Source organism: Rhea americana, unplaced genomic scaffold (assembly GCF_003343005.1).
Source record: "Rhea americana isolate MKP2758 unplaced genomic scaffold, rheAme1 scaffold_368, whole genome shotgun sequence".
In the NCBI taxonomy this organism is placed as follows: Eukaryota; Metazoa; Chordata; class Aves; order Rheiformes; family Rheidae; genus Rhea; species Rhea americana.
The window spans coordinates 403,694-536,934 of record NW_028186499.1 but is presented as its reverse complement, the minus strand read 5'-3'; the positions used below and the strand labels follow the sequence as shown (position 1 = coordinate 536,934).

At 53.0% G+C, this 133,241-nt stretch overlaps 14 protein-coding genes across 25 annotated transcripts in view; 6 read left to right on the top strand and 8 right to left on the bottom strand.

Moving 5' to 3' along the window:
* The window catches only part of CYB561A3 (cytochrome b561 family member A3), a 4,189-nt gene extending 3,474 nt beyond the window's left edge, over positions 1–715 (top strand). For all 5 annotated transcript variants that reach the window (XM_085312591.1, XM_085312595.1, XM_085312594.1 and 2 more), the window contains one exon: positions 1–715. This exon is cut by the window's left edge and continues 120 nt beyond it. The gene's annotated coding sequence lies outside the window, so the exon portion shown is untranslated.
* Positions 716–1,432: 717 nt separating this feature from the next.
* Positions 1,433–6,560, bottom strand: TKFC (triokinase and FMN cyclase). Of its 2 annotated transcripts, none has more exons than XM_085312589.1 (17): positions 6,476–6,560; positions 5,883–6,072; positions 5,678–5,788; positions 5,409–5,594; positions 5,118–5,192; positions 4,611–4,700; positions 4,323–4,357; positions 4,162–4,246; positions 3,989–4,078; positions 3,738–3,854; positions 3,353–3,520; positions 3,042–3,179; positions 2,494–2,600; positions 2,277–2,380; positions 2,156–2,189; positions 1,949–2,038; positions 1,433–1,707 (listed from the first exon to the last, which is right to left on the bottom strand). In XM_085312589.1, the coding sequence occupies exons 1-17, from the start codon at positions 6,479–6,481 to the stop codon at positions 1,555–1,557; spliced, it is 1,779 nt and encodes a 592-aa protein (XP_085168715.1). In that variant the 5' UTR covers positions 6,482–6,560; the 3' UTR covers positions 1,433–1,554. The 2 variants fall into 2 exon arrangements, with proteins under 2 accessions (XP_085168715.1, XP_085168716.1); XM_085312590.1 differs by having other exon boundaries at positions 3,401–3,520.
* Positions 6,561–6,884: 324 nt separating this feature from the next.
* On the top strand, positions 6,885–26,190 carry DDB1 (damage specific DNA binding protein 1). Of its 2 annotated transcripts, none has more exons than XM_085312588.1 (27): positions 6,885–7,469; positions 8,745–8,893; positions 9,025–9,141; positions 10,432–10,653; positions 14,767–14,881; positions 14,999–15,096; positions 16,420–16,578; positions 17,018–17,101; positions 17,281–17,397; positions 17,770–17,872; positions 18,048–18,123; positions 18,204–18,312; positions 18,489–18,667; positions 18,765–18,928; positions 19,024–19,131; positions 19,542–19,749; positions 20,249–20,344; positions 20,580–20,691; positions 21,330–21,453; positions 21,805–21,969; positions 22,423–22,517; positions 22,660–22,830; positions 23,535–23,644; positions 23,869–24,038; positions 24,518–24,620; positions 25,153–25,276; positions 25,460–26,190. In XM_085312588.1, the coding sequence occupies exons 1-27, from the start codon at positions 7,409–7,411 to the stop codon at positions 25,541–25,543; spliced, it is 3,423 nt and encodes a 1,140-aa protein (XP_085168714.1). In that variant the 5' UTR covers positions 6,885–7,408; the 3' UTR covers positions 25,544–26,190. The 2 variants fall into 2 exon arrangements, with proteins under 2 accessions (XP_085168714.1, XP_085168712.1); XM_085312586.1 differs by lacking the exon at positions 6,885–7,469 and adding an exon at positions 8,100–8,636.
* A 4,707-nt stretch (positions 26,191–30,897) lies between these two features.
* Positions 30,898–38,669, top strand: VWCE (von Willebrand factor C and EGF domains). Its single transcript, XM_085312585.1, has 20 exons — positions 30,898–31,087; positions 31,731–31,825; positions 31,933–32,022; positions 32,448–32,576; positions 32,657–32,773; positions 32,848–32,964; positions 33,215–33,343; positions 33,439–33,776; positions 33,856–33,949; positions 34,024–34,106; positions 34,469–34,556; positions 34,725–34,810; positions 35,047–35,164; positions 35,510–35,595; positions 36,243–36,339; positions 36,527–36,609; positions 36,989–37,079; positions 37,315–37,397; positions 37,628–37,718; positions 37,985–38,669. Exons 1-20 carry the CDS (start codon positions 30,978–30,980, stop codon positions 38,413–38,415), a joined length of 2,556 nt encoding a protein of 851 aa, XP_085168711.1. The 5' UTR covers positions 30,898–30,977; the 3' UTR covers positions 38,416–38,669.
* A 577-nt stretch (positions 38,670–39,246) lies between these two features.
* Positions 39,247–42,914, bottom strand: LOC146591653 (pepsin-3-like). The gene is made up of 6 exons (XM_085312500.1): positions 42,763–42,914; positions 40,929–41,076; positions 40,625–40,742; positions 40,289–40,407; positions 39,839–39,982; positions 39,247–39,471 (listed from the first exon to the last, which is right to left on the bottom strand). Exons 1-6 carry the CDS (start codon positions 42,912–42,914, stop codon positions 39,247–39,249), a joined length of 906 nt encoding a protein of 301 aa, XP_085168626.1.
* Positions 42,915–47,121: 4,207 nt separating this feature from the next.
* On the bottom strand, positions 47,122–50,079 carry LOC146591652 (pepsin A-like). Its single transcript, XM_085312488.1, has 9 exons — positions 50,021–50,079; positions 49,500–49,656; positions 49,291–49,408; positions 48,999–49,117; positions 48,696–48,895; positions 48,341–48,457; positions 48,010–48,148; positions 47,554–47,646; positions 47,122–47,271 (listed from the first exon to the last, which is right to left on the bottom strand). The coding sequence occupies exons 1-9, from the start codon at positions 50,077–50,079 to the stop codon at positions 47,122–47,124; spliced, it is 1,152 nt and encodes a 383-aa protein (XP_085168614.1).
* Positions 50,080–68,555: 18,476 nt separating this feature from the next.
* VPS37C (VPS37C subunit of ESCRT-I) lies at positions 68,556–73,906 on the top strand. 2 transcript variants are annotated; one of them, XM_085312583.1, is made up of 6 exons: positions 68,570–68,622; positions 69,495–69,606; positions 70,463–70,578; positions 70,663–70,834; positions 71,326–71,408; positions 71,669–73,906. In XM_085312583.1, the coding sequence occupies exons 3-6, from the start codon at positions 70,486–70,488 to the stop codon at positions 72,407–72,409; spliced, it is 1,089 nt and encodes a 362-aa protein (XP_085168709.1). In that variant the 5' UTR covers positions 68,570–68,622; positions 69,495–69,606; positions 70,463–70,485; the 3' UTR covers positions 72,410–73,906. The 2 variants fall into 2 exon arrangements, with proteins under 2 accessions (XP_085168710.1, XP_085168709.1); XM_085312584.1 differs by lacking the exon at positions 69,495–69,606 and having other exon boundaries at positions 68,556–68,622.
* Positions 73,907–75,163: 1,257 nt separating this feature from the next.
* Positions 75,164–82,053, bottom strand: CD5 (CD5 molecule). The gene is made up of 10 exons (XM_085312582.1): positions 82,002–82,053; positions 80,187–80,225; positions 79,488–79,784; positions 79,337–79,399; positions 78,368–78,673; positions 77,347–77,631; positions 76,955–77,086; positions 76,359–76,412; positions 75,717–75,839; positions 75,164–75,473 (listed from the first exon to the last, which is right to left on the bottom strand). The coding sequence occupies exons 1-10, from the start codon at positions 82,051–82,053 to the stop codon at positions 75,388–75,390; spliced, it is 1,437 nt and encodes a 478-aa protein (XP_085168708.1). The 3' UTR covers positions 75,164–75,387.
* Positions 82,054–88,394: 6,341 nt separating this feature from the next.
* On the bottom strand, positions 88,395–100,921 carry CD6 (CD6 molecule). The gene is made up of 13 exons (XM_085312581.1): positions 100,732–100,921; positions 92,636–92,707; positions 91,993–92,346; positions 91,584–91,892; positions 91,062–91,361; positions 90,708–90,776; positions 90,321–90,458; positions 90,034–90,162; positions 89,691–89,798; positions 89,478–89,552; positions 89,131–89,322; positions 88,719–88,814; positions 88,395–88,583 (listed from the first exon to the last, which is right to left on the bottom strand). The coding sequence occupies exons 1-13, from the start codon at positions 100,793–100,795 to the stop codon at positions 88,486–88,488; spliced, it is 2,004 nt and encodes a 667-aa protein (XP_085168707.1). The 5' UTR covers positions 100,796–100,921; the 3' UTR covers positions 88,395–88,485.
* Positions 100,922–102,839: 1,918 nt separating this feature from the next.
* SLC15A3 (solute carrier family 15 member 3) lies at positions 102,840–106,307 on the top strand. The gene is given in 9 exon segments (XM_085312498.1): positions 102,840–103,266; positions 103,269–103,295; positions 103,790–104,081; positions 104,192–104,324; positions 104,937–105,008; positions 105,112–105,316; positions 105,400–105,558; positions 105,754–105,909; positions 106,150–106,307. Coding segments are annotated over 9 exon segments (1,629 nt in total).
* Positions 106,308–107,230: 923 nt separating this feature from the next.
* On the bottom strand, positions 107,231–114,009 carry TMEM132A (transmembrane protein 132A). Of its 2 annotated transcripts, XM_085312579.1 has the most exons (11): positions 113,845–114,009; positions 112,582–112,796; positions 112,287–112,505; positions 111,889–112,199; positions 111,617–111,769; positions 110,721–110,913; positions 110,488–110,631; positions 110,194–110,399; positions 109,688–109,964; positions 109,287–109,478; positions 107,231–109,183 (listed from the first exon to the last, which is right to left on the bottom strand). In XM_085312579.1, the coding sequence occupies exons 1-11, from the start codon at positions 113,927–113,929 to the stop codon at positions 108,020–108,022; spliced, it is 3,159 nt and encodes a 1,052-aa protein (XP_085168705.1). In that variant the 5' UTR covers positions 113,930–114,009; the 3' UTR covers positions 107,231–108,019. The 2 variants fall into 2 exon arrangements, with proteins under 2 accessions (XP_085168705.1, XP_085168706.1); XM_085312580.1 differs by lacking the exon at positions 110,488–110,631.
* Positions 114,010–115,236: 1,227 nt separating this feature from the next.
* TMEM109 (transmembrane protein 109) lies at positions 115,237–118,964 on the bottom strand. 4 transcript variants are annotated; one of them, XM_085312576.1, is made up of 5 exons: positions 118,829–118,964; positions 117,385–117,635; positions 116,837–116,939; positions 116,438–116,514; positions 115,237–116,362 (listed from the first exon to the last, which is right to left on the bottom strand). In XM_085312576.1, the coding sequence occupies exons 1-5, from the start codon at positions 118,962–118,964 to the stop codon at positions 116,129–116,131; spliced, it is 801 nt and encodes a 266-aa protein (XP_085168702.1). In that variant the 3' UTR covers positions 115,237–116,128. The 4 variants fall into 4 exon arrangements, with proteins under 4 accessions (XP_085168702.1, XP_085168704.1, XP_085168701.1 ...); XM_085312578.1 differs by having other exon boundaries at positions 115,237–116,317; XM_085312575.1 differs by having other exon boundaries at positions 115,237–116,514.
* Positions 118,965–119,056: 92 nt separating this feature from the next.
* Positions 119,057–129,710, top strand: PRPF19 (pre-mRNA processing factor 19). Its single transcript, XM_085312573.1, has 16 exons — positions 119,057–119,283; positions 120,008–120,157; positions 120,803–120,879; positions 121,019–121,160; positions 121,347–121,420; positions 121,504–121,566; positions 121,662–121,703; positions 121,841–121,915; positions 126,373–126,448; positions 126,687–126,796; positions 127,020–127,175; positions 127,253–127,322; positions 127,509–127,594; positions 128,277–128,447; positions 128,676–128,781; positions 129,187–129,710. The coding sequence occupies exons 1-16, from the start codon at positions 119,265–119,267 to the stop codon at positions 129,282–129,284; spliced, it is 1,515 nt and encodes a 504-aa protein (XP_085168699.1). The 5' UTR covers positions 119,057–119,264; the 3' UTR covers positions 129,285–129,710.
* Positions 129,711–131,689: 1,979 nt separating this feature from the next.
* The window catches only part of ZP1 (zona pellucida glycoprotein 1), a 5,611-nt gene continuing 4,059 nt past the window's right edge, over positions 131,690–133,241 (bottom strand). Inside the window, exons 9-12 of the mRNA XM_085312497.1 lie at positions 133,059–133,210; positions 132,299–132,383; positions 131,889–132,010; positions 131,690–131,752 (exon numbers count right to left, since the gene is read on the bottom strand). Of these exons, the coding sequence (XP_085168623.1) occupies positions 131,928–132,010; positions 132,299–132,383; positions 133,059–133,210 (320 nt within the window). The 3' untranslated portion in view covers positions 131,690–131,752; positions 131,889–131,927. The remainder of the gene's footprint in view (positions 131,753–131,888; positions 132,011–132,298; positions 132,384–133,058; positions 133,211–133,241) is intronic.

Here is a 133,241-nt window from a genome sequence, read left to right as displayed (position 1 = left end):
CTGCCTTCCCCTCTCCAGAAACTCTTGCTGCCTGTGCCAGGGCTGCCTAGCCCTCCTGCCCATGGGAGAAAGGAGGTTGGTTCCTGTTGTCCCTGTGGAGAACAGGCCATGCCAGCGGGACAGACTGAGGCCTGGACTGCATGCTTTGCCTCCCCATGGGCCAGCCTCAGCTTCTTGCCTGCCTCAAGGATGGCTCCTGGGCTGTGCAGGGCAAGGGGTGCCATGACCAGTATAGAGCCAGCTGCAGYGTGACCATTCCTGCCACCCCATCCTCATCCCCACCCCTTACTCAGCCAAGCTGACTCCTGTGGGGCCTGGCTGGAGCCTCACCTCAGCCTGCACCAGGCTGGCTGCCCTCCAGCTGACCCGTGGAGCCTGGTGTGGGCCATGTGTGCAGGGCCATATCATGTCAGAAGCCACCAGCAGAGCATTCCCATCACACATGCAGCACCTTGCAAGCCCCTCTGGGCCTGGAGCCATCTTGATGCTCAGTGCATGTCTGCGATACAAGGCGCCTGGCTCAGGGCAAGGGGGATGAAGGAGAGCAGGTCCCAGCCTGCTGCCATGGCTCTTGTGCCATGCTCCGGCAGGCTGCTTGCTCTCCCCACCCAGTGGCTCCTTGCCCCTTCCCCAGCTACCCCACAGGGACAGGTGGTGGAATGAGTCCCTGAATGTCATGGTGGAAGGGTAATAAACCACTGGCTTTTGCAATGCACCTGCTGTCATGTCCTTCAGTGTCATTGGGGTTACATGAGCAAAGGCAGGAGAGAGGGGTGCCTGGAGAGCGGGGCCTGGTCCTGGGCCCAGCTAGGGGGAGGCAGGTAGAGGACCAGGATAGAGCTGAGCCATCTCTAGCTGAGCCAAGCTGTGAGGCCTGCATGCCATGTTCCCCAGCAGACATGTCCCCCCTCGAAGGGGAGGTTGGCTCTTCTCTGTGCTGACAGGCCCACCCCTCTGCTGCTGGTAGCTGGAGCTCCCCTGGCATGCGGGACTCAGGCAGGCCATGTCCCTGTGCTTGCCCCCAGGTCCCTGTGACCAGCATGGCCCCTCTGCGTGGTTCCCCCAGCCCCTGGCACTGTGGGATCATCGACTGGCCCAGGGCAGGCCCTGGCATAAGCCAACAGTTCTGGACTCTGCCATCGCTCCAGTTCCTGTTTTCCCCCTTTCCAGAATCTCCTCCAGGCCTTGTTCTTGGGGCCATGTGAGCCCTGTGGTTTCCTTTTGCAGCACCCAGGCTGGGACCATTCACGAGGGCTTGTGGACAGCCTAGCAGCTTCCTTCCTCTCCCTAGCACAGTCATGCTCATGCTGGAGCGTGGAGCTGACTGGATCTCCTGGTCCTGTCTTCCCCCCTGAGGGGACTAGTCCTTTCCTGCCAGCTTAGATCCCCCCAGTCCCATCCCCTCCTTGAGGGGACAGATACTCTGGCCAGGTTAGATAGACCACAAAAGTTTATTGGGGATGGTTGCAGACTGTTGTCTGTATTCCTGCCACCTCTAGAGCCCTGGAGCACGTGAGGGGCTGCCAGGCAGGAGGACTGGCAGTGAGGGCTGCCTCAGCTTTGCAGCCCCTCCAGCACGGCCCGAAGCATGGCTGCCACTGCCACTGCCCCAGGGTCCGGCTGTAGCAGCTGGGCTGAGCTGATATAACTGGCTCTGCCAGCACCAGCTTCCATGTGCCTGGTGGCCTCTGCTGCAGCCTCTGCGCTCTGCCAAGGAGACAGGCATGGTCAGACATCTGGCATACTGCAAGGCCAACCCCTGGCTCCCTGCTCCAATTCCCTTGCCTGGTGCTTCCCGGCCTGGATATACTGTGTGTCCTGGCAGCTTGGCATGGCAATTCCTACACTTTCCCTTGCCACCTCTAGGCCCCTCCAGCCTGGCCTGGCTTTAGGCTGCTCTGCTCTGGGCTCCACCATGCCCATCTTGGGCTCCCTTCTGCCCCCATACCTGCACAGCTGTGGCCAGCACTTGCAGTAGGTTGGCACCAGGGATGCACAGGGCTTGCAGGACCTCGCTGGCAGCACACAATGAGTCCAGCTGGGAGACAAGGGGAGAGGGTTGAGAAGCAGGGCCACAGACAGGCCTGGCAGCCTTCTTAACTCGGGTCAGTGGGGTTACTCCGTGCTCCACGGGCCTGGGGATGGCAGCACTCACCATGGTCCTGTCCCCTGGAGCAGCTCCTCCGTACCTGCACAGAGCACAGAAAGGTTGGCAGGGCATGGGCACAGTCCTGCAGAGGGCCTGGGAGCCTGCAGCCCATGCCCTCGCCACTCACCGCTGCATGGCTTTAATGCCGGCATCCATGGCATCAGCCCAGGCTGAGAGATCACTGCGGTTATGCAAGGGCTGGGCAGCTGCTGTCAGGAAGAGCCCATAGAGCTGTGGGGACACCAGCCCCGTCGGTGCCCATGGTGGGGATGATGGCCTGCATCCCGCAGGGATGACAAGCCTGGCCCACTGCTTTTCCCCCCATACAGCAGCCCTTTACTCACCACCCCTGAGGAGCCACCCATCTCCTCCAACAGCAGGTTGGCCAGTGCAGAGAGGAGCTGGGCTGGGACTGCTGGTGGGGGTCGGGCACGCACCCATTCCTGGATGGCTGCAGGGATACAGCAGGAAGATGGCTGAGGCTGAGATCTCTTGGACCTGCTGAGACCTCTGTCTCCTCTAAGGGCAGCTGGAGGCCCCTCAATGCCTTTAGGGACAGCCAGGGACACCTTACTGCCCAAGGGACAGCTGGGGATCCTGTGCAATCAGGGATTCCCCATCATCCCTAAGGGCAGTGCCACCAGGAGCAGGGCAGGGTGCAGGGACACGTTGGAACTCCTCCACCCAAGGAGGGGATGGCTGGGGGACACAGTCCCCCAGGAAGAGACGATTTAGGTGAAGACCGCATTTCCCAGCTGGAGAGAACAGTTARGGAGTTCCTGCTCCTCAGGAAAGGATGTTTTGGGGGGTGTCTCTGCTCCCTGAGAGAGGGATGCTGGGGGAACCCTCTCCTCATGCATCCCTGGGCTGGTGCACAAGCGTAAGTACCCACCTCGGGCAGCCCGGGCGTGTGTGTGGCCACAGTCCCCGTCACCCGCGGCACGATCCAGCTCATTGAGCTTGTCCTCCATGGCGAGCAGGGTGCTGCACACATGCTCCAGGACCAGCTGTGCCCGCTGCCCGCCAGGCCCTGCAAAGAGGAAATGTGAGCCTGTGCCTCTGTGACCCAGCACACATGCCTCCCCACCCGAGTGCCCAGCAGCATGGGAAGCCTGCTTGCCCTCATCCCCAGGAAGAGGTAGTGATACTGAGGCATTGGAAGGTGACAGCTTCGAAGGGACAGAGCACAGCAGAGCTTCCCACCTTGCTCTGCAGGGCCATGGCAGAGGGCAGTCCCATGTTTGCCTGTACCTGTGCTGGTCGCAGGCTGCACTGTCTCCTGTTCCTCCTTTGGCACAGGTACCTCCCCTCTCTGGCTTGTTGCAGGTGCTGCAGCCAGGTTGGGCCAAGCCACGGCTGTAGTCTTGGCATCTAGAGCAGTAAAGGACGAAACAGGTGAGTGCCAGCTCTGCAGGACCCTGCTGGCTCCTCACCACCTCCGCCTGGCAGTGCTGCCCATGCTGGCAGCCAGGCACTGGTCCTGCATGTCCACCAGGTCTCCTGGGACACCCTCTTGTCTCTGTGCCTACGGGGAGCCTGCCCCACAGGTCCCTGACCTGTGCCCACATCCCTGCCTATGGGCACTCACCGATCAGCCTCAGAAGCTCCTCATCCACCAGCATGAGGGTGAGGGAGACACCAGCCATCTCCAGCGCTGTCATGAAGGAGCCCACCAACGCCCTGGCGACATGGATGCCTCGGCTCTCTGTGGGCACAAGGTGGCCATGAGCAGGCTGGGGAAGGTCCATGGGAGCAGAGAAGTCAGGTAGAACCAGAGAATGGTGTCTTGGGACCCCCTGCTTCCCTCCATCTGTCTCCATCCTGCTCAGCAACACTCACCCAGGCCACGCACAGCTGCACCAGCCACAATGCCCAGCTCCAGGTAGGACAGGCCGCCCAGGTTGTTCACCACCAGCACCACAGAGCTGCCTGGAAAGCAGGGAGCACAGTGAGCCCCAGGCCTTGTGCCTGGTGGGGGCGGAGGCAGGCCATGAAGAGCCAGAGGTACTCACCGAGGCTCAGGGGCAGGTGGGAAGCATTGGAAGGGTCCATCATATGTGTCAGCATAGTTTCCACAGCCTTGTCTGCCGATACTACCTGGGGAGAGCAGGGAGCTGTGAGTAGAAGGTAGAGGAGCACAAGGGGAGGGGAGGTGTGCTGGGACAACACTTACCTTCATCCTGCGCACACCCGCTTCACCATGGATCCCTGCAAAGACAGAGCAGAATGACCCCACACCTGGCTGCAGCCATCCATACCCATGGGCACCCCTCAGACCAGCTGACACCCACCCCATTTCTCTAAGGCCAGATTGTCTGATGCCATGGGTACTACCAGGCATGCACATATGGGGATGCTCAGCCCCTGGCCAGGGAGGTGACAGTCAACAGCCAGACACAGAGTGATATGCTGTGAGCCACACAGGCCTAGGTACAGAAGGGATCAAGCAGCACCTCCTCACCCAGGCCCAGTTCCATCTCATCGTGAGACAGCTGGAAGGTGGGCTTGGATCCAGGGACGCTGCATGGGGACAGGCTGAGGCCCAGGGTACCTGCATGGTGAGGGAAGAAGAAAGGGATTAAGCACGCTAGTTCCTCAGGGCAGTGGCAGCACACAGACAGGTAGGGGCCAAGAGAGGGCTGCCAGGGCCTGTCCTGCCCCAGCCACGCCACAGGCACGTGGGCAGCATGCAAGGCAACCCTGTGCTGGGCTGAAGTCCATCCTGAGCTGGTATCTCTTATCTACCCTGTGGCTGCAAACTGCCACTGAGGAGGGAGGAGGCTGCCAGCCTTGCAGAGATGGGGCAGGATGGGGCTGGGGCACAGGGCAGGTCCCAGATGTACCAGCATCCTGCTCTGAGGAGCACCAGTGCTGGGGCTCCCTGCAGGCACACAGCTCTTGGGAAGCCAGTGATGGCTGACAGCACAGGACTTGAGTTATGCTGACAGACAGGGTCCTACATACATACCCATGGCTTTGGTGGCTGCTGACACTGTCTTTACAATCTCGTTCAAGCTTGCCCCTGCCTCAGCCAAGGCTCCGGCTACCTATAAAGGAGAGTACTGTGTAAGGGCTGTGGCCACTGCACCCACTGGCACTCTCCCCTGAAAACTTGCAGCCCTAGAAGGATATGATGGGGCTTGTGGCACTGTCAGGACCCAACGCCTCCACCTGGCAGCTGTGGCTCTCTGGTCCCCAAGAGGGGCCAGCACCTGACTCTGTGCCAGGCTTTAGGGAAAGAGGGGCACTGTGGAGCTACTTGCCTTGTGTATGAGCACTGTGCCACACAGCCCACGGCGCCCTGCCTTCTTCTGAGTGGTGAAGGCACTGTCATCTCCCACAACCACCATCTGCACGTCAACTCCCTCTGCCCGTGCCCGCTCCAGTGCCAGCCCAAAGTTCAGCCGGTCTCCAGTGTAGTTCTTCACGATCAAGAGGGTCCCCACTGGGGAGGGAGGAGGTGTGGAGGTGAAGCTGTGGTGGCAAGCTCCCACCCATCACACCCCGTGCCCCACCATGCCACCAAACCTGCACCAGCCTGTGTCACTGCCCGGATTGCTGCCAGGATGCTGCCCACAGCAGGAGAAGTGAAGACAGCGCCAGCCACCACTCCAGTCAGCATGCCCTTCCCAATGTACCCTGGGGAGCAGGACCAAGGGGCACTTAGGACAGGGTGCAGCTGAAGCGCCCAAGACAAGGAAATGAGCTCCCGGGTGAGGCTGTGGCCACTCACCAGCATGCGCAGGCTCGTGGCCAGAGCCCCCTCCAGAGAGCAGAGCCACCTGGCCCTGGATGCCATCCAGGTCGGCTCGCAGGGCCACCCGGTGCCCCTGCAGGAGCCGGATGCCAGGGTTGCAGGCAACCAGCCCTGCCAGGGCATCATCCGCACAGCTGGCCACTGAGTTCACCAGCTTCTTGGAGACCTGTGTGACAGAGAGAGGAGGCAGTCACAGGGAACGGCACAGGGTGATGGTGGCCAGAGCACTGCAGGATGTAGGGATGGGAGAGGACCCCTCCAGTCCTCAAGAGTGTTGGATCCCAACCCACCCAGGCCAGGAAAGGGCTGGTGGAGGCACCAGGGTAGAAACTATGCCTTTTTAGGATGGGCCCAAATTGCAACAGCTGTGGTCCCATTCCTCCAAGCATTGCTGGCACTGGCACCCAGAACATCCTCGTCCACCTGCAGCATAGCTCGTGCAGGTGCTTTCCTCAGCCCTGGCTCTGGTGTTCCCCTGGGCCTGGTCCAGCAATGCTGCAGCAACAGGGAGACTGCTGCACTGCAACCATGCAGCCACAGCAGCTTCACTCCCTCCTTCCCGGGCTCACCTCCATATAGGTGGCACGGCTGTGCTGGGCTCTGTGGAGTAGCTCCTGGAAGGACAGGCACAGATCCCTCTGGTCTGGCTACCCTGCAGAGGTGGCAGGGAAACGCAGCACTGGGCACAGAGCAAAGCCTCTTCAGCTCAGTCTGCTGTCCCGGACGCTGCAGCAGTGAATCTCCCATGCAGATTTCAGCCCAAAGTCCAAACTCTGCTGGGAAATTCAAGAGGGAGAAGGGGCAGGGAAGGGCAAGGTCCACCCAGAGGGGCAGGGACAAACCCTTGGCCCAGCTCACTGCAGGCAGAAAGATCCCTTAACAACGGTCTTGCCGAAGGAGAGACCCAGAAATCTTGCCCAGTGCCAGTGGGGAGCTGCCAGGGGCTCCTGGAAGGGTGCTGACAGAGGGGCCCTGCCCAGGGAGCGGTTACTGGCAGCTCTGTAGGGTGATGCACCAGGGAGAGCAATGGGACAAAGCAGGGGGATGCCTGCTGAAAGGCAGAGAGCTTGTCTCAGTGACCCCCAAGGCAGCAGGAAGCGGTCCCATTGGGTCTGCAGGGTACAATACCACGGCGAGGATCCGCTCATGAGCCCCACAGCAGGGATCCCTTTGGGGAAGCACCCGGGCCCAGAACCGCGGCTTCCCCCCAGCACTCCCCCGGGGCAGCTCCCCCCGCCCAGCGCCTCCCACCTCTCCGAACGCTTCCCGCTCCGCCGCGACCCTCCGCGCCGCGCAGGGCGGCCGCGTGTGCCCCCTTCCGGTGACTCTGCGGGGCTCTCCGCGGGCCTCCGCCGCCGCGCAGGCGCCTCCCTGGCCGTGCGGCGCGGCGGCGTCCTGCGTGTGGCTGGTCGGGGCGGAAGAGGCGGTGGCGGCGAGGCCCTGCTCTCGGTGTCCGTCGCGCCTTGTATCGACCCTCCCTGTCCTCCCTCGCCGCCGCCGCCATGTCCTACAATTACGTCGTGACGGCGCAGAAGCCGACGGCGGTGAACGGCTGCGTCACCGGTATGGGCCGCGACGGCGGTTGGGGGAGGGATGAGGCCGCCAGGGGGTCCCCTCCCCCGCCCAGCGGCCACGGTGACGCCGCGCGGGCTCGAGGGTGGCGGGGGTGGGGAAGCGCAGCGCTCGGCGGCGCGTGCACCAGGGGGAGGGCTCGCCCTGGGGGCTTGCGAGGAAGGGGGCTGGGGGCCCCGGGGGCCTGGGGGGGCCGAAGAGCACCGGGAAGGGGCTGGAGGGCTAGAGGCACTAGGGGGTGCCTGGAGGCGCAGCGGCGCGCCAGAGGCGCTGTAGGACAGCTGAGGGCCCTGGGGAGCGGGAAGGCCAGAGGCGCTGGGGGGCCCGTGGGGGCGCCGGGGAGCACTAGAGGTGCTGTGGTTTACGAGGGGAGCCGGGGGTTCTGGGGGGCCTGTTGGGTACCAGGGCGCCATGGGGCTGTTGGAGGTGCTGTGGGACTGCTGGGGGGTGCTGTGGGGAACCGAGGGAGGGACTGGGGGTCACCAGGCAGGGTTGGGAAGGTTCCTGGGGGATGCTGGGAGAACTGGGGCTGCCATGTAGTTCCTAGAGGTGCTGCAGAAGGCTATGGGGCATTAGGAGTGCTGAGCGGTTGTTGGAGGGGATGAAGCTACCATGAGGTTGCTCCAGGGTGGCTGGGGGGGGATTTGTCATTTTTTGGGGAGCTGAAGGTGCCTTGAGGTTCTTGAGGTGCTACTGGAGGTGCTGGAGTGCCCTGAGGTGTCTTGGGGTGCTGGCAGGCTGCTGGGGGTGCTGTGGAACATTGGGTGAGCTGAGGGTAACTTGAGGTTCTTGGTGTGTCAGAGGTTCCTAGGAGGTGCTGAGGGGCACTGGAGATGCTGGGGGTGGCTTGAAGTTTCTGGTGCTGCTGTGGGGCACAGGGATGAAGTAGGATGTTGCAGTGTACCTTGGCAGTGTGCAGTGGAAGAGACCCAGGTTGCAACATCACTTGGGGAAGGCTGAGGAGCTGGCACTCCGAGGGAGCAGTTGCTGAGTGGGCCAGGCAGTGTGTGTGGGTTTACAGAAAATGATGCCAGGATTTTCTGGGAATTGTGATGGGTGGAGGGATGTGTAAGTACTGGAAGTGTTGCTTGGTACTGTGGAGAGGGTGCTGCTCACTGCAAGGGATGTGCAGGCAGACAGTGAGAGCAGGAGGCCTAGGTAAGATTCCCCTGGTGCTGGTGGCCTGGTGCAGGCTGCTTGGTTAAAGCGCTGTCAGGTGCTGCTTTTTTTGCAGCTGAAAAATGATGTCTTCTCTCTGTTTCTCAGGGCACTTCACCTCTGCAGAGGATCTAAATCTGCTGATTGCCAAGAACACCCGTCTTGAGATCTATGTGGTCACAGCAGAGGGGCTGCGGCCTGTCAAGGAGGTGGGCATGTATGGCAAGACTGCTGTCATGGAGCTCTTCCGCCCAAAGGTAAGCGTGGTACAAGGGGATGGAGTTACCCACAAGCTGAGGAGAGCAAACACAGGATGCTCTAAGGTTCAAGGATGGGTTTTCTCTCTGTGAAAGCCTCTTGAAAGCATATCACTGTTCTGCTTTTCTAGGGTGAGAGCAAGGATTTATTGTTCATCCTGACAGCCAAGTATAATGCATGTATCCTCGAGTACAAGCAGAATGGGGACAGTATTGATATTATCACCCGTGCCCATGGCAACGTGCAGGTGAGTGAAGTTGCAGTACTTGGTCAGGTCCTGGAAGATGTGAAGTCCCTTTTTTAGGGGCTGGTTTTACTTTGTTATTGACATTGGCAAGTCTAGATGACAGAATTTATGGTTATTTTCCTACAGATAATTCTGATATAGTTCTGCTGCTATTACTATTTCTAAAGGTTTTTGCCTCCAGTGAGTCAATCTTGAGCTCAGGGATTCACTGAGGACACAGCTATGAGTGTGACCTTGGAGTAGTTGGAATAATGTGGTTGCTTTGATGTACTTCTTCTGTAAAGAGAATTAGTCCTTAAAATTCAGTATAGGGTAGAATTTTCCCTGGAAAAGGAATAAGGAGTAAATTAGTAGTTTTTCTCCATGTTAATGACTACTCTCATACCTTGGGACAGATCTCTACATGCTCTGCACCAAAAGCATTGGTACTGAAGTTACTTCATCATCATAATTGTAGATGTTCTCTGTTTTATTTTATGTAGGTTAAAATCTTGCCTTTTTAGCTTTTAGTCATTATCTAAACATTTTCTATCATCTGTCAAGCTAAAATATCGTCCATCTGTTTTCAAATGCTGAGCTTCTGTTGACTTATTGCTAGTGGAATTGGGCACAGGATTAGGGGCAGGGAAGGTGGGCATGTCCTGTCAGTAACGTGTCAGTGCATTTTGGGGAAAAACGCTTAATCTTCCTGTGCCATGGCCCTGCATTGTGATATATGGAGATGCTGATGTCAGCCCCCATCATGCAGAGCTGAGGGGTCTGCTGAGGCTGATAACAGTGCTTAATTTCTGAAGAGTGTTTTTCAGTTATAGATATCAAAACACTTTATAGCAGTGGAAAGCATCATTGTCCTTCAGTAATAGAAAAGCTGAAGTGCAGGACAGCAATGTGACTTACTTGAGGTCATTCAGTAGAGAGCTGAGATTAGAAGGCAATTGCAGGGTTTTGTCCTGGCGTACCTAGTTGTAGGAATCTTGGAAGAGAGAAAGCTAGGTGTCTATAATGCAGGAGTGGCTGAGACTATGATTAGCTGTCTGCTTTGGAAGCTCTACCAGGTTCTCTGGTGCAAAGCACCTGTTCTTTTAGACCAGGGAGATGCTGAAATCTCCTTTGGCTTGCCAGATAATGTTTTAAAGTTTGCTAAATGATGTGCAGGGAGTCCTTCCTCAGCTATGGGATAGTAACTCTTGTACCTAATGTTCTTCTTGGGTCATTTGTGGGAATCTTTTTTTCCAACGCTGATTGCTCTCTCTCTCTCTCTTTCTCTCCCACCTCCATGACTGCACTCAGGATCGTATTGGTCGTCCCTCGGAGACGGGTATAATTGGCATCATTGACCCAGAGTGCCGGATGATTGGCCTGCGGCTCTATGATGGTCTCTTCAAGGTCATCCCTCTGGACCGGGAGAACAAGGAGTTAAAGGCTTTTAACATCCGCCTGGAAGAGCTCCAAGTCATCGATGTGAAATTTCTCTATGGTTGTCAAGCTCCAACCATCTGCTTTGTCTACCAGGTACCCTATTCTTGATTAGTGACTCAAGCAGAGGATGTTGGAAATTGCTGGACTGATGTGCCATGAGTTAAGGTCTAAAGGTCTTCTAGAAGAATTGGAATAGTTAGTGTCGTGGAGTCTGCAGAAAGCAATGTTGTGGTCCAGTGGGCAGAGCAGAAGACAGAGTCATGACTCTTGCAGATTCGTTTTGTAGCTGAGGAAAGTCCATGTTCCTCTCTGATTTTTGTTCTGTTTCTGGGAGATGGGAGGAAACTCTCTCCCACAGGAGAGCTGTGTAGTTGATGCTTCAGATGGGACCATTTCTTATTAAACATTTAGGAGGAATGTATAGGTCTTTTCAGCAAGTGTAGTTTGTAGTTTTCCAAGTAGTTTGTTTCCTATATTCCTGTATCCTATATATCACAGCACTGCTGTGATACTTAAATCTCTTCTCTAAAAAAGACAGTATAGCTTGTTTGGTGGTAGGTGGGAGGCCGCTGCAGGGATGTAAAGAAGTAGGCATAATCTCTCTTCTTGCCTGGATTCCCACAGAGGTGATGTTTGTAGGCCCATCTCTAAATACTTACTTTGAAACAAAGAGCCTTTGCTGTGCTGACTAGACAATGGATCTTCTTTGCTTTGTCAAAGTCAGGTCTAGTCTGGGCCTAACTGAAAGTTACTGTTGCTTGATGACTGCACAGGATCCAGTGTGAATTTAGTTCAGCTTTGCTCTAGTGGCTCTCTTAGTGGCTAGGTCATACCATGAGAGCTATGAGCCCCATAGTAGCAGTACCTTGATTCTTCTGTATCTGTTTTCAAAGTCTCTGTTAGGGACATATTTGAGAGAGGTGAGTGCTGTTGAAACCATCTTTACTGTTGAATTCACATGCAGAATGTAGCTGGGAGTTGGAAGGGCTGCCCAGATCTGCTGTGTCAAGGTAGTGCTCTTCCCCTGCCCCAGTGGTTAGCTGGTACTCTCACTTATCATTTGAACAAATCAGGAAGTTTTAGCATGCTCTTTTCAGCCTTGCTGATGGACCTCCCCAGCAGTCAAGTCCTGTCTGCTTCATGAAGACCTGCACAGTGATTTAACAATGCAGACAAGAAAGGAAGAAAGCAAGGGGGGGAGTTAATTAAGAACCAGTACCTGAAAAAGCAAAGATCTTTCAGCTATTGCTAATATGTAGGAGTAAGCCTTGTTTTCTTTCAAAACATACTGCCATTCTTTTATTATTATTATTATTTATTTATTTATTTAGGAGAGAAAGAATGCATGATCCCCTCTGTGACAGAGAGGGGAGTCTCACTTAAAGAGCTTTTGTTGTACATAACTTCAGAATACTTGCCAGTCTTATTTCTGTCGGAATGTGGAGTGTATGTGGAGATTAATTTATTTCCGTGCAGCCACACTGACTTTGAAACCTAGCATCAGAAGGCAATGCTCTTAGCCAGTCTTGGCTCTGTAGAAATATATAGTAAAAGTAGCTGCTGGTACTGTTTCAGGTTTTGACTTGCTTCAGGTTGTCACTTCAACAAAGCTAGGAAGTCCAGCAGTAGTGCTTATTGCTCTGTAAATTGCCAAGTGTAGCCATGAGTTTGGCTAGTGCAGCTGTTGATGTGTAGCGGGGAAACTGAGGTAGAGAGAGAACTGGCCAGATTCTTAAACTTGGCGTCAGTTTGGGCAGGAGTGCCCGGTTTCCACTCGGTCCTCGAGCATTGTAAACAAGGAACTTCATCTCATGCAGCTGGTGAGTAAAACAGGGTATTATTTCAAGGAATCTGACATTGTTGTGTTACAGATCAATCTGTTAATGGTTGGTTTGTTATAAATGGGTATTGTAAGAATAAAGAGTAAATTAATAATTTTCTCCATGTTAACAAACTCTTCATACAAATTTCACCCTTGCAGCAAGAGCAAGATGCAAGCTCTGTCTGGCATAAAACACTGGATTTGTTTTGGTCCTTTGTGTCTGACTTGCATGTGTGTGTGGAGAGGGGAAAGTTCCCAGATTTCTTCTCTGTCTAATTCTTTCTCAGTTTATTGATCACAGGATTTGGACTGAGCAGAATAGCAGGGAATGTCTGGGATGGTTTTTGTGTTTTGAAGCGAGAGTAAGATACCGCAAATATGAATGAGTTCGTAGAAAAGACTTGGAAAATGCTGTTGTGTGGAGTAATAAGGTCTAGAAATGCCAAAGTTGCATTAATTACTCTTTTGCCACTCTAAAGCTGTGTTTCAGCTTTAAAACAGACTGGATGTGCTCTCTTTGTGCTATTCCTCTTCTCATTATTCCCAGTGTATCTCTCTCTTCTCCTTTCTTCTAGCTTCCCCTTCTCTGTTAGCTAGTACTGTGCTTTGCTTCCCTCAGTGCTGCACTGTTAGCTCGCTCCAGCACATGGACCTGGACCCTAGCATCATCAGTGAGGGTGTTTGCTAAGCTGCAGTCTCTGAGTTTAAATGAGGAAGTACTCAGATTTCCTTTGAGTGTTTGTTTATAAAGCTTGCAGCTACAGGGAGGAAGATTTTTTTTTTCCTTTTTAACTTATTTTTGTAGATTTGATCTGGAAAATAGTGAGACATAACAAATAAAAAGATGAAGGGCTCTTTCTAAGTAGTTCTGTGAGCAACATGACCAAGGAAACTTAGTTCCCCCTGGCTTAGAGCCTGTGTTACCTTATTAGACATGAAATAGGCCAGTGGGTTCCAATCAAAGCTTTCTCTGTGCTTTGGACAACACTTGTACATCTTTTTCTGACATAATTTCCAAACTATCTATTAGCATAGACAACCTTTACTAAGATGGGACACTGATTTGGGTGCCTCTCCTTCACCCACCACTTATTTCAGCCAATGGTATCCTTGGGTGCATTAGGAGGAGTGTTGCCAGCAGGTCGAGGGAGGTGATCCTGCCCCTCTACTCAGCCCTGGGGAGGCCTCATCTCGAGTACTGTGTCCAGTTCTGGACTCCCCAGTACAAGAGAGACATGGAGCTACTGGAGAGAGTCCAGCGTAGGGCTACGAAGATGATCAGAGAGCTGGAGCATCTGCCCACTGAGGAACAGCTGTGAGAGCTGGGCCTGTTTAGCCTTGAGAAGACTGAGGGGGGATCTTATCAATGTGTATAAGTATCTGAAGGGAAGGGATGGGACTGGGCTCTTTTCAGTAGCATCCAGTGACAGGACAAGAGGCAATGGGCACAAACTGAAACACTGGAAGTTCTGCCTGAATGTGAGGGGGAATTTCTTCACTGTGAGAGAGATGGAGCACTGGAACAGGTTGCCCAGAGAGGTTGTTGCGTCTGCTTCTCTGGAGATCTTCAAGGCCCGCCTGGATGCAGCCCTGTCTACCATGCTCTAAGTGACCCTGCTTAGCAGGGGGCTTGGACTAGATAATCTCTGGAGGTCCCTTCCAACCTTACCGATTCTGTGATTCTATGATTTTGGTGAAGCCTATATGGACTCATTACATCTGAGACCTCTGTATTTTGCTGGGTTTGGTTGAAATTGCCCACAAGGGTAGGAATTGGTGGAATGGCAGAGCAGTCTGGGGACTGTTCAGAAAGCAGATTATATGTTTCTTTAGGAAATGTGGGCTAAAAAGCCTCAGTAGAATCAAGTTGGGAGCTCAGCTGCTCTGGCACCTGCACGGTTGCAGTAGAACTGAATTACACAGCTCCTTACTCTTACTGGAGCTGGTGATGGTGGTGATTTTATAGAGTGGCACTCATACCTAGATTTGTGGAGTTGTGTGTTGGATAAATATAAGTCCCAGAAAATCAGTCATGGATACAAAAACACAGAAATTATTTCAAGTGTTATTTGGTACAAACATCTGTGCAAAGGGTGTTCTATGTGCAGAGAACATTAGGGAAAATGCGTTCATCAGTGTTTGTCTCTGTAGACATGCATACAGTTTGAAATCTGAGGAAGTGAGCAGGATGGAAAACCTCTGCAGCTGTCTGGTCACTAGGTGATGGTGTTATTGCTGGAGATGAGGCATCATGTCCTTGCTTTGCGATTGCTAATCAGTTATGTCTCCAGAGTCTTTTTCTGTTTTGCACACAAGGCTCTTGTCAGGCTCACCCTCGTGTCTGCATGTGCCTATTGCATTGTCATTTGTGGTTTCTCTTTCAGGACCCTCAAGGTCGCCATGTCAAGACATATGAGGTATCCCTGCGAGAAAAGGAGTTTAACAAAGGTCCTTGGAAACAGGAGAACGTAGAGGCTGAAGCCTCCATGGTCATTGCAGGTTGTTCCTTCTTTGTAGATCTTCCCTCCTGTTTCTTCCCTGAGGGGATTGAGGGTTAATGCATCAGTCTTGTTGTACGGGTTCTCTAATAAGATGTTTGTCCTTTCCCCTGAACAGTGCCGGAGCCTTTTGGAGGAGCAATCATCATTGGGCAGGAGTCCATCACCTATCACAATGGAGACAAATATCTAGCCATAGCTCCACCCATCATCAAAGTGAGTGAATACTGGTCTCTAGAAATGTGTCCTGTTTAACTCCTCTGTTCCCAGGTGTGTCTGTGAGTACCAGGAGGACATCATGCATTCTAAACATACTTGCATTCTGGAATTTAAACTGCCCTTGTCCTCAGGTGTAGTCTAATAAGGCCGCTTACTCCCATGGAGCAGCCCAGAGTTCTGGTGAATGGGTGTCTTGGACAATGCCTGGTCTGTATTTTGGGGGACTGAAGGATATATGTGATCCTTGTATTGATAAGAGTGTGTGCTTGCAATGTAGTGTGTTGCTGGGGATGGTCTCTGCTTTCTGTGGAGTATTTGGAGATAATGCAGTAAAGCAGAAATCTTGGTTAGGCTCCAGAGAAAGGGATTAATTAGGAGGCAATGAATGGTTTGGGCATTGGTCCAGACCACAGTAGGGTTGCAGTTTCTTCAACAGAACATATGAATGAGCCCCTTGGAGACTGAGTCCACTGGTCTATGATTGGGGCACTTGTTCAAAGCAAAAAAGACTTACAAAGTTTGTGATAGAACTGGAGCCTGAGTTTTTGTCAGAGGAACGGGCCAATTCCCACATTTGAAGGGTACAGGAAGCACAAATGGTGTTGCTGAGATGCTGTTCTAGTCTGAAGTGGAACTTGAGCTGTGATCAAAAGATCCTGTTAAGCTGGAAATGATGATGAGCTAGATAAGAGCTGTAGATCTCAGGTAAAGAAATAACAATATTGCTTGCTCAGACCACTACTGAGGCTCTGTGCTGGAGAGTTTATTGTGCTGGAGCAGACAGAACAAGTTGTCTGTGCTTTGCTGATGTACAGATCTGGGCCTTGGCTTGCAAACTGAGTGCGGACACATCTGTGCTTGAAGCAAATAGGACGTTTGTGTACAATAAAGATCCGCCAGATCAGGATTTCTAGGCCAAAGCCAAATATGTTAACAGGAAGCCAGGCAATGTCCACCACACAGAACAGAACATTTGTAGAAGTTGTGTCTAGGAAAGAAGCAGGTTTGGAGCTCTGTAGGTCTCAAATAGCATTCAATACTATTAATCTGTGGAAAGCCAGCATTAGTGAGGCAGCTTGACCACAGATTCTGGATGTGTTCACTGATATGATTTATTGAGGGAAGAATCCAGCCATTTCCTGAGCAGAGAGACTGCCTTGGCATGAGACTACACTGTAGATGTGCCTAGCAGCTGGTGCATCGTGGATGCGGTTGTTTTCTGGTGTGTACAGAGGTTGTCCTTGCTAGATGCACATTTGTGGTTGTTTGATGGGTTCCTAACAACACCTTCTTCCTCCCTCCCTCCTCCTTGGAGTGCAGCAAAGTACGATTGTGTGCCACAATCGTGTGGATCCCAACGGCTCACGATACTTGCTGGGAGACATGGAGGGACGTCTCTTCATGCTGCTCCTGGAGAAGGAGGAACAGATGGATGGCACTGTCACTTTGAAGGACCTGCGTGTGGAACTGCTTGGAGAGGTAGCAGTCCTCCCCTTGCTGCCATGTCACGTATGCTGTGTGTGCTTCTCAGCTGAGGGGCTTAGAGGTTCAGCAAGCTGAAACTGCTCCACAAGGGTTGAGTGGCAAGAATGACATCTCTTTTATCGCCTGGGGGTGGGATAATGTTTCACTCTCTCTGGCTGTCACATCTCTGAGCTCTGAAGTTTCAGCTAGACTGAGGAAATAGGGATATTTGGGCACTTGAATATGTCTGCCATCTTCCTGGGTTTTCATTGTGTCTGGTGCTTGCACTCCATCCCTGGAAGAAGTCTCAACTGTGTGGATTCTGTATGGGGATTAAGTTGCCCTCTCATCTCCAGGGGCTTCCTGTTGGGCTGCATTTCAGAAGTGGTGGTTGGGAGGCATGACAGGGTCCTTTTCATGCTAGCTGCTTCATCTGCATCTTCTGAATTCCCAGACATCTATTGCAGAGTGTTTGACCTACCTGGACAACGGTGTTGTGTTTGTTGGGTCTCGGCTTGGGGATTCCCAGCTTGTGAAGGTAAGTGGCAGCCTTCTCCTGGCTTAGTTGTGCGTTCAGATGGGATTTTGTACATCTTTACTTTCATCTGGGTTTGGAAAGGTGTATTCGGATGGGGAAAACTTTCCTTTCTTTCCCTGTGCACTTTGTCACTTGCTTCCTCTTTCTTTTTGGAAACCTGTAATTGTGTTTATTCATAGCTCAACGTGGACAGCAATGAACAGGGCTCCTATGTAGTAGCTATGGAGACCTTTACCAACCTTGGTCCCATCGTCGACATGTGTGTGGTAGACCTGGAAAGACAAGGCCAAGGACAGGTAATGTTGGTTCTGCCTTGCCTTTCTTAGTGCTTAGGAGGTCTGGGCCAGCCAGGTATATGCAGCAGAGTGTCCATAGAAGGAAGAGACTATGATCCATTCATCAGAGAAGCTCAAAGTCTTATCTAGATGCAGGGGGAGCTTTGAGCTCTTCCACTGAGGAGTGGTATGAATGGAAAGGCTGCTTTTTGGAGACCCTTGTTCACAAGGAAGGATTTGTCCTCCTGGGGATGGGAAAGGATCAGCAGCCAGATAATTTTCTCCGAGAAGCAGAGTAGATGAGGGCCCCATCTTCTACTGAGCCCATCACTACAAGGAGGAATGAGAAAGCTTCCCAGCTATGATTGGTAAGGGCATCTGCTTTTTCTCCAGCTGGTCACATGCTCAGGTGCATTTAAAGAGGGTTCGCTGCGGATCATCCGGAATGGCATTGGGATTCATGAGCATGCCAGCATTGACTTGCCAGGAATTAAAGGTGCGTGGGCTATTCTGCATTTCAGTGCTGTCAAATACAACCTGCAGCCTGAGAGGGCACAATGCAGGCATGTTTTCTACACAGACTGAGGTTGGGATCTGGGGCACGGGATTTGCCATCTACCAGCTTTTGGTATATTCCCTGTGAGCAATTATATCTTCCCTCTTTTTTGCAGGCCTGTGGCCCCTGAGATCAGACTCTCATCGTGAGACAGACAATACATTGGTGCTGTCCTTTGTTGGCCAGACTAGGTAAGATGGGCTTAACACTGAGCCAGGCTCTGGGCTGCATATTTGTGTGTGGTATAACAGTGTAACCCTTTCCCTTTCAGAGTTCTTATGTTAAACGGAGAGGAAGTGGAAGAGACAGAGCTGACAGGGTTTGTGGATGATCAGCAGACTTTCTTTTGTGGCAATGTGGCTCATCAGCAATTGATCCAGGTAATACCTGTGGTAAAGGAGCAGGGAGAGACATGTCTTACATGGTGATCCCATAGCCCTTACCTGTGGTGGTAACAGAGGCCTATGTTACTCATGTGGGGCAGGTTCTGCAGTCTTCCCTGTCAGAAAGGTGCCATTCTCCTGACTCTGAGGAAAGATGTGTTCTCTCTTTCCAGATCACCTCTGCATCTGTGAGACTGGTCAGTCAGGAGCCCAAAGCCCTGGTGAGTGAGTGGAAAGAGCCCAATGGGAAGAACATCAGCGTGGCTTCCTGCAATAGTAACCAAGTGGTGGTGGCTGTGGGACGAGCCCTGTATTACCTGGAGATCAGACCCCAGGAGCTCAGGCAGGTCAGGTGAGTATGAGTCTTTCCTCCTGGCTTGAGGAGTCTAAGCCTCCAATGTCTCCCTTTGGGATCCAAATTGATACTTCTGCTTCTTTCTTCCTGCCAGTTGTACAGAAATGGAGCATGAAGTTGCCTGCCTGGACATCACCCCTTTGGGGGACACTAATGGCATGTCCCTACTATGTGCTATCGGGCTCTGGACTGATATCTCTGCCCGCATACTAAAGTTACCTTCATTTGAGATGTTGCACAAAGAGATGCTGGGAGGAGGTAGGGCTCTCCTGGGGCTGCCAGGTGGTGGCAGTGGTTACTGACCTGATTCAGCCATGAATGACATCAGCCTTCTCTTCCACTGCTCCCTGCAGAAATCATCCCTCGTTCTATCCTGATGACGACCTTTGAGAGCAGCCATTATCTTCTATGTGCCCTGGGGGATGGGGCTCTCTTCTACTTCGGGCTCAGCCTTGAGACAGGTGACTACTGGGCTAACACCAAGTGGGCTGGTGGGGAAAGTGGCTAGACTCATGCCTTCTTACTTCCTTGTTGCTCTTTTCCTTCCTTCTGGAAATCTCTGCTCCCATAAGTTTTGAAAAACCTTTTCTCCCATCCTGACGGAGTTGTGCTCAGGTGGGACTGAGCGCAGGCACAATGATTTGGTGGATCCTTTCTCTAGGGGACCCTATGGAGAAAGGAGCTGTCCCATGGGGAACTGATGCTTACATCTAGCCCCTTGTTGCATTTTGTTGACAGCAGGATGCATTTACTTATGCTTGTTTCTGCTGGGCCTTTCTTCCCAGCATGTCACAGCCATGTTCTGTTCTGACATCCTGCTCCTGAAAGGTCCATTGGGGTAGCTGCCAACACTGGTTCTCTTTCTCTGCAGGTTTGCTGAGTGACCGGAAGAAAGTGACCCTTGGGACACAGCCCACTGTCCTGAGGACTTTTCGCTCTTTGTCCACGACCAATGTGTTTGCCTGCTCTGACCGCCCCACTGTGATCTACAGCAGTAACCACAAGTTGGTTTTTTCCAATGTCAACCTTAAGGAAGTGAACTACATGTGTCCCCTCAACTCGGATGGGTATCCTGACAGGTGAGTGTGCATTTTGCCTTTTATTACCTAGTTGCGGGAGGCTTGGACTGTGCACTGGCACAAGGTCGGTGAAGGGTGACATAGATGGTGATTTACACTGTTACCTGCTCAGCCCAACAGGCTCATTTTATCATGTCCAGAGGAGCTGTATTCCCAACATTGTCCCTCAGCTTTGTGAAATGGAAGGGAGAGCCTTCTTCATAATCATGCTCACAAAATACAGTGATCTAGGCCCTAGATTCTCCTAGGGCACTGATCAGTCCTTTGTGCTGCTTGGTGGGTCTCACTTGAGAAGGCACCTGCACACATTCCTGTCCTGTCCTCCTCCTCTGTGCACTGGTAAACATCAAAGCTGTGCTGATCTAGCTACCCTGTTTACATCCTTAAAACATGGGAAGGAGATCCCGGGCTCAGTGGTTTTGGGAGGGGAAAGAGGAAGGTTCTTGTCTGTGCCACCTGCTTTACAAGCCCCATTACTCATAATTTCCCTCCTATACAGCCTGGCATTGGCCAATAACAGCACCCTGACAATTGGCACTATTGATGAGATCCAGAAGCTGCACATCCGCACAGTTCCCCTCTATGAATCACCCAGGTGAGCAGCAGGAGGGAGTCTGGCTTGCAGGCCCATGCTGTGGTACATGGGAAGAGGTTGGAGGGAGAATTCCCCTGGGACTGAGGTGAGTTCTGCAGTCAGCATTCCTGTTGTGGGCTCAGAACTCTGACCAAGTTTGTGACTAGACCTAAGAGAGTAGTTTGGGGAAGTGAGCGGCTAGTGCTCTCCCTGTAGTGGCCTGTCCTGGTTCTCCTCACACAACTCTGTCTTGCAGGAAGATCTGCTACCAGGAGGTATCACAGTGTTTTGGTGTGCTCTCGAGTCGTATTGAGGTGCAGGATGCCAGTGGGGGTACCACTGCACTCAGACCAAGTGCCAGCACGCAGGTGAGAGGGAGCTGCTAGATCATGCCTGAGCTCTGGGCTGTGGTTCCATATCTCCTTAAGCCAAATGATGTAGATTTTAGTTGTCAATCTTCTCTTCTAAAGCTCTGAATACATGCTTTCCTTGTGGCAGTCTAGGAGGAGATGGGATGGTAAGATCTTTCTGTAGTGGTGGTAAGAGCTCTCCATGTTGCTCTCTGGCAGGCTCACCATGCTCACTGTTCTGCGTTTGATCACCTTTGTTTTTTGGGGTACTGCTCCTTCAGTCTCCAGTAAAGGTTTTTGTTTAGTCTCAAGTTGTTTCCTTTTTCCAGGGATGCAGGCACCAGTCCCCTTCAAGCAGTAGCTGTGGTGGAAACTTCAACATTGCATAAACTCTTCTACTAATGCTGTTGCTCAGCAACGCTATCTCCTGAATCAAAGGGCTGGATTTGGTACCTCTTCCTTCATACTTCTCCACTGCACATGTCATACACCTTCACTGGTGCATGGAGTGTGTCCCCTTACTCAGGCCCAGGAAGCACCTTGCCTTACCTTCTATCTTATTCATCCTTCTGTTCCACTGTTGTTTCAGCCTGGGTGGAGTAGTGTGCAGACATGCTAAGTGGTGTGAGGATGCGACTGATCATTTTGTGTCCTAGGCCCTATCCAGCAGTGTGAGCACCAGCAAGCTGTTCTCCAGCAGCACAGCACCGCACGAGACATCCTTTGGAGAGGAGGTGGAGGTGCACAACCTGCTCATTATAGATCAGCACACCTTTGAAGGTACCAGCTTCCAATGCTGCTTGCACCCTTGTCCATTTTTCTCCAGAGCAAGCCCATCAGCTTGTGGCCAAGACATGTGATCTTGCATAGTTCCTTCAGTCCAAGCATGTTTCCTGAAGGAATGGCAGCCTTTGGGCTGAGGAAGAGCTTAAATTTAAGGCACAGTGGTGCCATTTTATCTGATGGCATAAGGTGTGTGTGGAGTGAAAGAGGTGAGGGGATCTCCAGGCAGCCACTGACTCTGTAGCTTGGACATGTCTTTAAACTTTTAGGCATGGGCATGCTGCTCTACCCACACATGGAGGTGCTGTCTGCTGGAACCCATTTGTTTTTACCTTTCTCTCTTTGCAGTGCTTCATGCTCACCAGTTTCTGCAAAATGAATATGCCCTTAGCCTGGTCTCCTGCAAGCTTGGCAAAGATCCAAACACCTACTTCATTGTGGGCACTGCCATGGTGTATCCTGAGGAGGCAGAGCCCAAACAGGGCCGCATTGTTGTCTTCCACTATTCTGATGGTAAGAGCAAGGTGTTCTCATATGGCTAAACCCTGCTACTTGAGGGGTATCAGAGTTGAGCTCTTCAGGCGTGAGAGAGCTCACAAATCTCAGTAGCAGGCTGGGATGCTTTTTTTTTCTGAGGGGCCTGCTGTTAGCTGCCCATAGACAGGATCAATAATAGCTTTCATTCTGCTGCAGGCCAAGCCATCACAGCATGTTCCCATTTTTTTTTATACATCTCCCAGAGGAACCCAGGAATCCCTCATGAGAACTGGATTCTGGAATTTGCTTTCTATATTTCTGCCCATGCTCTCATATCATTCCTGCATTACTTGCCCACAGATCCTCTAAGAAACAGACAGTTTCTAGAGACGACAGTTTTGTGCAGAGCAGCTAGTCTGAGAATTCACTGGGCTTTCTACCCCTGGGAGTGCCAGGCAAGTAGCTGGACAGTCTGTTGGTTTATTTCAGGGAAGTTGCAGAGCCTGGCAGAGAAGGAGGTGAAAGGGGCTGTGTATTCCATGGTGGAGTTCAATGGGAAGCTGTTAGCCAGCATCAACAGCACGGTAAGGCTTTAGCAGCATATATTCAGAGCTGGAGACCATTCCAGTCGTGAGAATGTCAGCAGGATCCCTGATGGATGTTGCAGAGTGTGTTCTGGCAGGCATGTGTGTGTCTGTCTGCTCAGAGCCGTGTTCTTTGCTTCAGGTGCGCCTATATGAGTGGACAGCTGAGAAAGAGCTGCGCACAGAGTGCAACCATTACAATAACATCATGGCACTTTATTTGAAGACTAAGGGAGACTTCATCCTTGTAGGAGATCTGATGCGGTCTGTCCTGCTCCTTGCATACAAGCCCATGGAAGGAAACTTTGAGGAGGTACCAATGCTCTTTGGATAGCTTTGGTCAAAAGGGTGCGGGGAGCCTGCACTGTCTGTTCTGAGAGGCTCTGGGCAGGGGAGACAGTGTTTAAGGTAATAAAAGAAGGTAGCCTGGCTAACCCTGCCTTGCTGCCCCTTTGAAGGCAAGCAAGCATGTAGGGCTGTATAAGAACAGGATCACCTGGACATGGTTTTAAACAGATCCCTGTGGTTCCTGGAGACACTTCCCTGGGCTGCTGGGGACCTGGGCTGTATGGCAGCAGCCTTAAGAAGAACAGGCTTTGGAGGATGCGTGGTGCCTGCTGGGAGTGGGGAGCTGGCATCTGGATTGCCTACTGTGCGTTTGGGATAGCTTAGTAAGATTGTCGTTGCAACTCTGTCAGCAAATGCAGTATAGCTGGGGAATATACCAGGCACCAGGACTGTCTGTGCATTGAAATTGTTCGAATGGTTCTGGGCATGACTTTGACACAGGTTGCTCTGTGCTCTCCCAGGAAACCATTTTGAGTGCTGCTGAGGCCCGAGGCTATCTCCAGAAGGCAGTTTGTGCCTTTCGCTCATTTTTTTTGTCTAACCAGGAGGGATGGACTGGGTCTCACCTTGCTCCCAAATGTTGAAGTTGGGAGGGATGAGTGGATTGGATAACAGGGCAGGGCTGTCTGTGCACATTCCCTCTCATTGGTACATCTTGTCCCCTATCAGATTGCCCGGGACTTCAATCCAAACTGGATGAGTGCTGTAGAGATCTTGGATGATGACAACTTCTTGGGAGCAGAGAATGCCTTTAACCTGTTTGTATGCCAGAAGGACAGGTGAGCTGTCTATAAGGGGGATATGGCAGTGTGTGCTAGAAGGGACAGGGTGATAGGGCCTTCTGGTCTCCATATTACAGCTGCAGAGGTGTATGTGTATATATCAGGTAGGAAGGAGGGAAAGCAGGGAGAAGCATGCTTGGCTCTGACGAGCAGCAAGATGTGAGTGGGGGAACTTGCCTTTCACCCCTGGCACAGACTTAGCAGGATGCTCTGAATTTCAGTGCTGCCACAACCGATGAGGAGCGCCAGCACTTGCAAGAAGTGGGGCTGTCCCATCTGGGAGAATTTGTTAATGTTTTCTGCCATGGATCTCTGGTCATGCAGAACTTGGGTGAGACGTCTACACCGACACAGGGCTCAGTTCTCTTCGGCACAGTCAATGGCATGATTGGTAAGGGTCATGATGCCCCAGCCGTGGTGGGAGGGTAACAGGTCCCCTTCCCTGCTGCTGAGACCTGGGTTGGGGTTGGCTTCTGTTTCTGTTCTTCTCTGTTCTCCGGTCTAGTAACACTCTGTGATGTGCCATAGGCCCTTCCAGAGAGCACACTGTGGTGTGCCATGAGGGTTCACGGACAAGGAGTTGCCTAGGACCCCTGCCTCTGCTGCATCTGCCCTTATGAATGCAGAAATGCTTTCATATTCTTGCTCCTCCTGAGAAGCTACTTTTCTTCCTGGAGAACCTCCAGGAAAGGAGATTGCTCTGCCTTTCCTTGAAACTTCTTTCTTGTCCTAGCCTGCCCAGGCACCAGCTTCCACTGCAACTCCAGTCTCAGCAGCTTGCTTATCAGTGCCTGCTGGGACCTGCAGCACTGTGGCTTTTGGGTCCCTGGGATGAGCCCTGACTCCTTGTCACCATCTTGCCCTTTGCAGGACTGGTGACCTCGCTGTCGGAGAGCTGGTACAACCTCCTGCTGGACATGCAGAACCGGCTCAATAAAGTCATCAAGAGCGTGGGCAAGATTGAGCACTCTTTATATCTTTTCTGTGGTTCAGCCAGAAGCCTGTGCTAGTGAATGCTGGGAGGCTGGCTTCTGAATCAGAGCTGACCTGTGAGCAGAGCTGGGGATTACTTGGAGGTTTCTCTCTGCTCTGTTGAGGACATCTTGGGGTGAAGGCATATCGGCTGTAGTGGGCAGCATCATGTTTGCTGCACGGTCAGGGCTTTGTGCTTATCCTAGAGGGAAGATGCCTGTCGTAGATGTGTACCTTACCAGGTTTGAGGGTAAAGCTGACGTTGTGGTACTGCAGCTCTTTTTTGAGTATCTGTCAGTCACAGGAGCTGATTATGCTCAAGACAGTTTATACATGCAGTAAGATAAAACCCCCAAGACCTTACTGAGTGCGTAAAATAGCCTGATAAAATGTAGCACGAATTCTGTGATCCTGTTTGAGGCAACGTTGTCTGTGTGTCTTGGGCAGCTGCTGTGTATGCCCAGTGGGACTTTTTTGGACATAGTCTGAGGCTGGTGTTATTCTACATGGGTTTAGTTCCTTGACTCTGGCACCTGGAGATCATTTCACACTGAACGCAAGACGGAACCAGCTACGGGGTTTATTGATGGTGACTTGATTGAAAGTTTCTTGGACATCAGCAGGCCCAAGATGCAAGAGGTGGTGGCTAACCTGCAGGTGAGATGGGTATGGGCTGATGTGGGCTTGAGCTCTTCCATGTTAGCAGCAGAGAACTTGCTCAGAAATCCTGGCTCTATTAGATCGTAAATGTGTGTCCTACCATGAGGCAGTGGGGAGTATTCCTCTCTCCACTGCACCTCCTGATGTCCCCATTCTCTGATGTCTTTTCTCTTGTTACAGATTGATGACGGCAGCGGCATGAAGAGGGAGGCCACCGTAGATGACCTGATAAAGATTGTGGAAGAGCTGACCCGGATCCATTAGCAGGATTCAGGGTCATTCCCTAGCACCTTCCTCTGTATAGAGCAAGGGAGTCGTTTTTCCTGCCTGCAGCTGGGAGACCCTTGGCCAGCTACACTAGACACCAGAAGCGGTGGCCCTTGCCCAAGGGGAGGTGGGGGAAGGAGTCTCTGAATAGGAGCCAACTTGTTAGAGATTTGGGGGGGAGGGGGATGTTGCTGGTCAGGCACCATGTCATTGCCTGCTGGGATTCACTGATCCGGCAGACCTCAACTGCTGACCCAGAACTGATCTTCACTGGTTGCTCTTGTTGGGTAACAGTAGTGCTTGACTGATGGGATGCCCTTGCCTGGATTCACTCTTCATTCTTTTGTTTTGTTTTGTTTTTTGCTTTGTTTCATTTTTTATTCTTTTGGATTTGTTGTATTTTTTGGAAGTGGAAGCAAAGCTGCCTCTGTGGTGCAGGTGAGGGCTAGAAGGAGTTATCTCTGGGGCTCATAAGAAGTGTGGGACGGCGGGGGAGGATGCCTCTACATCTAGTAGTAAAGCTAAAGAGGGCAGAGCGTGCTTCTCTCTGGAGGATTTGTGCCTCACTCAGGGAGGGAAGTTTTGGAAAGCAAAATCAGTTGTTGGCTTCTGAGTTTTACCAAATAAAGTAGTCCATGAGGAAAGGTCTGTCTCCTGGCATTCTGCTCCTCGTTTTGTCTACAGGTGTGATACTTGTTGTGTGCGTTGCCACTGTGGAGCCGTGTCTTTGACCTGCTCGAGAGAGCTCCCCTTCCCTAGCCAATGTTGTTTGCTGCAGAAATTTATGATGTTTAAACTTCTTCCTCAGATTGGTTTCAATGGGAGCAGTTTGGGAGCTGTAGATCTGACAGAAGATAAGTGGATGGGCAGATGGGTCCATTAGGTGCTGAGGGGAGCATGTGTGTTTTCTAGATGCTTTTTTATAGCCTTCCTCTGACTTGAAAGAAATTTTAATTTTGCCTCTTGATGTTGCTCAGTGCAGGCATGTTTGATAGCAGTGTTGCTGACTGTCCCTGGTAAAGCAAGGGGGGATATTTGCATTTCAGAGCAAGGAATCCAGATGAATCTTTGACTGTGTACGTTTTGGAAACTCTTTGCTGGTTGTTTATCTCTTATAGCTGTCTTTGAAACAGTGTTTCTTAGCAGCTCATGGGACCAGCTTTCTTGTATGGTGGCACTTCCACCAAGGTAGGAGAGGAGGAGGTGCTCATGTACTTCCCAAATTCGTGGGAACAAGAAGGTGCATGTTCTGTTCTGTGTTTTGCAGGGATTCTTCACAAAAAATACCCACTGACCAGAGAGCTGTAATGTGGTCTGCTCTGTGTGCCAGTGGTTTAACACTTGCTGTTGGAGACAAGGTTATCACAGAGATGATTTTTAAGGGAGTTTCTGGATTTCTACAGATGTAACAGTCTGTTCCCAGAACCCTCCCAGGCAGCTGCGATTGTGTGTTGCTACCTTCCCCATATGGGAGTATGCTGCCCAGGACAGGATTCCTATGTTTCCCAAATGCCATCCAGCTCAGATGCTCTGCTAGCAGTCCCTTGTCCGATGGGCTGGGTATAAATAGCCCTGGAGCTAAGAACCACAGGAATGGCAAGATTAGGTCAGACTGTCTCCATTCAGTCTGGTGTCCTGGCCCTGGCAGTGGTCAGAGTCAGCAGCTAAAGGAATGGGAGCCAGAAACCCCTTCTCTAACTCAGCCCTAGCGCTTCCCATAATTTCCTTTCAAGCCTCAAGCCTTCTCCAGCTTTTAGCATGTGTTCCTACATGGCTGGGGCTTACTTTCAGCCTCTTGTTGCCACATCTTCCTCCTGTTGCGGCTGCTCTTCACTAGTGTTCTCACTTCATGCAATCATGAACTGAATCTAGCTGTGCTGCTGATGTGAAGCCTTGCCCTCTTTGCTTCTCTGCTGCCTCCCATGATGGGAGGAAAGTGAGACTAGATCATCCTTTCTTTGTTTTCCCATGTGAAGGTTTAACACAAGATACTTGTTGCTGTAGACTTGCAGAGTCTTGCTTCTGCTGAGATTGGCTGGATGCAGCTGACAGTTGAGGATGTCAGATGCAGGGTCTCAGGCTAGTCCCACTCAAGCATCAATTAGTAGTCATGATACTGAATTCTGATAACTTGTAGCTTAAGGATCTGGACTGCTACTCCTTGCAACGGGGGATTGCACTGAGCGTACACCTGGCTCTGCAGGCCTCCAGTCTGTTGCCGCACCTGCAAACAAGCTCTCCACAAGCACAATGGGGGATCATGGGAGAGCTATTCGCTCCTACCAGGCCTCATGTAAAACACAGATTAATAATTATCCCTCCAGTCTCCCTCCATTTGTCTATGTTGTAAGTTGTCTCCAAGTTGTGGACTGCCTCTTGCTGTGGACATAGGCTACCCTGGCTTGCTGTTGAGTTGTTGGCAAAAATGCACATAGGGGTGACAGAGGCATCTCCAAGGCCAGTTACCCTCTTCCAAATGGTATTTTCTGCATCTTGGGTTATGCTGGGCCCCTAGTGGTGTCTAGTCTCCCTGCTGAGCTGCCCCAGATCATCCCTGCTCACTGACTCACCAGGTATGCAAGCCTGATCATTAATCCTCTGAGTTAAAAATGTCAGTGAGTCCCAGTGTTCCTGCCACTCCTTGGCATGACCTGGGCTGTCTGGAGGTGCAGAGGAAGATTTGTTGCTGGAGTCTAGGCGAAGAAGTTGTAGTGTTGGCAGCAGGCATGAAGGATGCTCTGGCAGACGAAGTCCATGGATCCTACACCCTCTCTGGGCCAGATTCTGCCATGTGAAGCTATGTGTTGTTACTGCTCTGGGAACTGCTAGTTGCCTTCCTGAGTGTCCTGGCCCTGATGTAGCTGACTTGGCCAGGTAAATTAAGATCTGCAGGCACCAAGAGGGAGCATGGTTGAGCAGCTAGTGAGATGGGCCAGGAAGACAGATTGTTCCCCTCTGCGCAGCTGCTGAATCTCTGAGCCTTTAGCCTGGCACCAAAAATTCAGCAAAGACACAGGAGCCCTCCCGGCATGGCCAGTCAGCTCATTCCTAAGGTGTTCTTGGGAGGGTGTTACAGTATAGGTTTTTCTCCTTCCATTTCTGCAGGAGTGCTGTTTAAAATAGCCTGTGCCTGTCTGTGTGCGGGAGAGCACGCAAAGAGGTGGACAGTGTTTCTAAAATGTGAGCTTGTGCTGAACTTTGTCGGACTCCCGCTAATGAATCTTAACTATTATGCAAGCCCTGGTTTCTTTGAGGAATTTGTATAGAGAAAGCTATATTTGGACATGTCTCTCCTTGGAGAGACTTTGTTTAGGCTTAGAAGTGGACTGTGACCATTTGCAACAAGTCTGGATTTTGTGCTCATACTCTGTGCAAGCAGGCAGGTTTTTGTTAGCTCTGCGGTTTCTTCCCTGCATTCGCCTTCAGAGAGCAACTTGGTTCCTCAGCCTCTCGTTCAGAGTCTGGTCCTTTTCCGTTAGCATTCACCATGCAAAAGCAGAAGGTCCCCAAGGAAAACAAAACAGCCTCAATCACCCCTACCAGACTTACCTGTAGAGAGCAACAGGGCCTGAATTTACCCACCTCTTGTGCTCGTCGTTCTCCCTGAGCAAAATGGCATTGCAGGTGGTAATGTGATGCTTGTAACCCTACATGAATGGGTTTTCAAAAACACTGGCGTGCAAACAGCGTTGAGGGGTCCTGGCTGTCCCTGGGCAGAGAGTGCTCACATCTCTGCCTCTGCAGTGTCTTGTCTGTGGTTTAGACTAGCAGCTACCGTGATGCTTACAGCCCTGGAAAACAGGGTCCTGCTCCCTGCTAGCCTGTCGCTACTGGTGCGTGGGAAGTGTTGACGCTGATTTGCCTTCTGCTGTGGCTTAAAAATCCTGCTGAACTGTTTGCCAGGGCAGAGCTGTGTGTTTATCCTGTGCCACTGGCCACTCTCCAGCTGCACTAGTGCAACCACCTTCCTGTGTTCTCTGCGTGTGATGAGCTGGCAGTGAGAGCCTCTGGTCACCAGGTCACCATCACACAAGGGCTCAGGAGGGGGCTGCCTCACCCCACGCCAGCAGTGGCTGCATTTTAAGGGCTGGGCACAGAGCCCCGCGCCAGTGGAGCCGGTGTGGGTGTCCCCCCCTCCCCCAACACAGTGCTCTGCAAATGTCAGCCACTATTTATAAGCATGCACAGGATGACCTGCTCCCCATACACAGGGGATAGGCCACCTCTGGGTGCTGCTGTATGCAGGATGGCACAGTGAGATCCTTGCTGTGGTGGTAGGGAAGAGGGGAGAAGGCTCCTGCTGGGGGCGATGTTGAGGTTTTGCCAGACAATCCCAACCTTTGAGGTGTAATTACGGGGGAAATTTCCCAGGTGGGTGCAGATCTACAGGCAGAGGATGGCTCCCTCTCTCCACCAGTGCTGCGGGTACTTACTATGTCTCCCAACTGGCCAGCAGCACGAGCCCTTTGCTCTCTGGTATAAATCATTACCTATCTGTGACCTTCACTCCAACCCAGGAAGGGCTGAGGGAAGAGAGGTGAGGGGCAGAGAGGTCCTGTGCCCTGGCCAGGGCACTGCCACACTCCAGGTGCCCCCATAGCAACCAGAGGCTCTGTGGTGCAGGGCTTCTGTACTCTTCTCCCTGCTGGCATCACACCCAGTGTGGCAGTGATGTACTGAGGTGCGCTGGAGCACTGCTGCACCCTTCCCCACTGGCCCAGCTCCACTTTGGCCCCTTTATCTGCTGCATGCTCTGCTTTGGTGGATCCCTGTGCAGGGCTGGGAAAGCAGCCCAGTGCCGCCAGGAGGAGGAGGAGGGGTGGGGAGAGGCCAGGCCGGAGCTTTGCCAGATGTGGGAAAGGAGAGAAGGGGGATGTTTTTGCTGCTTTTCCCTGCGAACTCTTACGAACAACAGGGCTGCTGTCCTGGGGATCCTTCCACTCCCTGTGCTGCTGGGGGCGGACAGACCTGACATGCGTGTTGGCGAACAGCAGTTGCGGCAAGAGCAGAGTCTCCCGTCAGCGGAGGCTCATCCATGCTAACTCGGGATGCTCCACGCATGGCTGCACTCACAGGCAAGCACGACTTTGCACAAGCATCTCTGCAAGCCCCCACACGTGGTGTGCGTGCTGTTGCCTGCGCCCGCTCTTGCCCGCACCACCAGGTTCCTCCAGTCCCATTAGGCTGGCGCAGAGGATGCATGCCGGGGTGGGTGGAGAGCTGGGTCCCAGCGGTTTCCCCCGGCAGCACTCCCCGGCCCCCTTCGCTGTTCTCGCCTCCCTCCACCCCCCGCATTGTTCTCAGCCCGGCAGGCAGGAGGAGGAGCAGGGCCAAGGGCCAGCATGCGGTAGGCGCCCGTGCCGCCAAGGCAGGAGGAAAGCAGGCAGGAAGGCAGGCGCAGGGAGTGTGCTGTGGGCTGGAGCCGCCTGTCATGTTGGTCAAGCTGCTCTTCCAGGCTGCCTGTGCGTCCTTGTTCCTCCAAAGCGGCCAGGGCAGGGTTTACCCTGGGAGGAAGAAGCCAGCCAACTTTGCTGTGGAGAGGTAGCCGGGTCCCCTCTTCCCTTCTCCCTCTCCCAGCCGCACCTGGGGAGCACCACCAGCATGTGCCGTGCCATGCTGCTGAATCRAGCTTTGGCTCCCTGCATCCAGCTCCTCAGCCGCCTGGTGCTGGGGGCTGCCCTTGCCATCCAGTGGGGCTTCTGGGGCATGCATCCCACCCTCTGTCTAGGGGAGCCCGCAGCAAATGGAGCCTGAGCCTTGCAGCACTACTGCTCTCTGTGTCAGGAATGCTTCTTTGATGCCACTGCTTGCTTCAGGCTAGCTGGGGTGCAAGTCCTCTCTGTCTCTCCTTGTTCTGGGACTGCGTGAGGCACCGTGGTGGTCTGGTTCACCCCACAGCTGCCTACCCAGCATGTCCCTGTTGTGCTCTTCTGCACAGGATGGGGAGGCCTGGGCTGCGTCCGTGGGCACCCGGGTGCCTGCCTCTGCGTGTCCCTCTGGTCTTTATGGCCATTCCTGGGACCAAGGTGTCTCCACTGGCTGGAGGAAGCTGGTAGCCTCTGTATGCTGACCTCCCACTAGACTTTTGGTCTCTGCCATGCGGCTGCTGAGATGACAAGCTGAGACCAGTATGGGAGACTGAGGCCCGGGGCAGGGTAGCCTCAGCCTCTCCTCCCTCATTCAGGCGCCGCATGGGGCCACACGTCTGCTTCTCGGGCTTTGGCAGTGGATGTTGCCCTGGATGGATGCTGTCACCAGGCAGCGGGCAGTGCACCCTGCGTGAGTATGGGTGCCCAGCACCTCATGGCACACCTAAGGTAGAGGGTGTGTGGGATGGGCAGGGGATTCTGTCTCCCCTAACTGCTGCCTCTCCTCGGTTTTTGCAGCACTCTGTGCCTTCGGCTGTGGCAGTGGCTTGTGCATCGCCCCTAATCTCTGCTCTTGCCTGGATGGAGAGCAAGGCATCACTTGCCCAGGTACCCACCTGTCTCTGGCTCCGTAGTGATAGTGAGAGCCAGGACTCCTAGCTCCCATCTGGGTTTGTTGCTCCTTAACTCTCCCTGTTGTGATGATTGCTGTCCCTGCCAGGGGGAAGTGACTGGAGGGTGGTTTGAGTTTGAGAATGCTCTCGGAGCATGAAGGGCAAAGGCATGGCCCTGGAGCAGCATGCATGGATAGAGGTATCTGGGAAGTGGGGATGGAGGCCTGGCTTTGGGAAGCTGTGACTTTTCGGGATCTGGGCTTGGTTCTGCGCTCCATGTCCAGTGTTACAGTGCCAGACCAGGGAAGGACTGCAGCTGGAGCTGAAATAGCCTCAAACTCAGCACCTCCCCTATGCAGTGGATCTTGTGGCTAGGGACAGTCAGAGTCATCCCCTGCAGAACCCTTTGTCATGTTTCAGAGCCACCTGGGACATGCGGGGAGTATGGCTGCGACCTTTCCTGTAACCATGGTGGGTGCCAAGAGGTGGCCCGTGTCTGCCCCCTTGGCTTCTCCATGGTGGAGACGGCCAATGGTGTCCGCTGTACTGGTAAGTGACGTGGGATCCTTGGCAGGGCAGGGGTGCCTGGTGATGTCCCCCTCCCTCTAGCTTTCCCCTCTCACCCCTAGACATCAACGAATGCCTGAGCGCTGCCTGTGAAGGGCTCTGTGTCAACACCAAGGGTGGCTTCGTCTGCGAGTGTGGCCGCGGCATGCAGCTCTCCGCCGACCGTCACAGCTGCCAGGGTGAGTGGGGGGCCAGGAAAGGCCACAGGGCATGCCAGGGCTTTCTGACTTCAGCCTCTGCCTCTGCCTTGCAGATACAGATGAGTGCCTTGCGACGCCATGCCAGCATCACTGCAAGAATAGCATCGGCAGCTACCACTGCTCCTGCCAGCCTGGCTACCACCTTCATGGCAACAGGCACTCCTGCGTGGGTGAGTATGGCTGTGTTGTCCTCTATCCGTCCGTCTGTCCGGGACCCTCATCCTCCCTTCCATCAGCTATGCCATGAAGTGCCTGGTGGAGCAAGGCAGACATTGCGCCAGTTGTATGGTGGTACTGGTTTATCCTAATCCTTGCTGGGCTCCCCCATGGGTGTACGGGGAGCAGACCTGAGGCATTCCCTGTGGTAAAGCGCCTCTCTCCCTATCTACCAAGGCACTGATGTGTCCCCATGTCACATAGATGTCAATGAGTGCTGGCAGCCAGGAGTGAGACGGGCCTGCCAGCATGCCTGCCACAACACACCAGGCAGCTATCTGTGTTCCTGCCGCCCCGGGTACCGTCTCAGTGGGGACAGGGTGTCCTGCGAAGGTAACTGGCCCTTCCTGTGGGTCAGGGCTGGAGAGCAGAGTGGGCTCAGTGGTCCTGGCTGCCTCTGAAGTGATGTCTGTCTTCTTCATTTGTAGGCTTCCCTAAATCCGTCCTGGCCCCGTCACCCATCTTGCAGTCCCTGCAGCACCCTCCCACTCTCCTCCTGCTCCCTCCTGGACCTGAAAGACCCCTCCTAATCCCAAGGGGCTCCCCTTCTCCCCATCTGCCAGCCCCATCACCGGGCACCCAAGCCCCTTCCTCCCCTGCTGCCCTTACATCCCCAGATGCTATTTTGTCACTGCATACAGAGGGGGCTCCTGGCACCTTGGTGCCATCGCCTGCCTTGCCAGCTCCCTACTGCTGGCACCGGGGAGCCCCTCAGAAGCACGGCACCCACTGGATGGAGTCAGGCTGCCTGAGCTGTGCCTGCCAAGTAAGTGCCCCAGCTGCCCTGCCTCCTCATCTTGCTGTGCCGGCTTGCCTCGTGGCTGAACTGGCACATACTATTGCAGGGAGGGCAAGTGCTCTGTGAGCCTGTGAGCTGCCAGGTAGTATGCTCTCACCCACTGCCTGCCCCGGACGGGGGTTGTTGCCCCAGCTGTGCAGGTGAGCAATGTTTCCTGAGTCCCCCTGCTCCTTGCTGCAGCACCCCATAATCTGCCCCTGGACCTTGTTTCCAGGCTGTCTGCATGATGGGGTGGCCCGAGCTGAGGGCGACATCTTCTCCCTGCCAGACAGGAACTGCACCGTCTGTGTCTGCCTGGTGAGTCTGCACCAGCCATGTGGGGATCCTCAAGCACCTGCATGGTGGGTGACACTGTGCTGGGGCTGGGAATGGCCTCCCTTGTCCTTTCTGACACCCCACAGCTCTCCTGGTTTAGACCCCAGGCCTGTCAAGCCTCATGTGGACCTGCTAGAATGGACCAAGCTGGACTACAGGGGGATGTCCTGCACCCAGCTTGTGCTAGCTCTGTGGTGATGGGCTAGGATGTGTGGGATTCTGGGGCAGACCCCACCCCTGACATAGCGTTGCTCTCCCATTATGGGAAAGGGGCACATTGCCTGCCTGCTTGGCCCCATGATCATGAAGTAATGGCCCTGGCTGTCACACTGCTTCTTCCTTAGGCCGGCAATGTCTCCTGCATCTCCCCGGAGTGCCCTCCAGGTCCCTGCCCCACTGCCTCGATGGCTGACTGCTGCTTCTGCCAGCCAGGTGGGTCCTGCTGCCTCCCAGAACCCACCCTCCCCTGGGTGCATGCAGGATGGGAGGGAAGCCCAGAGGATGCAGCTCTTCTAAGGATGGGATCTCCTCAGGATCCATGCTTTGCTCTCTGTCCTTGGCTGATCCCAGCCCTCGCCTTGCTACCTCTCTCCTCTCCAGCAAAATGCAATTTTCGCGGCCGCACGTACGTGCATGGAGCCCAGTTCAGCTTGGATGGGGATGACTGCACCACCTGTGTCTGCCAGGTAAATTCCTGTACCCACCAGTGTGGGTGTCCTGGACAGGGGATGTGGGTCTGGTAGTCTCCTGGAGGTGTTCCTGGACACAGGGCTTCCTGACCTCCCCCCACCGTGCTGCTGTGAGGATCTGGCCTGTCTATGGTCTGCAAAGTGGACAGGCCTCTGCCCTGAAGTAAAGACCCCAAACCCAGGGCTCAGCAGGGTTTGCAGGGTCAGCAGATAACATGTCTTCGTCTCCTCAGAGTGGTGAGGTGGAGTGCTCCTTTGCCCCGTGCCCTGCGCTGGACTGCCCTCAGCACGAGTGGCACCTGGGCCCGGGGCAGTGCTGCTTTGCCTGTCTGGACCCCCCGTCCCCCTCAGGTGAGCTGCCACTGCAGGAACCTGGGGGATGCCTAGGACAGGACATGGGGAGGTCACGTGTGGATAGGGAGAGCAGGATTTGGAGGTTGCAGGGGACAGGTGGGGTGTTCAGGGGCAATGTGGGGTTTAGAGGTAATGAGTGGGGAACTGGCACCAGATGGGAGACGTGTGTGCAAGCACTGTGCTGCACGTGCTTGCCCAAGTAGGACAGGACACGTGGGTGTGGGGGGGTCAGCAGTGTGCATACGCACATACGAATGTGCATTAACAAGGTGCAGGGCTGAGCATGACCTTGTACATGCCCTGTCTTGGCTCTGCTGTCCCTCATCCCTCTCTCCCCACCAGGTTGCCTTGTGGATGACAACGGGGTTGAGTTTCCTGTCGGACAGATCTGGTCTCCGGGCGATCCCTGTGAGTTATGCATCTGCCAGGTGAATGAGAACCTGCTCTGCTTCACTCCTTCTACCTGCCCCTACCTCATCCATGGCTCTGGTGCCAGTTCCCATCCTGTGCTGCCCCTGTGGCTCCCTGGCTCTACTTGGCATGGGGAGGCCGCAGGGGCAGGGATCTGGGAAGGAGAGAGAGACTATTTAGATACCAAAGCAAACTGCCTTTCTGGCTGCTTCCTCTATTGAACCTGCTGCCTCTGGCCCTCCTCCTGTCTCGGCTTCTGGGACATGTAACCCTTCCCTTGGGATCCGTGGAATGTTCACTGCCAGCAGCCTGGTCATTCCCTGCTCCATCTGATAGTTACATGGGCAAAGCGTATGCCTCATCACAGAGTGGTGTTCCCAGCACAACAGCTTCCATTATAATCACTGGCTCATGTTAGTGGGTCACCGCCAACATATAGCTCATCCAGACTTGCCCCGCCTGATTCTGGAGAGCTCTCTGGCTTCATGGGCCCAAAGACCTCTGCTTGTAGACAGCATCTTCATTTTCCCTCTGGAAGGATCCTGGCAGAGACAGTTGTACCTGACACTGAGGTACAGCCAGCTCTGGGGTGGAGCAGAGCAGGGGCAGGACAGATGGCACTGGCACTGACCCTAGACTTCTGTCAAGTGCCTCTCTCTTGCAGGCAGATGGCTCCGTGAGCTGCAAGCGGACAGACTGCATGGAGACATGTCCTTACCCCATCCAGATCCCCGGGCAGTGCTGTCCTGACTGCTCAGCAGGTGATGGGGCCTGAGGGAGCTGGCAGGTGTGCATTGGAGAGGTGCCAGCCACATGCCCCGTCCCTTCTCTGAGCACCTACCACTAACCTGGGGCAGGATTGGAGCCAGTGAGCCTGTTCTTCAGTAGAGGGGTCTGCAGGCCTGACTCCCTCTGGGGAAGCATAACCTCACTCTCTCCTCCCCACAGGCTGCACCTACATGGGAAGGATCTTTTACAACAATGAGACATTCCCATCTGTCCTGGACCCCTGTCTAAGCTGCATCTGCCTGGTGAGGGCTGCTTCTGGGGGCAGACTCCCCCAACAGTAGCAAAAATATCAGTGGTGGCTGGGTTTGTGGGTGAGCACTGTTCCCCAGATGTGTGGGGCCTCAACTCCAGCCTGTGTTTTGCGGGGGGAACCTGGCCCACTGGAGCATGAAATTATGGGGCAACAATATTGTTACCTGATTTCTGCAGCAGTGTTAGGAGGTAAAAGCCTTGGTTTTGCCTGCAGAGAATGGATACTTTCAGATCCCATCCTTTTGGCTGGACCCCATTTTTTCATCAATTGCAGGAAAAAACATAGTGTTTTGGTACTGCCAGGTAGCCTCAGCCTGCCCTGCTCCATGCTAACACAGAGCCTTTGCACATTTCTCCTGTGTCTTGCAGCTGGGCTCAGTGGCCTGCTCGCCTGTGGACTGTGCCATCTTCTGCACATACCCGTTCCACCCGGAAGGGGAGTGCTGCCCCATCTGTAGCGGTAAGAGAGTGACAGCCCTGAGCCACCCCAGGCTGCGGGCAGTTTTTGGGCCCTGTCTCTCAGCCTGGCAAGGCAGCAAAGCTGTCCTGGCACCACATGAGATGAGCTGAAGTGGCTGGTTGCAGGATCCAGGCAGCAGTGGGAGGAGCGCGCTTGGCACCTGCTGCAGTGCTGCCTGGCACATGAGCACTTGCTCAGCTGCTGTGAGGGTCACTCCTCACCTCACTCTCTGCAGATTGCAACTACGAGGGCAGGAAAGTCATGAATGGCCAGACATTCAGCCCTGAGGGTGACCCCTGCACCTACTGCACATGCCAGGTGAGCAGGGGCTGGTGGATGTGGAGAGCTGGTGGCCTGGAGCCCTGGGGTGGGAGTGGAGCTGTGTTGTTGCTAGCTGCTTCCAGCTCAAGGCAGGGTCTCTAAGAGCTGGGGTGACCCAGAGGCCCCCCTCCCGACATGGTGGAGCTGTGCCTGGCACTGTGGTGGAGGGGAGCAGGGGGAAAGGGCTGGCAGAGCGATCTCATCCATGCCTTTGCCTTCACTCTCAGCTTGGGGAGGTGACCTGCGAGAAGAGACTGTGTCCCCAGTCCTGTGCAGAGCCCACCATGCTCCCAGCTGCCTGCTGCCCACCCTGCCAAGGTAATGGGGATGCCAGAGATGCCCCAGATGCTGGGGCAGGGTCCAACTTGGCTGTGGGACTGCCATGCCCTTACTGTCACAGTTCTCTGAATGGGATGGATGCTGCAGTGCCAAGCATGACCTGACGGAGATGGCTGCACCCCAGGGCCGTTTGGTGCTTGACTCTGCTGGGGCTTTGTGCTGGATACAGCTGCACCCCACTGGCTCCCATGTGGGTTCAGAGAGGAGGGGAGGTGCTAACTGAAGGCATCTCTCTTCATTTGCAGCAGATGCCGAGGTCCTGCTGAAGAGCAGCGACCCATCCCCATCCCCCAAGGACTCGCCTGCCAGCACCCTGCATCCCAGTGTCACACCATCCACTGGTTCCCCACGCCGCCTGGCCCAGCTTCTGCTCCGCACCAGCCTGCCTCTTCTGGATAATCGGCCCCCCAGTGCAGCAGCTGACAGCCCCTTTCTGGGCACCAAAGTGCCTGGGGAGTCCCCTATGACTGGGCTGAGCCCTCTGGAGTGCCCTAGGGGGCCATTGGCAGCCCTTCTGCCCACTGCTGTCCCAGGACCTGCTGGCTTCCTTGGCACTATGGCCCCTGAGGGCAGCCCCAGCTTGAGCCCCAAAGCTCAAGGATCCCCCGAGGATGTGGACCACTCACCTGTGCCACCATCCAGCAGGGAGCAGCCCAAAGGGCTTGAGACTCCCTAGAGTGCCAGGTGTTGCACATGCCTGGTACAGTGTGAGGAGGAGGAGGAGGCCTGCAGAACCAGCAGGCCTGGCCTGGCAGGTCCCTGGGGGATGGGTGGGTGTCTGGGGCACTAAGGCATGTGAGTCTCCACACTTAACACACAGGGAGGGTGAGGGTCCTTGCTCCCATGCAAAGGGGCAGAGGGTGTGCAGACCCCAAGGACCTCCAGTGCCATGGTCCTCCAACTCCTCACTGCACTGACATGTGGGTGGCTGCGGGGGGTCCAACCCCTAGCTGGGTTGTGCAAGAGGAGGAGGTAGGAGATGCTCCTGCCTGGGGGTACTGCCAAGCTGGGTGCCCCATACCAGCCCCCAGTCGCTGCAGCCTGGCACTGTGATCCACAAGGTCCTTGGTGGCTGCCCTTGCACCCATCATGAGCAAGGGGGCAGGCTGGCCTTCTTCCCCCTGATGGACAAGCACAGGCTTGGGCCCTGGTTCCCCTTGCAGCATCAATAAAGTTGCCCTGGTATTTATGCCCTGTATCCCCTACTCCTGCCTGTGCTCAGCATACAGACCAATGCTGCAGGCACCCTCAGGTGGGCTTTGTTGGGGTATTTTTTTGGCTCTGGGTTGGGTGCCTATGCTGGGCAGAGCCTGCACTTGGATGTGTGGGGTCTCACATGGACCCGGCACCCTGCTTCTCTTAAGGTGGAAGGGCTGCAGCTGAAGGGATGAAGGCTTGGGGGGACCTGGCGCTGGGCTAGTCGTGGAGGTGCTTTGCCAGGTGGTGAGCCAATGCGGGGTTCAAGGGGTGGAGTACAGCAAGGATGAGATTGCTCACAGACCTGCCCCTACTGCTTGGCCCCACCAAGGCTGGTATGATGACTAGTGTCGGGTGGCCCTTCATTGTGCGGTAGTGGCAGCAGGCTCACATTGTGTGTTCCAGCCATGTTGTTGGTCCTGTTGAAGACACTATAGTAGTGGCACAGGAAGACATTTCCAAGGACCCAGAGCTCACCAGCCACCATATAGAAGTTGAAGACCTCAAAGCCGTTCATGCAGGAGCTGCTCTTTAACTAGCGGGGACAGGAGGCAGCAGTGAGTGCTGGCGAGTCCTTCCACCAGCTGGTGAGCACCCCAGCATGGCTGTGCTTCCAGGCCATTTCTGCCTGCCATCCCCTACATGGCACCTCCCCGGGCCATTTGCAGTCAGTGGCGCATTGAAGGTGGCAAAGAAAGGTCCAGCATATGGACCTACCTGGCAGATGTATGCCTGGGGGGTCAGTGGGAACTGTGTGCCATTGATGATGATGACAATGTCAGGGAGGTGGCTAATGAAACTGTACCTCACCACGTGCCATGGGGTTGTGGGGGCAGCGATAGCTGTGCCTCAGGCCTGACCATTCTTGAGGCAAGCACATGCCCAGCCTTCGTTCCTCCTACCAGCCCTGCTGGTAGCATCAGCAGCATCAGTCCCCTGGTGCTAACCAAGCCGCTGCTGGCACATGCAGCACCAGTTTTGTACTGGATGTTGTTGATGCCAGCAGCAGGTCTGGCCATCAGTGAGGTGCTGCTGTCCACAATGCTCTGGCAGCCATAGGGGCAGGCAATGGGGTGGCCATACATAGTGATGCTGGGGAGAGAAGGGCACCCATGAGATGGGCATCCCAGTGGTGACCTGGTGGCATGATGAGATGGAGGGGTGGGTACTACCTGTCCACTTTGATTTGTCAGTTGGTTTCTCCAGACAGAGGGATCCAGCTGAGGTTCCCTGCAGAACTGCCCCATCTGCAGGCAGCTGAAGAGGACAAGGAAAGACCTGGGCAGTGTGGTGTGACTCCCTTGCTGTTGCCTTTCCACCTGCTGCCCCAGCCAGTATGCGCAGGCACTCACCCCGGTGGTGTTGTAGGCCAAGTTGCCCATCATGCTGCCAGTACTGTGCCAAGTGGAGATGCTGACTGTAGTGCTGTAGTAAGTGGAGGACAGTGCTGGGTTGTAGCACTGATGAGCAGCTGCAATAACAGCTAAGATGGGTGAAATCCAGAGCTGGCAGAAAGCAAAGCACAATGGAGCTGCTGCAGTCACTGCTTCTGGCATCCTTCAGGGCCATCTGGGGTGATTTAGCATCCCTCTTCAGCACAAGAGAGCAGAGGCAACTGAACCTGGGCTGGGAGATGGGTCAGTGCCACGGGGCATTGTGCCACGGGCCTTGATCCCAGCAACACTTACCACAAGCGTCGCTGGAGCTGTACACTGAGGGCACCCACAGGTTGGCAGAGCCTGTGTTGAAGAGGACAGTAAACTCCTGGGCCAGGGTGCCAATGGAGATGGTGCCAAAGTACTCCAGCTGCCAAACCAGGGCACAAAGTGTCTTAGACACCCCCCCACACACCATGCAGTGCAAGGGCCAGCCTTTCTGGCACAAAGTGTGTCCACAGTGCCTGTGGATGTAATTCCCCTGCATGGCCTTGCCCGGTGCTGCTCCCAATGCCAGCTGAAGGTTGCTGCATTCCCTGGGTCTGCCCTCACTCACGTCCATGTAGTTTGTCAGGCACTCAGCAGTGTTTGTGGTGGGGAAGTATTTGGCAGCCAGAGATGGCAGGTGTTTGGTCAGGACCTCCTCCAGCAAGCCATGGTCCATGAGGGTTTGTCTCAGGGGCTTCCTTTTCCTCAGGCTGACACTGAGAGAGAAGGCTGCAGTTAAAGACAAGGGGAGAAACRTGTCCTCAGGTGGCAAGAACTGTCTTTTCCTGGCTTCTGGCCAGGACTTTTCAGGGACTTGATTCCAAGCGATGTGCAAATTCTTGGAAGAAGCTTGCTTATAAGGCATCAAGGTTGGAGGTTCCCCAGAAAAAGGTCTCCCAGATCTCATTTTTGCCCAGAAAAATGACAAAAAGGTGGGTCTGTGTTTCCAAGGAGCCACTGCTTGGGTTTAGCCAGGTGATTTCCAGTGAAGAAGGTGGTAATAATGAGCTAGTGACAGCTCAACCCTGCACTTCACCTCCAGTGCAATTCACCTCCAGTGTGCCAGGATAGGAGCCACTGCTAGCCATAGGCGGCAAACACTGCCTTCCCTGGCTCAAAGTACAGGCTGCATCCAGTGCCCTATGCTTGGGGCACAGCAGAGCCAGTTGTGGGACTCCACCCCCAGCCCCCCATGGGGACCTATGCCAAATGCGGTGCCTTCCCATCCTACTCGCTTGGTCACTAGCCCCTGAGCAATGGCCACCAGCCCCAGGAGCCAGAGCCAGAGCCACTTCATAGAGAAACCTCACACCAGTGTGCAGGGATGGATCTCAGCTGTGTCACCAGCCCTTATGTGGGCCACACCAAGGTGTGCTGGGAGCCCAGATAACAACTGCCTTATCCAGCCTGCAGTTAGCACAAGTACTAGGACTATTTGTACAGCTACACAGGAGATGCAGAGGCTGACTGGGCACACAAGTCCAGGCTCCCTTGACTGAGGGGGCACCATGTGGGTGCCCCCACCCAGCTGCAGGCATGGAGCTGGTCTCCGCATGGGGTGGGCTTAGGGCGCTGGGCTGCAGAAGAGGTCCTCAGGTGCAATGTGCTAGTAGGCCCCTACGTCTTAGGGGTGCCCAGGAATGGCTTTGGGACAAAGTGGCAAGAGTCTCTTGACAGGCTACCACGAGGCTGCCTATGAGGAGGCACAGGACTGAGGGCTCAGTGTCCTGTGCTGGCCATGAAGTCAGAGCTGGCCTCAGCCCCAGCTTGCTACGTGGTCCTGGGGGGGGACCCTTGCCTGCAGTGGCAGATGAGCTGTGGGTCTGTGTGCCAGAAACAAACACACTGCTGGGCGAGCCTTATCAGTTCGGCAGCAGCATTTGCTTTGCACAGGGCTCTGTCAGGTCCTATAAGTGAGTGGTCAATGGCTGGAAGCGCTGCTGGCTAAGGGCAGTGACCACCCAAAGAGAGAGGCCCATATTGCATAGACTGAGAAAGCGAGGCGGTCACAAAACTTTCTCAAGGGCAAACTGCTGTGCAACTCAGAGCAACACCCAGTGCCAGCTGCAGGGTGCCTCATCCTGGCACCTGCCCTGCCCAGCAGCAGCAACCCATGTGGGACACAGCTCCAGGGAGCTGCCTTGGGCATCTCACATGGGGCTGCAAGGGCCATGCCAGCAGCAGTGCTGAATGCTGGCTCCTTAGCCCTGCTCCCTGCTCTGCCCTGGGGAGGCCTCTTGCCTGCAGGCAGCTGCTCTGAGGGGGCCCCATCTCTAGCAAAGTCCCTGGAGCCAGTGGCTCTTGGCCTAGTGACCTTTGTTCTTGCCAGGGAGCTGGCAGCTCTTGGTCCCTGCTGCCATCATGCCAGGATGGTCTCCTGGGAGCAGGAGGGCCACTCTCACCTCCTTACCTGCTCCCTCTCAGCCACAGCCCTGTGCTGCTGGAATGGCTTGGTGAGAGAGAAGAACCGTGCTGCCATGTATGGGGAAACAGTCCAGTCGACGGGTATGTGGGGCACCGCACTGCTGGATCGGGACTGGTGCGAGTGAGCCATTAGCGCAGCTCCCATGATGTGACATCTGGTCCTTGCAGTCAGAGCCCACAAGGGCTGATCTGGGACCCCAGCTCTACCTGTCCTGAGTGCAGCATTGTCCCCTTGAGCCATGTAGTGTGGCTGGCGGTATGGGGGGGCATTCAGGAAAATCCCTCAAGCATCCCTTCTTCTCCTCCTTTCCACCTGCCCAGAATGCCTTGTGCTGAGCAGGGGACACAGTGCCATATGTGATGGGGTAGGGCTTGGGGGGGGGGTGCTGCTGAGCCATGAGGTTGCATGTCAGAACTGTTGTGCTCCTCATCCTAGGGGCCAAAACAGCTCATGGTGCTGTTCCTGTATGGTTTTATCACCCCATTGCAGTTAAGACGAGTGCAGCAAGGGAAGCTGATGCACATGAAGCCAAGGGTGCAGGCACCTTGGATATTGAAAGTATAATCCTCATAGGCAAGCTCAGGAAGTGGGAGATAGATGAGCAGACAGTGAGGTGGATTGAAAGGCAGAGCTCAGAGGGTTGTGCTCAGCAGCACAGAGTCTGGTTGGAAGCCTGTAGCTAGCGGTGTTCCCCAGGGCTCAGTACTAGGTCCAGTCTTGTTCAACTTATTCATCAATGACCTGGATGAGGGGACAGAGTGCCTCCTCAGCAAGTTTGCTGATGATACCAAACTGGGAGGAGTGGCTGATACAGCTGAGGGCTGTGCTGCCATTCAGAGAGACCTGGACAGGCTGGAGAGTTGGGTGGAGAGGAACCTCCTGAGGTTCAACAAGGGCAAGTGCAGAGTCCTGCACCTAGGGAGAAATAACCCTAGGCACCAGTACAAGCCGGAGGCTGACCTGCTGGAACGCAGCTCTGTGGAGAAGGATCTGGTAGTGCTGGTGGACACAAGTTAACCATGAGCCAGCAATGTGCCCTTGTGGCCAGGAAGGCCAATGGTATCCTGGGGTGCATTAGGAAGAGTGTTGCCAGCTGGTCAAGGGAGGTGATCCTGCCGCTCTACTCAGCCCTGGGGAGGCCTCATCTTGAGTATTATGTTCAGTTCCGGGCTCCCCAGTACAAGAGAGACATGGAGCTACCGGAGAGAGTCCAGCGTAGGGCTACGAAGATGATCAGAGGACTGGAGCATCTGCCCTCTGAGGAACGGCTGCAAGAGCTGGGCCTGTTCAGCCTTGAGAAGAGAAGACTGAGGGGGGATCTTATCAATGTGTACAAGTACCTGAAGGGAGGATGTCAAGAGGATGGGCCTGGACTCTTTTCAGTGGTGCACAGCAACAGGACAAGAGGCAACGGGCACAAACTGAAATACAGGAAGGTCCATCTGAATATAAGGAAAAACATCTTTCCTGTGAGAGTGACAGAGCACTGGAACAGGTTACCCAGAGAGGTTGTGGAGGTTTCTTCTCTGGAGATATTCAAACCCACCTGGACATGATCCTATCTAACATGCTCTAGGTGACCCTGCTTGAGCAGGGCAGGGGTGGACTAGATGTTCTCCAGAGGTCCCTTCCAACCTCAGCCATTCTGTGATTCTGCAATTCTGTGAACTGCTCCTGGGCAGGCAGCTTGCAATGCCATGGCTCCCCAGGAGCACACATGCAGCAGGGGCTCAGAGGCAGCAGAGGCAGGGCTCCCTGCCTCTGGCTCTCATGGGCGTCTCAGCATTTCCTGGCTACCACAGGGAGGGAGCATCACCTTTGTATTGGGATCTGTCAGGAGCTCTCCTGCGAGAGGGAAATCTAGTGGATGCTCCCAGAGACATAGTCTGTGTCGATGCCCCTAAACAGCACAAAGCTCCCACTCTCATTGCTGGGGAAGGCAAACTTGCTCTCCCTGCTACAGTCCGTGGCTGGGGGCTGCTGGTGGCAGGACATCAGAGCTAGGAAACCTCCCTTTGCATTGCCCGTGCTGTTGAGGTAACCCTGGGGACTGACTTGCTGGATCTGAGGTCCTGCAGGAGGACATGTTGCAGAGACTCCCACCCTTAACCCCCCTGAAGCAAAGCCCAGCTGATTTCCTCCTGGCACTGTTTCATCCTTGCATCTCTCGCAGTACTCACATCCAGGTCACTCACCAGGGGCTGTGAGTCAGCCCATTGCAGTGGCTGGGTGTGGCCTGGAGCTCCAAGAGGGAGAGGTGCATCCCTAAGAAGTTCTCCAGCAAGCCACAGTCTGGTGCAGGGATAGCCGTCTCTGCAGCGGCACCTGGGACTCCTGGGCACTGGGGGGTGAGTTGCCTGTCACCCCCTAGAGCTGCCACAGGAGGCTGAGTCTGGGTCCCCAAGACTCAGGACATCACTGGGGCAAGCACTCAGCCTGGCTTTCCCATTACACCACCACGAACAGACCCCCAGCTCTGCACACTGTTGGAGCAATGCTGTGAGAAAAATCCTGCAAACTGTGATTCAATATATGCAAATGGAACTTGTGGCCTCCTCCCAGCTGCAACCAGCCTCAGGCTGTCTCCAGACCTCCCAGGGCGGAGCAGTGGGAACTTGGTGCCAGGGCTCTCCACTTTCTCTCTTTTATGTGCACAGTGTTACCCTGGTAAGAAAGGCAAACCTCTGCAGAAGGGCTCAGATGGGGAAGGGTTCCTGGAAGGGCTCCTGTCACTGCTGCCAGGGCAAGGGTGATGGAAGGGGCTGCTGGGGACAATGTCAGTCCCTTTGACCGAAACACAGACAAAGCAGATGATTGAATATTGGCATTGAAACTGGTGTGAGCTCCTGAGCCTGTCAGGCACAGCTGATTTTCTAGGGGTTGTGGAGGGCACAGGAAGATAGGAGGCAAGGATAAGGTTTGGGATGGAGGTGAAAAGGCAGGATGCAGGCACCTTTGCTAGATCCAAAAGGAGCTCTGCGACTTCGATAACCCTGCTAACCTGTGCTCTTAAGGGCCAAGGTATCCAGCCAGGCTTGGGAAGGGAAACCAAAATGCTCATGGGGGTCCCTGCATGAGATAAGCATTGCCTTAAGAGACACCCCAGCCATCCCAGGCAGAGGTCAGGATCTGGCTCAGGCAGTTCAGCAGCGAAATTGCTGATGCCTGCCATGAGACTTCTTTGTGGGTCCTTGTCTGGTCCCAAGAGGGGAGTTTGATGGTAGAGAAACCTGTGGCAAAATCAATCTCTTGGAAATGAGATGCTATGACAGGCCTGTTCCTGTCCCAATCCCCAAGTGTGGGGCAGAAGAGGCGAAGGTGAGTTAATTCAGGGCCATTTGGCAAGGAGAGAGCAAAGTGGCTATCTGACTCTCCTAAGCTGAAGCAGAAGGGGAAAAGGAGGAATAAAAGACACCTGTGACCTGGAGACCTTTTAGAGATGCCATTAGCTGTCTGCTCTTTCCTCTGCCGGCATTTTGGGCACCACACTTGGAATGGCTGAAGGGCACATGGCTGGAGGCTGTCCCAATGCCTGACAGCCCCAGTGCATTGAGGCACCTGATGGCATCAAGGGTGGGATGAGACAAGGTACCTGCTAGTGGTACCTGGCCTGTCTGTGCCAGGGGGATGCAATAGGGTCGTGTCCTAGCTGCATCATGTTTTGATGGCCATCACCAAGCAGAGCAAGGTCTGTAGGCAATGTCTGAGCTCTTGTGATTTCTTGTGAATGCTTGTTTCTTTTATTTGCTTCCTGCCTGTCACACTGAGGAGAGGTGGCCCACAGGGACTGTGCTGGCACTCCCTGGAGCCAGCCTGCAGAGTGGCTTGGGGAGGTGAAGCCCAAGGACTGAGATTTGCTGTCCCTTGTTTTGGCTCTAACAATTTCTGCTGCCCAGATCACCAACATCTTAAATGTATCACTTGCAGCTCTAGCATCTCTGCATGCTGTGAGCCCTGCAGGCTCCACGTGCTGCCCAGACAACCTGCCATGTCTAAGGGCAGCCTCAACTCTTCATCCTTCTCGCTTTGACCAAGGCCACAGGCCCACCTTTCAGCTTGGTAATGCAACTGGTATTTCCCCCACTGAGACAGTTGTGTGCACCACACTGTGGGCTGCACCACCTGCACAACAGTTCTGCGGCCCTGTGTTAGGGTCAGCCCAAGGATATGTTGGCAGCATCAGCATCGGGGCAGGCTGAGCCAGGACACATGGCACACTGGTGCTTTTACACTGCTTTATTCTGTATGATGATTGTCACAGGAGGGGATGGGGGCACCAGGACCAGCCCAACTTTCCCTCTGAGAAGGGCTGAGTATGTGCATGGTGCTGGCATGCTCAAGACAGGGGGGACAGGCCTACCCTGTTGTTGGCCCTGTCGAAGACCACATAGTAGTCATGGATGAAGATGTCACCGAGGATCCAGAGGTCACCGGACTCAGTGGGGACATTCATGCCTTCGAAGGCGAGGATGCAGGACCCATCGCTCTGTAGTCAAGAATAATGGAGCCCAGTGGTTACTGGTGCTTTAATTGCCCCAGCCCTCGAGCTGAGCTGAGGGGAGAGAGGGCCTGGGCAGTTTGTCAGGTAACTGAGTTACCCAGAGAGGTAACCATAAATGGGGATTCAAGACTATGGAGGGATGAGGCTACCTAATTCCACTTCCCTCACAGGAGTGAAAGATTATTCATCCCTTGGAGCCCCACCCGGCTTAGCTGCAGGGTGCAGGAGGGGAAATGCCGTGACCTCCTTCCCATGCAGAATGCTCACCTCCAAGATGTAGCTGCTGGCAGGCACAGGGAAGGCTTTGCCATTGAGTTTGAAGATGATGTCAGGCATGCTGCTGATGCTGTCACAGCTGATCTGTGGGAAAACAGGAGCAGGCAGGGATCAGTGGCTGTGCAGGGAGGCAAGGAGCTACCATGGAAATCCCTACGAGAGATGAGGACCAGTGCACCATGGAGCTGCCCCAGGGGTTTAACTCTGCACTTCTGCCCTGGAGAGGGGCTTTCAGCTCCAAGCAGCAGCGGCTTGCTCAGACTCCAGGCTGGATCTGGCCTTTAGAGGGAGACAAAGCCCCTGAATTTGCTCTGGTAGCTGTGCATGGGGCATGAACCCTCGCCAGGACACAACCAGGCTGGGCGCCTTCAGCATGAGCCTTGCAGGATGAGGGGTTCCCCAAAAAAGGATTCCCTGCTTGCTTACCCTGCTCCCCTGGAGTCTCACCTCGCCATTAGAGTCAGCACCAAGGGCAGACTGGATGTCAGCAATGGCACTGCTGGGGCCAGCCAGCAGAGAGGTGCCAGTGTCAATGATGGCCTGGCAGCTGGATGCACAGGCAAGGACCTCCTCGCTCGTGGAGACGCTGGATCAGAGAGACAGGAGTGAGCATCTTGGTGCCATGAGCCACCAAGCAGCAAAAGGCTGTGCTCCCCACTCGCATGGCTCGAGGAGGGCATTGGAGCATTGTGGGCTCTGTGAGCTGTTTCCCCAGATCCTGCAGCCATTGCCTTCATGCCTGCATTTCACTCTCCCAGCCCTGGTGCTGTGGGGTTACCTATCCATGGTGATTTGCCAGTAGGTTTCAGCAGAGAGAGGGATCCAGGTGAGGCCTCCAGAGACATAAGACTGGTCAATGCCGCCGAACATGACAAAGCTGCCACTCTTGTCATCGCTGTGGAAGGGGAGAAGAGTCAGATGCCCAGCCGGAGCAGTTTTTACAAAGGACTGTGGCAAATGCACTCTGTGAAGCTACAACCAGACATGGTATACCACCACATCATGCACAGCAAGGTGCAGGAGTGCTTCATGCAAGGCCTGGTCTTGGGTCTTGCACATGATTGGGGCCCATTCATTGTGAGAGGACTAGGAAGACCTCTGCAAGAACTGGGCCATCTCTGGCCCTGACTTACTTGCTCAGATAGACAGAGAAGAGGTCCTTGGACACCAGGTCTTGGCTCATCATGTTGTCAAAGACAGGGGTGGCTCCAGATGAAGCAATACTAGGGAAGGCCAGGCCCAGGATGCCATCGAAAGGGGTGTAGTAGAAGAAATCACCAGGCTCGGTCTCACTCAACCCAAAGATCTGGTTTCTGATCCTGATGCTCCCAACCTGATCAGAGAGATGGGGAGAAGGTGACGAGCTTCAATTTGCCCTGGAAATGCCTGATATCTCCCCTGTTGTGGAGCAAATGTCTGAGGCATCTCTGTCTTACAGTAACGGTATCATAGCCAAGGAAGCCGGTCATGCTGCCAGTGCCATACTGGATGGAAAGACTGTCGTTGGTGCTCTCAAAGGTGGAGGAGTCTGCTGGGTTGAAGCGCTTGTGGTTGGCTGTGGACAGAGGAGAGAGATAGTCACGGCCTAGCCACTTCTTGGACATGGAGGCCAAGGATAAGGTGATGATGCTGCGTGGTGCTGCAGGAGATACTGCTCTGCATTATGAGGCTGAGACAGGGCCCCTGGGCTGGCCTCGCCACAGCCTCCCACCATTACTGTACACGTACTGCAGGCCTCACTGGAGCAGTACACTGAGGGCACCCACAGGTTGGAGGAGCCTGTGTCGAAGAGGACAGTGAACTCCTGGGCCGGGGTGCCAATGGAGATGGTGCCAAAGTACTCCATCTGTCAAAGCAGGATGGGTAAGGACTTAGCAGGCAGGCAGGCTGCACAGCTTGCACCAGCCCCCTCACTGCTGCCTATCTGCTGTACTCACATCCATGTAGTTCTCCAGGGGCTCAGAGGAGACTCTGCCAGCCAGAGTGGGGAAGTACTTGGAGGCCAGGTTGTAAGGGTTGTGCTTCAGGTAGTGTTCCAGCAAGCCATGTTCCTTCAGGGACTTCCGCAAGGACTTGCCTTTCCTCAGATAGATCCTGCATGATGTGGAGGGAGAGAGGAGCTTCTCAGGAATAAAAAGCAGCCATCAGCCCTGGGCTGGAGGGCAGCACAGTCATGCACTACCAGGGCGGGATGGCCCCCCAGGACTGTGCATCTCCCCTGCCCCAGGGAACTGTGGATCTGAGCTGTGCAATCCCCTTATGAAAGTCCTGGGACATAGCAGTCCCCAAAATGCCTGGTGTGGGACCCAGGGAGCCACCCCTGCCTTGGGGAGCCAGGCCATTGCATTGGCTCAGAGGACCTCAAGCAGATGAGAGAGCCCAGGCATCATGGCGCTCGGGATGCCCCACTGCAGCATGGCAGTGCTCAGCACCTCCTGCAAGCCACCCTGATACTCACTTGGACACAAGGCACTGGGAGAGAGCCACCAAGCTGAGAAGGAGGAGCAGCTTCATCATGCCTCCTTACACTCAATTGCCAGTGTAAGGAGAGAGATGCTGAATGTGGAGCAATGCCCATGTCCCACTCCTTATATATGCAATACACCAAGCCACTTTTGTTTAGCCAGTATCCCTGATAAGAAAAGCAAACTGCCCTGGTGGGAATTATCACAACGTCCTTAAAAGCCTGGCCTTAGGTAAGTAAGGCAACACATCTTGATGAATATTAGCTATGATAAGGAACAGCCCTAACAAACAATCTGGTCTGGAGCAAATACGTCCTTGCTACATTAAAACATTTATCCATAGAAGTTTATCAGATTAAAGCCTAGGTAGACATGCAGCTGGGCTGGTAAATTACCTTAGCCAGCTGCCTGGTACTTCTCAGGTGGGAACATGAGATTTGCCTGGGAGGAATTAAATTTCTTTTCCCCAACATGCTGGATGCTGTCTACAAACAGAGCAAAAGACTGTTTCTGCTGTGCAAAGCCTCTTCCACTGCAATGGCCCAGACAGGCAAAGAGGGTTTTATTACTCTTTCCACTTCACAGCAACAGCTGGGGAAGAGCCAAGAAGTGATTTGCCCAGTGTCCTTCAAACATCAGGAACAGGTGTTGCAAGTCCTGTTTGTATATGGGGAAGATTCACAGCCCCGCTTCATCAGTTTTCCTAGCTCTTGTTCGATCACCTTGTGTTGAGGAAAGCACAAACAAATTGACATGTATGAGGTCCTTCACAAAGCCTTCTCACACTTAACTGCTGGAGGAAGGAAAGGGCTACCATGTACAGAACAGTGCCTGTGTGCTACTCCTTGTGTTGCTACAGGATGCTGCCTTTCCAAGGGAGCACTGACAAGGCATATAAGCTTTTCACTGAGCTCTATCAGGGTAAGATTTGGATAACTGTCAAAGTTCAGACTTCTTCCAGCCTTCCACTTTGCAAGGCCTGAGACTGAGGTTCTCCACCAGGGAGGCAATTCAGAAGCTGCTGCCTATTAGGTTTGGCAAACAAGCATTTCTTGCTGTTGTAGGTAACACTCCAGGAGGTCCAAAGGAACTGAAGTGGGATGCAGTTTGTCTGCTCTTAGTGCTGGTGGTAGTGGTTGCAGCTTTGTGGTGCCTGTAACCATGGGCACTGTTCCCACTTCAAAGAGTTTCTCCTTGTAGCATCACCTGTCAGAACCTACCAGGTTCTTATTTACTTCATTTGCCCCAATACAATTTTATCATTTAACTTCAATTATCATTATTCAGAACTGGATTGAAACTAGTGCTTGAGGGAAGAGAGCCAACTCCAGTCCATATGTTAACCATAATCCTTGTTTGTGGAGAGACAGCAAACTGCTGCATTGGGGAAGAAGATCCTGCTTGTCCTGGAATATGGACCTGAAACCTTCTATGAGTTAGAAAACACATGTAATGCAGCCATGCAGCAGAGAACAGAAGGTAAATGGTGAATGTGGACTGGGAGTGATGTAGCTGAGGAGCTGGAAGGAGATTTTGATTGCTTTCCTGAATGGGCCCTGCAGTCAAATTCACATTCCCACAGCCTGGATGCTTGGGGAGCTGTTCATGCAAGGTCCCAGCCTGTCCATCATCATTTCTTTGCTGAAGGCTCACCGTTACCTGAGAACAAGTAAATCCAGAGAGCTGGCCCAGGAGCAGCTCCTGTATCTGTAATAATAGGGGAAGCCATAAGATTGCCTAACAGTCAGCTTTGTTCTTGTTTACTCCAGGCTTGCTGGAGATATGCAGCTGCAAGGTGAAGGACACAAAGGTCTTCCTTATGAGGCAGGGAACAATATCATCTAAGGTAAGGAACAGACCAACAAAGGGGTGCAGAATCGGGTAGGCTTGTCCTTGCCACACCATATATGAAAATGTTTCCATTACTGGCAGTTTATCTCACAGCTCCTATATAGAGCTTTGGAGTTGGTTTGTACAAAAGTTAGATGTCCTGATAACCTCCAGGTGTTTGTAGTGAAACATGCATTTTGGAAGAGCTGATTTTCCATTTCTCCTTCCAAACCTTTCAAGAAGTGGTGGGGGAGTAGCAAAGCAGATCAGAATTAAGGAGGGAGTTTTAAATAACTTGCTACCAGCAGCACCTTCAGTCTTCACCACAGCTTCTTTGTCCTAGTGTCTAGTTCAGGGCCATGTGTCCTGCGATTTGACATGTGGCCCTTAAGTAACAGGAGGGGACAGTCCTGCCTACAGTCTCATACTGTGATCTGTGCTTTGAATTCTTAACCTGCTGAGCCGAGTTTGAGGAGTATCAAACATCCAGGGATCATGCAGTGCACAGCTCTGTCTTTCAACAAAGGTTGAACAAGGGACTTGTGCTTTTGCAGGTACAGAGAGAGAAAATGCTGATGTTTGCATCTATTTTCATCCCTTTTTCACTGAGCCAGTATCTGGGAGAAAATTGCTTGGGAACAGTGGGACTAATATGCAAAACCTTCCAGTTCTCAGACCCAGTGGGGGCAATTTGACTCCACATGAATAGCTACTGCATAGGCCTCAATTTCAGATCTTCCCAGAGTGGGGCTTCATATTCCGAATTAATGAGAACAGGCACAAATAGTGCCTCTATCTGAGCAAAAAGACCAAAAATCAAACTGGTTGAGAGACTGACTTCAGTATCCTTTCCTGGTTAGGGCTGGCCCTTTGAGGTTAGAGATCTAGCAGGCTAAGCAGAGAGGAAAGGAGGACTTCTCTTAGATATCTCATATCAGTGCTGAATTCACAAAAGCAGCAGTCCTTTCTCTTTTAAGGTTTCCCTCGTCTCATTGCCCTGTCTGTCACAGCTGCAGGTCTTCAGTAAATTTATTAAGTGTGCAAGCTGACCTGTAAGTGGTCTGTCAGTGTTAGCACTGAGAAATTAACAGTGTTACCCCTGAGTTTGTTTCAAGCTTCTTTACTTGTGGCTTCACTGCAGTGTTTCTCAGATAAATAAGTTGTTGTTTTTCTCAGCTTTCTGTACATCAGTAAACATGTCACTTCATGATCTGTACTCTGTCAGCTGAGGCAATGGTCCTGCAAGACTGTGATAACCAGACAGGCAACATTGCTCTGTGTGTACCAAGTGGCATGTTCTTGGAAAGAGAGTAATACCTTAAAAATCATTTAATGTTTTTATGTTGAACACAGATTTCTGTCATACTTGTCTAAGTCTCTCTTGCCTCTGCTATTTAAAGCAGTTTGCAACTGCTCCTTGCTCTACCGATGGCTACTGAAAATACAGTAAATATTACTAGCTTACTAGAAACTCAGTGGTTTGTCCTTCTTCATGCTTTATTTTTAAGACACAGACTCCTGGAAACTCTGCCAGCTGCTCCACCGCATTTCTGTAAGATACTTCAGACCATGTCTTCATATTTCTGTCAGGATGGGACTCAATATAATATTAACTCAAGCACTGCTACTGAAAAAAGGAATTATGTCTATTTGTGGGGGAGAGATTTGCCCAGATGTTTGTTTTGCAGAACATATCTCTTTGGGTTATATGATGTATTGGTGAGCACACCAAATGTTTCTTTCTGCACAGAAGTTCATCTTGTATTTCAAGTGCTAAATTCCTCTTTATCAGCCAAAAGTTAATGAATTGCGCTTCACTGATTAAAGCTTGAACTTGCTGTCACACGGCAGCTTCATCTGATCTCCTCTGCTTATGGTGGGAAGCTAATCTTGCAGTGTGTTTCCCCCCGAAATTAGGCCACTGTTGTAAAACAGTCATTAAATATGGTGTTCAAGCAATATTCATGTGTGCCACCAGAGAATGGTAAGATTTTTAGATTAGTTTTCTATAAAGATAAATTTCAAGACTAAAGAATGATTTGCATTCCTGTCCTCTGCTTTTGCAATCTTTGCATTCTGCATTTTGCATGAAGGGATATAAACTTCATTTTTTCACTGCCCTTTATTTTCTCATGGACACTGAAAGTTACCTTTTTCAGTTCCTGTAAACTGGAATTCAGTTTTAAGTTACCTTAAGTAAATAGCTCTTCAAAGTTGTTTTTTTTTTTTTTTTTTTTTTTTTTTTTTTTGGAAAAAAAATCAGGTCATTCAGAAATAAAATTGCTCAGGAAAGCATTCATCTGAGAATAGCATTCAGGAGACTAAATCAGTACTTTTTTATACGACAGCCTTGTTTCTGAGCAAACAGTAAGTGTTGGGTGATCACTTTTAACAAACTGAGAAAGCCTCAAGTTCCAGATTTGTATTTTAGTGAAACAAGTACATTTGATAACTCAGCCCCCTTCACAGCAGTCAGAATTGTTCCTGGCAACTAAAGCTCCACAGTATACAGCAACAAATAAACTTAACATTTTGGATTGCATGCGTGCTTTTTTCTGGCCTATAGGTAGCGACATCTGCTGGGTGTCAGAATTTTCCTTATTGCAGGAGTCGGAGCCTCTTCCCCAAACAACTTTTCACAGGCTGAAAGCTATGCATTGCACAGGTGCTGGTCACTGAAAGTCTGTTGTAACCACAGCTGAAAGCCCTTTGCAGTTTTTTTTTTTCTTTTTTTTTTTTTTTTTTTTGCTGTACCATAAAGTTATGATGTCCTGTGTTCATATGCTGATGTATGGGCCTCTAGGTGAAATACCATTTTCTGAACGCTCAAATTTTATCCTAAATTCAGCCCTGCCCTTTACTGTAGCATGAAATAAGGACTTGAAACAATTTTGAAAGCTCTCTTTTATTCATATTGCAGAGCCATTATTGCATAAAATTGTTGCTGAAACAGAATTACACATGCAAAGTCATAATCACTGAGAATCAGAATTTCCCTTTTTTACAAGAAGAAATCACTTGCCAAAATAAGGGAAATTTTGGAATGAGTTCATTTTTTATCTATAGATACCAGCACCAGGAGTCAATCAAAGAATTTGTGTTCAGAAAGTCGTTGATTTTTGACATATCATTGCACAAAGAACAAAGGAGCTGTCAAATTCGACGTGAGAAAAATCTCAGAACAAATGTCAAGCAGCATTAAGAAAGCAAAGCAGAGGAGAAATGTGGGAGGACTGAAAAGAATCACCTTCAGGGTACAAAATGACTTTCAAATAGCAGTATGAAGATGCTTTCTCCAAGATTAAACCTACAGAATAACTCACTAGTTCTCTCTTTGATGCATACAGAAGAGAAGCAACATTCTTGCATTGGAGGCAAGAAATACTCAAGCAAGCTGGGATTTGCTGCGGGAGCAACCTCCCCTAGCACAAGGATGCCAGACAGCAGGGACAGGTTTAGCAAGAAATGTAGCTAATGTAGCTTATAGTTGAGGAGCTGCAATAAGAACAGCTTGTGTGGCAGTCACTCGGTGGAAGAAGAGGGAGTTTGATTGTACTGCTAGTTTTGGAAATAACAAACGAATCTTTGTTCCAAGTACAAGACTGTGCGAATGCAGTCAGGAATGAGCCCATGTCCCCATGGGGTGACTATATCAGATGGGTGTAACAGGCTCCAGAGAAGCAGGGATGGCACACCATGCCAGTCCTGCTGGGCTATCACTGTGTTCATGCTGCAGGGTCCAAAGCCCACTTGGTTGTTGACCCTGTCAAAAATATTGTACTACTGGTGGAGGAAGACTTCACTGAAGATCCAGAATTCTCCAGAAGGGGCAGAGATGATGGTGCCTTCAAAACCACTCTTGCAATACCCTTCCTGCATCTGCAAATTCTTAGCATGAATATCGAACTTGAATTCCAGTGATAGATTATCTAAGTTACTGAGTTCTGGAAGCACTGCAAGATTACTTTTAATGTGTATTAAAATCTTTAATACCCATCTTCAAGAAGCATGAAGACAGACCAGGGCTTAAATGAGATACCTTGAAACACTTTTGCTGACTACAGAGAAGTTTTAATAGCAAGTCAGCTATCCAGGGTGGCTGCTCAGGGTACTACATGTCAGCTACACAAAGAAGCTGGAGTGCTTAATTGGCATAGCCATTCAATCTTGTGGGCTAATTCCTATGGGAAGAATTTTGCTGTTAGTCTGGCTGCAGAAATATATGAGCTTATTCTTTGCCTTTCCTCAGCTACAAGGTGCTAGTGGCTCATGCTACAGGCTAGTGCTGTCCTCTCCAGAGTTAAGGATTCTTTTCCTCTGAAGAACTCACTTTTGGCTTTTATCCCCCAGTACGTGTGCATTGCAATGAGAAGCTTAAGCTAACTTCCTGGTAAGGCAGCTGGATTTCCCTCTTCTGCTGAATTTCTCTGTCCTGGTGACAGCCTGAGGCAGACACCTCAGGGGCTGCCTCTCTTTGCCCAATCCTTTTTGCATAGGCACCCTTCAAGGTCCTCTGGGGAGATCCTTAGGTCCCTTGAGTTTGGAGGCAAAAAGAGTTTGACCATCTACCACTTACGCCCTTCCAGCTTTGTGCCATGAGATGGGAAAGGGAAGTAAGCAGTGCAAACAGTGTGGTGGCCTCTGGTGCTAGTCCTCTGTAACAGCCCCCAAGGTCACTTTCTGGGCAGGCACTCACCTGATGAACGTAAGCCTTGGCAGGCACAGGGAACTTGATACCATTGACGACAAAGAAAACGTCAAATAAGCAGTTCTTGGCACTGCAGGTGACCACATACTGAAAGAGAAAATGAAATAACCAGGGGAAAATATTAGGCACACCTCAGATGATCTTTTTAGAGAGTATCACATGAACAGAGGCAAGCTGTATGTATTACATGGGGTGGCCATTAATTTTTACCCAGTGAGATGTCTTCAGGAACTGCATATGGCAGCTTCACATCTGAAAGCAGCTTTGTTAACAATTGTATAAAAACTTTTGTTGGTTAAAGTGTTGATAACAGTTGTATAAAAACTTGTGAAAAGACCTGCAAGTGGGGAACTCTAGGGTAGCTTAGAAGTATGTTTTTTCACAGTGATCTTAAGACTGTTGTCATCTATTTCAAGAAGCAGAACAGGATGGTTGGACTCAGTGCTGCTGTAAGGTAAAATCAGTTTACATTTTCCATGACACTGAAACTATAAATGTGATTCTTGCTCTGCAAATTTTCCAAGTGTGGTTCTTATGCCATTGGTCATGATGTTCCCCAAAATGCRTGGTTTGTGACTAGGCTTAAACATTTCCCATTTTTCACCCAAGGGTTGCCTGGAATTTGGGAATTCTGATGGGAGACCTCTCTGGGAACTGCTGAGAGACATGGTATAAAAGTACATATCTTGTTACAGGCTAAGGTGATCTTCCAGCCTCAACTTATGAACTGAGGTAAAATGAGAAGAGGGCCTGAGATATCAAACCATGATTCATCATGTTGTCAAAGACAGGGATGGCTGCAGATGCAGCAATGCCGGGGAAGGCCAGGCTCAAGATACCATCAAAAGGCACACAGTAGAAAAAGGAACAAGGCTCACTCAGGCCAACAGTCTGGTTGCTGACCTGGATGCTTCCAACCTTGTCAGAGTAGTGGAGGGAATGAGACATACTGCCTTCTGAAAAAATCCGTCCTTTCCTACCAAAGGGAGTGGGGAATCCTCTGGTGTATTTCAGATATATGCAACCTTCTCCATCTTCCTCATATGAGAACCCTGAGATAGCTCAAAATTGAGCTGTGAAGAGCACAAAATACAAAGCTCAGCTACATCCCACCTTTGCAAAGAATGCTGCTGAGGAGAGGCCAAGGGAACAGATGCTGCCTACAGCAAGTGGTTAGGGCACCTGCTTGGCATGATGGGGGGGGGGGGCTACACTAATGTGTAAGCAGCTGGGAGGGCTGAATAGCTCAGGCTAGGTGGTGAAGGTAGGTGACTATCTGTTTTAGCTCTGCTTGGCAGCAGAGGGCACTAAAAACCACAGAGAATCTCTGCATATTCTCCAAAAGCAGATTAAGACTAACTAAATGGATGAACAGGGACACTTCTGGTTCAGGTTAGCCTGATGCAGTTGTGACTGGATTATGGTTAATGTTCAATAAAATTACCAAAGATTCGTGCTTGTGTTCAGCTTTCAATCTAGAAAAATACAACATTTTAATGTCTGTTGTTTTAATGTCTGTTTAATAATGCTTGATTTGATTCTCTGCATATAGAAACCTTTCCTGGGCTCTGAATGAGGCTAGGCTACTCAGGTTTAAATGGCTCATATGTAACACTAAAAAAAGCACCTGGCAACTTCAGAATGCACTCTTGCCAGATAGGGTCCAGTTCATCTACTGTCACCTAACACTGGCAGTAGAGGGAACATTTTATTAACATTTCTACCAACAGTAATTTGGAGTCAACTTGATTCATTCTGTTTAAAAGCAGCTTGCAGGCTGCACAGTATCTATGCTGCTCCCACTAACCATAGCATGTAGTGTTTCTCATAGAGCTGACAGGACAAAAAAAGGCAGATGAGGTGTGTGAGAGCCCAGGAGCATTGAGAACCTGGGGAAGGGCAAAGGGTACTGTCATGTGAGGATATAAGAAAAAGCAGTTGGAAATGTAGCACAATTCTGCAGAAGAATCAGGCTTTGTTGATTCCTCTAATGGAAAAACTTTTCCCAGCTTTGACCTGTCTTTACACCCTCTCATACCTTCCCTTTTCTACTCCAGGTACCAGGACTTCTCATGTGACTCCCATGCATGGTTTCGTTGGCCAAGACTCCAGTCATGCTGCCAGTGCCACAGCAGACAGAGATAGGCTGGTTGATGGCTCAGTGGGTGGAAGACTGCTGGGGGTTGAAGCAGTCGTAGTTGACTGCAATTGCAGAAGAGTTGCATGGTCACAACCTGGAACCTCTGTGGAGACAAAGATCATGGCTAGACATTGCTGTGACTGGCAGAATTGGTGCATTTACGGAACATTTATGCTTTGGTACTGCTCAAGACTGGCAGCAATTCACATGTGAATACATGGTGTCTCCAAATGCTTCTGTAAATGAGATGAACTGGAGGTAACTCATTTCGGAGGACTTTCTGAGCTCTCTTGGTCATGAACATAGACAGGGAGATAGGTACCTCCAAAAGCTGATTTGAACCCAAGATGGGCTGTATTTCTCTCCTTTCGGCAATGCACACTTGTGCCAGAGGGAAAGAGCTCTTCTACTCCCTCTACAACATTGATTTGAGATGCCATTCTCATTCCAGACTGCCAGGATCCACTGCTGTATGTGATTGTCATACAAAACTGGTAATTTAGCAGCATTTGGGAAAAAACATGCCTCTGGCTGTTTCCACATGCCCTTTAGTTTAGGATGTGGCCAAAGCTCCAAGTTGCCAAATGGCCATGTGCCCTAATGGCCTGACATCCTGTCTCCTCCTCACCACATTGCAATCAGGCAGGCCACAGGGTTGTCTCAGGGTGGCTGATCTCTCAAAAGGGAAGCATCTCCTGTAACTTTCATCCTTGCTGTCCTTAGATGCTTTCTACAATGCCTGGTAAGGCACTACCACCAACTGTGTTTCACAGACTGGAAGTTTCTGTGCTTGAGCCTTTATCTGCTCTTAGCAATGGACACAGCACAGAGGAGAGACTAGTCAGGCCTCACCTCTAAGGAAGCATAATCTCAACTGAGGACAATCCCTGCAAGTGAAAATCACAGTACTGTCATTTCTCCTGGCAGCATCTCTGTCCAAGGCTCTACTACCAAGCTTGTATGAACACCATGAACTCCCCTCCTAGACACTCAGGAAGCATGGTGACATAGAATTGTTAATAAACAGCTCCAGCCATAGCAGATAGAAATCCACTCACCATCAGTGTGTGAAGACTGTCACTGCTTACCGTAGGCCTCAGTGCAGCAGTTCACTGAGGGCACCCACAAGGTTGGAGGAGACAGTGTCAAAGAGTACAAGGAACCCTTGGGCTGAGGATCCAATGGAGATGGAGCCAACAAGCTCAATCTGTCAGGGGAAACAGGAAGGTTTCAGAGAGAGCAAACTTTTGCCATGGCAGTGCCTTCAGAACAATGTAAAGCCTTCTGTGGGAAAGCTGCTCACACTACATTTAATCAAATGCACAACTGGGGTTTGGGTTCTGCACATAGCGACAAGACAGACAGCAGTGGTAGAAACATTTTTGGGAGGAGTAGATTGCAGCTTCTGCAGAGCAGCAGGAGAGAGATGTAAGCCAAAGATGTGCCACGCTGAAGAATACACGGAACTGTATTGTTTTACAGAGAGGCCAGAGTCAGTTGCCCAGGAGATAGAATTCAGGATAAAAACTATGAGTAGAACTTTTCATTTAAGAAGAAAAATAATTAAAGCGTATTTTCCTTGTTTTTAGGGCTGCTGCTAGGACTCCTAATTGTTCCCTGAAACAAGCAGGGCTGTGTACTTCAAAAGTATCACACTTATATTCATGTAGTTTTCCAGGGGGTCAGTGGTAATCCTGTTGGTAAGGTTGAAGAAGTATTTGGAGCCCACATTTGAAGGCAATTTTGGGGGGAAGTACTACAGCAAACCCAGTTTCTTAAGTCTGCACCTTCAGGGTGTTTGCTCGCCTTAGTCGGATCCTAACCAACAAGAGGTGTGACAGAGACAAATTAATAGCAAATGATAAGAGGTTAGCCTTGGGTTTAAGTAATTCCATGCACATCCCATGTTGATATTGCTGTAAGGTCTTCTATCATAAACCTTATCAGATATGGGGATTTAGGTGCTCAAATTCTGCTTGGAAGTTCATGGATTTCAAATATATAATCATTTACATAATTTTGAAATTATATCTCAACATGTGACTATTATGATAGAGTACTTAGCACACCCAGCATGCTGCACATTGGCCACATGCACATTAAAAGACTTTTTGCTGTGCAGAGCCCCTTCCACTGCAAAGGATGGGGCAGGCCAGGAAGATTCTCTTAACTCCTGTGCTCCATAGTGAGAAACAGGTCAGTGCCTTGTCCATGTTCATATCAAGGGCCAATTTCACCTAACTGTAAAAAGGTGTATTATGTACCTGTATGAGCTAATCACACAAGGCTCCTGTTATAAATAATGGAGAGAAATGAATTCTTTTTGGACATGGTTCACTGGCCTATTTTAGACAGGAATTTTAAGAATAAAATATTTGTGCTTCTGTGTTTGTGGGGGAAACAGGGACTGCAAAGCTGAACTGCTGAGTATTAATCCAGCACCTGAACTGCTAGACCCTTTCCTTGGTATTCGCATTTCTGTGGGAAAATAACAGGGAGCTTCTTCCCTGATACCCTTCTATAATGTGGAGCAGAAAGGAGAAGACCAAGTACCACAAATCACCATGGAAAATCCCCCTCTCTGTTGCCACAGGAAGCTGAACTCTTCCACTTGAAGTGATGCTCTCCCCCAAAACTCACCTGACCATGCACTGCAACAGCACTACCAAGCTCAGGAGCAGGGGCAGCTTCATGGTATGTCCTTATGCCCAAGGGAAGGAAAGGAACGCTGCCTACAGAGCAACATCTTGGTGCTGCTGTTGCTCATAGGTAAAGTTTTTATATCTATGTCCTGATAAGAAATGCAGGTTTTTCCATCAAACATCCTAAAGGAAGTATTTGGAAAAATTGGTTCCTTCCCACTTTTATAAGGACTCAAAGATCTCAAAGTGTTCCTAGTGATTTTAATTAACAGTGGAGGAGGAGGAGAGGAAATAGAGTTCACAATCACTGGTTATCACTATGCTTGTGTAGTACCTAAGAATATTCAGTATCAGTTAATTCTCTAAACACTAGACAAATCCAAAATAGTAGCCCCTAATTCAGAAGCATGTAATTATTCATATCAAGCACTAGGACAGAAGATATTTCACTGAGTTTGGAGAGCAGGATCTGGAGCTTGCTTTATTTTTGTCCCAGGCTTCAATCCAGACATACAGTGGGAAACTGGCTTCCTTATAGAAACTGGAAGAGAAATATGCTACTTTTCACCTCAATATTACAAACATTTACGCATATCAGGATGGATACCTGAAGATCTGGGCACAGAGCAGACTTTTTCAAAAATTGCTCAAGGTTGAATGAGATGTGACTGCTCTTAATAGTTCTTCAGACAACTGTTATGTTCCAGTTGTGAAAGATACAACTAAGGAGCTGCAGATTTTACGGGGCCACTACTGCTGGGAAAGTGAGGTAGATGTCCTGCTATTCTGGACAAACAGGAAGTAACGTGACTTAGATCCTAGCAATGAAGAAGAGCAAACTCTGAATGGCAGATGGGCCTGGAGTAAATCTCAGACTGATGTCCTAGTGTATGGATTCCTGTGCAGTTCACTCAGGAATACTGTCACCACAAGGCTTAAGAGACTACGTCCTAAGCTATACAATAAAGCCTGGTGGCCATGTGCCTAGATGTCTAAATAGGAGCTGTAAGAAATTAGACAACAACATTTAAGTTGCATTCAACCTTATCAGGTTCCCAACCCTACGGGATAAATAGGACTGGACTGGAATTTTCAAGCTTTCTGGGTGGCTAGGGACTATGATGACTAATATCAGGAACAATCTTATCAGATGATTCTGGTGCTGTGCGGAACTATCTTTGCCCTATTGTTTAGGAAAATACATCTGTTCCCAGAATTTTATGTGCATAGGCTTGAAGGGCTGAGTTTGAAAAATTACCTTACTGAGCTATACCAATACCTTAATAATCAGAGATTAATGAAGGACATTTATTTTCCAAACGTTATTCCACATCCTTCTCATCTCGTTCATAAAAGGCAGACTGAGAGGTGGAAGTTTGGTTTGACACTCCTGAGGCATGCTGTCCCACAGAGGTATTCCTCAGCATCTGGAAGCAGCATAGAGCAATCCACCGTGTTACTATGTGCTCTCCAAGCAACATCATAGTGACTCTAAGTACAATCATGCCCTCCACTGCCTCAGCGTAGATGTGTAACACAGAGATGCACAGATATGCATCTCTGGGAATGTATTTCATACACTATTTGTAACTCTCCTTTTATACTGTTATTTAGAATCTACATTTGTTCAGTGGTCTACAGTGCAAGCCAAATTAACTGCAGTTATGCCAGAAAGGGCCACCAGGAAACAGGGTTTTGTTTCTGTCTTCAGCTAGGACAGTAGTTAGGTCAGGGAGCAAACTTAGGGCCGGAAATAACATACAGAATCACATTTAAAAAATCCACCACTATCAGATTTTTTTATCCTCTGTTGAAAAATGTTCCAACCTTCATTTAACTACTGGGGTCAATCAAAACTGCAAATGATTTTGACAAGTCAATAAACAAACTGGAAAATCTGAATAAAGATCAGGATTGCCAAGCTGAACTCTTTTACACAACAGAGAGTCTTTTCGTACCATGTTTCCATTTTATCCCAAAACACTTTTTAGATTGCAGTTTCATTTTCTAAGGGTTGTAAGGTAAGTAAATCTGACCTGATCTTTTTCGGAAGGCAGTTCTGTGGCTGGCTACTCCTTCCTGAATATTTTTTACTCCAGTCTCTCATATGCTTTGTCCTGGACTATGAGGGCTCTACTGATTCAGAAGAGCACAGCTGGTTTAAAACCTCTAATTTGGTACTTAATGTAATTTAAAAGCTTGTCCATTAAATAAACCCCAAAGCTGAGAATAGTTGCTGAACCTCAAAGACCTTCAGACTGAATCCTTGTCATTCCATCTGTTTTTTGCCCTGGCCTTGCTCAGCTGCTCATGTAAATTTTGTTTGCAGGTGCTTGTTACTGGCAATTGGTTACACTTTGCTTCTTTTCAGTGTTTTCAGCATATCTCAAGACACCCAATCAGTAGTCTTGATTTTGTTTAGGTGCCTCTGTTCCTCAGATGAGAATTTACCCTCCTTCATTGGTATTCTCACACCCACTCTTGCCTGCAGTAACAGGCATTCTTGCCCCTTGGCTGTTTCAGTCATTTTGGCTCAAGATGCGTACTGGATGTTGGCATTTCTGCTTCCAAGTCTTTCATGTGATAATTCTGATAAAGTAATTGTATCATAATCATCAGTCAAAACTATAGGTCTCTTATACAAATTAATGGTGCTAATAAACAGATAAATGGATGTACCCTTCCATGTGAATCAGAAAATACCAGTTCTTCAAATTTTTGATTGACGGAATAACACTTGATCATTTGCACAAGGTACTTTTCTGTTCTAGATGTATCTTCCTTCACTGTGAAGAACAAATTTGAACACAACTTTGTATATCCTTCTGCTCCAATTTCATAGAATCATAGAATTAGTAAGGTTGGAAGGGACCTCCAGAGATCATCTAGTCCAACCCCTCTGCTAAGCAGGGTCACTTAGAGCATGGTAGACAGGGTTGCATCCAGGTGGGCCTTGAAGATCTCCAGAGAAGCAGACTCCACAACCTCTCTCGGCAACTTGTTCCAGTGCTCTGTCACTCTCACAGTGAAGAAATTCCTCCTCATGTTCAGGCGGAACTTCCTGTGCTTCAATTTCTGCCCATTGCCTCTTGTCCTGTCACACAGGGCAACTGAAAAGAGTTTGTCCCCGTCCCCTTGACACCCTCCCTTCAGGTACTTGTACACATTGATAAGATCCCCCCCTCAGTCTTCTCTTCTCAAGGCTAAACAGGCCCAGCTCTCGCAGCTGTTCCTCAGAGGGCAGATGCTCCAGCCCTCTGGTCATCTTTGTAGCCCTACGCTGGACTCAATTCTTTGATGTAAACTGTTAATGAAATGTGCTTCAGTCTTTCCATGTCCATAATGCCTGCTTCTCAAGTAAGCCTTGAGAATATCCATCTCTCTTTGGAAAGTCTGCATTCCTTGCAGTAACATTTTGACCTTGTTATCAGCAATGTTACAAACAAATCAGTTGTTGATTAGACCACATGGTACCTGTCTGCGTTCATATGACTCATACTATACAATAGTCAATGGTTCTCACATGGTGCTTGTTTCTTGTAGAGAGGTGCCTTTCCTAAGAGACAGGATCCCAGTACTTTTGTATGACCTTGACCAGCACTATGCAGTCTCCTTCATATTTCTCAGTACTCCTGAGCCTGCCTCACCTTGCAAAATGGAGGTCATACCCGTCCTACAACTGCTGTTAGTGCTGCTCACTTACACAGGAGTATGGAAGTATGGGCAAGCAGAAAGCTAGAGGACAACAGAGGATCCAGACTCTGGATTACAGCTTTGTTTCACACTGCCAAAGAGTTTTCCTGTATTTCTTGCAAGGAAGACCTAACACAGTTATTCAAGATAGATTTAATTTTATTTCAGTTCAGCTACGTCACCTGATTTAAAGTTGTTACATGATTTTTTGACACACTGCAGAAGTCTGCAGATACTGCTTCAATACTGCTTTTTCAGGCCATGGCTAAGCAGTCTATATTCATTATCACACCTCTGCTGCTCTATCCTCTCTTTTGTTGCACTTCCAGCAACCTTATTATTATAAAGGATATACATCAGCAGCAAGAGGAGGACTCAGGAAAATGTGGGCCCGCGACTGAATGGGGCAGGGGCCCTGGTGACAAGGGATGCAGAGAAGGCAGAATTACTGAATGCCTTCTTTGCTTCAGTCTTCACTGCTAAGGRCAGCCCTCAAGAATCCTGCAGCCTGGATGTGAGGGAGAAAGTCCAGAGAAGCAAAGACTTTCCTTTGGTTGAGGAGGATAGTATTAGAGACCTTCTCGGCAGGCTAGACATCCACAAATCCATGGGCCCAGATGGGATGCAGCCATGGGTACTGAGGGAGCTGGCATATGTTATTACCAGGCCACTCTCCATCATCTTTGAAAGGTCCTGGAGAACTGGAGAGGTGCCTGAGGACTGGAAGAAAGCCAATATCACTCCAGTCTTCAAAAAGGGCAAGAAGGAGGACCCAGGCAACTACAGACCAGTCAGTCTCACCTCCATCCCTGGAAAGGTGATGGAACAGCTCATTCTGGATGTCATCTCCAGGCATATGGAGGAGAAGAAGGTGGTCAGGAGTAGTCAGCATGCATTCACCAAGGGGAAAGCCTGCTTAACCAACCTGATAGCCTTCTATGATGGAATGACTGGCTGGGTAGATGAGGCGAAAGCGGTGGACGTAGTGTACCTTGACTTCAGCAAGGCTTTCGACACTGTCTCCCATAGCATCCTCCTAGGTAAGCTCAGGAAGTGTGGGTTAGACGAGTGGACAGTGAGGTGGACTGAGAACTGGCTGAAAGGGGGAGCTCAGAGGGTTGTCGTCAGTGGCGTGGAGTCTAGTTGGAGGCCTGTGGCTAGTGGCGTCCCCCAGGGCTCAGTACTGGGTCCCATCCTGTTCAACAACTTCATCAATGACCTGGATGAGGGGACAGAGTGCCTCCTCAGCAAGTTTGCTGATGATACCGAGCTGGGAGGAGTGGCTGATACAGCTGAGGGCTGTGCTGCCATTCAGAGAGACCTGGACAGGCTGGAGAGCTGGGCAGAGAGGAACCTCCTGAGGTTCAACAAGAGCAAGTGCAGAGTCCTGCACCTAGGGAGAAATAACCCTAGGCACCAGTACAAGCTGAGGGCTGACCTGCTGGAGAGCAGCTCTGCAGAGAAAGACTTGGAAGTGCTGGTGGATGACAGGTTGACCATGAGCCAGCAACGTGCCCTTGTGGCCAGGAAGGCCAATGGTATCCTGGGGTGCATTAGGAAGAGTGTTGCCAGCAGGTCGGGGGAGGTGATCCTGCCCCTCTACTCAGCCCTGGGGAGGCCTCATCTCGAGTATTATGTTCAGTTCCGGGCTCCCCAGTACAAGAGAGACATGGAGCTACCGGAGAGAGTCCAGCGTAGGGCTACGAAGATGATCAGAGGGCTGGAGCATCTGCCCTCTGAGGAACAGCTGCGAGAGCTGGGCCTGTTTAGCCTGGAGAAGGGGACTTCTGAGGGGTGAAGAAGTCCCTGGACTGAGGGGGGATCTTATCAATGTGTACAAGTACCTGAAGGGAGGGTGTCAAGGGGACGGGGACAAACTCTTTTCAGTTGCCTTGTGTGACAGGACAAGAGGCAATGGGCAGAAATTGAAGCACAGGAAGTTCCGCCTGAACATGAGGAGGAATTTCTTCACTGTGAGAGTGACAGAGCACTGGAACAGGTTGCCGAGAGAGGTTGTGGAGTCTGCTTCTCTGGAGATCTTCAAGGCCCACCTGGATGCAACCCTGTCTACCATGCTCTAAGTGACCCTGCTTAGCAGAGGGGTTGGACTAGATGATCTCTGGAGGTCCCTTCCAACCTTTCCGATTCTATGATTCCCCTGTTCTCCAGTTCTGCTATATTTTTACTCCCTGTTACCTCTCTGTGCTTATCTTGGCTCCATCCCTTTACTTGGGAAGAAAGTTTTAGTTTTCACTTCTCATAGGTTTGGACTTACCAGGAATATAGCAAGAGAAATCCAGGTTAATTGAAATGACAAGCATTTAAATGCATGGGACACCAGCAGCTATTCGGAGCAAGGTGACCTGCAGAAGACTGTAGCTTTAGAGTAGATCTCCTTGCTCTTACACCTCCCTTCTAGAATACAAACTGCAAAAGGAGGCTGGCTACATGGAAGATCGTGGTTGAGAGGTGACAAGACAGGAAAGATTGCTGTGCAATGCCTCAATTCTAACCATAAATCCAGCAGCAGCTCAAACCTGCTACTCCTGAATTTGAACCAGTTACCTGCTCTCTACACAACCTAAGATGCATTAAAAGCCCTACTTTTAATTCTGTTGCAAAGATTAATCTTTCCCTTATGACCCTGCATATGACCCTAATCTTTCTTACTTCCTAATAAGCTAAAGACAGGTTAAAAAAAAAAAAAACCCAAAAAACAGAAGAAGGTCAGTAACAACAGCTGGCATAGAAAGTGCAGTTGATGTGGAGACTTCTGTGAATCCATCCACAGGAAAAATCAGAGCTTCTGTTACCATTCCAAAATCCAGTGCCTGCTCACATCCAAGTCAGCATATACACATGCCCTCACCCATAAGCAAAAGAACCTGGAGTTTTACCACAGCTGTGTTTCTGGGCTGATGGAATTGACAAAACTGTTATGTACACTACTCAAGTTCGTTGTGGAGTCAGGTAATAGTGACGGGTGCACTCAGGCATTCTCAACCATGTTACTTGTGATGAACTGTTTACATTTAGAAGCAGTTCATTTTTATAAATCGGTTACCATCTACAGCAGTCACGACAGGGTCAAAAAACATTGACAGAGGACTCAAGAGCAGAGTCAGGCAATTTTGAGGAGAGCAGCTGGGGGAATGGGACAAGGCCCTGTCCCAAGCTGGGGACTGAAGCAGGGGACCTAGTGGCACTGCAGACGAGCAGACTGCAGTCCAGATGGGGACCTCAGGTGGTTCCAAAGTCACTCCCTGGGCCATCAGGGAGGCCTCCTCCGGCCCACAGTCAGCGGAGGAGACCGCAAAAGCGGCGGAAGGGCAGGGCGGCGGCGACAGCCACCCCACTCCAAGCCCGCACAAAATGGCGCCGGCAGGAGACGCGCTTCCCACTGGCGGGCGAGATACACTATCCTCCTCCTTCGGGGGGGGGGGGGGGGGGGCCGAGAGGGCATGCGCCACTATCTCTCGTTTCCCCCCCCCCCCTACTCGTGTACGGTAGTGCCGCCCACTTCCGCTCTCGGACCGGAACACGGAAGCGGGTGGCGGAGGGAGGGGTGCTCGACTCTCCGAGGTGAGTCCCAGCGGGGGATGGGGAGTTGCTGGTTCCGTTACCGTTCCCCCCCCACACACACACACACACGCACTCCCGCTTTTCCCCCTCACAGTCTCGCGAGAGGAGGCGGTGTTCGCACGCTTCGCCACACCCCCGTCCCCCCCCCCCCCCCCCCCCCCCCCGCGGGGCGCGTGCCGCAGCCGCCCCCAACGGTAACGGCGACCCTCAGCAGCTGCGCCGGGGGCGCTTCTTCCCCTAATCGGGGACCGCGCTGGCGTCGAGGAGCGTCACGGTATGCAGCGGTCCTGAGTGACAGTGCGTGGTGATGCCCCCGGCGTTTCTGAGCCGAGGTCTCTGGTTCCACGCTTCTGCCCAAGTTCAGTGGGAGCTAAGAAATGTTGCCTCTCACAGAGGCAAAGTGTCACATGTCGCCTTACTGGTTGTACCGTATCTCTGTGAGTAATGCTTGCTTCTGCTGCATATGGGAATCAGTGAGGGGCCCTGCCTCGGGCAGTACCTTGCTGAAGATGTAGCAGTGGCTGGCTCTCTGCCCCGATCTTCCTATGTGCCATTACGAATCTGCCCATCTACCATCTGTGACATCTTGGCCTGTATGGCAGCAGAGAATGAGGTTCTCATTTGCCACTTCTACTACTTTTTCTGTCTTAACACTTTGTGAATCTTGTTGATAGACCCCCCTCTTCCCCTATATAAGCTTATTTCTGATGGCAGAGTGATGACATTGCATATATATATATATATATATATATATGTGGTGTGGGAGCAAATTTCCCTGCTTGGTTTTAACATGGTTATTCACTAGGTAAGTTTGGCAGGATCCTGAGTGAAAAGATTTTGTAATCCTGAACATAACTCTGTGTTACTTGCAGAGACTGATGCAACACTTACAGAGCAATATCTTTAAGATGTTTCACTTGGATGAAAGGTAGAAGAGCAAACAGCAGTTAAGGACAGTAGAGAAGTCCCCGTCCTGTCCATTTGGTATGCCTCTTTCCTTCTTGGCAGGAGTGCACTGCTCCTTTGTTTCATTACTCTTTTTTAATTGTATTCAGCTGTATCACACCCCACACCGTCTTAGAACCCATGATATGAATGTTGAGTATTTTCTAAATATTATGAGGCAGTCAGAAGGTACTGGGAATAAATCACAGACAGTAGTGCAGCAAATGTGTTACTTCATTGATTTTAATATTGTTTCACTCATTTTCAAAATTGCAGGTATTGAATCAAATTCACTCTGTAAAAGTATTAAATATAGCATTGTTTGTAAGGGTAGTAACAACAAGCAAGGGAAGTGATGGCACCATGTAGCTATAAAGAAAATGCATAAAATGAGACAGGAATTGAGGAGCTGGAGAGTGAGAGATACAGGAAGACACATGTGACAAAGGTGATCACATCAGTATTTGTGGATCATAAGCATGGATGGATATAAACAGATCTGGGAGATTTGATTAGCCTAATGCTAATAGTGAATCAGATGGTACAAAAAAAGCCAGACAGCTGGAATTAGAGAATCAGGATGATGTAGTCCTGGTATGAGTGGATGTGAGTAGGTTTTTCCTTGATAAAAATGTCTGGCACACACAAGTAATCCTTGCAATTATTCTGTGAAAAGGAAAAAATCAGTTACCAAAGAAGAAGTGATTAGGTATGTTGTATTTTTCTTCTCACTCTGCCCTCAGTTTTGCTGCTTCTTTATAGCATGGAACTTTCTTAGCATAGTTGTTTCATGTAGTTTAGCAAAGCTATTTTTTAATCTGTAATAGGATTAGTATCTTTTTAGAGCTGACTTTAGAGAACCTAGTCTTCATTTGACTTCCTTTCCTTATCTAAGGAGTTTGCACTTCCTCTGGAAGGATGGATACACTGAAGAACTGGACAGTGGAGAAGCTTCAGGAGCTACAAGACAATGCTGAGGAGATCGAGCACCTGGCTTTGGAATCTAGGGAGGTATGGGTTAACTTTGCTGCAAGGAATGGCTGGGCTTGGTTAGGATGTGTGGCCTCTCACTGGCTGTTGGATCTCTTTTCTCAGGTTCAGGAGCTGCAGCTGGAAAGGGAGATGGCTCTTGCTGCTAATCGGAGCTTGGCTGAGCAGAACTTGAAGTTCAAATCACCACTGGAATCTGGGCGCACTGACCTCTCCAACAAATATGAGGAGCTGCAGAAGCTAGCTGAGCGGTGTAAAGAGCAAAAGGCAAAACTTGGTGAGCATTTCCAAATCTTGCAGTCTTTTCTGTGGAGTCATATGGACTGTATTTAGTGCAATATCTTTCCTTCTTGCATCTCCCCACATTGACTATACTGAGCAGACTGAGAAGCTCTTTAGGCAAGCAGAGTGGTGGCAGGGTTCTGTTGTGTATAAAATCCATTTTCTCCTGTTTCCTGGTCAAACTCCACTGGACAGATTTAGGATGCTGTCTCAGCATAAAGCCCTTCCAGTGCAGCTATGGTTAAGGTTCTTTTCTCTACAGATTTTCTCCTCACATCAACGTTTTTTTCCAAGGCAGGAGGACTCCTCCTATGAGAGTGAGAAGGGGAACAGAGAAGTGAGCTTTATTTGTTGTGTGTCTCACACTGCAGAGCAGAGCTGCAGAACAGATGACTAGTGCAGGCACTACATTACAGGGCTATGCACTAAAATTTTGCCTTGTTTTGTGTTTCATTTTTTGCTCTGCTCCTCCCTCTCTTTTCCCAGAGAAATTCTCAGCAACATTGCATCCTCAGACCTTGCTGGATCTTCTGCAGGTGGAAAGTCAAAAAATCGAAGAACAGTCTGAGGTGAGCTTAGAATTTATATCCATCAGTAATTCAGGTGATTAGTATTTGAAGACTTAGTTATGTTCCCAAGACTAATCCCTTAAATCAAAGATTATCTCTTTATAGTTTGACATTATTGCTTGAAACAAGATTTGCCGTCTCTTTTGTAGCACAACGATCCTCTACACATCTCTGGCAGAGACATAGATTCTAAATTAGGGTTTGGGCAGGGAGGAAGGGGAGCAAAACAGTACTGATGCCAAAGCTGTTTCATGTTCTAGAATATGGCTGAGAAGTTCCTGGAGGGTGAGGTACCCCTGGAGACGTTTCTTGAGCAGTTTTTCGTTATGAGGAAATTGTCCCACTTGCGCCGGGTTAGAGTTGAAAAGCTTCAGGAGATACTGAAGAAGTCAGAAGTGTCTCAGGAGCCCAGCAGAGACTCTCAGCAGCATCTACCTACTCATGTACCTGGGCCTGCAGAGCAGCAGAAGCCACAGTCCTTCTCATCTGCGGCACCTTCCTTCCCTTTGCCCTACAGTCCAGCTCCAGGCATGCCGGTTGGCCCCACAGCCCATGGAGCTCTCTCTCCTGCTCATTTCTCTGGAGCACCAGTCACTGTGGGACACGTTACTTGCTCTCAGCCCAGCATCCAGCCCACCTTTCCCTATAAACCTCCTCCAGACCCTGGATACCTGCCAGCACAGGCTGGTGAGCTGACACCAGGGTATCCGAAGCCTCCAACCGGAGGCTCATCTTCAGCGCCATCTTGGTCTCCGTCCAGAGGCCCGCCTCCTAACCCATCCTTTCCTGGCTCACACCACTCCTCTACTCAACCCCCAAGACCAGGGTACCCTCCGTACTTCCCTGCTGGAGCAGGGAGACCTCAATGCCCATACCCAACCCAGCCCTCCCTCCCTAGTTTCCCAATTCCCCCGCAGCTTCCCTATCCCTCCGGTCCATCACCTCCCTTTGTGTACCCCCCACCTCCAAACCCTCAGCACCCTACTTGGCCTGGCTACTAAATTGGGACTCTTGGGGAGTGTTATCTGCTGCTTCTTCCCCTTCATGGACTGAGGAAGAAGAAAGAATTGAGAGCATTGCTCTTAGGCCCATCCATGTATTAGCATTATATAGGAAAAGAGGCATGACTCTGATGTGAGACAAACAGCAGAGGCACCAAGGGTCAATGAGTCTGATGCTGTCTCCCTGGGCTACACCTTTTTAGGCTAGTTGTGATGATTGCATTTTGGCTGAAGTGGCCACTTACAAATCAGTTAGTCCAGATTCTGAGATAAGATACAAGTAGTCAGCTAGATTCTCAACTGAGATACATGGGAATGACATGCACTGATCACATCAGCTGAGAACCTGATTCCTCTGTGTGTGTGTGCACATGAATGAGCAGGAGACACTTTGTATGTGTATAGTTTTCTCTCTCCCTAACATATGCTGTGTAATAATTCTAAGCTTTTTCACAGGTGTTCAAAAGACACAGTGGGAATCTTCTGACAGTATTTCTAATACTAAATACACATTACTTCTCTAAGACCTTCCTGGAAATGAGGAACAGAGCCAGCCAGACTGGCAATCGAATAGTAATTTGTTTTGGTAGGGAGAAGCAGCTAGCTAGCCTGCTGGAATGAGCCAGGCCATGAGATATGTCTGGCTTGTTTATGCTGGTGCAAAATAACTTCTAAACCAGTTCTAGTTGAGCTGTTCCCAGACGTCTGAGGTTGGGGTAGTTCTCAACTTCACTGAGATCAGGTAAATTCCTGCTTGCCAGTGAACCTCTTCTACCACTCCCTCTTGTCCAGCATAGGAGCTGTTCCCTGCCTGTGCTGGTTGTGCACTATCTCACAGAGGCACCAAGGCTCTGGTAACTCCCTGGAGCTCAACGCCTGGGTATTGTGTATATGAAGTAAGCTGGGTTGTTACTTTGGGCATAAGGAGGCATGTGTCTCAGATCATGGGAAATGGGAAGAGTGGAGATCAGTACCTGCCATCCAGTTCTTCACGACTGTCCTCCAGTAAAGTTCTCTGAAACATGGGGCCTCCAGAGCTACCACATCCTCTGCCTCTCTCCTCTAGTGCCCTGGAGGAAAGAGGGGAGTGTTCTGGATGTTAAGGGCTTCAGTGTTCCTTGTGTCTCCCTTCGCTGCTCAGGAAACACTAGATAGCAGAGTGAGTGACAAGTTTTTAGTGGAAATGGGATTAGCTTTGCTCAGCACTTTATCCTCTAAATTCTGCTTGTGTTCCCCTAAGTTATTTATAAGGAAAGATTACTAATCTAGATCACGATGAATGCCTTTGGGATCTAATGGAAATAATTCCATAACTGTGGTTAATTGCAATAATAAAATTTGATGAATTGCATGCAGGGTTGTGGCAGTGATTGTTTTGGGAAATGACATGGCATCCGGTTGATATTTTCTATTGATTTTTTTTGTACCCTGTTGGTATCGTTACACCAACTTCCTCTTGATGTTGTCAATAAAATTTTACACCCTTTTGCAAGACCATCTTTCTGAACCATCTTCCTTGCTCTCTTGTTTTCATTTTTCTGCAGGGGCCTGTTTGGTTAGTGATTTTTTCCATCGGCCAATTTCTTCCTCTATCGCTGTTTCTCATGCATCCCCTGTGCTGTCATTTCCGTTCTCCCTTTTCCCTTGCTAGTTGGGAAGTTGGTACTTTAGGGAACAGCATTTGTAGCGTTGGAAGGAAGAAAACAAGGCACAATTACTAGAAACCCAATTTTATTACAACAGTTATTGCTTATTAAATATCTCAGGTTTATTTTCAATATTTTTATCCTTCTCATGTTCTTTCTGTGTCTGTGCTTTGTTTTGTATGTTTGCACAAGCCTCACGCTCTCCCATACGCATTCGGTCAAGCCCCACTCACACACGTGCACAGGCCCTATCCCAAGCTAGCTATTCTCCTTTAAACGTCTAGACTTCTACCAAGTGGCAAATGCTGCCAAGCTTGCATCTTCACAGCTTGCTAAGTAACTTGAAAGACAAGGCAGTGTTTTTCATGGAGTTCATCCTCGTGACATCTGAGAGCTTTGCAGACAGCAGCAGATTTCACTTTCAGTCTGGCCCCGCTGAGGTGAGGAGTGCTGTTACCCTAGTTTAGAGAGATGGAGAAGCAGACAACCCCCATCCGAACTGCCGTGAACGTTGTGGCTCTGTTCTCTGGCAGATGCAGAACCTGCTGCTACCTCTATGCCTTTAAGACTCTTATGAATAGCTTAACCCCCACAGCCACCACCTTGTATTCTCCCAGATAGGAGGCCTAGAAACAAGAGGATGAGTGAGATGAAGCTTTTTCAAAAAGGTGCTCAGATACCAGAGTGATTAAGTAGAGTGCCAAAGCCAAGCTAGAGTAGGTCAGAGCTGAGAGATTTGCAATCAGTGCTTGTCAGAAGCACTGCTTGTCACCCTGGAAGCATTGATCTTCAATGCCTCGAGTTTGGGCAGCCCCGAGTGAAGCACTCAGATCTGACATTCATCTGCAAGGAGCATTAGCGGATTTGGCTCTGACTTCAGCGGGAGCTCTGAGAACACTCCAGGACTGGAAATCAGGCTAGGGAGATCTCCAGCTGGCAGAGGTATTCCTCAGCCTCCCCCAAAGCCTGCAAGCAGGATGAGAACTGTTACATCTCTGGGGCAGAAACACGGAAAGACTTTCTTTGAAGACGATCAGTGTAGAATTCTCAGGTATTTGTCTTGTCTTTTGTCAGTTTTATTCCCCCCCCCCCAAGTATTTTGAATCCCACCTCTGTCTGCAGGTCAAGAAAATGACTGATGTAGAAAACAAGACTGAAGTTTGCCGAAATTTTAAGAAGCCATAGACAAGCCGATTCAGTAGGTGCTCAATTTAGCTGTCATACACTGAATGTCCTGTGATAGCTTTAGGTGAGGAGATAACAGGACAGCAGAAAACGGCTCAGTCCAGGAAGAAAAGGGTGCCCAAGAGGGTCTTACGTCTTGCAGGGAAGTCACACTCTCCGGGCAGAATGCAAGTCGTAGTCACTATCGGAGGAATTGTCTGGAGGGTTGGAAGATAGGGATGCACCTTCCAGAGCTGTGAAGGGAATGAACTGTGGCATGCTCCATATCTCCCTGGGTCCACAAGGAGGGGTGGAAGGGCTGGGGAGCAGACTTCCAGCCCCGGAGCAGCCTATCACCTGGCACTGACAACAGCAACAGCTGTGTCTCACTGTGATGTGGCTTTCCCTCAAATGGCACCAGTTTGGTTATTCCCTGCTGATGTGTGCAGAAAGGACACATGAAGCCATTCTCCTGTGTCCTCCTTGCTGTGCCTTACCTGGATAAGCTGATAGATGGGGGTTCTTCTTGGGGGGCTGCGCATAGTCATTGTCCTCCCCCTGTGCTCTTGGCCCCTCAGCCCGCGGCCTCAGGTTGACAGTGCTGTTGCGGTGGAATGAAACTGGAATGGACAGCAGGAAGGAGTGAACGTTAAAGGCTGAGGCAGTGGCTCTTGATGCCAACTGCTTCAGCAGAAGATTGAGAGTCCGTCCATCCCCTCTCCTGCAAGGCAGGGCACCACGTGGCCGAGAGCCACAGTGTCTGCTTGCATCCAAGCACAGAGGCCTCCGGGTGAGCTGGTGATGCAGAGGGTCTGAGTAAGAGCAGGATGGAGTTGACGCGGGGTTGTGCCCTCCCTGCTGAGTCACCAGGATACCAGTGAGTCAAAGCGGTGATGGGCGGCAGGAAGCCAGAGCAGCAGATCTGCGCAGAGGCTGTTCACACCACAGCCTCACTGTTTTGTGGTCTGGGGGCAGCTCAGTAAGAACGACCTCTGAGCGAGTCCAGAACTCGGATCCTGCGGCTGGGAGCAGGGGCCAGCTTTTGGAGGATGCTGATGAGCACAAGGAGTTGGGAGAGGATGCAGGGAGGGACCGCCACTACCCCTTCCCCTCCTTGCCCATCCACGTGTGCTCCTCACCATTTTGGTTGAATCCTGTGGGGCCAATCCACTGACGCTGCTTCTTCTTTGAGACTGGAAGGGAAAGGAGTGGAAGGTAGTAAGATGGGACCTGTCAGATCACCCCAAGGAGCTGCATGATCCCCTCTGTGAGAAGTGAGCTGCAGCTCCTTTGGCTACTTTCCAGCCTGCAGCTGCTGACTGCAGGCCCTGTATGCCATGCCACATGATCTACTGTGTCCAGTAATCCCTCTTCCACAAGGTGAGACCCTTTGGATGCTAGGCATGGCTCATGAAACACAGTCCACCTGCTCTTTTGTGTCTGTACTACATTTAATCCTCCTATGGCATGCCAAATGCACAGCACTGCCTGATCCAAGAGGCTTTCTGTGCCATTGCCACACAGATCTGATGCAGGGAGACAATGGGAAAACGGGATTTGTGCCACTGAATACTGGGGCAGGGATGGTCCCATAGGAAGCACCTAGCCCCAGCTGCAGAGATCTGCTGTGAGAAGCTGGCCAGAGAAAAGCACATGCATCTCTGCTGGTGTCAGGGCAGATGCAAGGCAGAGGTGCTGGAGGACCAGCAGTTCTGGCTTAGAGCTCATCACTTACTTTTCTTCATCAGTCTCTTGTAGGCAGGGGGTCCACAGATGAGCAGGAGAATGCCGAAGAGAATAAGGGCCAGGAAGATGCTCACGATGGTGCCAGCTCCCAGACCAGCAGGATGCAGCATGGAGTCCTGGCCTGGGGAGAGGATGGATGAGTGTCATGAGCTGGGATAGCTGTCTCCCAGCAAAGACCAGCGCTGGGCGCCATGGCAGCCCAGTCACACCTTCTGGGACTGTGGCAGGGAACAGAGGTCGTTTGGGCAAGGATATTGCCATGCAGTGCCCCAGATGCCATCCACTATTTGCAGCCCTAGAGTCACCTCATCCACCTGCCCCCAGACATCTGCATGGGTAAATCCTGGCTCTGCAAAGCCAGCATGTCATGCTCTTGCTTACACACAACACTGATGCGGGAGCAGGTCCGGAGTCCTCCAAGGCTGGCAGGGCAAAGGTGGAGGTTACGAGCAGCGCAGGTGATGCCCATCATCAGCGGGTCCTTGAGCGCGGCACTGGAGGAGAGCTTCCCACACCGCAACTCCTGGCACATTTGCCTGCCCCACTCAGCCCGCTGCCTGGGCTCATCACATAGTGCCTGCCACCGGTCCCTGTGAAACATCTCGATGTGCCCCTCACAGGGGCTGAGGCCCCCTGCCAGCCTCCGCATGGCCCGGGGCTGGGAGCCTGTGGGATAGAGGCAGAGCAGGGTCAGGGTGGCTACAAGAGACAGACAAATGCAGTGGGGCACGGGCTTGGCGTCCTGCCTGTATGCACTTCCCAGGAGGGAGCACTTTGCTTTGCCCTGCAGAAAGAAGGGTGCTGTGCTCTGCATCTGCACTGTGTATCTGCTGGTGTGCTGGGTTTGGGGATATTAGTGCTGCATTTGCTCTGCACCCTGCTCTTTCCCGTGCTTTCTTGCTTGTGCACTGCAGCGCTGCTGTGTTTGAAAACCAGAGCTGTGATGCCATGGGGCCGGAGAGGGCTGCTGCCAGGAACCAAACATGATATAGAGATTTCCTGTTTTGTCTTTATATGAGAAAGAAAAAGCGTGGGAGTGGATGGATGCCTGAGCATAATGGGGCAGCCATGGGCACTCCTGCCCTGTGGGCAGCACAGGTCCAGGAGGAGCGGCAGAGCCATGGGGGACCGCTGAGTGGAGGTTGCTGGCAGGAAGCACAGGAAAGGAATAATATCCCTACTTTCAGAAGGTTTTGGCAGCTGGCTAAAAGTGGGGTTCCTGGTTTAGGAAGCACCTCCATCCTCCCATCTCCACCTAACTTAGCAGTGGCATTGCAGGAGAGGAATAATGCCCCAAACACTGATCTTGTGCTCCCTCAACCCTTAACCATGGACTAGCAAGCTGGTCCAGGGGAGGATGTGCAACCGAGGTGGCTCCCAAGCCAGGGAGAAGCTGTCTCACCAGAGCAGATGACAAAGGCAGGCACTTTCCCCCGATGGTCACTAGTTTCATTGAAGCAATCCAGGACTGAGTGTCTCTTGCAGGACCTCTCCATCTCCCACCGTACTGGTAAGTGGCTTCTCACCTCCGGTACTGTACTGTGGTCACTGATGAGGTCACCGCAGTGCACCGCCTCACAAATTCGAGGGGCCAGGTCAGGCCAGGCACCTGCATCAGCCCCTACAGCGCCCCACAGCCCCYGCCTGTACAGCTCCACAAACCCTGAGCAGCTGGAGTTCCCATCCACCAGCCTCAACCTGGCAGCACCTGGCGAGGGGACACAGAGAGAGTGACTCGTAACCGACAAAGATGTCACTTATGAATCTCACGTGGCAGAAAGTCCCCAGCAGCCATGTTGCACAGGGAGCAAATCACTCCTGCATCTATTAAATCAGAGAGATGATCTCTCCATCTGCAAGCACAACTCTGCTTGTAGTATGTGCTGCATCACCAGGGTATCTTTCTGTCCATGTCCACCACCTGTCCCTCTGTGAGGTGTGCGGCACCCCAGCTACCCCACTTGTTGTGGCCACCAGGCCATGCAGCTGCTGGCCCACATGCTGTTATAGAGCTGCTAATTGTCCCACTCACTAGCACCCGTGTGATCCAGACCTGCCCTTCAGTGCACTGGAGAGAGAGGACAACCCACCACTCAACGTCCTCTCACCCCATATGCCCAGCAACAGGACAGTGCCGACATAGTAACCACCACCTGGTCCTGCTGTATGCACTAACTGGTGAAGCTTAGTTGCACCATTAATGCTGCAAGCAGCCTTAATAAGACCCCAGGACCTCAGTGAGATATCCATGTCTTGCGGGTTGCATTGACTAATTTGCTCCCCACTTTGTAGCGTGGCCCATTGCCATTCTGTGTCCAGTAGATACCTTTTCACCATGCTGTGGCACAGCCAGGCAGGGATGGGCTCTTACCAGTGGGCTCCAACGTGGTGGTCTCAGGCACCGGTGGGGGCTTAGTGGTGGTTTCAGCCAGCTCTGAAATGACATGGGAAGCACCAGTTGGGGCCAACTGGGTCACAGGATCATGGGGGTGGTCAGGAGTGGGGAAGGCAGCCCAGCTCACCGCTACAAGCCAGAGTGACGTAGTCTGTGCAGTTGGTCAGTCTCCAATCACACCCTGCCAGTGGAGCTGCCATTTCCCTGCACATCAGCAGCTTCATACACTCTGCCTTCCCATGGGAGAAGATGAGCTGGAGGGCCTCAGCAGCAGGGGGCCCACAGCCCAGTTGCTTGCACACAGCGATGGCGACGGTGGCCATGTCCACCCCATCCCGGGACACTCTGCTCCACTGGCCATGCCATTTCATCTCCAGCACCCCTGAGCATCGGCAGCCTGTGCCGACAAGCTGCAAGGCTGGCTCTGCAGGGAAAGAGCAGGCATTAGGGGCTTTCCTCTTTTGCCCGCAAGCTATCGGCATGTTTTCCACCACGTGGTGGAACCAGGGCACCCACCAGTGTGCAGGAACCCGGTAATTGTAAACACCTGGTAAACACCTGCAGCTGGCAGGATTGGCCTTTGGAAAGCCCTGGGCTGCTCGTTATCCTGCTGCAAAGAGATATGCCCAGCTCCTGGGCACCGATGTGCTCTGAAATGGCAGTGAGGGCTGCTCATGAAATGGCACAGGAAGGAAAAAGCACTGGCTGGGGGGTGCACGGAGAGGTGCAGGTCAAGGTACATGTACCATGCTGGCAAGCTCGCATCTGTAGGACCTGCACATGGGCTCGGGGCACCCAGGAGGGGTGGCCCCACATTGACACTCACCTTTGGGACTTGGAGCGGCTTCTCCGGAGCTGGAGAGGGCTGCAAAGGAGAGAGCCATGAGTCGTGTTCCTGCTCCCCAGCTGTGATGGGGCCGTGCAAGCTGATGGAGGAAGTGCTGCAGGAAGGGTCCTATGCAAAGGGAGATAGATGCAAAGAAACCACCCCAGACCATGCAGTGTGCCCTGAGCCTTTTGACAGCATTACTCTCCTAGTAGCACTTGCCTAAAGGGATTTGGAGTCCTGCTCATATTAAGCGTATAGCCTTAAAGCCCTCTGAGAGCCTGTTTGCTGGCTGGATCCTTGCAGAGATGAACCACACAGCCCTAAAGCCAAGCACTCAGTGGGCAACACATGATGAAGAGAGCAGTCCAGAGACCCCAATGCACCCATGTGAGCTCCCCATGGCCCCAAACCTGCCTTGGGAGCCATCGTGCTGGGAGGCTGTGGCCAGAGCTACTGCACAGAGCTCCACCACATCTCCAGGAGTTGGGATGCCAGCGTCTCCAGGCTCCWGGCTCACACAGGCTATTTCTGCATGAGATTTACCAATTCCCACGAAATCTCCTTGGTGCTCTACATCATGCTTAGGTGCTGCATAAGTCACTAGGGAAAATTGGCATCCTTGCTGCTGCTGTCAGCCAAGACCCCTGGTCTCTAGCTTGGTTAACATGCTGGGGTTTCTACATTATGCCCTCCTCCTTCCCAATGCCGTTTTTGTCAGTCATTAAAAAGCATTTTCTGGCTTTCATGAGGAATCTTCTCTCATCCCCTCCTCCTCACACCTTTAATTAAAAAAATAAATATGAATGACTGCATGTGCCCTGCCTGTACTGCTTCCTGCCAGGCCAACTGCAAAGTAGACCTGTCTGCTGGCATCTCTGCGGCACTGAATGCCAAAAGGAACCAGCCTCCAATGCCACACCAGGCAGGACCGAGCTCTCGCAGATACCTTTGCTTGTGGCTATTGTTGCTTATTTCAGACAGGGCGGTTTCAGCACCTGTGATGGCAAACACTTTTTGTTTTAATTTGGGTTGCCTGCCCCATACTGTCCATCATTGCTTGGGGCTGACTCAGCTGCAAGGCGGCTCCGGAAAAGGAGGTAGGGTGGCCCCCATGAGCAGAGACCTAGACTTGGGTGGTAAATGGTCCCAGCACAGGGGGACATTTGTGCCAGGAGAAACACAGGATGGCCGGAGCAGCCCTGAGGAGGCAGCTGGGTGCACTGTGCTGCTGGGCCCAATGCCCACTTAGGAGCTGCTCCAGGAGATGTTAATGTACAAGCTTCTATAGAGCCCAATCTGCAGATAGAGAGCTGAACGCGCCCAAACATCCGGGTAATAATGTAGTGCTGGGGTAGCAATGACCATCCTGGGAACCAGGGGTTACAGGGATTTGGGGGCCAGCATTTGCGTGGCCCCAGCTGTGCCATGCTCCCGCTGGGTTCCTACTTGCTTTGCTCACAGGCTGTAGCTGGGCAGCAACCCCACACCTTCATGCTGTTTTTTTTTTTTTTTTTTTTTTTTTTTTTTTTTTTTTTTTTTTTTGGTTCAAAGCCTCTTTCTCCCTGCCCTAGCCCTACTTCAAATAGCCATCCAGACAACTCTTGCTTGGGTTGGGGGTTGTGGAGGACAGATGCACAGGGTCCCCAGCCCCAGCCTATTTCCCTGGAAAAAGCACTTGGGCATGGACCTAGTGCAGCTCACCGTGCTGGAGCTGGGCCTTGCTGTGGCATTGAGCTCGAGCGCTGCCTGCCCCACAGGACCCTGACACAACCCACCAGCCTCCAAAATGATGTCCCCCACCCAGGTACTCACCCCACATCCCCACTGCAAGCAGCAGCCCCAGAGCAGGATGCTGGGCTGCCATTAGGACTGCCGGCTGCCTCCTCCGCCCTTGTGCTGGCAGCTGAGCAGGAGGGTGCTCAGGGTACTGACGCCTCTGCTACCCAGCCTGGGGAAGGGTGGGGGGGGTGGGGAGACTGGGAGGAACAAGCTGCTTTTCCTCCCTCTGTGGTTTTCTGCGTCACATTTCATTCGTTTGAAGTCTGAACCCATCAGCTTCCTTGCCAGATCCTGCAGAATACAAAAGAGAAAGAGTGATGAGGAGAGAGAAACCCAGAGGGCTCAGCCCTGTCCCTGTCTCCATTCTCATCTTCATCCCTGACCCCATCCCCACCTCCATTCCCATTGCCACCTCCATCCCCATTCCCATCCTATCCCCATCTCCATCCCCATCTCTGTCTCTATCCCTACCCCATTCCCACCCCATTTCCATCTCCATCTCTATTCATATTCCATTCCCCCTCCATCCTCATCCCATTCCCATCCCAATCTCCATCTCCATTCCCATCCCTATGCCATCCCCAACCCCCACCTCCATCCTTGTCCCCATCTCCATTCCCATCCCCATCCCCACTCCACTCCTATCCCCATCTCTATCCCCATCCTGTGACACTCCAACTACCTCCCTGGATGAGACTGGCCAAGGGAGCCCAGCGCTAGGACCCTCCAGGGCTGGGATAACACCAAGCTGGGGAGGGGGATGCTGGGGGTGGTGGTGACAGGATGGTCAAATTAGGCAGCAGGCTGCCTTCACTGGGGGGGGGGGGCGGAAATCCCAATTCCTACAGCAGGTCCCTTGACTATGTTTGTCAGTGAACTATTTCAGTGCAGGATCATGCTACTAGCAGAGCCAACATCAGATTTCTGTGGAGAAAACCAGTGATTGCTGCTAAACTCAGTGCCCCTGGCCTTGAGGGTCTGTCTGGGCTGGGATCCCACCTGGAGATACATGAGGTGGGTCTTACATAACTCTGGTCCCTGACAGAAATAGCCTCCCCTGCTTCAGCCACAACTTCCTCTTGCCCTCACCATCTTTCTTTTTCTCTCCTTCTATATTTACTCCCTTATCGCCACCTGCGGTCGTCAGTCAAGGTGAGCAGCTTTGTTGCTCTGGGGCAGGAAATCTGCAGCACTCAGTGCTGCACAAACCATCGGGCCCTGCACTGCACTGCATGGGCACTGCATGCAGGTGGCCCAGGCTGGCTGGGCACGGGTGTGCAGGTGCCCCGGCCACGTGCCCCAGCGGCAGCACCCTGATGCTAGCATGTGGCTTTTGCCCCTCAGCCAGGGACAGGTATTCCTTTCCCCAGGATGTGCTGTGATAGGCCAGTAGGGGGTTGAGCTGGTCCTATTTCTCCCTGTTTATCTCAGGAAACTGTACAGCCCTGCAAGGGCATGCAGGGTGCAGTGGTGATGGAGAGGAGAGAAGGGGTGTTGATTTGGATCAATCTTGCCCTAATTAATCCTTCCAAATCCAGGTCAGTGCTAATAAACACAGCTGTTTTCCATTGGCCTGGTGATGTTTCTGTGAAGGGGAGAGTGCCTTGTGTGCCTGGATGCCAGACTGCTTGCTATGCCTGGTGGGCTGTTTGATGAGATTAGCAAGAGCTGTCCCCCTCCTCACACCCTCTCTAGTTGCTCATCCTAAGACAAGGAATCTCTACGCGTCATTGCCTCCTCCATGTGACCTGCAGCAGCAGCCCCACCTTGCCTGCTTGGGCATTGCCCTGCAAACTGGTGCAAGGGTCAGCTGCTCTCCCCTGGGGCTTTGCTGAGAACTGGGGCTGCAGGAGGAAGGATGGAGCAGCAGGGTTCATCCCCTCAACCTCAGAACCCCAGCCATGGTCTCCAAATCCTTGGCTGTCCTACCAAGTGCCCAGGCCCCTCTGGCTCATCTGGGAGATTCCTGCCTCAAAACTAGTGTTAGGTTAAAGATTTTCCATGATTCAAGAGGAATTTTGCCAGGGCAGTGGATAGGTGGCAGTGGGCAGAGACACTCGGGGAGGATGGGCAGAGATGGTCAGGGAGCATAGCAAGAGATGCTCGAGGAAGATGGCAGAGATGGTCAGGGAGGATGAGAGATGCTCAGGAAGATCAGCAGAGACAGTCAAGGAGAACAGCAGAGATTCCCCATGCCAGCATGGCACATGGAGGTTTTTCAGGGGCTGAGGACTCTCCGATAGGCTGCCTTTGCCCCTGGGGCTCTCTGCTCACTCCCACTAGAGCAGCGAATGCCCCTGCAAGGCAGGGGATGAAGGTGGTGCACTGGGTGGGAGCACTTAGGTCAGTGAGGACCAGCTGATCCCCAGGTGCTGGTGATGAGGCCAGCATCGGCACTGCCTCCACATCTGGATTTTTTTTTTTTTAGTGGTACTTGGAACCCTTGCTGGCTACTGGGTCTTTGCACTAACTGATTTCAGCCCTGATGGGATAATCCCACTCATGCAGCTTAGGGGATGTTAGGAAGATGAAGCCAAAAATCACTGCAACCAAAGGCGTCTTCCAGTCTTGATTATCATTTCTAATATTAGTCATGGATGGAAGCAGGAAAGGACCAGGCTTCTGGAAAAACATTTTCACTGTTTCCTAGATGGAAAAGATTTTAAAAAGTGCAGAAGGAGATTTTCCTCCCTATTTCTCACCCCTCTTCTTTTTCTCCTCTCTGCTGCAATATAATGACAGAGAGGCAAACACGTGCTGCTGTCCCACAAGGCTCTTTCCATATTGACCATTAGCTTTTAAGACCAGAGTAAAACAAACATTTTGGTTTGAAGAAAAACAATAGTTCCTGCAAAAATTTCCCTCTATGAAACAATTCTCCTTTTCCCCTATGATCTCTGTACTGGGAAATGCCCTAGTGTCTGTCCTGGCTGCACTCTCATATGATTTTAATCTTTCTGATCCCTGTTTTCAGCTAGATTTTATCACCCATGAAACACAAGAAGCCTCCTGGAAAGTAGTGGCACTGGTGGTGTTGATGGTGGCTGAGCAGGAGGTCAGTAAGTCTCTGGGCTAAACACTTGCACTTTTGTAAATATTCATGCTAGAACGCTCCCCTTTTACATGTTTGGTTACACTTTGCAGCAAAGCATGTGAATAGTTGATGGCAGCCCTGTTCAATTATTCGTGGGTATATTACAGCACAGAGGAGCACGGGCTCCAGGGTGATTAACAGCATTTCATCCGTTGTTACATGGATGCTTGAAGCAGCAACCTTGCTGCAAGCACATTTGCACAGAAAGCATGGTCTGATCTGCTGCAGGGTGCTGGTTTGCAGCAGTTGCACTGTGCTGTGAAGCACACGCTCTGGGTGCTTTTCAGGCGATAGGACGTGCTTTACCTGGGTTGCTGGGTTTGTTGTGGGCTCACACTAAAATGATTTGGTTTCAGTGGTGCTGGACCTGCTGGATGAGGAATGTGCAGGGGAAGCAGAGCCGTTGGGAGCAGCAATGCCTTCTCTCACCTGGGTTAGCGGCCTTCAGCAGCCGAGGCTGGACTGGGAAATCCCTATCAAGCTGAGCTTGTCACTCAACATGAATGTCTGGACCAGTTGCACCAATAACTCAGCTGACCCTGCAGTAGGGAGGTCTGGCCCTGAGAATACCAAATCTCACTCTAATCACCCCAGGCACCCCAGGGTGCCGAAATTGCTTGGGATGTGCAGAGGGCAGCTGGCCAGGTCTCTCCTTGGAGAGGAGTTTGGATCTGGAGGCCAGAGCTGCTCCAAGACACTGCAGACAGCATTCACTTGCTGACTCTCTAGCACCCCTGCAAAATGCCCATGGTACACACCAACCTGGCCTTTAATCTGGGCATGAGAGGAAGGCATTGTCTATGCTCTGTGAAAGATGATGACAATTATAAAATCTTTCCAGAAGGGTCTGGGCAGGGGAAAAATGATTGGATGTGTTAATGCACTCCCTGCCCTTAAGAAGAAGCCATTTGATATGTAGGAGCTGCTTTCAGTGTAAATAAGAACCAGCTTGTTAGCTGTTACCATGGCATTGTTATCCTAATGATTTTTCTTAGTGCTGGCCAGCAACACGCGAGTGCATTGATAACTCCAGTGCTGGCAGAAACGGCATTTCACAGTAGCTGTCAGATAAATGTTTGGTCTTGATGTAACGCTCTCGTACAGAGATGACCCCTCTACCTCTTTACTCCAAAGCCCAGGTAGCCACCAAGACCCCCTAGGTGAGCAGAGCTCTCTGGTCCTCCGTGACAAGGATGCTGTTGGAGGGGCTGCACTGGGGAYAGGGCAATGCAAGCACTCCCCAGACATGCTAGGGTTAACACAGTGCTGACAAGCACCCTTGCAAATGCAAGGGGTACTTTGACACCTTCTTCCCAGCCTTAGTGTCCCATCCTAGGGTCTCACAAGCTTGGCTGGGCTCTGATGCATGAGCAATGCACTTCCCCTCAGCCCCAGCCCATGCTCCCAGCCCCTTTACACTCGCAGGGAACCAGCCATTTCCTCCTGCTTGCCCCTTTTGTCTTCTCTCCTCTTTGTCTGGGAGCTGCAGGCTGCTTTGTTGCTATTTTGGTGCTTCCTCCATTCTTGCGGCAAGCAGGTGGCCCTTTTGTTCTGTGGTTGCCAGTGCTGCTCAGCTCAGTAAACAGCTGAAGGATGTGGCAGGGGGCAAATTTTCCACTGAGACAAGTTTGAACTCATGGCTGCGAAGTAGGTCCCAGCAGCACCCCAGGCATCCACAGGCCTGGCAGCACTGTCTTGTGATGAGCAGAGGTTGGGTGGGAGGAAGTTATCCTTGCAGGAGGGAAATAGAAACCCACAGATGGGCTGATAGGAGGCAAGGCAGGAAGATCCACATTAGGGTTAGGTTTTCCAGTGGAAAGAGCTGTGCAGGGTGCATTGGCACCATGAGCTTTGCTGCACAGCAAAGCACTGCAGGCTACCTGGACAGCCCTTGGGGCACCTGGATGCAGGGTAAGGAGGGGACCATTGACCACCACAGCTGGGGATATACGGTCCTCGCTCCCCATGGGTGATTGCTAGCTGATGCATTTAGTCAGGGATTTTGGAGGGCTTGTGCTGGGCTGAATACAGTCATCGAGCCCACCAGTGAACTACTGCCTTCAGCTCTGCCCAGCTTTGGGTGATATTGCTTAGGCCAGGCTTAGGCTCCTCCTCAGGCTCAGCCAAGGAGGGGGTCCCTGGAGATGGAGGAGAAGGGATGAGATGGGATCCGGAGGGAAACAGCTGTGCCATGGACTGAATCCTGGCTTGAGCACCCTGGTGAAGGCTTACGGACCCATATGTCTGTAGGAGCAGGGCCCAGGATGTGGAGGACTATAGCCTGGCAGGGAATGGGAAAGCCCAGAGTGGGCTCTGGCTCCACCACTGCAGAGCCCCTGGGTGTGAGGGATGGTTAGGGGAATGCCATGCCAATCCCTGCCACCCCACATCTCTGTCATCTGACATCCCTGCCATCCTGCATCCCTGTAACCCCCCATCCCTGCTATCCTGCATCTCTGTGACCTGCACTCCCTATCCGCTTCCTGCTATGGCAGGCTGGAGAACAGGAGGTCTGGCTGTTCCCACCATGCCCACACCCAGTTGGGTGGCTGCCTGCCACAGGCACCCAGCCCTGGGCAAGGGAAACCACATCCTGCAGGAGCTATGCAGCAGTACATGGCAGAGGGAAAGGACCCTTCCCCCAAACTACAGCCACCTGCCTCCAAGAGCTCTTGGAGAAGATACTGCTCAAGGAAGAGAAGGTGCCAGGTGCCTGGCATTTGCCTACAGCTGRGCTCCCTGCTGGGGCTTGTGGTGCTCAGTCCTGGCTCAGGGCCAGTTCTAACTGATGCATTGGTAATGCTGCTCTCTGGTCCCTGAACAACAGTGCACAGGACTGGAGGAAGGTGCCTGGAGAACCAGCTTTGTTGTGGGGATAGTTACCAACCATCCCAGCCACCCACGGCCATGGGACACAGTGACCTGTTTCAGCTGCCCACTGGGAAAAGCTTTTAATTGCAGTATGGAGCCCAGTACAGAACCCCACCTCACCTGCTCCAAGCATTCCTGTTCTATCTAAGCATGCCATTGGGCCTGGTGTCCCCACACAGCACGGAGGAAGTGTCCAGAGAAGATGCCCAGAGAGATGACCACAATGAGATGCCAAGTGGTCCCACTTGGGAGGCTGTGCCCTCCTTTGCTGTCCATGGAGCCAGCTTAGCCCCACACCGCAGCGCATCCCCACCCCCCATCCAACTGCTCCACAGTATTGCAGACAGGTCAGGCCCAGGCTGCAAGGGACTGGTTTCTGGATGTGCTGGTTCTTTGGGGGGCAGGTTGTTGGCTGTGTCTCTCTGTCCAGGCATTGGCCTGGACTAAGGCTTTCTTCTTCGGATGCTAGTCTTGTGGTGTTGGAGCAGCCAAGACCTTGGAGCTGGACAGATGGAGGGCAACAGGCAGCCCAGAGATGGCCAGTTGCCAGCCTCAGTAGACAGAGGCCTGGATGTCATCGTAGTCACTGCCCTCAGAGGTGTCAGGGTCCTGAGTACATCCTCCTGAAGGGCAGGAAGGAGCTGGCCAGCCTGCAATGAAAAGCCAGTCAGGTAGGGAAGGGCAGGGAGTCGGGGTTGCAGGAGGAGCCTCTGTGTTGGATGCTGCAGGGGCAGATGTACCCTGCAGCCCTGCTCCTATTTCCTCTGCCAGCACAACATCCTCACCAGAGCATGTGGATGGGTCCCTGGCTGGCTCTGCACCCTGCACATTCTCATACCACTCCTCCGATGAGGTGCTGGAGCTGTCAGCAGGATTAGGCTCTATGCGAGACACAGGCACTCAGGAATGGGAGAGCACCAGGACAAGGACAGGCATGTGGGACATTCCCGGGGGGCAGAGGAAATCAGTCTTTTACTGGCCTCTTCCATCCCTGCTCCCATCCCCTAGGGTCTTACCATGGCCTTCCCCCTCCCCATGGCTGTCCCCATCCCTACTCCCATCGCCTGGGGTCTCAACATCACCTGGGGTCTCTCCATGCTCATTCCTCTCTGTGGGGCTGTCCTCATCCCCATCCCCATCCCTGGGACCTCACAGCCCCACTGCCTGTGTGTTGGCATGGGTCAATGCCTGGTTCACCTGTGTGATGGTATTCGGTGCTGCTGTGCATGGGGTGTGCTGCATGCAGGCGGGCGCTGTCAGCTGGGGGCTGCGGGCAGGCCCAGGGGTATGGGTGGGCTCTGTTGTTGTTGCAGTAGGGCTCTGTGGAGGCGCACGAGCTGGAGGAGCTGCTTGCCCTGTTGCAGGGCTGGGTGGGCAGCATGGCTGTCTCTGCATGGCACAGGGATGGCATCAGCCTCTGGGCCACCGCCTGCCCAGAGCTGTGCCCACTGTGCAGGATGGGCAGATAGATGGTGCTGCAGAGCAGAGTAGCAGCCTCACCAAGCATGCCCCACTCCCCAGGACAACCCCAGGGCCCTTCATACCATCTGCAGGGAGTGTTCCTGCCTGGCTTGGCATCAGTGAGAGCAACTGCCCCCCTGGCTGACGTCGCAGGGAGCCTGGGCAAGAGAGGAGGAATGGCACATCAGCTCTGGGTGCCAGAGGGGCACCAATGGCACAGGGACAAAGGGAGGCTGGATGGGGGTATCGTCATGCTGTGGGGCGGGCAGCCCAGGGTGCCAAAGGGGGACGCTCACTGAAGAAGGTGGAGAGAGCAACAGGTGGCTTGCTGCTGAAGTCATAGTGTTCGTAGTCAGAGTCAGAGTCTGAGTCCTTGGCTGTTAGAAGGGATGTAACCGGCACGTCTGCAGGGCAAGACCCCACCAGCTAGGCCATCACCATCTGGGATGTCCTGCCCCATGGCCCTTGAGCCTAAGGCCAGCTCCTCATCACCACTTGTTGAGGATGCTCATCCAAGAGGAGCCTTGCAGCTAGTGATGGGGCTGTCCTGTGCTGACAGTGAGAGCAAGGGACAGGCCAGGGGCTCTGTCCTGGAGCCTTCTGGGAACAGGAGGCATGGGAGCAACCTGCTGGACTTACCTTGTCCTTTTGGGAGACTGGGGGGCATCTCCCTGTAGTCATTGGAGAGCCCAGAGGGCATGCCAGGGCCCTGTGTGCTGTGGGTCACCAGGACCGGCCTGGCTAGCGAGGAAGAGGCCACAGTGTGGGCTGCAAAGACAGAGGGGATCCCTTCTCAGCTGGCCTCAGGTGCCAGTCAGCCCAGTTCCCACAGCTAAGGTGAGCCCAGGGTTGACTCTGACTGGGCCCACAGCATCGCCTCCTTTGTGGGCAGACTCCTCTGCACATGCCCCTGAAGGGTTCCTTACTGTTCATCTTCCTCATCCTCAGCAGGGTGATGATGAAAGCCAGAGTGGTAAGCAGGAGCAGTGCTCCCAGAACCAGGCACAGGATGAAGAACGGTGTTTGCAAAGGGATCTGGGCCATCTCACTCGGGGAGTCCTCATCTGGGACAAGGGTGGAGGTGGTGAGACAGAGAGCAGATACATCTCATGGCACCTGGAACTTCCCCTTCCGCTCTCTGATCTCCCTCAGGCTCAGCAGTGACATGGGCAAGCCACGTGCTGCCTTTGGGCCGATGCTGCCACATATCTCTCCCCAGGCAGAGATCACAACAGTCTCCTGGACTCAGGCCACAACCAAGGCTCTGCAGCTGGGGAAACAGGGATAGGGATGCCCCTGCCACGCATACTCACTGCTCAGGTGTGTCACGCTGCTTGGTTTCAACACTTCCATTGGGGCTGGTGTTTGCAAGCCCTGGGAGCCTGGAAGGACCATGGAGAGGAGGGGAGGAAGGAATTAGCTGGGGCACAAAAGGTAGGGTTGCAGCGTATTTGTATGGGGGATCCACAGCATGTACTCAGTCTCTGGGTGGGTGCTCAGCCCTGTGGCCAGCCAAGGCTGCCTTGGAGCAGGGAGGTGGCCAGTCCTCAGGGGCAGTGTCACCTACCAGGCAGAGCTGAAGACAGGGGTAAGCTGGATGTGACTCCTGCTCCTGCCCAGTTCCCCTCCCTGGGGCTCCCCCTCAGCTGCAGAAGGCTGTCACATACCATTGCAGATCACACCAGCTGCTTGGGACTGGTGGCAGGGAGCTGACTTGTTGTAGGTCCACTTGCAGTAGGCCAGTGATGGTTGCAGGCTCGTGCACTCGTAGAGCATCTTGCTGGGCAGTGTGTGGTTGAAGGAGGGACGCTCAAGGGGTGGCCCACAGCCTAGCATGTGGCATAGCACACTGGCCTCCATCTCATACCACGTGCTGTCACACACCGTGCTCCATGTGCCCCTGAAGAAGACCTCGACCCGGCCCGCACAGCCATCCCGGCCCCCGGAGAGCTGCCACTGCTGGTGCTCTGCAGGGGAGAGGGCAGAGCTCGGGGACCAGCAGGAACATGCCTGCCTGCATCCCACGTGGATAAACAGTGAGGGCTTCCTGCCAGGGTGATTTACCCCTTCTCAGAGGAGACCAGACTCTGCTAAGTCTCTTCTGGGCAGGGCGTTTTCCCTGTGGGATACAGAGACATAGGAGAAGGGTGCTCCAGCAGACAGACAGTGCCTGGGTGCAATGGACTGACCTGAGCACACCACACCAGCATCTTCCTTGTGGCTGCAGTCGTGCTTCTGGGTGGCAGGGCAGTCCCACAGATGGTCTTCGTGCCCTTCACAGCTCACATCGTCCCGGAGGATGAGCCCACTGCCCCGGCCAAAGGAGGCATTGTCTTGTGCATGTAAGGCCCAGCCACACCGCAATTGCTGGCACACCACATTGGCGTCAGCAATGTCCCAGGCGTCATCACAGACTGTGCCCCACTCGCCTGCCTGCTCCATCTCCACCCGGCCTTCACAATGGCTCCTGCCGCCAGCAAGCCGCAACCTATGGGGACCTAGTGGAGACATCTAGCTTGCACTGGTCCAGGGACCAACTTGCAGGAAAGGTTGGGTGATGGATGGGGCAGAATCCCACCTCTAGGGCACTGTTCTTACCTGTGCAGGTGACCCAAGCCAGCCCTGCTCTGCAGCAGTGGGGCACAGTGGCCAGCTTCAGCAGGCAGAGCCCCCTGTCCCAGCCACTGCAGTTGGCCATCACAGCCACACAGATGTTGCGTGCAGAGGGGATGGCTTCATCACTGAAGGGAGCTGGCACCGCAGCAGGAGCATCTGCCACATCAGACTCCACTGCATCTCCACAGTGCAGGCGCTTGCAGAGAGTATGAGACATGGCAATGCTCCAGGACTCCTGGCACACTGGTATCCACTGCCCATGGTGCAGTGCCTGCACTGTTCCCCTACAGTGGCTGCTGCCATTTGCCAGGCGAAGTCCAGCCATGCCAAGGACACCTGCATGGACCACAGCCAAATGTGAGGATGCAGGAAGGCTCTCTCCTCTGCTACATAATGATGCCCCCAACCTACCCATCTGCAGGGCTAGAGACCCACAAGTCCTCCCACCTACGTATTTCCTTCCTTTCCACCAAAACATGGTTGCACATGCTTAGACATCCCCCAGGCTGGCCTCGAAGGAGATGAGCCACAGAAATGCAGCCTACTCTGTCTTGTGGGCATTGACCTGGCACTGAACTCTGCCCAGGCACTGAGCAGAGATTTCGCTTGCCTCTCCTGCTCTCACCTGGCTCCACAGAGGCATCTCCAGTGATGCTGCTCTCCAGGCTGGTGGGAGGACCTGTTGGCTTCACTTGGGCTGGAACAGGAAGGAAGGAGCAGTGATGAGCGTAAAGGAAGGAGCATAAAGTGAGGTTTTCCAGGGTTGAGAGCCTGCCGGGAGCCTCTATCCCATCTTCTTGCTCATTCCCTTCACAGGATGTGCACCATGGCATGCAGCAATCCCCCAAACTTTCAGAAGCACTGTTTTAATGCCCAAGAGGAGCCAGATCAGAGGGAATCCCCCTCCATCCTGCAGCTGAGGTGGAAGTTACGGTGCTGTGATGGCTGCAAAATGGACAGATGCACTGACGGATGTGTTCATGTCTAGGTGAAGCTGAGAACTGGCAACAGGAACAATGAAGGCAAAGGAATAGCTAGGTCAGTGCGTATCTGGGGCCTACCTGAGAGCTGGCATAAGTGTTGGCCCTGCAAAATTGCACATATTTGTCCCATGTGGGAATTTGGCCCTACAGATGGGCCAAACTCACCCTCATCACAAGGCCGGGAGCTAGTCTGAGCACTTGTTTGTTGGCACAGTCTGTCTCCTTTCACTTACTCAGAGCTCTCATCTATGCAAAGTCCTTGCCAGGAGGAGCTCAGAGAGCTCAGTCCTTAGCTTGGGATACCCTGGCTGGGTATACTACTTACACTGGTTCACCCTTATTGAGAAACTAGCTTAGGAGGATCAGTCAAGTCATTTGCTGGAGGATCCTGCAGTTTTCTTTTTCTCTCACTCATTGTTGCACAGCCTTCGCCCTATGGGCAATGGGAGAGGATCCTCGCTGAACTCCAGCTTCTGTGTCTGCCAAGCCTGGCTGCCAACCCTGGGACCCAGCTGGGAACAGGGAGAGATTTGGGAGCGGAGAGGAGCCCAGCAGCAAAGTCCTCCTCTATGCATGCAGCCAGGCCTCCACAGGTGGCATCGCATGGACCGTAACCAAAGCATGCTGCTGAAAATCCCTCTCAGTGGTAACTTGCTCTGTCTTCAGCCCTGCTACACCATGTTACCCCAAGGAGCACTGCTACCCACCTTTGGTTATGATAAAAGCCTTCCACCATGCAACAGCAGGGCTGTCTTGAAGACTTCCACCACCATTTCCTTTTACCTGAGTGATCTCATTACCCCTCTCTGTTCCCCTTTTCTGCAGTTTTTCTTCTAGTCCTCTGAATTTGTAAAACTTGGAAAACAAAGCCAAAGGGAAGCATTTGGATTGCTGAATAGTTTTAGAAGGGCAAAGCACCAAAGTTTTTTGGAAGTAGAAAAGCAAAACCACCTTTTTGGCTCTGCTCTAGTTCTCATAGTAAGGCTCGAAGATGCTGCAAGCAGCAGATGGCATGGCTGTTCCAAATGCAGGAGGCAAAGCAGGTGCCTGTCTCAGTGCTCTCATGTGGGCTGCTGGGTTTTCTCTCTTGCTCGCAAATGACAAGACAGAGGGACGCAGATTCGTTAGCATGCCAGTGCGCAAATATCTGAGCCATGTCGGCACCTTGCCACTGTTGCTCATGCACAGAGGCTGCAACACGGGCAGGAGGAGAGCCGGGATTTCACTTCCTGTCTGCTCTGGCACGTCATTCAGGAGCATTGCTGTAGCATGGCTGGAAACTCCCCCCACACCCACTTGCAAACAAGCCTAATTTACTCAAAAACAGACTTTAAACTAACAGTAGTAATAACCTGGCCCAAGCAAATATTAAAAACAATGAGTCAGACCTCACCCCAAATTGTGAAAACAGGTTAGAAGAGGTGGGGTTTAGGAGATAGTTCTTTTGATTTGATTTCTGGTCTACAGCTCAGAAAGATGAATTCAGAGCCCTTCTCAAGGTTCTTGTGTGCTCAGAAATTTGGCTGTTTTTTTCAACACAAAGCTCATGAAATAACATGACTCAAGGGGCAGGGGCTTCCTATTGAAGGAATCATAGAATCAGTAAGGTTGGAAGGGACCTCTGGAGATCATCTAGTCCAACCTCCCCGCTCAGCAGGGTCACTTAGAGCATGGTAGACAGGGTTGCATCCAGGCGGGCCTTGAAGATCTCCAGAGAAGCAGACTCCACAGCCTCTCTGGGCAACCTGTGCCAGTGCTCTGTCACTCTCACAGTGAAGAAATTCCTCCTCATGTTCAGGCGGAACTTCCTGTGCTTCAATTTCTGCCCATTGCTTCTTGTCCTGTCACATGGGACAACTGAAAAGAGTTTGTCCCCATCCCCTTGACACCCTCCCTTCAGGCACTTGTACACATTGATAAGATCCCCCCTCAGTCTTCTCTTCTCAAGGCTAAACAGGCCCAGCTCTCACAGCTGTTCCTCAGAGGGCAGGTGCTCCAGCTTTCTGATCATCGTTACAGCCCTACGCTGGACTCTCTCCGGTAGCTCCATGTCTCTCTTGTACTGGGGAGCCTGGAACTGGACACAGTACTTGAGATGAGGCCTCCCCAGGGCTGAGTAGAGGGGCAGGATCACCTCCCTTGACCTGATGCCCCATCAGCTACCATGAGATGCATGGCAAAACCCTGACCATTGCAGAGCTGCACCTGAGCCAGGCCACTTTCCCTTCCTGCCTGTGGAAATAGCTCATCTGAGGCGTGATTTAGGACTCATCAGCTTGGGCACTTGCCTGGAGTTACTGGCAACCCTGAGAGACCAAGGCACTGTGAAGGTGGAGATCGGCTGGGCTGGTGGGTCTCTCATGCTGCTCTGCTGTCTCAGCTTGGCTCCTGTGTGCATGGCCCTGTGCAGCCCAAAGTGCCTGTGAAAGGGAGCCCTACAGCTTTGCCAGGACAAGGCAAGGACATGGAAAGAAGCTGATGAAGGAAGGAAATTCTGTTAGGTGACAGAGCTAGTTTGTGAGGTCGGCTCTGGTAAATGCTGGCCTGAAAATGAAGAACCGTAGAGTAAGACAGCAGCTCCAGGGACCTAGGAAAGGATCCACCACCAAAAGTGGTGTTAACCTGCAGCTCATGTTCATGCAATTTCCTTTCACTGCAGAAATTCATCCCAGGAACTCATGCTGCTCAGAGAAATCCTCCATTAGTGGTTTTTCCTATGAATCCTGCTGAGTCTAGGGCAGAGACCTGGCTCTGAGGAAAAGCACATAAAAAGACACATCCCTGATCCACAGGGCTCTGTGTGCCTGGTGCAGTGAGACATGCCCCTGTGGCCATCGGCTTCATCCTCCGTACACCCTCCAAGGTGTACCACGGATGCACCCAGCTCCCGTGTGGGGACAGACAGACCCAGCACTGGCAGCAGCACAGTGCGGGCGTGCATGTCACAGCTCACGAGCCCTGCCGGAAGGTGATGTGGAGCCAGAGAGATGACAGACAAAATGGCCACCCCTGGGCTAGCATAAAATGGTGGCCCCACAGCAAACACAGCTGGAAGCACTGTGGCAAGTTCCTGAGCAGGTCTCCCAGGCAGTGCTGCACTTGGGCACAAGTGTTTTGCAGCCCTGAAACTGAATCCCTGGGTTTATGCATCGGCTCTCCTGGCCCAGGGACTAAAAAGATCTCTGAAGATGGGATGGAGGGCCAAGTCCAGGAGCAGAAAGACACATTTTGAAAGATCCATTTGTAGGACAGAAGGAAGCAGAATCTTACCCTAAATTTAGAAACAATGGGAAACTTCTTACTGATGGGAAAATTCACTAGCAAAGTAGCATCATGAACCTGGACCATCTCTGCTTGCCAGCCTGCCTTCCAGCATACACCGCTCTCCTGGGCTGAGTGGTACTCTCTCCATTGCTGCAGATGGAAAGCACTTGGCATTCCCATCTCCCAAACCTGCCTGGCTTTCATGCCAAGGGCTTCTTTGTGGGGAGAAGCTGTTAGCACCTGAAACATAGTTTCTCTGCTGTCAGGACGAGGCTCAGCACTCTTTGCTGCTTTGCTCAACCCACGGCTTAGTGCAAGGCTCTCCCTCCTGTCCCCAGACCTCAGTGAGCTGATTCCACATCTGAATAGATGTCACTGCCAGTTTAGTTTTAGACGAAACACTTCTATCTCTCCTTACTGGCGGGCTGCACCCCAAGGGCATGGTATCATTTCAGTCGGGTCTCTCTGATTCTCTCTTCCCTGTCTGGCTGTCCTTTCTCTTTCCCTTCCCTTTAATTTAACCAACTTCATCAGCCAACTTCAGCAACGGCTTTAGCAGGAAGCTGACAGCCCTGCTGAGCTCCTCACTGAGCTCTGATGTTTATCACTAGAAAAAATACACAGCCTGAATTTGCTGTTCAGCTCCTTCTGGGCAGAGGATGTATGCCAAAGGATGAGGCTAGGTGTGACTGTGTTTGAAATCATGCTGTTATTTATTCCTTGATAGCAAAGGGTGCAGATCAGATCTAGATCAGATCAGATCTAGCTACAGGGTTCCTTGCTCAGCCCCTAGAAACAGCAACTCATTGACAGCTCTTCTTCCTACAGCCTCAACCAGGCCAGTGCACCCAAAATAAGTGGCTGGAGCAGAGCTGGGACCAGAGACAGACCTGGCACGTTCTCTGCTGAAAGCCTCAGTCTGGGTTCATCTCACCTTACATGACTGAGGTGCTCCACCAGGAACAACACATGAGCTGCTTGAGGTGCTTGTGCTATGGTGAGCTGGATTCTGTCCTAACACCCCTTTCACCACTGCAGCTGCAAAAGGAGCTGAAACCAACCAGCCCTGTATTTCATATACCACTTGTCTTTCCGCTCTGGGCTCGGATTGCACCAAATAGCTTTGAGCTCCTGATCTATGAGATGCTCCCAGCTACAGTGTACAGCACAGCCAAGGCCACTCCCAAATCCCTTGCTAGCCACTATCTGAGGTTAACAAGCAAGATCCCAGCAACCACAGACATCTCCTGTAGTACACCAAATCCTCCCTACAGGCACAATGCACCATGACACTGCTTGACACTGAGTTAGCCCCTTATGTTTCTAAGTATGCTGGAGGCAATCTCTCAAAATAAGCACTGCTACTGCAAAAATAATGTTGCTGTTGTTGAGGCCATCATATGCATCTTAATGACAAAATTTATTTTCTCCTTACTTCAAATAAGAGCTGCTGTATGGAAACAGAAGATGCTATGCACTATAGAGAAAATAACTGAAAGGATCACGGCTGTGGGGTTAGCAGCCTCATGCTACACTCTACAGCACTTATAAATTCTGCTTTCACTTCAGTCCATCAATTGCTACATGATATATCGATTTATTTAACCTACTTGTGTTGGGTTTGCATCAGGATGCCTTTGTCAGGGACAGATACCCGAAGGTGCTAGGATAGAGTAGGCTTCACAAAAATAAATAAATAAATAAATAAATATGTACTTTTTTTTCTTTTTTGGAATAAAATCTCATATAAATGGGATTGCTTATAGACTCTTAGGAAAGATCCTTTGCTGGTCATTTGGTTAAGACCCAATATCCACTGTTTGCCAATCAATTCACTGGAGAATTTACTGTATGGGAAGTATATGACAAGACTTCAGAAATAAGCCTCAAGCCTTGATTCTAGCAACAATTCCTCTGGCTGCTACTTTTTCCCTGGCTGCTGCTTTTTGCCTGAATGGTCTCTGTTGTCTTCTTAAAAAAAAAAAAAAAAAAAAAAAAAGGTAAGAGACAGAGACAAAAAAATAGCCCCCCAAAGGCATCTGGGGAGTGTAATGGGCTTGTAAAGCAGCGTGATCACAGAAGCTGGACAGGCACAGCAGGAAAGAGCCACATCATGGGGTCCTGCTGCTTGTAAGAGCCTCTGAGACTGGCCACAGACAGAAGGAAGACAGTAGGCTAGAGGAACCTCTCACCCCATATGACCATTCTTCCATTCCTAAGCTGGGATGCTTTAGCACCGGCAAAAGGTAACTGATTTCCAGCCCTTGTTGGGCAGGTTCAGCCCAGCTGCCTGACTTGCCCCATCCCCAGAAAGATGTTTGGTCTTGAGCATGGGGAGAAAGGAGTGAGTGTTGGTCTCCCTCTTTGCAGACCTTGCTGATGGCCGAGGCTCAAGGAGAGCCACAGTTGACATCCTGGGGATTTCCTAGGGTGTGGAAGCTTGTTCCCCTTGGAAAGCAGACTGAGACTGCACACAGCACTCCCAAAGGTCACTTTGGCAGCCCACCTCCCTTCCTCTCTTCCTCCCCCGCCACTAAAGTGGTGCTAACAGAAGTAAAACTGTTGTGCCCCAAATCACATCCAGCCCAGCAAGGAGGAAACCAGAAGAACAACAACAGAGAAGCAAAGAGGAGCCATTATGAGGAAACACAGCAGATGACAATAATTCATTAATTGATCAGTAACAACAACAGCCACAGAATTAGCCATTGTTTCTGGGTGTGAAATACCCATTCTGAGTGTGAAAATACCCTGAACCCTGCATAACTGAGAGAAGGAGATGGTACCATTCCAAGAAAACTTTCTGCTCAGATACAGTGATTGATAAAATGATCGGCTATAATAGAAGCTGGAGAAAAGGCACCAAAAGCCTAGTCCCAGCAATGTGCAGCATCATAGGAACACGGGTCCCAAGGAAATTGGTTTGTCCATTCACTCAGCAGAAGGCTGTGCTGGGAGGGTATTCTTTCACATGTTGAGAAACCAGTGGGTCAAGATGTGTCAGGGACTGCCTGTGAGCCTGGTCATTAGTAATGTCAATAATGCATTTCTTAAGGCTAATTTCAGATCAATGCTCAATACAGGTGATGTGACCCATCTGCTGTGGACTTTCATTTCTCCCACAGTGGAGACTTACAGAGGATTTAGGCTAGGTGCTTAAAATTCAATGAGGGCCACACCTGTGTTAGGTGCTTAAGTTAAGCTGGTCCTGAGCCAATAACAATAACAATACTGAGTTGTCTAATGCTGACATTAGCAAAGTGCTTTGCCTCAACTTTGCATCAGCAGAAGGGCTTAGCTGTTCATTGAGGCATCCCCTTGATTCAARGGCTCTGTGAGGACCTCAGTATGGAGCAAAAAGCAGGGAGAGCTTCCCCAAGCCCATTGATTCGGGAGCAAATTCCTATTGCCTTGGCCTTACATGGCTGTCTACAGGAAGGCTCTGTTGCTCTGCCAAGGTCTGCCAAAGGAGCCGAAGAGGAGGGGGCACTCATGGGCAATCTCCTTTGAAAGATTTCTTGCGGAGCAAATCAGCAGACGTACACTCTCTTCCCAGAGCAAGTCTCTGGCCATCTGTGCTCTGCTGTCACCTCTCTTCCCATATTTATCCCCTGTGACATGGCTCTGCAGGTAGCCGCACGACCTCCTATCCTGCGTCCTGCTGGGGACCCCTTCTCCATCCCACTTCTGCCTCCATTTCTGAGGCTGGACTGGGAAGGAGAGCAAGGGAACTTCCTTTTGGGGACCAATTGCTTTATTGGGTGGTGTTTTTTTGAGACATCTTGGCCTGGTCATCCCCTCAGACAGGATGGGAGATAGCTTCACAGCAAGCAATGCTCAAAAGGGCTGCCTATATGGAGTAGAGTGGTTGGTCTGGGAGGGTACGAGAGGTGATAGGTGGGGCAATTCATTTCAGGGTCCTTCACATTTGTCCTGTGTGTCTTTATCTCATGATGGCTGTTTGGAGATATGCTTGAAAGGCATCTAGGGGAGATTGAGAGCATGGGAAAAGCCTCCATCCTCCACCTAGGGAAAAACACTTATCTTGAGAGTCCTTTTGTAGTTCCCAAACTCAATAGCACCTGAACAGGGAACTCCTTTCACTGCCAACCATGCAGTAAGAAGTCATATGAAGGAAGGCTGGAGGTCACACCAACCCCATGCCATGCCTAGCATCTTGGGGTGGAAATGAGGCTGTTTTCCAGAGCTGTCTACATAGTGTCCTTGCTCAGTACTAAATTTGAATCAACTCTGATAACATCTGCTCTGCTTGTACAAACAAATTCAAGATAGTTACAAGCACCTACTGCCAGAGAGAGATTGACCCAGAGTGGGGTGAGGTGGAAGGTGTCCATCTCAAACACAGAAGAGCTTAGCTTGTATCTCATGGTATGAGAGTTTTCACCTGGGAGTCCCCTTGTGAAGAGATGTGAGGGAAGGAAAGGAAAGGGAGAGAGTGCTGAAGGTGGCATACCTTGTCCAGGCGCTGCCAAGGAGAGTGTTGTCAAGAGTGTGTAGAGCACCTTCATCCTTCCCATACACCAAGTGGTCGCATCATGGGCTTAGGAGCCGTGGAGTTGGACAGGCCTGTCTCCCACCACCTTTCTCAGTTGCTTGAAGGCATGGTTTTGATGCAGCCCCACATGCTCTCTCTCTCTCTCTGCCTCTCTCTCCTTTTCTGTCTTGTGGTTGAGGTCTCCAGGAAGCCAGCTCAGCATCCTGGGGGTGGAGGGAGGAGAGAAAGCAAGCAGAACGGAGTAGCTGCTGAGGTGGCTCTATCCTGCAAAGTGCAGCAAACAAYCCGAGTCATTTATCAGGGGAAAGTGGGACCCTTGAACAGGGAAGTGCAGTAGATCAAGGTGGACTTCACTCAGGGACCATGCCACGCATCTGCTGCATCCCTGTGAGTTACAGCACCGAACTGGGGAGCCACAAGGACCTTTTGGTCCCATCCATCTGGTGGTACTCAGCCTTAGGGGGATGCAGTCCTTGCCAGGGCCAGGATTTGCACCTCCTGGTGTCTGACCCTGTCCCAGACTGGGGTCCACCTGGTGGTCTCCCTGGGGCTCAGGGCCCTGCCTGAGCTGTAGGACTTTCACAGTGCAGTGCTGGCAATGAGCACTAGTGTGGAGGGCCTCAGGACAACTCCAGCAGTGCTGCAGCCCCACCAGGACCCCCTGCAGAGTGAGGCCCCTGTTAAGCATCCTCCTTCCCTCACCATCTTTGGGGCAGCCACCCTGCCCTGCCCAGCCCTGCTGTGCCTGGGGAGCACCCACGCGCGGCGGGGAGCAGCTGTGCCTGCCAGCGCAACCCTACTGCCCTCTGGAGGCCGGGGTGCACCGCTCTGCCATGGGAGGCAAGGAGTCTCCCGGGGGCGGGGGGGAGCAGGCCATGACGCGGGCTGGGGTGCCCAGAGGAAGCATAGGGGAGGGGAGGGGCGGGGCTTCTGGTTGCCCTGGCAACAGCAGTCCGGTGCAGGCCACAGCCCTGGAGGCAGGGGCTCCTGCCATTTGCCATGGCGATGCAAGGCCTAAGTTTAGGGATATGGAGAGCTATAATAGGATGTATCTCTGCCCCTCACTCCCTCCTTTCCTCAGTCAACTTTTTTTTTTTTTTTTTTTTTTTTTTTTTTTTTTTTTTTTTGGAAACTGAAACTCTTGAAGCTTGCAGCCAAGCCTGGTGGAAGTTGCCAGAGAGGCAAGCATGCATGCCTGGGGAGCATGTGATCCCACAGGCCCATTTTCTTGGGAAATCGGGCTGCAAAACAAACACTTGTGACCTTGTGAGTTGTGGGATTTGTGAGTGTGTGTGTGTTTGTGTGTGTGGTGGGAAGTCAGTATAGCAGTTTGGAGAGGCTTATGCAGCCCAGCTTCACGTGGCCACTATGTCTCCAGCCGCTTCGGGTGCATGCAGGACACCCCCAGCACTGCACAAGCCTGCTGGGGGCCTGACGCTCCCATGACCATGGGAGAGCGCAGCTCCAGCAGGGGGATTCGATGCTGCAGATGCCCTGGACTGAAGGGCCCAAAGCCCCTGGCGGAGCAGTGCAGGAATGCCCACTCCAGAGATTAGGGGAGAGCAATGCCCCACCCAGCCCAGGGTGGAGAGTGGGGGAAACTGAGGCTGGGAGGGTGGCAGCTCTGTAAAAGGAGAAGCTGCACTAGCTCATGGGCTAGGGAGTTTCTCTTCTGAGCCACAGGTCATCATGTGATGTCTCTATTCATCAAAGAAATAGGGAAGCGGGAGCCAGGGAGGGGAAGGGATGGAGCTTGGAGAGGGAAGAGGCTGGAGAAAACCCACCCAGCAGGGAAGAGAGCCTGAGGCAGATGCTCACAAGGGAAAGCCAGGCGAGAAAGAGGCTGCCGGCAGAGGCATGAGAGGGAGACGCAGCCATCCCACCCAGACACGGCGTTGAAGGAGCGCAGAGCTGGCCCCAGCTGCCAGGAAGGGTGCAGAGGTTGCCAAGGCTGCTAGCCGAGGGAGGGCATGGCCCTGGCAGGGAGCTGTGCGGAGCCAAGGCCCTTGAGAGCGGTGGGAAGGGCCCGGGACAGATCGCCACTCGAGGGGCGCTGGGTGGCGTGCATGGCTGTGCTGGTGGTAGAAAGCCTGGAACGAGCGGCCTTTTTTGGCATCACTGCCAACTTGGTGCTCTACCTCAACAGCAGCACCTTCAGCTGGGGTGGGACCCAGGCATCCCCTGCCTCCCTGCTCTTCCTGGGGGCCTCTTACTTACTCTCACCTGTTGGTGGCTGGTTGGCAGATGTCTACCTGGGCCGGTACAGCACCTTGGCCCTGAGCTTCTTGCTGTACCTCTTGGCAGCTTTCCTGCTGCCCACTACAGCTTCACTTGATGGGCGCCTCTCCTTCTGTGGGCAGATGCCCTCCTACTCCATTCAAAATTGCTCCATGGACCACACCGGAACATGCCCAGGGCAGCCTCAGTACCAGTACTGTGCCCCCCTGGTCTACTCCGACCTCCTGCTCTTGGCTCTGGGCATCAGCCCTGCTAGGCCAACCTTACCTCCTTCGGTGCTGACCATAAGTGAGCCTTCCTGCTGTGTCCTCCTCCATCTGGCCTTCCTTGAAAGCTCCTCCAGCTCCGGGTACTTGCCATGTGCTGATGTGCAATGGACCTGCCAGTTTCTGTTCCTCCACTCCAAAGCCAAAGGGATAGTCTCCTCACAACCCAGGAAGAAAGGCTGTGGGGAAGAGTGGATGTGCTGGTTCCCATGATAGTTTCATCCCTGTAGATCACCTGGAAATCCTTCAAGGCCCTTTGCAGAGCCTTGCTGGGGAAAGTGGGGCACTGGAAGGAGTAGAAAGCTGGAAGGTGAGGGGTGAAGAGAAGCAGGAGGTGGTGAGAGGGGACTGTGGAGGAGGGTTGGAGCATAGCAGAGATGTGGGAGTTTGGTAGAACAGGAAATGAGACGGAAACCCTGTGTTCAGGGCTGAGGTTTGGCTCTGCCCAGGCACTGCTGGCACAGAGCTGATTATGTGACACTTTCCTTCACACTGCCTTCTCTTGCTCTGACAGGTGACCGACCGGGCTGAGGACACCGTGCGGTGCTTCTTCAACTGGTTCTATTGGAGCATCAACATCGGGGCTGTCTTCGCCCTCCTAGTGGTGGCCTTCATCCAGCAGAACATCAGCTTTCTGGTTGGCTACCTCATCCCTGTTGCCTGCCTGGCCTTGGCCCTCCTCATCTTCCTCCTAGCCACCCCAGCTTTTGTTACCAAGCCCCCCACGGACATCCAAGTCTCTGTCATGATCAAACTGGCCTTTCAGAGCTGTGGTTGTACCTGTCTGAGGGACAACAGGGCCAGGTGAGACAGGACTGGGGGTCTGTCGGGAGCTGAGCCGTCCTATGCCTGGCCCTTCTCAGGCTGTCCTTCCCTCCTAGGCTGAGTACTCACTGGTCACAGGCTGGGGCCAGGGAGACTTTCCCCAATAGCCGTCCACAGCTCGGGGCTCCATCTCATGAAGAGGATCTTGCCAAATTCCACATGATGGCCAAGATTCTGCCCGTGATGCTGACTTTTAGCTCTTATTGGATGGTCTACTTCTAGGTGAGGTGTAATGGGGTGACCTCTATGCCAGGCTGTTGGGTAGGCTAGGGGCAATATGTGACCAAAATCCTGGCCCTGGCTGGTCTCTCCAGAGAGGCCAGCTAGATACACTGAGTTCCTCCAGAAAAGTGAGGTGATAGCTATGAGAACTGATGGGCCCAGGAAGAGGTTTAATTGTGGTACTGCTTTGCAGGCAGGCATCTGCCAGGACCTTGGTGGATAGGCAGTACTCAACAGTCACTCAGGGTGAACAGCCTATAGGAACTTCTCTGAAAGGAGAGGAGGATCTGGGTGCTCTGGATTATCTTGAGGCAGAAGGAACATGTATGTGGTATGTGGGTGGTCCTAATACATGAGTTTGGGCTGGGAGGCCATACTGCATGACACCTAATGCCCAGAGCAGTACATTCAACTCAGCTGGAGGCTTTTAGAGTTCCTGTTTTTTCAAGCAGTCTTGCGGCAGTTTAACCTAGCAAGGAACATGCTTCACACTGGCTGGAGGAAAGACTGGGGGCGGACAGGGTTGTGGGTCTGTTCAATAGCTGTCTTTTCTCCCCTCATCATGGAGCCAACAGAGCCACCCTCACTGTCTCATTAACCTATTACCTGCAGGGTCTACATCTTCACATCCCCAGTATCTTCCAGCACAGCCAGACCCATGCCAGCACCAACCACAACTACCTGGTGAGGGATAGGGCTGGGAGTTCACAGATTTGCTGAGCAAAGGCCAAGTCAGGAGCCAGGGGCATCCTCAGGAATGCTGAGTTCAGCATTCTCAATTCCCAAGAACAACTGCTGGCTCTCAACCCATCTCTACGTGCAGTTCCCAGATGCCTGGCTCCTCCCGGCCAGTGTGGCGGTCTTGCTTGCTTTGGTGCCACTGAAAGACCGTGTCATCGACCCATTCCTGCTGAGGCAGAAGCTGCTGCCATCAGCACTCAAGCATATGTCCCTGGGCATGTTCTTTGGCCTTGCCTCCATCCTTGCAGCAGGTAAGGCCCCAGCCTGAGCACACTGGAGTATGAGTCTGCAACGAGCAGGCACTCCATCTGTCCTCACCACTGGTCTCCCTCAGGTGTCCTGGAGAGGGAGCGGCTGCAGTATGTGTGTCACAACCAGACTGTCTCACAGTACATTGGCAAGGACAGTTATGTGGCTGCCTCACTGCCTATCTGGTGGCAGATCCCCCAATACCTGTTCATTGGCATCAGTGAGCTGTTTGCCAGCATCCCAGGTAACTGGTACCCTCCCCGCCTTGCCCCACACTGCCCAAGGGCACCTGGCTGTCTGCACCCTGCCGAGCAGTGACTTGCACTCTGCAGACTTCAGCTGCAGCAGGGTTGTTTGGTGGGCAGATGTCGGACTTTGTCAAAGGGTTCAAGGCCTTGCCCTGCCATCAGTACCACATGTTCTGTTTGCTTTCTCGCAGGCCTTGAGTTTGCCTACTCTGAGGCTCCCAAGTCCATGAAAGGAGCCACCATGGGTCTCTTCTTCATCTCTGGGGTAGTCTCGCTCCTGGGCTCTGGGCTTTTGACCCTCCTCTCACTGCCTTCCCATGGGTGGATGCACTGCCCAGAAGACTACAGTGAGCACAGGCTGGGAGCCCTGCCAGGTGGCAGGAGGTGACAGAGTCCCATGAGCCAGCAGGACAGTGGCACCAAGGGGGAGGTCCTAGACTGGATCTCCTGTTCTGCATACCATTGGAAGGCCATTTCCCTTGTTGCTTAGGCCACCTTTGTGGCCAGCAGAGCAGTTATGGGGTGCAGCTCAGCGTGGGGGTATCCATAGGGCTCCCCTGGGCTCTGACTGTCCCTCCTGCTTACAGGAAATACTAACAACTGCCACATGGACTATTACTTCTTTCTGCTGGCGGGCATCCAGTCGGTCACCTGCCTCCTCTTTGTTTGGCTCTCCCTGCACTATGAAAAACAGCCATGGCAGCCTGACACTTGCCACCACTGCATGGAGCAGGAGGAAGACTGACACCATGAGAGATGACCCAGACCTTGTCCCCATTAGCACATTGATTCAGAGACAGGATGCTGGCCCCAGTCCCACCATGATAGGTGGGACAGGTCCCTAGGGCAGCCAGTACTGTGATAAAGATCCCTGCTCACCTCCTCTCTGCAGACCCTGGACCCTCCTCTCCATGGGTTTCCAGGGAGTAGCAAGAGTGGCATGAGGCCTGTTGTGGAAAGGAAACCAGACATGTGGGAAGGCAGGAGGAAAGGTTTACTGCATCCCTGATTGGTGATCTAGCACTGGGCAAGACAGGGGGGTGTTCCTGGGGTTGGGTCTGGATGGACCAAGAAAAGTGGGAGTCCGTGCTGCGTGGCATAACGAGGAGGGGAGCAACTCCCTTCCCCACATAGCCACAGCCTCCCGGGGCAGCTGTTTCCTTGCCAGGCGGAGCAGTGTGTCCAGATTGGTCCATGTGCCAACAGCGCCATCAGGCAAAAGTCACCCAGCTGTGCCAGAATCACCAACAGAACCCAAAGCCCTTCCTATGACTGGCTCTGTCTTCTTCTCCCTCCCATGCTAAGCCCAACACAAACAGCCCACCCCAGTCCTTGTTGGTTCAAGCTCCCGGAGAGCCACACACCTGCTCCTTCCTCCACCACTGGCTCATCACATGATGGGCTCCTCCAAGCACTCCTGCAGTTCCTTGATGTATTTCCCTGCCATGGCTCTGCTTCCTCAGCACAGCTAGGGCTTGTCCTTGGCAGCTTCTCCATGACAGAAAGGCCCTTTCAGGTGGAGGAATCATGTCTCTATCCCCCCACATTCCATGCCAGCCACGGCAAGATGGGGGCTGTGGCAGGAGGCGGCCATGCAGGTACCCAGCTCTCCAGCCTCCTTCCCTCCCCAGCAGGAACAGAAATGTCATGCCACAGGGAGGAGGGAAGTCAGCTTTTTGAAATATTTTATTTTTGTAACAATGTCAGAATTAAAAATCTTCCATAAATAACAAACCCCCTTGTAGCAGCCCCTTCCCACAATGCTACGGGTATAAAATGCCAATCATACAAAACAGATGCATGGCCAGGGTGAAGGTGGAGATGAGCTCATGCCCTGAGCCCCCTTCCTCCCTGCAGTGGGACAGGGCTGAGGATGGGGCAAGGGGACACAGGCTGGTCTCCAGGATCAGACCATAGGACTCATAATCACTATGAACACGATGTTGCAATGAGACCCAAAGCAGTAAGGGGACCAACGCTTCCTCCACAGAATTCCCCTTCCCAGGGCAGCTTCCAGTGACAAAAACATCCTCCAAAGCCAAGGAGATTAGCAGGATGCCCAGATATGTGATGCCAGTGGTGACCCTCCCAGCAAAGTGGGCCTGGGAATCTGGCACAGACCATGAAGAGGGCAGACACTCTCAGCTGGGAGGCAATGGCTGAGCGAACTGGTCCCTAATGGAAACGTCTCTATGGTCCCAAAGAGTCACAAGCGTCCAGGGCCTGTCTCTCCAGTGACACTGGTGGGGTAGGGCTCCAGCCACCACACTGGCCAGAGATGGGATGAGGATGTATCCCCCAGAGCAGCATGCCTGCCGCAGCAGGGGAAGTGGGGCAGGAACACATCTCCAGGGAGGTGTAGGGAGGAGGAGGTTGGTCCCTTACTAGTTCACCTGGCCTGGTACCAGCCAGGGCGGGGGCCAGGGACAGCCCCCCCCTCCCCCCCCGCCCTCCAGGTCAGGAGCTGCCCCTGATCCTCTCCATGTAGCTCCTGAGTTCCTCGGGGTCCCGGAGCCCCATGTCCTCACACACCCAGCGGATATCATCCTCACTGGCCACCAGGATGGACTGGACGTTGGGGGTGGGCAGGGGAGGCTCCTCGGGTGCCCGCAGCGGCGCAAAGGTGACAAACTCCACACGTTTTCTCCGGCCACCCCCTGGTGCACCCCTCTCCTTACGGGGCAGGGCAGTTCCGGGTGTCAGAGCACCCAGGAGTGGGCTGCCACCAGGCTCCTCAGCAGTGGGGCCAGGCCCTGGCATGGCACTTGGGGGCACCCCACAGCAGCACTGCCCACCCTCAGTGCTGGCCTGGGGACCTGGGGCTGGCTCAGTACTGGGCTCCGGCTGCCAGCGGTCTAGCTGCCGGCTCAGCTCCTCCTGGTCAGTGCCCAGCCAAACCCAGTTGTGGGGCTGTGGGGTGGAGGGGGCCATGCCAGCATCTGGTGGTTCCTTGTGCTGGTACCGCAGAACGAAGAAGACGCAGTTAATAAGGAAGATAAAGATGGCCAGGCAGAAGACACCAAGCAAGACGTACATGCCAATCTCCAGGTCAGTCACCCGCTCGGAGGCTTTTACCATCTCCTCCTCTTCCTCCTCCTCCCCACCAGCACGGTTGCGACCGTAGCCATCCTCCTCCTCCTCCTCCTCTGAGGAAGATCCCAGCCCCTGGAGCTTGGTGGAGGCTGGTCCCACACCAGCAGGGTTCCTCCTCCGTGGCTCACTTGCTGTGGCTGTTACTGCTTCCCCGGACATGGCCCCCTCGGCCCGCGAGAAGGGTGAACTGGGCCGGGGGTGGCCACCTCGGTGTTTGGGGCTGTCAGGGGTAGGCAGGCGCCGGCCATGGCCCACCTCAAGCCAGGCAGTGCCAGTGGCCAGGGGGGCTGCCCGATGCCGGCCCTTGCGGCAGGTGTCCGGGGCATGCAGGCTGAGATGCAACAGCGCCCCACGCCCCATCCCCTCAGCCACCAGCAGTGGGCGCAAGGGGGTGGCCCCTGGAGGGCGCACCGAGGCCACGATGGAGTCTGGCAAGGCCACAGCCAGCGCCGCCTCCTGCCAGCCGTACAGCTCCAGCGGGGCCAGCGTATGGTCAGAGAAGGCCAGCCAGACCGAGAGCGTCGCCTCCTGCCAGGGACACAACGTGGGCTGGCACCAGGAAGCAAAGGAACACCGCGGGACCAGCCCCCCCATGGGAGATGCTTAGTGACACCTGTCCTGTCCCCCTTACCTGTTTGGGGGAGTGCAGTGCAGCTGTCCCTTGGCAGGAGGCCACGATGAGATCAGGGTGCCCTGGCTCGGCTGTCACTGTGAGGGACAGCCCTGATACCACCTGGGCCCGCAGCTCCATCACTGTCACCTTCTCCTCTGACACCACCAGCATCTGCTCGCCCAAGATGGAGTCCGAGAAAGGTGAGCGGACCTAGGGACACAGGGGACACTGGGCTGAGGAACACATCCCAGCCTCCTACTGCTCCCCCTCACACCTCCTCTGGCCTGTTCTCCCTCTCCAGCCTCTCCAGCCCTCAGCTTCCCTCCCACCCTGGTAACCCCCATATCTCCTCCACCCCCATCTCCTTCTCCCCAGACCCTGCATCTCCCCCACCCCAGCCTCGAGCCCCACATCCCTACCTCCACAGAGGTCACCCCAGGCTCCCGGCCGACCAGCACAGCCCCCGCCTCCAGCGAGGCCACACGGGGGTCCACGACCCGGGCCCAGGCAGCCACCAGATGAGAGACATCGAAGAGCCATTCGGGGCTGGGTAGGTAAGTGAGGTGGCGCCCACCATCAAGCGGGTGGGCCACAAAGTGCGCCAGGAACCGCACCGTTGTGCGCTGGTACTGGGGCCGGCAGCCTCGGGCACGCCGCTCAGCCTCCTCCCCAGGCTCTTCCACTTCGACAGGGATGCTGAGGAGGGGTTAGTTAGGAGACATGTCATGGGCTCAGCAGGGACAGAGCGCATTGTGAGCACAAGGGGACTCAGCAGGGAAGGGGTGTATATCTCAAGTCTTGCGGGGCTCAGTGAGGTAGCAGTACATGTCATGAGTGCCACAGGCCTCAGCCAGGCAAATGCCCTGGACTCAGCCTGCACCTCCTCCCAGCTCAGAGCCCTCCTCCACTGCCATGGCCGTCTTACCTGTCGGTGGGGGTGCCAGGCAGGCGCCAGCCCCGCACTTGTTCCAGGGTAGTGTCACGCAGGTCAACGCGGAGGGGCAGCAGTGGTGCCCAGACGGTGAAGTGCAGTGAAGCGTGGAAGCGCTGGAACCAGAAATCCACTCGGGCCCCACGGGCACCCCGGCTCTCCTTGCCCGCCACAAACACGGCATTGCAGGCATCAGCCACCTGGCGGGGTGACAGAGACAGGGGAAGGGGGCAGCCACAAGCCCTAGGAGGGCGATGGGGGCAGGGGCCCCAGGGGTGCCCTGCTCACCTGCAGCACCTGCTTGTCAGCTGACTCGCAGCCCAGCTGCTCTGTGACCTCGGCTATGCCACCCCCTGCCTCTACGGCCACCAGCTTCACCGGCACTGCACGGGGCACGCCACTCAGTGGTGCCGTGTTGATGATCTCCAGCTCCTGAGGGCAGAGAGGCACTGTGGCTCTCTGTGCGCGTGGCTGCATGGGATGCCAGCAGGGGGCTGGGCTGTGGTGATGGGGGCACCTACCTGTGCCAGCGGGATGAGGGCGCGGATATCTCGCTCCGACACCTGGATCTCCCACACCATCTTGTCCTTCTGGGCCTCGGGGTCTTGGCCGGGGTACTCCACCTGCCAAGTGACGGGCCGTGCCGCCACCAGCCCCCCAGTGCTGTTCTCCACCGCCAGGTCCAGGTGCAGCAGCTCGTAGCCCTCAGCCGCCCTGCGCCAACGCACGTGGGTGGGAGGGCAGCCCTCCCCTCCGTGCCTCCCCGCTGGCTGGCAGGAGGGGGCGTAAGCTCTGCCATCCCACCTCCCAGACAACGGTGCCAGGGTGGAGGAGAGGAGGTAGGGAATAGGAAGGACTGCACCTACCAGTGGTAAGCAATGTGATTGGCTGGCAGCTGGGTAAATTGGGAGGCGTGACTCTGTGGGCTGCCTCCCTCTACTGATTGGCTGAAACCTGGGTGCTTTGGCTCTAGCAGTCCTGTGACACCCAACACACTTTCTGATATTGGCCAGGCCCCTGTCATAGTGGGCTGATTCTGTTTGGAGGGGACATGGGGCACCACATCCTCTCTTCCCATGCCATGATTAGCTGGTGCCCRGGGGGTGGGGAATAGGGGGACCACCTCTCCTGGCAGTGCATAGTGTGACTGGCTAGTGGCAGGGTAAATTGTAGGGGGGAGTGACACTGTTGGTTCCCTCCCTGATTGGCTGGAACCTGGGTGACTTGGTGCGCCGGCAGTCATGTGACACCCAATACGCCTTCCAATTGGCCCCTACCAGGCTTCTTGGTCAAGCCCCTCCCACAAAGGGTTGGTTCTGATTGGAGAACGAGGCAGGGAGCCCCCCCCCCAGCCCCCATGGTGGGCACCCAGATGAATTCTCTCCCTCCCATCCTTGCTAGCAGCAGGGTGTCCCACCTCGTGGGCCTGTAGCCCCCGGTGCCACGGCGATGGCAGGTCACCACAGCAGTGGAGTGCTTGGCGCCCCGGGACCGCTCCAGCTGGGCAGCCCAGGCTGTGGGGGCCGCTGGCCGGGCTGCCACCACCTGCAATCCCTTCTTCACCTTCACCCTGTGAGCGCAGCCAGCAGGCACCATGTCACCCCAAGGTGCAGGGGGTGACATCCAGCACCCGCATCCATCTGTCTGTCCATACCCCGCTACCACAGCCCGGACACCACAGGGTCTCACCGGAGCGTGAGCTGATCAGCAGTGAAGTTGTGCCACAGGACAAGGGTGGCAGTGAAGTGCTGCCCCGGGCGCAGGGCAACCTCGGGCACACGGAGCAACACTTTGTCATCCAGTCGCACCTCCTGCAACCGCGCCGGCTCGGCCTCCCGCAGCTCCAGCCGCCCAGCACGCTGCAGCCCCTTTGCCCCCACCCCAGTCTGGCTGCACTCGCCCAGCCCCACAGTGCCGTAGTAGAGGTCCACTTGCTCACGGGGCTCAGAGAACCAGGCTGGGGGGATCTCCAGCTCCACCATGCAGATGCCCAGCGGTGCCTGCAAGGAGGAGCAGGGCTGAGCATTACCAGTGCTGTTAGCAGGAGTGCCCAGCTCCAGGTAGCAGGTCCTGGCCCTGGCACTCACCTGCAGGCGGCAGGTCCCATGGGCAGTTTGACCCCGGTGCTGTGCCTGGAGGGTGACACAGGGCAGCTCCCGTGTCCCTGGCAGCCAGTCAGGGCCCTGCAGGTGGAAGAGGACGCGGGCAAAGGTCTGGACAGGTGACACTGCGCTCTCGATGGGCACAGCACGGATGGACCAGCCTGCTGACACATCTTGCTGGGGAGGGCTCTCCAACGGTACTGCCTGCAAGGACATGGAGGTCAGCCTGGAGGTCCCGGCTTGCCCTGAATCTCAAGATCCAGGCTGGGGCCGGGGTTACCTGGTGAGCGCTGAAGGGCGTGTAGGTGGCCCGGACGAGGGACTGCACTGCAGTGCCGTGCCGCAGCAGCAGGTAGGTCTCCGAGCGGGCCCGCAGTGAGGTGTTGGCTGGCAGGTCCCGGTCTGCCCGCTGCAGCCGGTAGTACTCGGGCGTATTGAGTACCTCCAGGTCCACTGGCAGATAGATAGGGTCAGGGGGGTCCACATCGCCGCTCACTGTAGGGACAGGGACAGCACCCCTGCAGCTGGTTCTGGCAGGGTCTTCTTGCCCATCTCCTCCCACCCAGCTCACGTTCCCCCAAAGCCACATTTTCCCCCAAGATGTTGAGCAATAGGAGGGCACTAAGAGGCTACTTTTTTCCCTCACATGCTCTGTTTTTTCCTCCCAGGCTGCTGGGCAGCCCTGTGCAGGTGTAAAACACACAGTTCCTGCTCTTGCTGGTGATTTCTGGGGATGGGGTAGGACCAGATGCAAGGCAAGGCTGCAGGCTGCAGCCCATCAGGATGGGTGAGGGAAGGGATCTGCCTGCACCCAGATCTGGGGGTCCCCAGCAGAGGGAGAGGGATGGAGGGTACCAGATCCCACAGGGTCAGATATAGGCACAGTGCAGCTGGATCCCAGCAATTCTGGAGTGCATCGGCAGATCACATCCAGATCCCAGGGACTCCTGTGTGCACAGGGCAGATCCCACTTGGGCTGCAGGCAAAAGGCTTCCCATGCATACAGCAGCAGACCTGATCCAAATCATGGGTTCCCTGTGCACAGGAGGGGGCAGCTCCTCATTAGATCACACTAATCTGTGTGCATGCAGAGGGAAGGGGGAGATCCTATACAGATTGCAGAGGTCCCCATGCACACGGGGCAGATCGCATGCAGATCATGGGGGCTCCCGTGCACACCAGAAAGATCGCATGGAGTTACAGAGATTTCCTTGTGCACTGAGCAGAGAGAACAGATCCTGTTCAGATCGCAGGGTATCCCGTGTGCATGGGGAGAGGGAGAGCAAATCCACTCCGGATTGGAGGGGATCCCATGTGCATGGGAAGGGGAGAAGATCTGCTCTGGATAACAGGCGATCCCATGTACGTGGGAGGGGGAGCAGACACACACACACACACACACCGGATCGCGGGGGCTCCCTGCGCACACATGCGGATCCCCCGCGATCGCGGCCCTCCCGTGGCCTCGGGAGGCCCGGTCACCCCCAGATCGCTGCGGAGCGCGGGGCTCCCGGCGGCGGGGCCGGTGCCGGTCCGCACTCACCTGTGGCGGCGAGGAGGGCAGCGGCCAGCAACGCCAGGCGGGGCCCCGGGGCCGGGGCCGGCGGCGGGGCCGGCGGCGGGGCCATGGCCGCGGCGGGCTCCGCTGCGCGTCCGTGCGAGCGGCGCCGCCGCTCCGGGCCCTCCGCCTCCGCGCAGACAATGGGGTCTGGGCCGGGGCGGGACCGGCACGGGCGCCAGCGCCGCCTCCCCCGCTGGGTCCTAAACACCCGCAGCCGCTCGTGGGACACGCAGAGCCGAGCACCCAGCCCCGGGGCGGGCAGCGCCGGGCACCCTTCCCCGCAGCACGCAGCGCCGAGCACCCCTCCCCGCGGTGTGCGACGCCGGCCACTCCTCCCCAGGGCGGGCAGCGCCAAGCACCCCTCTCCGCGGTGCACAGCTTCGGGCACCCCTCCCCGAGGTGTGCAATGCCAAGCACCGGGGACCCCTCCCCGCGGTGTGCAGCACTAGGTACATTGGAGACATCCATCACTAACTGTTGCTAGCTAGCAATCCAGGCCAATGTCCATCCTTTGCCCTCCACCCTGATCCTGGTGGCCCTTGGAGGATCTGGGAGTGACACTGGATAAGACCAGGAGGGTAGAGTCAGACAGGGGCAGGCAACCACCAGATCTGCACAGACCAGGCACCTGTGGTGGGGATGGCTGGAGGGCAACAGGGACAGGGAAGGAGATGGATCCTGGCATGGCTAACCTCCCTCCTCTCCTCCAGCCTCAGCAAACAGATGGAGACAGACACGTGCATGGCCAAGAATGTCACAGCTTGTTACGGGCCCTGGGCACCCTCCACCTGCCCAAGAAATGCGGGACTCATGCCCAGTATACCTACCACAACCTACCTCCCCCAATCTAGGAGCAGAGCGGGTCCTAGGGATGCCAGCGAAACCCCACAGAGATCTCAAAGCATAAAGCAGACAGTGCTGGAGAAGGACAAGGGGAGAAATAAACCTACTGTGGGGGCTGGGGGTCAGGGACAAGCCACCCCTGTGTGCACAGTGAAGAAACAGCCTGACACAACAGGGGCAGAGCACAGCTGGCATCCTCCACCCCACGGAGGGACCCACCAAATTGGGACACAGCGCAGGCAGGGGCCTCAGGTGGCTGGGACAGAGCCAGTCACTTAGGAGACGTTAATCCCCTTTCCATGCTGCACAGCAGTGCCAGGGCTCACTGCCTGAAAGCCCAGTCAGTGGGCAGGAGGGCAGCTGTCCCTGCCAGCTGTCAGCTCAGGACCCTGCTCTTGTGGTATCCCACTGCCAAGGCAGCCCCCTGGGATGCTCACACCGGTCCCCACACAGGCACCCCACGCAGAACAGCTGGGCCCAGTCTTGTCTTTGCTGCTTCTCTGCTGAGATAGGAAAATGAACTCACCAGGCTGTGATCAGATAGTGTTTATTTGGTACCACATATCAAAACAGTTTAAAAAGCAGCTTAAAAAATAAGAACCAACAACACAGGGTTTGGCAGCAATCTCCTAGAAGAGGTGCACAGCAGCAGTTCATTACCCCCCAACCTCCCACAGAAACACAAACCCCGTTTTGGGGGAAGGGAGAGAAATCGCCACCACCTTCCCAAAGAGAGGCCTGTGGCTGCAGACACCCCTGCCTTCCCGAGAGAGGATCAGAGAAGGTTCCCAGCTGGGTATTTTGAATCCTCTCTCTCCTGCTGAACCATGTCTGTACCCACTCCCCAGACAGATGGACACAATGGCTGTGTGACTGGCATGGGCAGACACGTGGTGCCGCTATCAGGCTAGGCAAATGAAGCAAGGATTAAAATGCCCCCCTGCTTTCCTCTTTGGCAGGGATGGGTTTGGAATTCAGGGGCAAAGGGGGTTGCTATGACCATACCAACACCCCCAATCTCCTTCCGTGGGTGCAGGCTGTCTAAGACACTGCTGGCTTGAATTAAGGCACTGTGGTGTGTGTATAGGGAGCACGTCCTCAGCTCTGTGGGTGCTGCATGGAACAGTTGCCCTGTTCCACCTGCTGGGACATGGGGCTCCTGGGCTGGAGTTCACCTCTGGACTGGGTTAGACAGGCCTGCTGGGAGAACTGGGGGAGCAGGTGATGGCAACAGGAAGGGAGGCATGCCACAGTGGGGGGACCTGGTGGGGAGGACAAAGGTGAGGTGCAGGGGTACAGCAGGGCAGATGTGTGCTGGAAGCGCTGGGGGCACTGGTACAGGGGGACAGGCCAGGGCCAGGCAGCTGAGGGGATGGTGCACCAAGGCAGGTTGTGCCCCAGGACCCCCCACAGACACACTAGCTCACTCCTCCTCCCGGGTCTGGGCTACCCCCAACTTCTGCCGCTGCCGCAGCTCCTCCACCTTCCACTCGAGGCTGCGCACGGTGGCCTCCAGGTCAGCACCAGGGCTGCGCAACCCTGCCAGGCGCCCCAGCAGGGTGTAGAACATCCACAGCCCAAGCAGCAGCCCTGCCTGCACCGTGGGGTTCTCCTGGGAGGTCACAATGTAGGAGAAAGCACACAGGAAACAGCACAGCTTCACCCACCACAGCATGTACACCAGGAGGTCCAGAACCAGCCCCAGCAACTGCGTCAGCAGCCAGGAGCTCACCAGCACAGCCAGGCCCCACAGCAGCAGCTTCTGCACTTCACCAGGGCCCAGCCTCACATTCTGGACCAGGACGTTCCCTGGAAAGCAGGAAGGCATCAGAGCCAGCCTGGCCATGACCTTCTAAGTGAGGAAGGAGACTCTCCTTGTCAGCAAAAGGATGGGACGGGACTTTCCAACCCTCATCTGACTGCTCTCAGGAGCAAATCCAGGGCAGTATTAAATCCTCCCCAGGAATTCCTCCTCCTACTGGTGAAGGGAGATTATGGGCTCCACCAAAGAAGTCACACCGACTGTTGTTCTCCCTGGGCTTGTTCCCCCTCCCACACTTTGCCTGGCCTGCACTCAGAGCAGGGCTGGAGTGGGGGGAACATGGGGAATGCAGCAGCAGCACTGGCTCACCATTCAGGCCAAAGGCAGTCAGGATGTCTCCCAGGATCTTGCAGAGCATAGTCAAAGCCACGGAGATGCCTGAAGACACAGTCCAGAGCACAGTGGAGAGGCTCTGTGAGGAATAAAGAGAGACAAGACTGCTCAGCACCATGGGCTAGGAGAGAGGATGCACCACAGGGAGGGAAAAAAGCTTTGCTGCCTCTCCCAGGAGGGATAAGCATCTCCTGGTACAAGCGGGGCTTGCTTCCCTGCTGCTTGGCTGGGAAGGCTGAATGGCCTAGCAGGTGGATTAGCAAGGGATGACTCCCATCATGGCTGGGACAGCACTGGTGTCTAGGCAGAACAAATCTTCCAGCACTGGTGTTCGAGCACAGCAAATCTTCCTACCAGAAGATCCAAGCCTCCCAGGTTTCCCTGCCCCTCAGCATGAAAGAGAGAGGTGCCCCCAAATCCCTCTCTCAGGTGCAGGCTCCTGCATCATCTGCAGGCCTGTGGGAACATGGGCTCCCTGCCTGCTTCTGCTCCTGCCCCACGGGCGGCCCAGCAGAGAGCCTCACCTCCGCCACCAGCTGCAGGGGCTCACGACCCATCCAGGTCTCCAGGACCTCCCTCGCAGCTCGGCCCAGCCATGAGAGGAAGTCATCAGCGATGATGTCTTGCCTCTGGAAGCTTTCCTGCCCATCCTCCATCCTGCTCGCTGCCACCCCGAGGAAGGTGGCCCTCAGGAGCAGAGCCAGCACAGCTTGTAGCAGGAGCCAGCACCCTGGATCGCTCCCCATCTTCAGTCTTGTGTCCAGCCCAGGAACCTCTGGGGTGGGGAGAGAGAGCTCGGGTAGGCACTGGGCTGGACAGGGCAGGGGCCCTGCTGTTCCCATGCTGGCGCAGGCGCTAAGCAGCTGACACCTTCCCCACAGTGCCAAGGCCACCTCTACTGTCAGTCAAGCCTCTGCCCTGGCCTCAGCCCAGCAGCTTCTCAGCACACCCAAATCGCTCCCAGTGCTAGAGGCTGGCAGCGGCTGCTAGCACCTTGCCAGTGAACTGGGATTACACAGACCAGCAGACCAGAGGCAGCTGGCCCTGCTGGGTCCCCACTCCGAGGCTGTCCTGCGTGCCCCATGAGGAGGCAGAGCCCTTATCCGCAGGGCTGCCGAGGGGCTAGGCTGAGTAGGGTGGCAGGCACCTGCTGCTGAGTCACCCCTGGCTCAGCTGGCCAGGGGGCTCTTTAGCAAGCAATTGCTGGTGGGCTCTAGGCCACATCAGCAGGATGCCAGAACTGGCTGTGCCTAAGGGCAATCGAGCCTTGGTGGGTAGCTGGGCACTGCATGTGGGGACTTCCTGGGTGGCCGAATCAAGTGCCCAGCACCCCTTACCATCCCAGGAGGGACAGCTGCTCCAGGGGCCAAGAGGCACAATCTTCATCACCTCCAGCTCCTCCAGGTCACCCTGTTCCTCCAGCACCCAATTCCTTCCCAGCCCTTTGCCCTAGTCCAGGTAGCCCATTCTGCCCTGGCCCTTGCTGCCACCTCCACTTGGCACTCTGCCCTCCTTGGCCCCTAACGTACCCCATCACTATGGGGTGCCCTGTCTCTCCTCATCTGCAGACACCCCGCCTCACGGGGTATCTCTGGTTCCTGGGTGCTCCATTTCTCCCATCTCCTAGGTGTCCCCAATCTCCCAGGACCCTGGTCCCAAAGTTCCCCATCTCTCCCATTCCCCTGGGTACTCCATCCTCACGCCTTCCCCATCTCTCCCGTGTCCCTTCAGGGTCCCTTGCAGCCCAGGAAACCCTACTCCTCTCCATCTCACTTGGGTCTCTGCTTCCCTGGGTGCCCGTCCCACCCCATTTCCATGTGCTCCAGCCACCCAGCCCCTCTCCATCTCCCCCCAGGGATCCATCTCCCTGGAATTTCATGCCCCTTATCCCCTCGGGCACCCCCCAACCCCCCAGCCTCCCCCCGGTCTTCTCCCCCACTCCCCGCGCTGGCAGGGGGCCGCGCTCACCGCCGCCGCGCGGGGGCGCTGCGGAGCCGAGCCGGGACCCACGCGCGCGGCCGGGCCAGAAGCGAACTTGCCCCCGCGCGGGGTGCGCCGGGAGCCGTAGTCCAGGAGGCCGTGCGCCCCGCTGCATTCTGGGCATCAGTCGCCATGGCAACGCGGCCCTCCCAGGGGGCCGTTGGGCGCGCAGCTGCGGCGGGGCGGGGAGAGGGGTGTTTCGAGTCTGGCTCCCGGTGCATGCCGGGAGGCGCTATTCCCGCGGGGCGAGGGGACAGAGCGGAAGCAGCGGGGCGGCCTTCGGTCCTCACCGCGGCGCGGGGCTCGTCGGGAGCAGTTCCGTTTCCGGCGGTGGGGTCCCGCGTGAGCGGCTTGGGCCGTCCCTGCGGCCGCGCGCGTCCCACCCAGACCCAGAGGCAGCGGCGGAGCGGCGCCGGGGCCCGCCATGGCCCTCATCTGCTCAAGTGAGTGCGCGGGCCGGGCCCCAGCGGCGGCCGCTGAGCAGGCCCAGGCTGCCCCCGGTCGGGCTAGGCGTTTTGTGCACCCGTCCGGCCCACCCCCCTTGGCAGGGGTTGTTTAGCCGTGCAGAGCCTCCTCTGCCCCCACTGTGGCACCGCCATAGTGGGGGGAGGCACGAAGCAAGAATTCCAGGGCCTTAACCAAGGCATTCAGGTCTCGCCTGCTGGTGAGGGGCTTTATCAGCCAGTGCAGATACCTGCAGCTAGCAGCTGCCTCTTGGACCTGCCCACTGATGCTGGTGCTGATGCCCTGTCTGAACAGGCAGGATGAGGAGGGAGTGCTGGGGGCCTGAACCATGCTTGCAATGTGATAGAGAGATTTAGGATGTTTGTTAATAGCTGTTTTCTGAAGTAGTGACCATGGTGCACTTGGCTTCTGGGCTTAGACTGGCTGATGGGGAGGGAAGCAATAAGAGATGTTTCGTTTGTCTGGTGTAGAGGGGCAATACGTATCTTAGAAGCAGCTGTGGTCTGCCCCTCATCGAGGGCATGTCACACAGTGCAGTTGCACTCTTGGAGAGGATGTGGGGCTTTTGGGTAACCCTTGTTTTCACCTGTGAGGGCCAGCGGGTCAGCAGGGACTGCTAGGATTTGAGTGACATCAGGACCTAGTCTTATGCCATGCAGTGATGCTGTAACCTGTGCATTCTTCCTTCCTTCCTTTGTACAGTTTCTAATGAGGTGCCTGAGCACCCGTGTGTGTCACCAGTCTCCAACCATGTCTACGAGCGCAGGCTGATCGAGAAGTACATTGCAGAGAATGGGACCGACCCTGTAAACAACCAGCCTCTTTCAGAGGAGCAGCTCATAGATATCAAAGGTAACAACGGCACGTGCCAGGAGCAGAACTAATTCCCAGACGGAGAGGCTCAGAGCCTGAGTTCCTGTGCTTTGTGATGCCTGTACTGTTTCTCTCTGGAGAAGCCAAGGGTCTTGGCTGCGTCAGGACTGAGGGTGCAGGACAGAGATGCACAAGTCATTTTGGGCATAGGCAGTTAGATTTATTAACATGGGTGATGCTGCCAGAGAAAGGACTTGCAGAAGCAGCAGCAGTGGGTTCAGTGTGCCAGTGGTGGCCTCTAGAGGTGGGATGTGCACATCTGGGGTTTAAGGCATCTTGTATTGCTCTGCTATGGGCTGTACCCTGGGCAGACTGCCAGATAAGCTGGGCCAGTGGCTGTATCTGGTCTGGCAGCAGCTCTAAGTCGTCAGGAGAAGGTGCTGGGACCCTGAGAAAAAATTTCCCAAGGGACTAGTCAGTAGTACCCTCCCAGATAGCCCAAGCCATCAACCACTGATGCAGTCAGAAAGCTGAGCTGAAGAGATATATTGCTAGAGGATATAAATAGAAAGGAGCACGTACGTTTGTGCATATGAAGGGATTGGCAGGAGACTGCATCCCTAGGTGATGCTGAGGACACAGTTGACCCCAGAGGTTGATGTGTTCACACTGTCTCATTTGTAGTTGCTCACCCGATCCGGCCCAAGCCGCCATCTGCTACTAGCATACCAGCCATCCTGAAAGCCCTCCAAGATGAGTGGGTAAGTGCTGGCCCCTGGCTGGGTTGGGGCTGAGAATGGAGGTAAGCACCAGAACTGGCCCCTTCTGGGAGGAAGGAATGACTGTGCTGAGGCTAATGCATTCCCCTGCCTGTCTGGCTCTTCTTCCTCCTCCTGCCAGGATGCTGTCATGCTGCATAGCTTCACCCTCCGTCAGCAGCTGCAGACTACACGCCAGGAGCTGTCCCATGCACTCTACCAGCACGACGCCGCCTGCCGTGTCATTGCTCGGCTCACCAAGGAGGTCACCGCAGCCCGAGAAGGTGATGTGGAGCTGTGTGGGGACTGTGTGCCTCTGGAGAGTTTTGTGGGTCTTGGGGAGAGTGGGCTGGGGAGGAGATGCACTGTGTGGCTCTGGACCAGGTAGACTTGATAGAGATTGCTGTGCTGAGCACCATCTCCTTTTTCCTTCAAGTGGCCTAACTCATATGCTTTCTCTGCCCCTGCAGCCTTGGCAACTCTGAAACCCCAGGCTGGCCTCATCGTACCCCAAACGGTACCATCCTCCCAGCCAAATGTGGCGGTGAGTCTCGACTGCATATCTCTGTGCATTTCACCTTTGTTCCTATCCTGGATGTAACCAGTTCCTTTCTGCATCCTATGTAGGGTGCTGGGGAATCTATGGATCTGGGAGAGCTTGTGGGCATGACCCCTGAGATCATTCAGAAGGTAAGGGATTTTCTGCTTTTGCTATCACAGCCTTCTCTAGCTTCTCACTGTGAGAGCTGGTATCAATCTGTTACCAACCTTGTCTTGTTTTGCAGCTTCAAGACAAGGCTACAGTGCTGACCACAGAACGCAAGAAGGTGAGTGGCTGCATCTCGCTCTGGGGGATGGAGCTGAGTGGCTTGGAGTGATGTGAAACCAGGTGCTATGGAAGTCAGGATGTGAAGTGCCCCTGAGGGAGGCTATTGTTTATTTCCATGTTATTTTTCTTCTGCAGAGAGGCAAGACAGTTCCAGAGGAGCTGGTGAAGCCAGAGGAGCTCAGCAAGTACCGGCAAGTGGCTTCGCATGTGGTGAGTGCCATGGCATGGGACATGGGCTTGAAAACTCATCTCTGTCCATTGGCCATCCATGCATCTCCTGTGCTGCTTTGCAACATTAATGAGCAACAAAATGCTGCTGGGCAAAGCAGGAAGAGAGTCATGGCATTTTGTGCCACAGGCAGCCAGGGGTAGGAGCATGAGCTGGAATAGATGTGGCACAGACTCCCGCTATTGTAATGAAACACCCTAGGGTTCCCCTCAAGGCCCTCTCACTTCCCTTTGAAGTGTTTTCTTTCTTGTGGCATTCATCAGAGCACAGCTAACAGACACAGCAGTTGGTGCAGCAGTTTACACAGGAGGTGTGCAGGAAGGTGCAAGAAGACATCTTTGTTTCCAGTTTTAGTAGTGCCCACTTCCACAAACATGGTTATAACACGCCAAAAAGCACATTTGCCTACGGCTGTTGGAATTGCTGCATCAGCTGTGTTGGAATCTTCAGCCCAGACAGAACCTCTGACAGCAGATGGAGCTCTACAGGTCTCAGGCTGCAGGGAGTGCTTGAAGCCTCTCCAGAAGGCCTGGACTAATAGCCACTCCTCCTGCAGGAGGTGTGTTGTTCTTGATGAATTGTGTCATCAGGTCAAGGGAGTCGCTAGAGGAAGTCAGCAGACCGCGAAGCATCCATGAAAATGAGCAGGAGATGGACAGGGCATTCTTGGAGACCATGCTATTTCAGGAGTCCCAATCCCCTGCAGCAGGGGAGTTGCTGGAAAGCTCTGTGCAGAGTGAAATAGTGCATCACAGTACTGTAGAAGAAGGCTGGAAACTAATTGCTTCTCATAGAAGGAGAAAGGCCCCTAGTCCTCCTGAAGACTTGGACTTGCAGTTGAACAGCTGATTTAGTGCCCTTCAGGATGAGGAGGACCTGGACCTGACTTCAAGGGAAGCAACTGAGCTGACAGACCCCGTACCTTGTGGGAACACTCAGAAGAAGTGACGAGTGGTTGTTGTGGGGGATGGAGGCACCTATTTGCCGACTTGACCTTTTGTTTAGAGAGGTGTGCTGCCTGGCAGGGGCTTGGATAAGACATGTCATTGAAAGGCTGCCAAGGCTTCTTCACATGTCAGACTACTACCTTCTACTGCTCTTTCACGTGGGTGCTAATGATATCGAGGGCAAATTGGAAACAACCAAGCAGGATTTCAGAGCTCTGCACATGGTGGTCAAGGATCTGGGAGCCCAGGTGATCTCAGCCCTGCCAATGAGGGGAAGGATAGGAGGAGGAGCAGACAAATTATCCGAATTAACAACTGGCTGTGCTTCTTGTGCTGGCAACAGGGTTTTTGTTTCTATGATCATGGAACACTGTTTGAAGATCAATAACTAATGGGGAGAGATGGGATCCACCTCACTAAGCAGGGCACATGTGTCTTTGCCAACAGGTTGGCCAGTCTGGTGAAGATGGCTTTAAACTAGGTGGGATGGGGGAAGGGGAGAGTTATAGAGAGAGGGTAGTCAATAAAACACAGCTCAAGTTGGGAGGTGTCCAGCAGGTGCATGCAGCCAGGGGTATGCGTATGAGACATGGTTATGGGGGGCCCCCTTACCACCCCTCCTGGGAAACCTGCACACACAACTACCTCTCTGAAATGCCTGTATACCAATGCACACAGCATAGGGAGTAAACAGGAGGAACTGGAGATCTATGTGCGGTCGCAGGGCCCATGATCTTATTGCAACCACAGAGACATGGTGGGATAGCTCACATGAATTGAATGCTGTCATGGATGGCTATGTGCTTTTCAGGAAAGGCAGGCCAGGAAGGCGAGGTGGTGGAGTTGCTCTTTATGTGAGAGAGCAACTAGAATGCATCAAGCTCTGCCTAGGTGGGGAGGAGGAGAAGGCAATTGAGAGCTTATGAGTGAAGATCAAAGGGCGGGCTAGCATGGGGGACACTGTTGTGGGTGTCTACTACAGGTCACCTGACCAGGAAGAGGAAGTWGATGAGGCCTTCTAYAGACAGCTGGGAGTAGCCTCACGATCACAGGCCCTGGTTCTCATGGGGGACTTCAACCACCCTGACATCTGCTGGAGGGATAACAGAGCAAGGCACAAACAGTCCAGGAGGCTCCTGCAATGCATCGATGACAACTTCTTGATACAAATGGTGGAGGAGCCAACGAGGAAGGGCATCCTGCTGGACCTTGTCCTAACCAACAGAGAGGGACTGGTTAGAGATGTGAAGGTTGGGGGCAGCCTTGGCTGCAGTGACCATGAGATGGTGGAGTCAGGATCCTGTGTGGAGGAAGCAAGGCAACAAGCAGGATTGCAACCCTGGACTTCAGGAGAATGGACTTTGGGCTCTTCAGGCCCTAAGGCCCTAGAAGGAAGAGGCGTCCAAGAGAGCTGGCTAGTATTCAAGCATGACTTTCTTAAAGCTCAAGAGCAGTGCATCCCTGAGTAAGAACTCCAGCAAAGGGGGCAGGAGAGCTGCATGGGTGAACAGAGAGCTCCTGGCAAAACTGAAACAGAAGAAGAAAGTACACAGAATGTGGAAGAGGGGACAGGCTGCTTGGGAGAACTATAAGAATGTTGTGAGAGTATGTAGAGATGCGACGAGGAACGCTAAGTTCCGTTTGGAATTAAATCTGGCAAGGGATGTCAAGGACAAAAAGAAGGGCGTCTTCAAATACATCAGTAGCAAGAGGAAGACTGGGGAAAACGTGGGCCCACTGCTGAATGGGCTGAGGGTCCTGGTGACGAGGTTTACAGAGAAGGCAGATTTACTGAATGCCTTCTTTGCTTCAGTCTTCTCTGCTAAGGGCAGCGTTCAAGAATCCCAGAGCCTGGAGACAAGAGAGAAAGTCTGGAGAAAGAAAGGCTTTCCCTTGGATGAGGAGGATTAGAGATCTTCTAGGCAAACCTCATACCCACAAGTCCATGGGCCCTGAGGGGATGGGACCATGAGTACTGAGGGAGCTGGTGGGTGTTGTTGCCGTGCCGTTCTCCATCATCTTTGGAAGGTTCTGGAGAACTGGAGAGGTGCCTGAGGACTGAAAGAAAGGCAGTGGCTCTCTAGCCTTCAAAAAGGGCAAGAAGAAGGACCCAGGCAACTACAGGCCAGTCAGCCCCACTTCCAGTCCTAGAAAGGTGATGGAACAGCTCGTTCTGGATGTCATCTCCAGGCATATGGAGGAGAAGAAGGTGATCAGGAGTAGTCAGCATGCATTCACCAAGGGTAAAGCCTGCTTAACCAACCTGATAGCCTTCTATGATGGAATAACTGGCTGGGTAGATGAGGGGAGAGCAGTGGACGTTATCTACCTTGACCTCAGCAAGGCTTTGGACACTGTCTCCCATAGCATCCTCCTAGATAAGCTCAGGAAGTGTGGGTTAGACGAGTGGACAGTGAGGTGGAATGAGAACTGGCCGAAAGGGGGAGCTCAGAGGGTTGTCGTCAGTGGCGTGGAGTCTAGTTGGAGGCCTGTGGCTAGTGGCGTCCCCCAGGATTCAGTCCTGGGTCCCATCCTGATCAATATTTTCAACAGTGAGCTGGATGCAGGGACAGAGTGTCTGCTCAGCAAGTTTGCTGATGATACCAAGCTGGGAGGAGTGGCTGATACAGCTGAGGGCTGTGCTGCCGTTCAGAGAGACCTGGACAGGCTGGAGAGTTGGGTGGATGGGAACCCCCTGAGGTTCAACAAGGGCAAGTGCAGAGTCCCACACCTAGAGAGGAATAACTCCATGCAGCAGTACAGGCTGGAGGCTGACCTGCTGGAACGCAGCTCTGCAGAGAAGGACCTGGGAGTGCTGGTGGACACAAGTTAACCATGAGCCAGCAATGTGCCCTTGTGGCCAGGAAGGCCAATGATATCCTGGGGTGCATACGGAAGAGTGTTGCCAGCAGATCGCAGGTGGTGCTCCTGTTACTCTACTCAGCCCCTGAAGAGGCCTCATCTGGAGTACTGCATCCAGTTCTGGGCTCCCCAGTACAAGAGAGACGTGGAGCTACCGGAGAGAGTCCAGCATAGGGCTACAAAGATGATCAGAGGGCTGGAGCATCTGCCCTCTGAGGAACGGCTGTGAGAACTGGGCCTATTTAGCCTGGGGAAGAGAAGACGGAGGAGGGGGTCTTGTCAATGTGTATAAATATCTGAAGGGAGGGTGTCAAGAGGATGGGGCTAAACTCTTTTCAGTAGTGCCATGCAAAAGGACAAGAGGCAACAGGCACAAACTGAACCACAGGAAGTTCCACCTGAACATGAGGAGGAATTTCTTCCCTGTGAGAGTGACAGAGCACTGGAATAGGTTGCCCAGAGAGGCTGTGGAGTCTCCTTTTCTGGAGATATTCAAAACTCACCTGGATACACCTGCCTAGCATGCTCTAGGTGACCCTGCTTGAGCAGGGAGGTTGGACTAGATAATTTCCAGAGCTCTCTTGCAACCTTACCCATTCTGTGATCTGATGTCCTTTTACTTTGTGCAGGGGCTGCACAGTGCCAGCATCCCGGGGATCCTTGCCCTGGACCTCTGTCCTTCGGATACCAACAAGATCCTCACTGGTAAGGGAACGATGCCCATTTACGAGGGACTGGCTGCTGTTGGCGAAGAGCTGCAGCTGCTTTGGGGCAGGCTGTTTTCTCTGTGCTTGTGGGGGGTGGATGTGTGGCAAGGGGCATAAGGAATTTTCTCCGCTTCGTGCGAAGCTTCTCAGGACAATATGATCCTGAGAAAAGGTGGGTGGACTTTGGCTTGGACTTGGCTGGCCACAGACTCCCATCTCTCTGCTTTGTTTTCCAGGTGGGGCTGATAAAAATGTCATTGTCTTTGACAAGACCTCTGAGCAGATCCTGGCAACACTCAAGGGACACTCTAAGAAGGTTACCAGTGTTGTGTTCCACCCATCTCAGGTGCGATCACACCTGTGTTTGGCCTCTTCCTTCACAGGCAGATGGCTCTAGATCAGACATCCTTGACCCATTTCCTGGTGGTTTGTCCTAGAGGAGGAGGAGCCTTCATCTTAGGCATACTGATGATGGGCCAGTTCTTGTCTGTAGGAAACTCAGATGGAGAGATGAAAGTCTTTTGACCATATGCATTTGGCATTAACCTCCTTGTCTCATATCTGTCTAGGACTTGGTGTTCTCAGCTTCTCCTGATGCAACCATCCGGATCTGGTCTGTGCCCAATGCCTCGTGCGTGCAAGTTGTCCGTGCCCATGAGGGCTCTGTGACAGGGCTGAGTCTCCATGCAACAGGTGACTACCTCCTCAGCTCTTCTGATGACCAGGTGAGACCCAGCTCAAAGATTAGACACTCCCGTACCCTTCATCTCTGGGTACTCAGCGCTCTGTTCATCTCTTTCAGTACTGGGCTTTCTCAGATATCCAGACAGGCCGTGTCCTCACCAAGGTGACAGATGAGAGCTCTGGCTGTGGTAAGGCTTATGGCTGAGTATCCCTACCCCTGGGGGCTGTTGAGAGTTTGTGGAGGAGGGAATTTTTTGCCCTAGGTCTCCAGGAGCCTAGACAAACTTGTGTGGAGGGCCCTTGTTAACAAGGTGAGAAGGTCTCCCAGAATAGACTCTCCCCAACTCTCTGGATTTCTCCCTGTGTCTCTGCAGCTCTCACTTGTGCCCAGTTCCACCCAGATGGGCTCATTTTTGGAACAGGAACAATGGACTCCCAGATCAAGATCTGGGATCTGAAGGTAAGGGTTGGGCTGGGCAGGAAAGAGAGGTTTGGGAGGTGCTAGGGGACATAGCTGGTACAGGTCTGTTCGGCTTGGTACCCAGCAGAGTGCTCAGGCCTCTGCATGGAGCCTGTGTCTGCTAGAACGAGAGTCTAGGAGGAGGCTTTGGGTATCTCTTCTGATATTTTCTCCAAAAATACAAAGCTTCAGCTCAAGAGCTGCCTCTTTTCTAGTGTTGTAGCTGGTGATTGGGACCTTCTTGTGGTGAGAAGGTGTTTGCTGTGTCCCTAGGAAAGCTACTGGGGAACAGAAAGGTTTGCAGGCAGACTGTCTGGCTCTGTTTTGGGAAGAGTATCTGAAACAGTTTGATGATACAGATTGGCGTAGACTATTTGCTTAGCTCAGCTGCATGGACAGAGTGCGGCAGTTACAAGGATCTGCTTTGTCATACCCCTGGAAATGATGTGAAGAGTAAGAGTTCGGGTGCTGCATGGGGTGATAGTGCCCTATGGCTTTCCTCACCCCTGTTTCTCTGGACAATGCAAATTCTTGCCATCCTGCCCCTTTGGGGGCTGTTGTACTCACCCAGGCTTTCTCTGCCAAACTGCTATCCAGACCCTCACCAAGCTTCCCTGAGAGGGCTGAGGATGTTGGAGTCAGCTTTTCCTCATGAGCCACCGGTGTTTAATTGTCTTCTCAGGAACGTACCAATGTGGCCAACTTCCCAGGGCACTCAGGCCCCATCACTAGCATCGCCTTCTCTGAGAATGGCTACTATCTTGCCACAGCTGCAGATGACTCCTCTGTCAAGCTCTGGGACTTGCGAAAGCTTAAGAACTTCAAGACATTGCAGCTGGACAATAACTTTGAGGTGCGATTGCCTGACTGGGCAGGCTGGCAGGTTCCTGTCACCATGTGCACTTTCCCAGCCCTATGCTGACTATGCTCCTCCACTCTGGGGAAGCCTGATGCCAGTGGTGGTGGGTTCCCTCTATGGGATGTTGTCATGGAGAGGATTTGGTGTCTCCCTGGTCCCCAATGGCCAGTGTGGAGCTTCTTAGACCTAGTCTGAAGCCTCACTTCTCCTTCTCCTCTGCAGGTGAAGTCTCTTATCTTTGACCAGAGTGGTACCTACCTGGCCCTGGGTGGGACGGATGTTCAGATATACATCTGCAAGCAGTGGACAGAAATCCTCCACTTCACAGGTGAGGGGTTCTGACTGGTGGAGGCTTTGGGAGGAGGCAGATCAAAGGACAGTTGGAGGGGAGGTGTTCAGGTGCCCTCCTTGAGGAGATGAAATCTGATTCTGGTGTATGTCACGCTATAGACCTAGCTATGGGGGTGCAAAGTGATACCATCCCCAATCAGTGTGTCTGCCAGTGGTTACCCTGGATGCGGGAGAAAATGGGAGGTAATGCCTTGGCTGTGCAGCATGAACTCTCAGGATCCTGAGAGCAGGCTGGGTTTGGAGATGATCTTTTTCTGTCCTTGCTGCCATGAGCAGCATGGAAAGAGCATGTAGCAGAGGCTGATTCTTTTAAAGCGTACTGTTCTGCTCTGCCTGAATTCATCTGGTCTTACCATAACCGCATGCTGCCTTTCTTCCTCAGAGCACAGCGGCCTCACCACAGGAGTGGCTTTTGGCCACCATGCCAAGTTCATTGCCTCAACGGGCATGGACCGGAGCCTGAAGTTCTACAGTCTGTAATCCCAGACATGGGGTTGAGGGGGTCTCGTGCTGCAGTGTTGGGGTTTGGGAGGGACAGAGGGAGTAGTGGAGTGAAGGGGCTATGCGGGAGGGAAGGGAGGTAGGTGTGTTTCTTTGTTTCTCTGGGCTTCCCTGCTTTAGCTGTTGGCAGAAGGGAAGATACCCGGATGTCACCTTCCCTGTGCTTCATGGATTTGTTGTTTTATTTTTCTCCTTTTCTGGTTTCATGTTCGTCCTTCTGGCTTTAGATTCTTTTCTGTGATTGTAGTTGAGTCAACAAAAGGCTCCAACCCATTTGCTGGTGGATGTTTGTGACTGAGAGACCATAGTGGGGATGCGTGTAAGAAGGGAGGGAAGGGGGAGAAAGTGCAGGTTTTGTAAGCAGCTATCTAGTTTCATTACGGAAATAAAGAACTATTCAGCTTATCTGGTATGTGCACAACTCACTGTCATCATCCGTGTGCCCAGGAGGAGATTGAAAGGACCAGCTGGCTGGATCTGCAGTGCTCCTGGCACTGGGTGACGCAGTTGGCAATCAGAGCATCTGCTTGTCCTGGGATGTGCTCCCCCCCCCCCCCCCCCGGCTGATGTGTAGAAGCCATTAACGGGGACACATCTCCCATGCTTTGGTGGAATAGCTGCTCTTACCTGACCTGCTGTAGCTTTGGCTGTGAGCACAAGGCTGTGTTTCTTTCTCAGGGGCCTTCTCTGGTGAGCTGAGCAGTGCTCACAGCCCTGTTCCTTCATGAACCTTTGCACTCAGGCCATGGAGATGCCTAGTTCTCTGTGAAGGGTCCAATAAAAGATCTGGGTATATTCAAGTAGAAGCAAAGCCTAGGGCTGCCTGGAGCCAGGCATGGCCCGATATTTTCAAAGGACCCATATCGAACAGCTGCTCCTCTTCCTGCAGCTTTTGTAGCAAATCCTGAGGCACAATTTGACCTTGTATTTCCCACCAGATGCTGGAGGAGCAGAAAGGGTAGATCCATTTTGTCTTAGACAGTTGAATATGAGCCTGGCTCCTGCTTTATGCTTGCTTGAGGAGAAAGGGCTTCTCCCTCTTGCCTCGGAGTGCAGTTCACCTGTTCTTTTGGTTGTCTCTTTGAAGGCAAGATGGGCTGTGCCTCTGTGTGGATCTCTTGCACCCACCTCTGTATGCATCTGTTGGATGAGCGCCACTGAGGAGCTGAGATGCTGGACTGGTGCTTTCCATCCTCCACAGACACCTGTGCCTGAGGCAGCCGGAGAGACAGGAGAAACATGTTAATGTGCTGTACTGAACTCTGTGAGAGTGAAACCTCTAATGGGGTCTCCACAAGCTGGGCAGGCTGAGCTCTGTCCCTGGCCGCCTCCACTCCAGCTAGAAAAGACTGTGATCTCTCTCCTCTAGGGTGGAAACTGGAGGAGATTACTGTAGGTCTCTGCTCCAGTGTCACTGCCATGAGGCTCAAGGTCCAGTCCTGCAGCAGCCACCACCTCTCCCTGGTTACCTGGGAATCCCAGGAGATGGCAGGAGGCAGCTATGCACTTTCTGATTTGACTCCCAACATGCTGAGGCCACAGAATTTCTATTGGGTACCTTTGTGATAGACTAAAGCATCTTTCTGCAAGCCCTTTTAGTTCTGCCATGAAGACACCAGGGGGACAGGGTATACAGTGGGAAGGGATGCTGGGAACTATTGCTGTAAGCTCACTCAGCTCCTCAAGCTTACCTTCACTTCCTGCCTCTGGGCTGTCCAGACCGTCAGTATGATTTGATCTGCCTGTCTTTGCATTCCCTTCCCTCCTGGCACCCCTGAGCATGCTGTTTGCTGTCCAAGGGGGCTGTGCAAGGAAGCTGGCCTGGGCTTATAGATACTTCAGTTTTTTCCCTTTTCTAAGCCAGCTCACCCTTTGTGCTGCTAAATTTCAACCTTGGTCCCATGTATCCTGCTGCCCTTGTATGGGGGGAAAACAGGGCTTCTAGATCACCCCCAGTCCTGTGTGGCACTTGTGTGTGCTCTAACCTTAAACAGTTCTTCTCTGTTCCATGCCTTGAGGTATGTAGATGTTTCCTTTGGATATGCATGGGAGGAGCTACGTGGCCAGCAAACACATTAATAGATGCATTCCTCCTTTAAATCAGCATGAGGGCTTTTGTGAAGGAGGCAGTGGAAAAGAGGTGGATCTGATGTACCAGAGAGAAGTGCTAGGTGGAGAGGGAGACATCACAGCCACCAGCCAGAGGAGTAAGAGATTACATGATTGCCTGTTACATGTAAAGGAATCTCAGAGGAGGATGTGGGTACCAGAGTTTCTGAGATGAGGACCTTTTTTTTGCTACTGTCCCCCACAGACAAAACACCACCAAAGCCTCTATCTTGAGCCATAACATTTGCAGGTTTATTTCTTCTCCTTCATATCCTGCACATTTGCCACAAAGGAGAGCAGAGCCAGATGTCCACTCAGGTCCATCCTGGAGGCAAGGTCTGTGGAAGAGAAGGGTGTGAACAAATGCCACCTGGAGTGAAGGGGCAGGTGGTGGAGAGGACTGTAATAGGAAAGATGAAAACTGTATTTTCAGCTAGCACCTGTGGCCTGCTTGACCATAGCAGGAAAACTCACCCTGTATCCTTGAGCTCAGCCTTTCTGCACCCTGGAGCTCTATTGGAAGACTATGCGTCCTTGAGAAATGACTGTGACCACAGGATCTGGCGTCATCTTGTCACCCAGAGACCGACGGGCTCCTGCAGTGGGGCACCAGGAATTGACATGGAAAAAGGTAGTAGGATGTAGAGGTATGCCACAGGCAACCAGAGGTCCCTCTATGACCAGCATGCCATTACCAAACAAGCTGTCAAACCTTCTCGGCTACTCCAGCCGTGGCCACAATGGGCCAATCTGGGAGCATGCACTGAGGCTACATAGGAGCATATGTTGTACATTGTGAGCAGGGCAACATCTGTCTTGGCAGCTGGGTGCTACTAGGAAAGCCCTCCCACTGTGTTTGGCTAAAGTCTAGCACCTAGACTTACTTGATGGCACTCCCAGCTGGCAGGAGGGCCGGCAGGGTTCTGGCTGTGCAAGGTGACACACTGAAGCACTGCAGAAGATGTACACCTGAAAGCCATTCGTTGGCGCAGCATTAACATCTGGCACACTGGTGTGGCCAGGAGCTGGCAGACAGGAAGCCCAGCCCTTTGGCCTCATGAGAAATAGCTCCCTAGCCCTTCTCCTAAAGGAAACCCTATAATACAGCGTAGATTTCCTGCTTGCTTTGTAAGGCCGCAGTCAGAGAACAGGAGATACTACCTGGCCCATGGCAGCAGTGCCTTTGCTTGTGTACCATGAGCCAAGGATCTTTTTCTGGATGGGAAATCACAGCATTTGCTCAGCATTTGTTCAGGGTCTTGATATTAGAAGTTGGATAGTTGATGTTCCACAACTTGAAGGACAAATCCTGGGGAGCTGTATTCAATACCCTATCTCTTGTGTGTTGAGCCATTACAGATGTGGTTGAGTGCATGTGGTTACGCAGATATTGGCTGAGTTTGCACACATTACCCTGGACAGGCAGGGAGGAGTCAAGTACCTGAGAGGGACCACTAGAGAGCTCTGAGGTCAGTGGCCAAGTCACAGGGCTGATGCTGCAGGCAAAAGTCACAGGATCTCATGCACTGCATCTGAGTGCTTGTTAACAGTCTGTCTTTGAGAGCTGAAACCAAACTGTGTTTCACCCTGAAGAGCTGAATGGTGAAGTCCCCTTGCCATAGTGTACATTCATCCCCTCCTCACCTCTCCTTCAAGCGTGGCCATGGAGGGGGCCTCTACAAAAGTGAATGTGGAGACAATAAAGCGTTGATAGTGGCTCGGGAAGGGCAGCTGCAGCGAGGCTGGTCCTACAGGCACAAGCTGGGTCCTGTAGTTGTCCCCTACAAATGGACACCTGAGTGCACAAGAGGGACGCTCGGTCACTGC

Excerpts from the sequence above, each read along its gene's own strand:
- TKFC (XM_085312589.1), bottom strand. Across the intron at positions 4,701-5,117 it reads AGCAGCCACCAAAGCCATGG|GTACCCTGGGCCTCAGCCTG; the intron begins GTATGTATGTAG and ends CTCACCATGCAG. Across the intron at positions 4,247-4,322 it reads CGGGTGTGCGCAGGATGAAG|GTAGTATCGGCAGACAAGGC; the intron begins GTAAGTGTTGTC and ends TGCTCTCCCCAG.
- DDB1 (XM_085312586.1), top strand. The coding sequence starts at position 8,531 with ATGGGTGGAGGGATGTGTAAGTACTGGAAGTGTTGCTTGGTACTGTGG. Across the intron at positions 8,637-8,744 it reads AGTGAGAGCAGGAGGCCTAG|GGCACTTCACCTCTGCAGAG; the intron begins GTAAGATTCCCC and ends TCTGTTTCTCAG. Across the intron at positions 25,277-25,459 it reads AGGTGGTGGCTAACCTGCAG|ATTGATGACGGCAGCGGCAT; the intron begins GTGAGATGGGTA and ends CTCTTGTTACAG.
- VWCE (XM_085312585.1), top strand. The coding sequence starts at position 30,978 with ATGTTGGTCAAGCTGCTCTTCCAGGCTGCCTGTGCGTCCTTGTTCCTC. Across the intron at positions 31,826-31,932 it reads CAGCGGGCAGTGCACCCTGC|CACTCTGTGCCTTCGGCTGT; the intron begins GTGAGTATGGGT and ends CGGTTTTTGCAG. Across the intron at positions 32,023-32,447 it reads GCAAGGCATCACTTGCCCAG|AGCCACCTGGGACATGCGGG; the intron begins GTACCCACCTGT and ends GTCATGTTTCAG.
- LOC146591653 (XM_085312500.1), bottom strand. The coding sequence starts at position 42,914 with ATGGCTCACTCGCACCAGTCCCGATCCAGCAGTGCGGTGCCCCACATA. Across the intron at positions 39,983-40,288 it reads TGGCCTACAACACCACCGGG|AGCATTGTGGACAGCAGCAC; the intron begins GTGAGTGCCTGC and ends TATGGCTGCCAG. Across the intron at positions 39,472-39,838 it reads TGATGCTACCAGCAGGGCTG|TTAAAGAGCAGCTCCTGCAT; the intron begins GTAGGAGGAACG and ends TGTCCCCGCTAG.
- LOC146591652 (XM_085312488.1), bottom strand. The coding sequence starts at position 50,079 with ATGATGAAGCTGCTCCTCCTTCTCAGCTTGGTGGCTCTCTCCCAGTGC. Across the intron at positions 48,896-48,998 it reads TTGGCTATGATACCGTTACT|GTTGGGAGCATCAGGATCAG; the intron begins GTAAGACAGAGA and ends CTCTCTGATCAG. Across the intron at positions 47,272-47,553 it reads CCAGCAGCTACATCTTGGAG|AGCGATGGGTCCTGCATCCT; the intron begins GTGAGCATTCTG and ends TCTTGACTACAG.
- VPS37C (XM_085312584.1), top strand. The coding sequence starts at position 70,486 with ATGGATACACTGAAGAACTGGACAGTGGAGAAGCTTCAGGAGCTACAA. Across the intron at positions 70,835-71,325 it reads AGAGCAAAAGGCAAAACTTG|AGAAATTCTCAGCAACATTG; the intron begins GTGAGCATTTCC and ends CTCTTTTCCCAG. Across the intron at positions 71,409-71,668 it reads AAATCGAAGAACAGTCTGAG|AATATGGCTGAGAAGTTCCT; the intron begins GTGAGCTTAGAA and ends TTCATGTTCTAG.
- CD6 (XM_085312581.1), bottom strand. The coding sequence starts at position 100,795 with ATGGGAAGGATGAAGGTGCTCTACACACTCTTGACAACACTCTCCTTG. Across the intron at positions 92,708-100,731 it reads CTTGGCAGCGCCTGGACAAG|CCCAAGTGAAGCCAACAGGT; the intron begins GTATGCCACCTT and ends TTCCTGTTCCAG. Across the intron at positions 90,777-91,061 it reads AGCTGGTGTGATCTGCAATG|GCTCCCAGGGCTTGCAAACA; the intron begins GTATGTGACAGC and ends TGGTCCTTCCAG.
- TMEM132A (XM_085312579.1), bottom strand. The coding sequence starts at position 113,929 with ATGGCCCCGCCGCCGGCCCCGCCGCCGGCCCCGGCCCCGGGGCCCCGC. Across the intron at positions 112,797-113,844 it reads TGCCCTCCTCGCCGCCACAG|TGAGCGGCGATGTGGACCCC; the intron begins GTGAGTGCGGAC and ends CTGTCCCTACAG. Across the intron at positions 110,914-111,616 it reads GGGGGCTACAGGCCCACGAG|GGCGGCTGAGGGCTACGAGC; the intron begins GTGGGACACCCT and ends GCGTTGGCGCAG.
- TMEM109 (XM_085312575.1), bottom strand. The coding sequence starts at position 118,964 with ATGCCCAGAATGCAGCGGGGCGCACGGCCTCCTGGACTACGGCTCCCG. Across the intron at positions 116,940-117,384 it reads CCCTGCAGCTGGTGGCGGAG|AGCCTCTCCACTGTGCTCTG; the intron begins GTGAGGCTCTCT and ends TATTCCTCACAG. Across the intron at positions 116,515-116,836 it reads GACTGCCTTTGGCCTGAATG|GGAACGTCCTGGTCCAGAAT; the intron begins GTGAGCCAGTGC and ends CCTGCTTTCCAG.
- PRPF19 (XM_085312573.1), top strand. Across the intron at positions 120,880-121,018 it reads AAGCCCTCCAAGATGAGTGG|GATGCTGTCATGCTGCATAG; the intron begins GTAAGTGCTGGC and ends TCCTCCTGCCAG. Across the intron at positions 126,449-126,686 it reads TACCAACAAGATCCTCACTG|GTGGGGCTGATAAAAATGTC; the intron begins GTAAGGGAACGA and ends TTTGTTTTCCAG.